We start from the raw sequence: 136,709 nt of genomic DNA on the forward strand, positions 1-136,709 counted from the left end.
CCATATTGGGGCATTGGTTCAGTGTTAACTCAGAGAGCAACATCCTTTCTTGGAGCACTTGTGGGTGTTTTTGGATGACAGCCCTCCAACAAACAAATCTGGCCAACCTTGCTTAGTTTGAGAGCTCAAGGTTATATGGCTGCAGGCTATAAATACCAGTCAGTGTGTGTTTACATTAGAAACACTACAGAGGCAGCACTGAAGCTGTGTCACTGTCACATAGACATTTACTACAGCGAGGGATGGGGTTCTTCTGTCGCTGTAGTAAGTCCACCTCCCCAAGAAGCAGCAGCTAGGTTAATAGAAGAATTATTCCACTGACATAGCCCTGTCTATTTTGAGGCTTAGGTCAGCTTCACTATGTTTCTCATGGGAGTGAGTTTGTCCACACCCTAAGCAACATAACTAGGCCAACCTAACTTTCTAGACTAGGCCAGCCTAATTCGTCAGCTAAAAGAAACTCTCTGATCTCTTTTCCTACAGAGTACAATTACTAGCTTCCCCCAACACCTTCATCCTGTGGCTCTTTCTTAGCAAGTATGTGTATGGATAAAGCACTCACTACAAGAGAGACAACTGTGCTGATAAAAGCGAAGTTACATAACCGGTTTTGTATTAATCTGGTAACTCACGTGTACACTCGATCAGCATAGATGACAACCCAGAAGTTATTTATAAAAGCATCAACAGATAGCTATCTGAAAATTCTCTTTGTCAATGCCTGGCTTCACACAGATCCTTCCCATAAATCAACCACGTCCTCATAATGAAAATAGAAATTTAATTATTCACAGGCATGTCCCTTGAGCTTTCTCTGATCTTTTTGTGAATGACTAAGAGCAGCTGGTGCAGACAGAGCACACCATCTCTGCTGGCTGCCCTGTTAAAGGCAGTGACTCATCAACACATGACGTCAAACTCTCTACTCTTCTGAAATGGCAAAAAAAAAAAAGTTTAATTAAGAAAGGGGAAAAGGCACCTGAACAAAACAGCTGGAACTTCCTCCAAAACAATCACTGCTTTGGTCACATATCTGAGTGGCCATGAAAAAAAAATCCAGCAAAAGAAAAGTTAAACTACACACCTCTAGTTTGGTCTTTTGAGTGGGAGACTGCTTTTCTATTAAAAAGTGTCAGTTGATAAAACATCTTTCCTCACAAAAACTGGCTAATTACATAGTAGCTGTTACACAATAGCATTATTCCCCTTGGGAAAACCCCCATACACATTTTGCATGTGTACGCTTCATCTCTCAGTGGTGTTCAGTATCTTCCAAAGGAGAATAACTCAAACAGAAGAAACTGATATAAGGAAGACTGAATACAGTGACCACTTTGTGTTTATAAAGCGTTTTCGTAAGATGTTTGCATGATACCAAGTATCACAAATTTCAAATAAGTAGTTCTTAAAACTGCCAAAATAGCATTTTACAGGGTTACAATACACACAGATGAGCGAGCCCCAACAAGAATATTATGAAAGATCAACAAACGCTTCATAATAAATGCAAAACATCCACCCTGCACTAGTGCAATATTAACTCAAAAAATGTGAGTTACAGTTGAATGCACAACCATTACTTCATCCTCTAGTGCAAACATTAGGTTTTGATCCTGCTTCCATCGAGTCAGTGGCAAAACTGGTAGGCTGCAAAAACCAGCATATGTAAAATGCAGATTCTTATACCAGAAAGACTTGTTTCAGAAAGCAGTGGAAAGAGAAACACATGCAGTAAACTGCGATTCGGCCTTTATGTGGGTTTCTGTGTTGTCTGACTTCACGTTATCTGAAAACAGAGGGAGTGTATTCACCACATTTGAGCCTCAGTCTTGCTAAGATAATTTGAGCACGAGCTCCCTTAGACAGTGCTTCACAACTAGAAAGCTTTCTCCTTGTCTTCAGACACGTAACTGTAATGCAGGGTGGGAGGCGAGAAGAGAGAGCTTCCATTTCAAAAATGAATTTAGATGTATTTCAGGGTTGCCTTGAAGGTAGTATTGCTTATAAACAGCAATTCACCGGTTCCTCAGAACAGTTATTCTAGAAGGACGCATACTGGAATTACTGGTTCAGTCTCTTCAGAGCGAGTCAAATGGGTTTTGAAAGATCAGGGGAGGTCTGAAAAGTCAGCGTGGCCCTGAGACATTAAGTGGTACACCAACGATCACATTCTGTAACACAGCTGAGATGAGAACCCATATACCCTGATAAACATACATTTGCTTCTTCCTGCATTAGTCCATCTCCAGTGTTTCTTGCGCAAGTTAACTGCATTAGTATTCAAATGCAAAAACCAAGGATAATTGACCAACCACATGGCAGTATTAGGATGTGTTTAATAGTGCAGAAAACATGGCATCAGAACCAAGAGTTGTTGCTTAACAAAACTGATGCACCTCTCCCCCAATCTTCTTGTCACTTAGCAGAGATGCTTTTACAATCTGACCTTTTAAGAACTAACTTCATTCTTAGTGCCATCCTCTGACAGATTTTCTACAAAGCTATTTTCCTAGCAGCATTTGCATCTCTAGAGGTAGACTTGCTGTTTTCTCACTCCAAAAGGATATGAGGATTTTCCCTTGAGGTTTCTGTCATAACCATGGACTCTAGAGTCTCCACTAGTGCTTTAGCACTGGCAATTCCCGAAGGAAAATAAAAACCAATTAGGTCTCTCACTCAGTTTCAGATCAGCATGTGCTTAATTTTAACCACGTACTTGGTACTTAGAACATGTAGAGTCAAATCATAAAACCATCGACCTGCTCGCCTGTCTAACATGCAGTGCAAATCTGGTAACGAAAGGGTTAATCATATCATCATATGCCCGTAGACTGGATTCCATGATTACCCATAATACAGTATCAGAGATTGGGAACCATACTAGGAAGCATGAAACTCAGAAGGGCAGGCCCCTTCCCAAAAGAATTTAGAGGCTAAAGAGACAAAATGTTAATCTCTAGGAGGGCAAAGGAAAGGGGGAAGTATACAAACAGAGCAATCAGAGGGAGGAGGAGCACATGCATACGTGGTTCCAGTTCTTTTTTTTTTTCTGGTGGGGGAGCAGGCAGAGGAGGAAATGACAGAGGGAGGGAGTAAGTAGGACTGAGGTGGGGAAATGACTGAAGGGGAAGAGGCAGGATGAAAAGGAACATGGAGGGCAGAGAGGGAGACCTGCCAAGGAATGATTTAGGAGGATGGGGGAAGCAGGAGGAGACTGGAGAAAACAATTTCCTAACAAATAAAAGTCATCCTTAGTTCATGTTGTGAATAAGCCTGTTGAGCTCACTCACCTCCAAGGGCTGTGAAGGTTGGTCTCCCTGGATGGAACCTCTTCCTTCCTGCCCCCCACTGCTGTTCCTCCTATACTTCCCCCATCCCAGGCGGTGGGGAAACTTGTTACCTCCAGAGGTCTGTTGCTAAGGAAGAACTTGCTGCTTTTGAGGATTAGCACCAGCCCCAGGAGATCAGGCTTTGCTTTCTTCATGTCATGTGACCAGGGAAGAGGGGGGTGCTGGTGCACCAAATTATCTCCAACATTTCCCCTAAACAGAAGTGTTATTGTTTTTCCTCTTTGGTGATATCAAAGCTTTGCTTGTCTTGTGGCTGATTGGACATCACTTTGCAAAGCGGAGCAGGAATTAAATTTCTACACATGAACCACCCCTCCAGAGCTGCACCACAAGGCCAGGGTCTCTCTTCAGTCAAATACCTCCTTCTAATGAGTCTACTTCTTCTGTAGTGCTGACAAGACACTTAATTATTAAATCAAGAACAGCTTTCACTCCTTCATTCTGTGGCCTACTCTTCACTGAGCAGTCACACAATCTGGGCCCTGTCTCTCCTCCCTTGACACATCACAGCTCTCGTTGCTGTTCACACACACACTTGGTTGGGGGCATGGCTGAAGTTGGCAAGCTATCGGTGGCAAGGATGTCTTCTTCCTTGAACTGAGGTATCTAGCATAGTAAAATAAAGTGGGCCACACTCCTTGGGAGCTGTCCTGGTGCTGAACCCCACTTCTCCACTAGGACTGTGATTCAGCGACAACGTTGCTCCTGCTTTGACTTCAGTGTGCAATCTCCGTGCTCCATTCCATACAGCAGAAGGGAACAAAGATCTGCTGCAGGGAGCAGGGGTGCAGAAAGAAGGTTACATCTCTCCCTGATCTTCAAGCACAGAAATTGCCACTGCTGCCTGCCTCAGTGCAGGGATTACCGGGGTCCCAATGCAAAGGAAAATGTGACTGAGCTCAGCTGGAGAACATTACTGAATCCCCAGAAGGACTGTACTCTAGAGAATCTTTTAACTTAGCCTCTCCAGTCACGGGAGCCAGGCCATCCCTGTGCAGAAGGGGAAAGTTCAGCAGAAAATACCATAGATTTCTTCTTGTTTTCTAAAGAGAGGTCATCAGAAATGGATGAGATGTTTTAAACTTTGGCTGCACAAAGCCTTAATTTCATTTAAAACACTTGGCTATGGAAAAAGCTTCAGCATTGTCATACTGTGTCCTAACTTTAGGAAGCCTCTGCCTTTATTTGACTAGCTATGGGTTGCTTATTCTTGCCTTGACCATGTCTCACTTTACCTACTGTATCACTCAAAAATACAGCCACCTTTAAAGCTTTCTTCCCTTCCTCCCCACAGTCAACTCCCCTTTCTATTGCTGCTGCAAACAGTTCTCCTGACTTATGTTCAGGAAAAAAATGACTATGGAGCTGTCTAAACAAATCTCTGTCCTGTATTCACTATTTTACCTGCTTAATTTTAAGTAAACTTTTACTCTTATCACCTAAAATCAACACTTATGGGAGAGTGAATTGAATTCTGCTGCCTCACACATCAAATGATGGACCTAAATTCCAAGGCCCCAGTTCAACCAAGCACATAATCACATTTAACTTCAAGACTGCATCTAGCCCCATCAAAGTTAGATGGGCTACTCATATGTTTAAAGGTAAAGGAATACTGAAGAGATTGGCTGAATCAGGGCCTTACTGCCAGATTGTTATTAGCAGTTAGATATAGCTAAAAAAAATAGAGGGGGTAGGGATAAGAATTTTTCTAGAATTGCATTTCTGGTTTTCCAACAATTTATTCTTCATCTCCCTTGTCTAACTAGCGCTATTAGTTAGCCAACAGCGAACATGGCTTGAATATCAGCTCCTAGGGTAAGCCTGCAGGGGTGGGGCTTTTGTGGGGGGCACGGAAATCTCTTTATACTTCAACACTGTGCATATTACATGGAACTCAGACATTAAGCACAGAATACCACAATGCTATCTTTAGAATGTGGTTTCAGAGTACAACCATATTAGGTTTGCTTTGATTATTTTTCTGCCTCATTGGGACAGTACTGTTACCCTAAACTTTGTCATATTTTCCCCAGAGTAACCTTGTTGGAAAGCCATTAAAATGACTTGCTCTTTTGTTACCTTTTTAAACTGCTTTCTCATGTTTCATTCAGTCCTCTTCACACACACACTTTCCTGACAGCAGTAGATTTACAAGGCATTCTTTACCTCGTGTTTTGGATAAGGCCAAAATATCAGTTCCACAAGTTTAAAAGTTTTTCCCATCAATTATAAGAGACATGATGTGAGGGAACAGCATCCACTAAAGCCAGCAGGAAATGGATTGTGAGAGCCCTACTCCAAAGAAGAGAATCCTTGTTATCCCTTAGTCAGGACAATATTTTCTGGAAATATTCCATCTTGATTCCATAATCAGCAATCATTTTACAGCCTCATCTGGCACTCTCGTTTTAGCTCTTCTCATGGAAAGTTCCTTAACTGAGATGATCTTTTGGTTATTTCTTTCAGTTCTACTCCCCAGCACACTTTTCTCCCAGGACCCTTTTCCAATCTCTTCAAAGTAATCAGTGTGACTGTGGCAGACCAGCTGCCAGCTCATGCCAAAGCCAATTTATTTGTGTATAGTATAGATCAAAGTGATTGTTACATACATAAGAGTATATTAGGTGTTTAAACTTCATGAAAACTAGTGGGATGTTATTTGCATTGTTTTCACTTACCTGTATCCTGTTATAATGTAGTATGGTAGTAAAAATTTACATTGTGTTTACTCCTGTAATTAAAGAACCCATCAAAGGAGAAAGAAGTCTTGTGGAATACAAATGAAGAACTTTAAGAGAAAAGTGCTAATTTCAAAATATTTGATCATTGTGTACGATGACTGGAGGTCAAAGATTCAAAAAACATTCCTCCTCACCCTGTCATCAAAGGAAAAGCCCACCCAGGTAGTGACACTATCAGCTTGTTTTCTGTGAGAAGCTGTAAGAATAGATTCAAAGGGCCTTCATCTCTGGACTGATTGGCCTCTTACAAGGAAGTGTACGAGATGCAAAGGGGAGATCCCCAGAGACAATCTGGGAACCCTGAAAACACTTTTGGGAAACTGGCTGTTTATTACATCACTGCCACCATTTGGGATTATAAAATGAGACTCACCTGTTAATATATTTCACCTGCTTTAGCCTCTCAATAACTCTCATTTATCCAGCATTAGAGGAAAGCAACTTTTGCGGGATTGATTGAGGTGTAACTGGGCACTCAGTATGAGCTTATGTATGTTGAAATGTTCAGGGTCAAGTAGCAGAGATGGAGCTTGTTACCAGAAAGATATCAGCTGTACTTAAAGTAGCCACTTATGCTGTTAGCTCTACTAAGGGGCAGATCTCCAGCTGGTGTAAATGATCATTGCTCTGTTAATTTCAATGGAACAATTCATACCAGCTGAGGATCTGTCCTATGTGTCTGAGCATATGTCTTTTATAAACATCAAATACAGAAATGATTTGGGTGGAAATTCTTGTTTTCTAACTTTTTCTTTAATTTTTTATACATTAAAACATCCTGTTATGAGGGCTGTTATCCTTCTTTCTTTTAATAGATAAGCCAATGGAATTTAGAATAAATAGAACTTCATTGTATCATCATATACCTTGGTCTTTTTTAGGATTTGCTGAATAGCTACATCATTTCTTTTAGCCTGGATCCCATTAGTCATAGTCTGAGTCAATAGGTTTCCATGACAGCAAATTTCTGTGCAATGCGGCAATCCATTCTTTATTTCTGCTCTAAACTTCCATTGATATATTTCAACCTTGACCTTATAAAAATTTCCTTTATTAAAAGTCATTTTATACAATAACTGGATTTTATTTATACCATGATCTTGTCAAAGAATAAACATACTACTGAATTTAGTAAAGATGGCCAAATTCTCCAGATTTTTTTTTCCAGAAATATACTTTTTACCTGGTTCTACTTCCCAGAATTCTGACAGCAGTTCCTATTAGCTGCATAGCAGAGAACCAACCCTGTAACCACTGGTAGGTGACAAGATCACAGGAAGAATCCCACAGGCAGAGAATGCTAATAAGAAAATGGAAAAGCTTCTAGTCAACACAGCCGGCAAGAGCAAAGAAAGAAATCTAGGCCAAAACACGCCTGTGTTGAATGGTTATTTTGAGAAAATGAGGCTGTGCGCACTCTAAACTCTTCAGCAAGGAGAGTTCAGATAAAATCCAAGATAAAATGCAGTTATCTTGGTATTTAGGCTGCTTATTACAACCAATATTAGTATTACTTATTTCCTGCTTTATTGATAACTGTTTGACAATTAGACAGTAATGACACCAAACAGTCTCTCTCATAGACTTAGAAAAGTTTAAATTGAACATTTTCTATTGGATGGAATGTACAGAGAGATTGAAATTTAGTCGGGCAACTACCCATACTGTCAAATTGGGCAACACTAAGTTGTAAGTTTGTACGTTGGCTATTTTAAGAATAACCAAGATCAAATGTAATATGAGATATTAAGGCTCCGACCCTGCAATAGACTGAGTGCAGCCCAGTCCCTGAATCTGTAGAGGGTCCCTTTGAAGTGCGGGTCTCTGTAGCGGGAGGGACATCCCTACCCACAAAGCATTGCAGGATAGGGCCTAAAAGTGATTCTACAATGTAGTGGGAGTTTTTTTGCTATTATGTAACAACATGAATTAAGTTATGAGTTACTGACACTGTACAGAAAGTAAAATAAATCTAAGGGTTCATAATCCTGAATAACTTGTTCCCACTCCATCCAGTTGTAACCCTCCTGTACCATTCTAAATAAGGTCTCTTCCTCTTCACTGTATAAAACCTTCATATGCTGATAGTTGTAGACTTGTGCCTCCCATTAACCATTACTTAGCCACACCATGTGGACAAAGCTCAACTCCTAGCATGAGTGGAAAGTCGCTAGTTTTCATCTGCTGATGAGTTCACAGCAGGCCAGAGAGTTAGGCATTGCCAGCCTCTATTGTTCCCGCTCTGTAGCCCTCGTGTAGAGGGCATTATTGGTGGGAAGGGACTGAGGCTGACGCACACTGCACTTCAGCAACCTTCAGCTGGCCCGTTGGGGAGCTGCAACCAGCTAGCATAAACCACAGCACCTCATGAAGTGCTAATCTATGTAGTGTCTATAGCATGTCTAGGGTAGATGCAACCTGACAGAAAGGGAGCCGCAAGCAGCCTCCTTGCAGTCCCCCAAACTGGGCATGGCAGAGAATTTGGGCCACATTATTTAACTCACATATGATGCTGATATGGGCTATACAAGCACTTAGCTCTCTACTTGTGAGAGTAATACTTTTTCATAAGCATCCCTCCAGGTCTCTTATGTATTATTGCTACGCGGAATAAAGCAAGGCAGTAGGTGAAGCCTTATGTTCCTTGTTAGAACGACCACAAAGTGCCAGATTTTGATACTCTTACATGCACTGAGTATCTTAGCCCTTTAGCTGCTCCATTTGATCTCACTGAGACTGCTTGAGGAATAAAGTTCTAATCAATGTGAGTAAGAGTATCAGAAATTGGCATAAAGTAAGTGAGAAGAAAGTAAACTAATAATGATTTCAATGTTAAAGTCACTTAATAATCTGAATAGCCAGTATTTTAAAAGATCCAGTGTATACGGTATGAACTGATTTAAAAATACTGAATTTATTAAATTACTGCAGTTCAAACCACAATGAAATAATATGCAGTTACCCAGTTCACGTAATTGAATGTTCAAACCAATGTTCTGAAGCTATTTAAAGCCTTCAGTGTTTTCACTTTTTCCATGGTATTGGAAGTATCACTTTGACATCAATATGGAGAAAACAGATGGCTAGAGTAATGAACAAGTGAGCAATATGATACCACCAACTGACAACTCACAAGTTTGACTAACAAATTAGATAACACAGACAGAAAAGAAGTGGGCTGGTAATTAACAAAGTTGGTGCTGTATGTCAAAGTATTTAGAAAACCAGTAAGATACAAATAGGCTCTTAAGGGAGTAGCAGTGAAATATTTAGAATAATAATTCAAGCAGTTTAATGAAGAAAAAGGAACAGAAATATGGCTTTTACCATAGTGCCAAAAAGATTGGAAGTGAAGGAGAAAAAACCCCATACATTATTGGGGAAATCACACCTGTACTTTTGTGACAAATACACAGAGATTAAAGAATTCCATAACTTATATAGAAGATAATTTCATGATTTGATAAGGGTCTAGAGAAGAATAATGTGATGAAATAGAGAAAAGAAAACTTCGTAACTAGGAAAAGGTCTTTTAACTTAGAAGCCTATTAGAATGAAATAATCACTCAAGTGATGTGAGTCCAGTTAAACTACAGACAGGTCAAAGCACTCAAGGTCAACCCAAAGAGAAAAAATACATCATTGGAAGGAAACTAAACAAGGTAACATACTATTTTTTCCACTCTTCTGAAACACTTTATCAAAACATTATTATAAAGTTAGTCCAAATATTTGATTCTTCTCATATCTGTCATTCTTGGTCTCTTCCATCTTTGTGTAATCTGCAAAATTACAATGGGGTTTATTATAGTGTCCATTCTTATTAACATTAGGCCACTTGCAACTTTTAAGAAACAGGCTAATCTCTAGGTGTATGCCAACTTTGGATTGGCTAGTTTTCAGGAGACTGTGCTGGAGAGAAGTAGCCATTTCTGGACACTAAAAGATATAGTGAAGTTGGGACTCAAGGGAGGAGTAAATTACACCAGACACCAACAGTCCTTCTTGCCAGGAATAATCTCTCCCTCTCAATACCTGCCCTCCCAGTGGGTTCTATCAGTCAGTCTCTTTCTTCTTTGGTCCCGGATCTAACAAGGGGGAAGGTTACACCGGAAGATCAGGCTAGGGTGGGGAAAAACAAGGAAATAAGCTATCAGAACATAGCAGCAGAATGATCTCTAACAGCCATATAGAACCATGAAGGGTATAGAAGATCACAGAATCTGACAGACTAGGAACATGGTCTTCTAGTACTAAGTGGAGGTGGTGTGCTTAGGGGATGGAAGAGCTCCCATTTTATTGGATAGAAGAGCCAGAGGTAGAAGGAAGATAGTACTCCTATTAGGAAGTGGCAGGAGAGGGTGAGCTGAACAGATGCATATGCATTTTAAGTGTTAACACGTCTTCAAAGCAGACTCCAGGAAAAAAAAAGAAAAAAACCTCAGCTTTTAAGAAAAAAATTATTATTATTAGACCAGAATAATTATTACATTCAAAAAATATACTATTACAAAAGTATACTGATGCAATCAATGATGGACCAAAACTAGTATAAATATCTTTTGCAAATATTTTTCTTAGACTGAAAAAGTTCATAGCTAAAAGCCATTGTATAAAAACTAGTTTTTAGTCTAGGAGGAGGATAGTGGTTAGATTAAGTATAATAACAGTTTTAAGAAACTCCTATATAGAACAATACACATTATTGGAGCTGACCTTCATTTTGACTACTATACAAATCCCTTTAGTTATTGGTTTTTGGTATTTCTCAGAGGCTCTGGCACATAGAAAAGCAATTTCAACAAGTGAATTTTACAGATAGTAAGCAGCATCTCTGTCCCTCCAGGAGGTTTTAAAGTTAAAATGCAGGTTTGTTCATATATTCCTCCATCGTCTGAAAAAAAAAATAGTAAGTGAGGTGTTACAGATTGTAAAATATTATGAAATAGAGTAAGGACCTGAGTTGTTCCCACTGAATAGGGTTGGAATTTTTGATTGATTTCCATCAGATCCAGACCCTATGAACAAACACTAATCAATGAAATATCTACAATAATAATTACTTTAAAACCCTGTTAGACTGAACATCTAACTTGCACGTGCAGTTGCTATATCTAGCTGGCCTTTTGCACGGCCACTACTGCAAGCTGGTGGGCTCCCTCAACAGCCCAGGAAAGAACCTGTGCCTTGCCCATGCCTCCCTCAGTCCCGAGCTCCAGGGCAGAGAGTATTATTGAAACACAAAACAACGCTTTTCCTTTGATCAAAGCAGACAGCAGAGGCCTTTCCCCTTGCCTCTCACCCCACCCCTTTTAAACCCATTCTGAGCTATGCACAAGCTGCTCTTAACCCTCCCTGGCTGTTTCACCCTATCTGTTACCCAATCAGCATGTGCAAATTCCAGCTTGTACTGAAGAAACTGGCTGGAAAAAAGACTGCAAAGGGCCTATTCACATAGTGTTTTCCTAACTAGTTCTACCAGCCTCTCATTTTCTTCCATGCTAATGATCATCCTGAAAATTTAATCATCCATAGCGTTTGCCAGTTCTTCCCATTCTCGGCTCACTAAGGTAATTTACAATGTAGAAAAATGAAGCTCATTCCTGCAGGTTTTTGAATAAAAGTCTCACACCTATTCCTCTTAGGAACCATTACATGGTCTAGTTATGGACAAACTGGAGATTACCAGCACATACTTGTGCTGATTTTGATATTACCATGTAGGTCATTTGTCAATTTATTAGTGAAACAACAAAAACAAAACAAAACAAAAAAAACACTCGAACTTTCAGGCCCTCTACCATGACTTGTTAAACATCATTTAAAAATTATATAAAACAAATTCTTAATGCAGTGTTTAATATCTAGCAATTGACGTGACTAACTAAAAACCATTCTACTTGCAAAGTAGCCAGCAATAGCATATGAATAACTTAATACCATATCACAGGATGCCAGAGGATTGAACAAAGGGTATAAGATATTGCCACCTTTTGTAATTATATGGTTGTACCTCGTAGTACTAAACTTCAGACAGGTTGGGATATCAAACACTACTCCTGTCAGACAAAAAAAAAACAACTGTGGTCAGGTGTGTGCCTCTGTCTTACCTCTTGTAACATATCAGAATCTTCTATGGCTTTCACTGCTGATTTCTTTGATGTTTCTTGTATTTCTCCACCCATTATAAACTCATCAAGAATAAAATAAGCCTTTTCAAAATTAAAGATAATATCCAGCTCACACACCTGATGAAGCAAAATACACATTTAGGCACAATATTATAGCATTATATGTATTAGCATTCCTAGAGCTTATTGACTGCCAAACCTATTCACCGTATGCACTCTTGTGGCAGACAGTAAAGTACAAAATAGAAATACTGAATATTAATTGATAGCACAACTTTGGCATTAGTGAAATCATATTCTTCTCTTTATGAACAAAGACTAAGTAAGTATAAATAGATTTGTTTAAACACTTTTTGTTATAGAATACTTACTTCATGAAACAACTTTTAATAAGTATCAGAGGGTAGCCATGTTAGTCTGGATCCGTAAAAGCAGCAAAGAATCCTGTGGCACCTTACAGACTAACAGTCTACAAGGTGCCACAGGATTCTTTGCAACTTTTAATATATAATATAATATATAATAACATTCTCTGCTCCAAAAACATCTTACAGTATCTGACAGACCAAAAACAAAGACACAGCACAATGATTTATGTTAAAGGGGAGTCAGATAAAATCAACTGCTCAAGAGAACATGATAGAAAACATTCATAAAAATGGATCTCCTGCAGCGCCCAATGCCTCCCATGGACCATCTCCATGTCCCCTGGCCCATATCACCCTCATTATGCCCTCACACCCTGCTGATCTCTTGCCCTCATGCGGTGTTTCCTGTTGCTTGATATGAGCTAAAAAGAAAGTCAGGTCATCTTTGAAAATTTAAAATACCCCCTCCCCCGATTTTAAAATTTTTTTTCTGATTTTTCCCCAAAACTTTCTAGATATCTCCCTTGGGAAGAGATGTGGCATGTGAAATGTCAGGATTGGCTTCTCTTTGAGGTCAGGCATATTATGGGAAGTTAACTCCCTATAATAGCCTGGGCACTATTTTACTGTCATATCCACCTCATGCTGGATGTGTGGACATGGTACAACCAAGACAGAGGGAAAGGTTGAGTAAGAGCAGCTACAGGGATTTTCACACCTGACTCTGTGACAAACAGCTAAAGGGCAAAAATTATCACAACTTACAGAAGAAAAGGAAACTTACATTTCCAAAATACCTGTCCAGTAGTTCTACATAACGATGAACAACCTCTAGTGTCAGCAGCTCATTATCCTGGTCTTCTATTGCACAGCAAAAATATAAACTAGCATACCTACAAAAATAAAAATGGGTGAATGCTTGGTAAAACCTGAAGTAATAACTCAGTCACAGAGATAATTTGGTTCATATTCCTGCCTATGCAAGTCTGTTCTCTACAGTAAGGCTACGTCTACACTGGCACTTACTGTGGTATAATTTACGTTGCTCAGGGGTGTGAAAAAGCCATCCCCCCATAGCATCATAAAGTACAGTGATTAAGCACCAGTGTAAAACAGCACGAGGTCAGCGTGAGAGCTTCTCTTGCCAACATAGCTACCGCTGCTCGTGGGGTAAGCTGACGGGAGAGTTCTCTCCCACTGGCTTAGAGCAGTTACCACAGAGAGCTTATAGCGGTACAGCTGCACCACCGCAACTCCACTGCTGTGAACTCTCTAGTGTAGCTGTAGCTTAACAGTTGAATTGATTTTCCTCTCTCAGCACCTTTATTTTAAAAAGATTATATTAATAACAGAAAATTATTCTTTTTGTAAAAAAGCTGAGAAGATTTGCTGAATACCTCCTCAGTGTTTAAGCTTCAGGACTACATTTAAAAACAATGACTGGTAAGGGACAAAAATTTCCCCAAATGCTGCAGTTGCCCCTACTGTAGGTGTACTGGTTTAGATTGTAGAATAATTTGGTGCTTTAAAAAAAAAATATGCATAGAAAGAACGAACATTTGGGCCACTATTCAGGCTACCAAACGATTAATAAGGTAATCTGTGCATATTTCAAGAAACAGATTACATGTAACTACTCATGCTGATCAATTCTTTCTACTGATTGGTAGCAGAGTTTTATATTTAGTTAATCTAGTTTCATGAGTGGGAAGGAGGAATATCCACTTGAACATTCTTCTCAAGATAGTGGCTGGAGCACCATTTCAGCAAAGCATCTAAACTTGTGTCAGTCTATCCCTTTTCAACAAAGTGCTTAAGAACATGCTTTATTTTAGCGTTTTGCTGAATAAGGGTGGACTTCTGTTTTAAGGCCTTCATTTCTCTCCTGGAACTATAAAGGTAGGTTATCTATAACTATAAAGCCTGTTATCACTCAGGCTCATATACCTGGGGAAGATACAAGTTCCAGAATGGTAAATATTTCAAAGATACGATTTGGCAGAAGGCTCCTCAATACAGTGTGTGTAACCTTGCAATACACTGACAAAGCACAACATGCTTTTCAGCACGATACCTTTAAATTAGCAAGATTAGCTAAGCGTAGCATCTTCTATAGTTTAAACTGTCAATCAATTCTTACTCCCATTTTTATTCAATGGTAAGCAATACCAGTATTTTTCTAATGGCAATTCACTGTGTCAATGTATGGAATGGGAAAAGGCAAGCTGATTTTGTTTAGAATCAACCTGCATTGTTCCTCGTTTCAGGCTCTTACATACAGCATTTTCAAATCCTCATGACACCCATTGTTCCTCATGTGCTTCATCCTAGTAGCATTTACAAGATTAAGGTGTCTCTCTCTCTCTCTCTCTCTCTCTCTATATATATATATATCTTTATTCTTATAAAAACTACTCATACCTTTTGTAAACTAGCTTTAGGTCTTTCCAGTCAACAAAACTGCTCATCTTTTGACTGCGAGCCAGAATAATCTGAACAATTTCCCGTGTGATCTTTTTCCTCTCTTTGTCAGGTAACGTTATGTACCACTTCTGAAGTCTTAATTTCCCTTGTCGGCTGAACAGCAGTATAAAGCGTATCTAGAGTAAACAAAGCAACATGATAATATCAGGTCACATGCAATTGTTTTTCCAGGAAGCAGCAATTCAACTGCCATTCTTTACTTTATTAGAAAGGAATATGGCAACTCGCAAAGAATAATTCACCCACGTGCAGAGGGCCAACATAATGCCTATAGCACCTAAGCTCTCAAGAATTTCATTACCACCATACACATCTAACGTCAGCCCTAGTAAAATACATTCATCACCTAAGCATATGAAAGAAATGAAGATGCAAGCAAATGCATTATTTTTATTTTATTCAGAGATTTTAAGGGCTAATCTAAATATCTCTGAGAGTTTTGTGAATTATATAATGAAAGCAGCAAAGAATCCTGTGGCACTTTATAGACTAACAGACGTTTTGGAGCATGAGCTTTCGTGGGTGAATACCCACTTCCTCAGATGCATGTCACATGCATCTGAGGAAGTGGGTATTCACCCACGAAAGCTCATGCTCCAAAACGTCTGTTAGTCTATAAGGTGCCACAGGATTCTTTGCTGCTTTTACAGATCCGGACTAACACGGCTACCCCTCTGATACTATATAATGAAAGATACCTGGATATATATTAGAATATTTCAGATGTGCTAAGGCACTAATACAGTCCCACCCCTCTCCTAATTAGAGGGAAGGAGTGTTCTGATAATCGAGCCTACAAATTTACCCTAATTCTGAGCTCAACTGTAAAAAGTATGTAAAAATTCATAAGATTTCACAATAACCTTTAATAACAATGGGAAAAGATATGAAAAAGAGTGACAGACTAAAATTAATCTAAACAAAAAGGCTCACCGATATAACTTAAGGACTGTGTTCCGATCATGCTTGGCAGACAAGAAAATGTGGGTCTAGAAATTAATGAACCAAAATTGGGGTGTCAGATATTAGGCCTAATTGATGGACAAAATAATGAGGGACTGTGCTATTCCAACCATTCTTCTCTGTTTGGGTGCTTAAAGAAAGAGACTTCAGAGACAGGAGAAAGATGGAAGAACAGATGGAGGCTATTGGCGTGAGCTTCACCATCATGGCTGCCACCCCCAGCATTTCCTGAAACCCCAGGCCTGTGTCATCCAGGACACATTCCTCAATCTAAGGTCACCCCCAGCCATATTTCAATTCCCTGCCCCAAAGCATGCCGATGGCAGTGTTGCTCAAAGAAAAGGTTGCCAGATTTATTTTATTTTTAACCTAGGCAAAACAACCTATTTTCCCCTAACCTTATTCTCAGAAACAACTGAATTGGTTTTGGCTAAAATTTACCAAAAATTTACCCAAAGCCTGAGGCAGGCATACTACATAGATAATTTCAGCCCAAATGGTTGAAGTTTGACAAAGTTATAAACAACTGAAAATAGGGTCTCCTAATGGGAAGTCTTGGGCAACCTTAACAACAGGTGGCACTACCAGCTTCACCCATAATGCGCACGCACACACACACACAATTCTGCCACCCTTACTCATGTTATGTAGTACCTTACTGTTTTAAACAGTCTCACTGATTTCAATGGGATTTCTTATGAGTTTTACTTATTATAAAGGAGGGCAGCAGAGTCAGATCCAAACAGTATTCTTGCCAGCAAGTTAAAAAGTATGGGCTGGATGAATGGACTATAAGGTGAATGGAAGGCTGGCTAGATCACCGGGCTCAGTGGGTATTGATCAATGGCTTCATGTCTAATTAGCAGCCGGAATCAAGCAGAGTACCCCAAGGGTCAGTCCTGGGGCTGCTTTTGTTCAAAATCTTCATTAATGATCTGGAGGATGGCATGGATTGCACCATCAGTGAGTTTGCAGATAACATTAAACTGGGAGGAGTGGTAGATATGCTGGAAGGTAGGGATAGGATACAGAGGGACCTAGACAAATTAGAGGATTGAGCCAAAAGAAATCTGATGAGGTTCAACATGGACAAGTGCAGAGTCCTGCACTTAGGACGGAAGAATCCCATACACTGCTACAGACTAGGGACCGAGCAGCTAGGCAGCAGTTCTGCAGAAAAGGACCTAGAGGTTACAGTGGACGAGAAGCTGGATACGAGTCAACAGTGTGCCCGTTGCAAGGAAGGCTAACTGCATTTTGGGCTGTATAAGTAGGAGCATTGCCAGCAGATCGAGGGTCGTGATCATTCCCCTCTATTTGGCATTGGAGAGGCCTCATCTGGAGTACTGTGTCCAGTTTTGGGCCCCATACTACAAGAAGGATGTGGAAAAACTGGAAAGAGTCCAGTGAAGGGCAACAAAAATGATTAAGAGCACATGACTTATGAGGAGAGGATGAGTGAACTGAAATTATTTAGTCAGCAGAAGAGAAGAATGTGGGGGGGAGGGATTTGATAGCTGCTTTCAACTACCTGAAAGGGGGTCCCAAAGAGAATGGATCAAGACTGTTCTCAGTGGTACCAGATGACAGAATGAGGAGTAATGGCCTCAAGTTGAAGTGGGGGAGGTTTAGGTTGGATATTAGGAAAAAAATTTTCACTAGGAGGGAGGTGAAGCGCCGGAATGGGTTACCTAGGGAGGTGGCACAATCTCCTTCCATAAGAGGTTTTTAAGGTCAGGCTTGACAAAGCCCTGGCGGGGATGATTTAGTTGGGGATTGGTCCTACTTCGAGCAGGGAGTTGGACTAGATGACCTCCTGAGGTCCCTTCCAACCCTGATATTCTATGATTCTATGAATTGAAATTTATTAAATATTTTGGATGTTTTTCTACATTTTCAAATATATTGATTTCTATTAAAAACACAGAATACAAGGTGTACAGTGCTCACTTTATATTATTTTATTACAAATATTTGCACTGTAAAATGATACATAAAAAATAGTATTTTTCAATTCACTTCATACAAATAGTGTAGTGCAATCTCTTTATCCTGAAAGTGTAACTTACAAATAAAAATTTTCAGTGTTACATAACTGCACTCAAAAACAAAACAATTAAAACTTTAGAGCCTACAAATCCACTCAGTTCTACTTGTTGTTCAGCCAATTGCTAAAACAAACAAGTTTGTTTACATTTACAGGAGTTACTGCCGACTGCTTCTTATTTACAATGTTATCTGAAAGTGAGAACTGGCGTTCACGTGAGACTTTTGTATCCGGCATTGCAAGGTATTTACATGCCAGATATGCTGAACATTCACATGCCCTTTCATGTTTCGGCCACCATTCCAGAGGACATGCTTCCATGCAGCTGACGCTTGTTAAGAAAAAACGTGTTAATTAAATTGGTGACCGACCTTCTCGTGGGAGATCTGTATGTCTCCTGTTCTGTTTTATCCACATTCTGCCATATATTTCATGTTATAGCAGTCTCGGATTATGACCCAGCACATGTTCGTTTTAAGAACACTTTCACAACAGATTTGACAAAGAAAGGTACCAAAGTGAGAAGAAAGGTACCAATGTGAGATTTCTAAGGGTTTGGCTATACTTGCAGCTGTACAGTGCTGGGAGTTAGGCCTTGGCTACACTGGCGCTTTACAGCGCTGCAACTTTCTCGCTTAGGGGTGTGAAAAAAACACCCTCGAGCGCTGCAAGATACAGCGCTGTAAAGCATCAGTGTAAATAGTGCCGCAGTGCTGGAAGCACGGCTCTCAGTGCTGCAAGCTAATCCCCATGAGGAGATGGAGTACATGCAGTGCTGGGAGAGCTCTCTCCCTGCGCTGGTGCTGCGATCACACTCACAGTTCAAAGCACTGCCATGGCAGCACTCCGCAGTAGCGCTTTGAAGTTTCGAGTGTAGCCAAGGCCTTAAAGCTGTCTTCGTACAATTGTGTAGGGAAAGCGCTGCAGTGTGGCCACACTGACAGCTACCAGCGCTGCAGTGTCGCCACATTAGCAGCAGTATTGGGTGTGGTGCATTATGGGCAGCTATCCCAGCGTTCAAGTGGCTGCAGCATGCTTTTCAAAAGAGGGAGCTGGGGTGGAGTGTGACAGGGAGCGTGGGGGAGACAGAGAAAGTGAATTTTTGGAGCTGACACTGTGTCAGCTCCGTGCCTTGCAAGTTCTGACCCCTTTTCCCACCCCTCTCTCATTCACTAAATGCAAATAGCCCTTTTTTTCTTTCCTCACAGACCAGATAAACAGCTGCTCCGAAACAGACCCCCCCCCACCGTGCTGCTTCTCTCCTCAAGCAAACATTCCAAAGGGATCCCTCTGCCTGCCTCTGCTCGAACAAACAGTAGCTGTGTTTGTTTTTTTAGATAAGCAGCTCCGGGAGTCCCGAGTTCACAACAAAACAAAGAGGCATCACAACAAAACAAAGACTGTTATCTTTACTTAAAAAGCATTATGGGAAGGTTTCGGAGGTCAGTTACAGCGTAGTAAGATTAATCACTGTTTACACTGGCACTCCAGCACTGCAGCACCAGTGCTGTTCTCTTTATTCCTCTTGTCGACGTGGAGTACAACCAGCGCTGTAGCCAGGGAGATACAGCGCTGTATGTGCCTTACCAGTGTGGATGGGGAGTAAGTTACTGCACTGTAAAGCCACCACCAGCGCTGTAACTCTCAAGTGTAGCCAAGCCCTAAGGATAGCTACAGCACTCGACCCAAGGTTTAAGAATCTGAAGTGCCTTGCAAAATCTGAGACAGACGAAGTGTGGAGAACGCTTTCAGATGTCTTAAAAGAGCAACACTCCGATGAGGAAACTACAGAACCCAAACAACCAAAAAAGAAAATCAACTTTCCACTGGTGGCATCTGACTCATGATTAAAATGAACATGTGTCGGTCTGCACTGCTTTGGATAGTTATTAAGCAGAACGCTTCATCAGCATGGACGCATGTCCTCTGGAATGGTAGTTGAACCAGGAAGGGACATATGAATCTTTAGAGCATCTGGCACGTAAATATCTTGCGATGCCAGCTACAACAGTGCCATGCGAATAGTGTTCTCACTTTCAAGTGACACTATAAACAAGATGTGGGCAGCATTATCTCCTGCAAATTGTAACCAAACATGTTTGTCTGAGCGATTGGCTGAAGTAGGACTGAGTGGACTTGTAGATTCTAAAGTTTTCAATTGTTTTATTTTTGAATGCAGTTTTTTTTGTATATTATTCTACATTTGTAAATTCAACCTTCATTATAAAGAGATTGCAGTACAGTACTTGTATTAGGTGAACTGAAAAATACTATTTCTTGTTTTTTACAGTGCAAATATTTGTAATAAAAATAAATATCAAGTGAGCACTGTACACTATGTATTCTGTGTTGTAAGTGATATCATATTTGAAAATTTAGAAAACATCCTAAAATATTTAAATAAATGGTATTCTATTATTGTTTAATTGCACAATTAATCTTTTTAATTGCTTGACAGCCCTAATCTAAACTATTAGTTTTAAAAAAAGACCACCAAGCACATATGCAAAACTGGACTATGATACCTTGGCTCAAATTAAGAACCATCATTTTCCCCCCTTTGATAAAGCTTCATTTCCATGTAAAAAAGAAATTGGCCAGAACCAAATTCCTGGATCCAAACACCATTTAACTCTATGGCTGTTCAAAATCCAGCCCTATCGCTGAATTCCATTAACTGACCCCTGTTTAAATGCTCCCTGCTCCCTTCAGGGAAACTAACCCTGATCCCAGGTGAGTGGTCTAACCATTGGGCTGAAAGTTATGAAGTGGGCACCAGGACCACCTCTTCCTCCCCCCCCAAGCCTGATTTTGAATGAGACCCGATCCAATAGATAGCTTCAGAGCATACCTACCAGAAGTGGCATCTCACACTACATTATTGAACAAGCAAATCAACATGGAAAATGTTCACTATAGAACAGGAGTAGGCACCTATGGCATAGGCACTGAAGACGGCAAGTGAGCTGATTTTCAGTGGCACTCACACCGCCTGGGTCCTGGCCACCAGTCTGAGGGGCTCTGCATTTTAATTTAATTTTAAATAAAGCTTCTTCAACATTTTGAAACCTTATTTACTTTACATACAACAATAGTTTAGTTATATATTGTAGACTTCTAGAAAGAGACCTTCTAAAAAGGTTAAAATGTATTACTGGCACACAAAACCTTTAGTTAGAGTGACTAAATGAAGACTCAGCACACCACTTCTGAAAGGTTGCCAACTCCTGCTATAGAACTAACTAGTCTGTAACATCTCAAAATGTGAAGACTTGTTTATATCAGACATGAAATGAAGTGTTAAACAACCCTTTAAATTACCCACGTTCAATAACTGTATTTGAACTGCTTGCTAAAGCCCAGTGGACTGGCAAAACCCACAAGACAGTTCACTCACTCATTTCACTCACACGTTCACTCACCAAACAAAGGGTAGGAAAAATGTTTGAAAGAAACGGAAGTGAACCTCTTTTGTCGTGTGCACTTACCCACTGATGTTTTCACAGGTCTGAGAGCTGTTTTCCTGCTGCACCAGCCAGCAGCTTGAGCTCACATTTTGTTTTTTGTGGTTGTGATGGGTTAGATCACAGAATCCCTCCATAAGAGCTGCCACTGATGTGCCAAAACTATCTCCACCCCTGCTTTCCCTGCCAGCTCGAGACCCCAGCACCTTGTTCTGCTAAGCCAGACACTGCCATCTGCTCCAACACAGACCCAGGGTCTGAATTTCTTGCCCCAAAACTACAGACTTAACTGAAAGCAGCTTACAGAAGTATTCTTGTTTTTAACACTCAGATGCCCAACTCCCAATGGGGTCTAAAACCCAAAGAAATCTGTTTTACCCTGTATAAAGCTTATATCGGGTAAAATCATTAATTGTCCAAGCCTCTGGCAGTAAGTTCAGAAGGAGGGTGTGATGGCGTCACCGGTAAGGCTTTATGGAAATATACTTATGAATGTGTGTGTGTGTATATATATATATATATATATATATATATATATATATATATATATATACACACAGACACACACACACACACACACACAATATGTTTTATGCTACATATGCCAGGTAACATCTCTCTGTAAAGGTCATGATCTACTGAATCTATTAATCCTATTTATAGCATGTATCATTTTTGTATTCAAAGTTATGAATATTGGCTGCATACTTGTTTGATTCTAAGTACGCTGTAGTGAAGCAGTTGGTCAGCTTCTCAGTAAGTTCCCAATCAAGAAACACTTAGGGTATGGCTACACTTGAAACTTCAAAGCGCTGCCGTGGCAGCGCTTTGAAGTGCGAGTGTGATAGCAGCACCAGTGCTGGGAGAGAGCTCTCCTAGCGCTGCACGTACTCCACATCCTCTACGGGTGTAGCTTGCCGCGCTCCCAGCGCTGCGGCACTGTTTACACTGATGCTTTATAGCGCTGTATCTTGCAGCGCTTGGGGGGGGGGACGGTTCTCACACCCCTGAGCGCGAAAGTTACACCGCTGTAAAGCGCCAGTGTAGCCACGGCCTTAAGCCAACAATGAACTTGGAGACACCAATCCACATCTGGGCTTTCCCAGGAATGTGGCTTGGCTGGTAAGGAACTCAGTCAGCATGGACATGTGACTTGCCCAGGTGACTCCAAAACTCCATTTTGTAGCTGGACTTTGCATAGGAGAGAGGAGGGGGTCTCCACCCACAATAGAAAGTCTATTTAAACCCAGGGGAGACCCCTCCATTTTGTCTTCAGCGGCTAAAAAGAGAGCCTCTTAACCCCCCCAAAGGTACTTAAAAGAAACTGGAACAAAGGACAGTGTCTGCAAGGAGTGTGAGTGCTTGCTTGACCCAGACTAAAAGGAGATTAGTCTGTAAAAGGAAGCATTCTGGAACTGGTGAGGATTTTATCTGTATTCAGTTGGATTAGACATAGACTGGCGTGTTTTATTTTATTTTACTTGGTAATTCACTTTGTTCTGTCTGTCACTACTTGGAACCACTTAAATCCTACTTTCTGTATTTAATAAAAATCACTTTTTCCTTATTAATTAACTCAGAGTATGTATTAATACCAGGGGACGCAAAGAGCTGTGCATATCCCGCTATAACACTGATCCAAGAGAGATGTGAACAAATTGAAGACCAGAAGAAAGCAACAAAAGTGATTAAAGGTCTAGAAAACATGACCTTTGAAAAAAGATTGAAAAAATTGGGTTTGTTTAGTCTGGAGAAGTGAAGGCTGAGGGAGCACATGACAACAGTCTTCAAGTTCTTACAAGGTTGTTGTAAAAAGGAGGGTGATAACTTGTTCTCCTAATTGCAGAGGACAGGACAAGAATTCATCAGTTTAAATTGCTGCAAGGTAAATCAAGGTTAGACATTAGGAAAAACTTCATAACTGTAAGGGTACCTATCTCATAGAACTGGAAGGGACCCCAAAAGGTCATTGAGTCCAGTCCGCTGCCTTCACTAGCAGGACCAAGTACTGATTTCTGCCTCAGATCCTTAAGTGGCTCCCTCAAGGACTGAACTCACAATCCTGGGTTTAGCATAATTAAGCACTGGAACAAATTATCTAGGGAGGTTGTGGAATCTCCATCACTGTTAAGAGCAGGTTAGACAAACACCTGTCAGGAATGGCTTTTCAGTGCAGGGGACTGGATTAGATAACCTACTGAGGTCCCTTCCAGCCCTATAGTTCTATTATTGTGTGCGTGCAGCATGTAATTGTATATACTAAACTAACTATTATTACTTTCAAAAGATTTACAGTGAGAGGATAGGTGAGAGTCTCTACATCTGCCCCCTCCATTACAGTTTGCAGTAAAATAGTACACACTAAGCTCAAGCTTATTGCAAAGCTCTGGCCACTCCACTGCTACTCCAAAAGCAGCAATTTCTGAGAAAGCAGCAGACAATTATACTTAGAAGAGGAGAAATCATTTGTCTTTTCTCTTTCTAGTCCCTCTCATCCCTTTTCCTAGTTTCCAAATTTCACTCAATCTGGAGCATCCTCAGGAAAGGAAAGAGCAGTATTACATCCACAAGAGCTCAATCCTACTCCCCAGAACCATAGACCCCAAACTACAACTGGCATTTATTACTTCACTGTTGGCTAGACACTGCGTCCTTCACTTCAGCTTTGCTCTTCTCAAAAGTATTGACACAATATAGCATGCTGCTCATCCTCACAAACGTGTTCGTGAAAGCATACTGTAAAGGAATATTTTATTATACTGATGGACTTGGAAGTACTGAAGTGTCTAGACAAAACACTAATAGCCTATTTATGCACTCTTCTTTGAAAGTGAAAACATATTTGCTTTATCACTTTATTAATAAATTATTGACATTGCCATGTGTCAATCAGATCCATTTCATAACGTGTAGCAATAGATACGTTTATGGAGACCATCTAAATACAGGTTTTGTAAATAAAACTAAAAGGTCACACTTTGTATTACATTTGCAAACAGTGAGATATATATCATCACTATATATATATATATATATAAAATATATATTTTCATTCTAGTCCAAAGAAACCTAGAATTTATGTAATCATACAGTTCAAAATTAAGCTCTCAAAAACACGAAAATACAGAACAAAGATTGAAAGTTAAGGTTTAACTTTGCTCTCACGGTACTTTCATATATGGTCTTTCCATATATCTTTATAATTTATCTGTTGCCATTCAATATAACATATAATTAAGTACAAACCAGAATTTCATATATAACCTGTCTTGCAGGCAGTTGCAGTTCATAGAGTCTCAATGAAATTTACAAACCCAACCCTGGAGGAAGAAAATCATGCCAGTAGATTTAAAACTATTTAATGTTTAAAAGTGGAATGGCCCAGAGTCTGACAATCCAAACATTCTCACAGTAAATTGGAAAAGATCAAAACATTTCTTTTCATTTTCTGAACTTGCTCAGTTTACAGATTATATAAGTAGTGTATGGGTCCTTTACTGCTTCTAAAGATACAAAAACCACATCTCATTTACCTCATTTTGGTTGTGGGGCATTGGCATAATCTAGTGGCTCTGACTCACATGCCCTTGTTACCTTAATTGTTTCCTTCCCCACAACTGTGTCAGAATCAGCACTCTCTCCAACTTCAGTTTGGTTTAGATTGATGGGTCACACCTGAAACTCTGGGTAGGGTTGCCAACTATCTAATCTCACAAACTCAGACACCCTTGCCCTGCCCCACCTCTTCTCCAAGGCCCTGCCCCACTCATTCCATTCCCCCTCCCTCTGTCACTCACTCTCCCCCACCCTCACTCACTTTCACTGGGCTGGGGTAGAGGCATGGGAGGCAGTTAGGGCTCTGGCTGAACATGCAGGCTCTGGGGTGGGCACGAGAGGTTCGGAGTGTGGGAGGGGGCTCCAGGCTCGGGTGCAGGAGGGAGTGTGGGGTGAAAGCTCTGGGAGGAAATTTGGGTGCTGGAGAGGGCACAGAGGTTGGGGTGTGGGAAGAGATGTGGGCTGCGGGAGGGGGGTCAGGGTTGGGGTAGGGGGTTGGAGTGCGAGGGGGCTCAGGGCTCCGTCCAGGCAGTGCTTATCTCAGGCAGCTCCTAGTCAGCAGCGCAGGTCTACTGCAGACTCCCTGCCTGCCCTGGCCCCTTGCCATTCCTAGAAGTGGCTGGCACATCCCTGCAGACCCTGGGAGTGGGGGCTCCGCGCGCTGCCCCCACAGCTCCCACTGGCCGCAGTTCCCAGGAGCTATGGAGTCAGTCCTCGGGGTAAGGGCAGCGTGCGGAGATCCCGTAAAATCTTCCAGTTTGGCTTCAGTAGCCTCCAGGAGATTCTCAGTGAAAATCAGAAGGAAAATCAAACATTTCTAACTCATAGAAAATTAGTCAAGTTGTTTCAAACTTGGAACGTTTTGTAGACCTCACAATGTTTCAAACCTGGCCACATCGGAAAGTACTGTATGTTACTTTAAGCTTGCATTAAAAATTCCAGTCTATATACTTTTATATGGGGAATTAAGGATCTAACAATTGATGAAGATATAAAATGAGAAAAACTATATCTGAAGACATAAGCACAAGGGGGCAGAGTTAAGGCTGAGCTTTACACCTGAACTGATTTTTCCTGACTTCTGAGAGCTCGCTTTTTCACACTTCTGGCCAAATCCTGCATACATCTAAAGCATGTAGTGCTTCCTACTGTGAGCAATTCCTCTGGGCCTGTGGGTTGGGGGTCTAGTGCTGCTGTGAGAGTAAAGTTGCTGATGTCAGAGATGCTTCTCTTCCAACCCCCATGCAACATACACATCCAGCACAGCACTGTTTCCAGAGGTTTTTAGGCCAGCCACATAACATCGAGCAACTCTGCTTCCTTCGCCTAGGGCTTTGCATGTGGGAAGAGAGCTCTATTATTACTGGCTATGAGGCAGAAGGTGGAACAGAGATGAGGCAACCAATGGATTGAAAAAGAAAGCAAACTTCTCTTTCCTTCCTCTCCTTAGGTTCTTGCTGAGTTCTAGCAACCATGGCATTTTGTCAGGATTTTTTCTCAACTAGGTGGGTGTAATTCACTTCCTGATCTTGCTCTGCCATTTAATAGCATCATTCTAAACTCCTTACTTGGGCTTTAGGAAGAAGATTTACACATCTAACTTAAAAGCCTCACATATCGCACAAAGTTTTGAAAATGGTGAAAAGTTTCTGGAACTCATGGATATACATCCTTGTAAATTAGAATGAAATTAAAAGATTGTATGCCTGGTGAAAGGAGAAATTGTGTTAACATAGACCGACTGATAGAACTTAATCATATATATTTTATTTTATTTATGAATGACAATTGTACCTTTGTACAGATGTTACAATAATTGGATGAGGTCACATACAACATGCTAATGAAGACATAATACAAATTCACATACTATAAAAGATTGTGGAAGAAATTAAGCGAGACACCTGTCATTGTTACGATATCACACACACATTGCCAGAGCACTGAGAAAACAGACTGGCTGGCCACAGCTGGCTGAAACAAAATGACTTTGAAATGTAATTGCAAGGTGTTGTAGCTGTGTTGGTCCCAGGGTATGAAAAAGACAAGGTGGTTGAGATATCTTTTATTGGACCCGCTTCTGTTGTTCACATGAGCTGGTCCAATAAAGAAAATATAACCGCACCCAGCTTGCCTCTTTGAAATGTAAGGTTTTCATCTTGCTTAGCCAAATATTTCATTTAAACAAAACTTGGAGTCTGGCTAGCTATCTTTTTGTACTGTTTCAGGTTAGCTGGGCTCATATGCTTAGCTTTTATTGTTTGTTATTTTCTATGCTAAATAAACATTGTCTTTACCAACAAGTAGGGCTGGTCAGAAAATTTTTCAACTCACAATGACAAAAACTTATGATAAAGGTTTCCTCCCCCCCCAATTCTCATTATTATTTTTGTCAGTAGGGATGATTTGCTTTTATTCAAACACAAATACCCAGAAAAATAGCAAGAAACTATACTTTTTTCTCTCATATATGTGATTTTTTTTCCTGTTGCTCCTAGGTTCAAACTCCCTAGTTCTTATACCAAGGAAAAATCTATGCCAAGAAGTTTAGTAACACAGGAAGACTGTATAATGCAGAATTGTCACTTTGATTATATTATTGGCTCTGATGCAGATGTCAACCCAATTTATTAGATGAGGCTTAACGATGTTGACACCATTTAACATTGAACCAGTTCGGAAAATATTCTGATCACAATGGGCTCAGATGCGTTTAAAGAAAACCATTACAAGTTCTATGCCACTTTACAGAGCCCACAACTTGGGCTAAAACTATTCTTCAGGGTTTTAAATCTCACTCCCTATCCTAGGACTGACATGCTATTGTCACAATTGTCTATGTCCTTTTTCAATCACCAAAACTGTACCAGGACAGGTTAGATGGGCCCAGTCCTCTTGACCGAATCCCACACCTCTCTTGATATTCTCTCTTAATTACCTTCTCCTGAACATACAGGTAGGTTCGCAATGTTCCTTTCTACAAGCAGCAAAGCTAGTCTCCTCCATCCAGAGGGATGGTTGGGTTCAAAGCATTTCAGTAGAGAAGAGACAGGATTTGGCTGTAATGAATATAAAGAGGATTTTATTTTCAAATAGCTGGGCAAAGACAGTCCCTGGAAGTTCTCTCAGGCTCAAAAACTGACTAAACACAGCCTGCTCTGCCAAGTATCACGAGAATATTGCCTCATTCTTCTCCTGTCACTTATACCTGTATAATTCCACTGACTTCAGCAGAGTTACTCCCAACCGAGTTACACTAGTGTAGGTGAGAGGAGAATCAGGCCTAAAGTCTCCCTGAACACTGGTCTGGACTAAGCAATCGTAGAATGTGTTCTGACTGAATTACAATGGTTCAAATCCAATTAGCTAAAACAAGAGAGATATTTGTTGTACATCTGAGAACATAACATTTAAGGGTGATAATTTTAACCTCAGCACTTGAGAACCTAGGTGAGTCTGATGATGCTATTGATTATCTTAGGTTACATGAAGCAACAGCATTTAAGACATTCAGAACAATTAACTATCCCATTATACCCTTCTTTTCATTCAACTAGTTTTAATGGCAGTCTGATCCCAAGCTGGAGTCTTTCATGGAGAAGCTCATTGTCAGCACAAAATGGCATCTCTCTCTGCCCTCCTGGTATCTGAGGTCTGCTTTTGTAACTATTCGTACACTTCTGAAAACAGACACTGCTCGGTTACCATAGGTACAAGGAGACAAGCTAAGAGTGAGTGATGAAACAACAATCTGAAAGGGCCACAGATGATGAAGGAATGACTCAGCAAAGAGAGAGAAAAAAACCTCTTGGTCAGTCAGACTTTTTCCTTAAGAAATTATATTTATACCAAGAACTTAAAGTAAGTTGAGCAGAAAATTCCATATCTATAGGTTTGACTCAGTCCTACAACCTTCAGTGCAGAGTCCTAAACTTCAAGGCATTCTATACTCCCTACCCAACTGGCAGCTATTCTTACAGCTGTTTCTCTGAACACACGTGCAAGCGGAGGGGAAACTGATGTGAAATTAAGCCTATGTTCGTGGTGGCGAAGAGTGCCCATGCACTCTGTCACAGTACATTTATATGTCCCCACAACTTTCCCCACAACATCCAAGGTTATCTACATCAGCACAACCACAAAGGAAAGCCCTGCTATCTGGGAATTTAATCCCAGCACCCTCCTCTGATTCTGACCTTGCAGGGAACCAAGCAATGGTCTTTGTTGTTCTGGGGATGTGAGGCACTTAAAAGCTATCAAGTTCCAATGACTTCTCACCCAGCTGATAGCATAACATTTTAGCCTGAGGAAATCTGTGTCTGGTGGAACAAGAATGTTCTGAGCCATCCAGCAGCCTCATGAGTCATGACATCAGACTAACAGGGCAGGGTGTGCCTTTGTTCCCTTCTCCAGTTCACCCTCTGTCCTGAAACAAGTTTCAAAGTTCTTCATGTTAAAGGAGATATTTTCAATTTACATCTTACAGTTACGTCATTAAAAGGCACAGGTACAGATTCAGATTGAATTAAATCAAACAGTCCAACTCACCTTCCATCTGCAGCATACTCTAATCTGACTCCCACTTTATTTTTTAGCTGCATTTTACAGATGGGAAACTGAGGCACAGAGAGACTAGTGACACTGGAAGTGTAGGGTAGATTCGAGAATCAAACCTGGTCCTCCAGGCTAGCACCAAAACCACTAGAATATCCTTCCTCAACTTTGGAGTTTGGGTCCTTATCCACACACAACCTCTTTGATCTGTCACGACCTGGAAGAGTTAATTTTAGGCAAAAAACAAGGTTTATCTCTTGGGCAGTGCTTTTGGGGAGTGGCTGGGTTGAGAAGGAGAGCAGACAAGTAGGATGTTACTCCCATAAGCTAGAGAGTCAGTCATACTCCACAACAGCTCCAATTAATAGTTCTGAGAGTTGACAATGGCTGAAATATAATACAAAAGGAAAGTGCTTTTCTAGGGCTTAGAATGGACAACTGAACACTAGTTAAGTGCTTAAGTTATTTTCCTTGGAATGTTTGTTATGGAGAACTTCTGTATTATTTTTATGGAAAATATGCATGACTTAGTTGTCCCCACTCACATTTGTATTACCACCAAGTTAGACTGAGGGTCTAAAGACAGGGGAATCAGAGAAGGGTGCTGATCATGCAGTCATGTCTGGATTGGTTAAGAATGAAATACAAGAACTGTCAACATGTGAATGGAGCTACGTTGGAGATACAAAGGACAGCAAGGACCAGATCATTCACTTTAAAGACTGCTGAGCCAAAGGGAGTTTTTACAACCCTCCTCCCCGGCCTGGGCCTGGGCGAGCTAGCGATGTAGAATTTTAATCTGTAAGCATTAGTCTTACTGGTTAACCCACCTTAACCGGTAAACCCCGGGCTGGCCAGCTGACCCCAGAAGCCCCATGCCAGCCATAGCAGCCCCTCTCCCTTTAGTCGGTTAACCATTTAAACAATACAATTTCAGTCATTTAAACGGTTAACTTTTTAAACTATATTTACATCCCTAGTGTGAGCTGCTCATATTAATTCAGCATGACTGCAGTCTGAAACGAGGCACTGAGCATTAAGCATGCTGCTGCCCAATGCAGTAAGAAGTTTGAATCGAGGGGTAAGAGAAGCAGATTGTGTTGCCAGTATGCAAGCTTTGCTTTTCCACTCTAACCAAAGGAGCCTTTACACCAGGGGTCAGCAACCTTTCAGAAGTGGTGTGCCGAGTCTTCATTTATGCACTCTAATTTAAGGTTTCACGTGCCAGTAATACATTTTAACATTTTTAGAAGGTCTCTTTCTCTAAGTCTATAATATATAACTAAACTATTGTTGTATGTAAAGTAAATAAAGTTTTTAAAATGTTTAAGAAGCTTCTATTAAAATTAAATTAAAATATAGAGCCCTCCTGACTAGTGGCCAGGACCCAGGCACTGTGAGTGCCACTGAAAATCAGCTCGCATACTGCCTTCGTCATGCGTGCCATAGGTTGCCTACCCCTGCTATACACTGTATTCCAGTTGACTAAAACATGCTGTCTCATTTTGAAGAGGCTGTCCTGTGTCACTGAAAACATCTACAAGTGCTCTCAAGAGGTTAAGCCTCTGACATAGGTCTAAACTCATTAGGACCTGCTGGAGACCCCATGGTGAGAAACAGAGGTGCTAAAGCCAAGGACTCAGTCTTGGGTTAGCAGGGACTGCTGAGTTCCACTTTGCAAAAAGTAGAGGCCCTGGGCTTAGCACTAAAAAGTGTCCACTGCCAGAGGGCAGTGACTAAAGGCCAGAGGCAGAGGATACCCTTTGGAACCATGACAGTACAGCAGCTAACTAAAGGCAGGAACAGTTAAATTCTTGACATGGGCAGAAGCTGCACAGGTGTGGTAAAAGAAGAGTTATTGTGTTCACATGTTCAATAAGAGTTCAATTCTACTCTCAAACATCAGTGGAAAGGCTCCCATTGACTTCTGTGACAGCTGGATTGGGGCCTATCCGATTCTTTATATCCTCTCCTGTGAGCCTTTTAAACACATCATACAAAAGGGCTACCAAAGAGCAGGGTGCCAGAGCCTTCCCAAAAGCAGGTGGGTTCCCCATCCCGGGTAGGTGGAGGGACCCAGGCTTCCCACAGCTGCCTGTACAGCTCTCCCTAACTGGGCTCCAGTCAGGGCCTCAGAGCCGCAGCCCAGCCATGATAGAGCTGCACAGACAGCTGTGGGGAGCCGTGGCAGACCCTCCACCTGCCCTGGGAGGGTGAGGGGGGCACTGAAAGCAGCCCCCAGCCTGTGTCCTCACCCATGGATCCCTCAATGCAAGTGCAGGGTCCACAGCTCTCCACAGCTGCCTGCAATGCTGTCCTTATCATGGCTGGACCGCAGCTCTGAAGCCCACCCCACAGCCAGAGCTGGGTCAGGGAAAGCGTGCGAGCAGCTGTGGGGAGCTGGTGCGGAGTCACGTACTCTCCACCTCGACCTGCCTTAGGTAGGGCAGGGAGACGGATATGGGGCTGCTGTCAGCCCTCTTGTACCACGGGCAGGTGGAGGGTCCACATGTGTGGCTCCCACAACTGCCCAGGCTCCTGTCCCCTTCCAGGCTCCATGCTGGCTTGGCTAGGTGGACGGGCCCCATCTCCCATCCCAGCAAAAAGTAGACGAACCAGGCTCATTCACCTTCAAAAAGTAGGAGGGCCATGGTCCCCCGTTCTCCTGGCACCACTGCATCCTGCACGACACACTCACATTTAGCAGTGCTCACATGCCTGCACATAGCCCAGCTATTTTTCATGCATCCAACTACCTCAATTTCCTTGCACATCCCCACGGTCCCATCGTCTCCCAGCAACCCTCCCGCCGGCTTTCCCCATCCACCCATCACATCCTCTCTGGGCTGCACCACTGCCCCAGAAATCCTTCAAGCTCTCCCCACCCTAACAATCTCTCTTTCAGACTCTCCTCCTCTATAACATATCCTTCTACCTTCTGGTGGCTCTCGACTTCTTGTAATACCCTAGTCCTCAGGCTCCCCTGATCTTTCCTTTTAAAGCAGGGTTTGGCAACCTCTGACATGCGGCTCACCAGGGTAAGCACCCTGCTGTGTCGGCAGGTTTGGCCGATCACGGCTCCCACTGGCCGTGGCTAGTACATCCCTCTGCCCGCACTGCTTCCCGTAGCCCCCATTGGCCTGGGACGGCAAACCGCAGCCAGTGGGAGCCGCTATCGGACGAACCTGCCGACGCAGCAGGTAAACAAACTGGCCCAGCCCGAGCCGTGTGCCAAAGGGCACGGACTCCTGTTCTAAAATGTGCAGAAAATAGGCTCCTACCTCCCCCATACCTATTCCCAATGCTCAAGCTGATCTTGAAGGAGAAATCTATTAATTTTTTCACTTTCCAAAAATGTCAGTCATGGAGCTGCATAAAACATGGCAGCTGGATTTTCACTCAGACCTATGTAGGCCTTATTTCAAAATATGACCCAAACTACTGGTGCAGCTACAGTTCCACACCTGATAAGTCAATTGTTCCTTTTCTCCAGGCCTAAGAAGTAGATTATGGTATCCTGGATCCAGATTTCCCCTATTATCTTATCAGACTTTTTGTTCGACAGGAATGATTTCCCAATCCTGAAAAGGTGAACTGGTTATTTTTTTGTGTGTCTGCATAGTCTCAACTGGGACACTTTAGGGAGTTAAATGTACTCTTTTTAAAAAGCCTTTCCCTTGATGAGAAGTAACAGTTGGGCAGAAAAGAGTGACCTTCCACTAGAGTAATAATTTTCTTGCTAAGATGTGATCTACAAATTGAGAACATACTATAGTTAAGTGCATAAGAACAGCTTTTGTGACTAAAATAATTTCTATTGCTTACATACTTTTCCTCCATAAACGTCAAAGCATGTAACAAAGGTGGATAACCAATATTATCCTCATTTTAAACAGGGAAAGGCTGAGGAATAGAGAGTTCAAATGACTTGCCCAAAATTATACAGTGAGATGATTAGAGCTTTAAAGAGAACTCTAGTTACTTGACTTCAAATCCAGTGCCAGATTCACTATATCATGCTGCCTGAGGAAGGGGGTATAAACAAACACACACATTTGCCTTACAAGTTTAATCCTGTGAAAAACTGATATGATGGACAGTCTCCAAAATGTCAATAATCGGCACTACTGTAGGTAATATTTCCTCATCCCATGCCCAATGGGCCACAATAAATGTGTTGGACAGAAAGCATTTGTGAAGTCCTTAGATCAGGGAGACTCTGGAATCAACTTTCCATGTTGGTCAGGCAAAGCCCAAGTTTGCTGACCTTCAACGTAAAGTACAAGCTCTATTTATTTACTCAAGTTTTACTTACACTTAGGGGAATGATTGAGTCAGATGAACTCAGGCGGTGATCAGAACGTAATACATTGTGGGGATAGGTGAGAAGAGAGGGAAAGGAATTATCTTCACTGACATATACATTTTATTATTTACACTCTACACACACACCCAGCAGTGTGATGATGAGCACATCTTTATAAAGGCACTCAATGAAACAGACATTTGTAAATTTGGTTCTGATTGGATCAGTGTATGTACTGTACTTTACCTTTCAGATCACAGCCAAAATTTAAACACCAGCCTCCAATGAAAGATGGTTTTGATGTTTCTGTTCAGTTCCAGTGGTCAATTAACATTACAAATCCACACAACAGGCAAGCTGTGCAAGACAGAAGTTCAGGGAACACCCAGAAAAGCCCAGCATGATGACTTAACCAGTCAACAAGAGTACTAACCAAGTTATAGGCACCATAGACAAGTTCTGGCCTGAGAACCTACACCTCCAATGGGAAAAAAAATCTGGCCATGAGTGAAAGGATATCACTCACTACCTTTCATGAAGAAAAAAACAAAATTCCTTAGAAAGCACACATTAACCTTGACAGGCCTCCATGTGATGCTCCTACAGTTAGCACAGAGACCAGCTGCAGTGAGAGTACTTACTTCTCATATTATCTCTTCATGACCCTTCAGAATGGATGGCTGCTGCCCCAACCCAGTGCCCTTTCAAGCTAAAAGATGGATAGCAGCCACCTAGCTTCACTTGAAGATCCTGAGAAGGGAGCATCCTGAAATCTAGCCTATGTTTTGCAAGGAAAAAGCAAATCTTGTGGACTCATCAAGTGAATGTCTCCCAGAACACACGTGAACCAGAGCCAGAACCTACCTGGCTCATTCTGTTCTAGTGATACTTGTTCTGACTTAAGGGGACATTTGGTGTTTCTGATTCTTGTCACTTTATTGTGAGTCTCACACTTGGTGTTTTTCTTACAGCCCCAGCTTCCACAGTTATATGAAAATCTGAGAAGAGTACTGTCATAAACAGATAGCTAAGGGTTAATGTCTCTTTCACCTGAAGCACCTGACCAGAGGACCAATCAGGAAACCGGATTTTTTCAACTTTGGGTGGAGGGAATTGAGTGTCTAAGGTCTTTGTTTTCTGGCTGCCTGCTTTCTCTGAGCTTTGGAGAAGTAGTTCTACTTTCTAGTCTTCTGTTTCTAAGTGTAAGGACAAAGAGATCAGATAGTAAGTTCTATGGTTTCTTTTCTTTGGTATTTGCATGAATATAAGTGCTGGAGTGCTTTGATTTGTATTCTTTTTGAATAAGGCTGTTTATTCAATATTCTTTTAAGCAATTGACCCTGTGTTGTATCATCTAATACAGAGAGAACATTTGTACTTATTTTTCTTTCTTTTTATATAAAGCTTTCTTTTAAGACCTGTTGGAGTTTTTCTTTACTTCAGGGAAATTGAGTCTGTACTCACCAGGGAATTGGTGGGAGGAAGAAATCAAGGGGAGATTTGTGTGTTGGATTGCTAGCCTGACTTTGCATTCCCTCTGGGGGAATAGGAAAGTACTTTTTGTTTCCAGGATTGGGAACAGAGAGGGAGATTCACTCTGTTTGGATTCACAGAGCTTGTGTCTGTGTATCTCTCCAGGAGCACCTGGAGGGGGGAAGGGAAAAAGGATTATTTCCCTTTGTTGTGAGACTCAAGGGATTTGGGTCTTGGGGTCCCCAGGGAAGGTTTTTTCAGAGGGACCAGAGTGCCCCAAAACACTCTAATTTTTTGGGTGGTGGCAGCAGGTACCAGGTCCAAGCTGGTAACTAAGCTTGGAGGTTTTCATGCTAACCCCCATATTTTGGACGCTAAGGTCCAAATCTGGGACTAAGGTTATTACAAGTACCCTCCTGGTTGTCCACATTTCCAAGCTTTGTCATACAATCTAATGGTTCAAAAGCCAGAGGCAAATAAAAAGAACCCAAAATTTATCTTTTAAAAATCTCATGATTTGGGAGGAGAGGGACTGGGGTGTGTGTGTGATTTATTCTTTTAAAACACTTAGCGGTAGCAATACTGAACACTGTTGATGTACAAAATTTGATTTCTTTAAATGCACATTTTTCCTGTATCTAAAAACAGCTCAGATTATTAAAACTGGAATTTTGAACATTTGAATTACCCTTTTTTCCCATTTTTCTCAGTGTGGAGACTGAAAATAAATGTACAACTACACTTATTTACTACTGTGGCACAGCTGCACCACGACACTACAGTGTAGACATTAGCTACACCAATGGGAAGCGTTCTTCCCTTGGCATACGTAATCTACCTCCCCAGGAAGCAGTAGTTAGGCCAAGGGAAGAATTTTTCCATCCATCTAGAGTCTCTATACTGGGGGTTAGTTTAGCTTAATTACATCACTCAGCATGGTGGATTTTTCACACCCCTGAGTGATGTAGCTAAGCCAATTTGATATTCTAGTATAGACAAGGCCTAGTCAATTTCACTTTTGTTTGGTATCTGGTTCACTTTAAGGGCCTTATACACTAATTAGTACCTATGCTGAATGTCTGCACTATGGACTGTTAGCAAATGATTGTTTAAAAACCTGCTTCCACTGGATTGTTTTTAGTTGAAGTGCCATGCAAACATTTCTGTTTGTCTTAGGTTTTCACAATATTTATCTCTGTGGTCAAATTTGAATTGAGAGTGTCTTAGGCCCTGACTACACAACAACATTTTACTTCAGTGGGCACAGAACAGCTTAGAAAATTGAGGCCTTAGGTCTGGCCTATGCACAAACTTGCTCTGGTTTAGTTAAACCTGTTCAGACCCTCGCGTGGACACACGCATTCAATTTAGTTTAAATTGGTTCCTAATCAACTTAAGCTAAACTATAATAACCCTAATTTAAACCAAAGTAAGTGTGTCCATATAGCCTTTTGCATCAATTGAACCAAGTCAGTTTAAAATGAGCCCTAAAATGAAACCAATGGAACTCTGCCTGTAGAGCAGCCCTTAGAAGGGATGTTGTAAGCCTATAACATGTAAAAGCATATGTAGCCACAAACTGAGAGGCAAAGACAGTACCACTGTCTGTCTGCTCAAAAGCACGTGCTCCATGGAGTACCAAGAAACAGAAGCAGGGCTCACAGAAATATGATGTTCTCTACCATGTTAGATGCCACGCACTGCGGGAACTGTGCTGCAGGAGTGGGTGATGTGATCACTGGGGCAGAGTACAAGAGGGGAAGCAGACATGTCACCCACCTATGGGTCTAGGGCACAAAAGGGGACATTTGCCCAGGGCTCATTTGTGAGGGTCCCCAGAGTGGCGCTGCGAGCCGGTGCACAAGGTGGCCGTGCTGCTCAGGACCATGTTTCAGGGAGTGGTGCTGTGACCCAGGGCACTGCCGGGCCGTGGGCCTGCTGGAAGTGCCCGGAGTGGGGCCCAGCACTGCCCACTGGGGAGCGCCCCAGGCAGGATCTCACCAGCCCCCCCTCTGGGGTCATGGAGGAGGAGGGCAGCCTCTGTTCCAGATTTGTCTCAGCCCGGGCTGAACAGTGGCAGGAGGTTCCCAGGGCCCTGCGGCCCACACCCAGCCGGGGGAAGGGGGGAGCGGGGGCTCATTGCCGCGCCCCGCCGAGCCCCAGCCGGCTCCCCTCAGCGGCGGGCCCTGCCAGGCTGAGCGCGGGACGGTGCCTGGGCCAGCGCCCGTCCCGGGCTGACACGACAGGGAGCCAGTCAGGCAGGCACCGGGAGTGGCCCCGGCCCCACTTCCCGCCGCGGCCGGGGCTCGCTACCTGGCGACCCCCCTCAAACCGCGCCCCCCACTCACCATGGTCACTGCTCGCCCCGGCTGCCCCCTCAGTGCCAGGTGCGCGCCCCGCCGCCCATCCTGCCTTCCCACAATGCCCGAAACTGAAAGCGACTCCGCCCCGCCTTCACCTGCGCCAGGGAGGGGCCGGCACCTGGCGCCGGAACAGCCCGTCGGCGGGCCCCGCCCAGCGGCGAGCACCTGCCCTGGGCGCTGCCGAGCGAGCCCCGCGGCCGCTCCGTGCGCTGGCGAAGAAGGAACTTCCCGAGCAGCCGGGGAGGGGCGCTCCCGGGGCACGGGCGTTGCTCGCCGCTCTCCCTGGAGTCACTGCGGCCCGACTGCTGCCCCCAGCCCAGAGCTGGTACTGGGGGGAAGAGCTACATCCAGTGAGCTCGGGCAGGCTTGGGATAGCTCTGGGGAGGCGGAGGGCGAAGAGACCAAGTGGCATCGAGCTGTGAAAGGGCAATTTTTACCGTTTGGTGCCCGAGGATTGATCACCAGCCTGCAGTCTCAAGGGATTTCCTAGTTGCACCAGGAGGCTAGCCGGCTGACCCAACAGGCAGCATAGAAATAGACAAGACAAGCCTGGTCCTGTACACTGTATATAAGCGTCCAAGTGAAATTCACATTCCCCAGTTTAACCAGTTATATTTACATAATACCCAAGCACATAAACAATGGCAGATAGGCAGTCTAGGCTGAAACTATTATTATTAGCATATTTTATGCACCTGGATTTTCCACTTCCCCAGCAATCACTAGGCACACCAGGACAGATTAATAAAGAGAAGGGCGGGGGAGTCAAGATTCCAGTCTTCAAGATTCCAGTCTCTCGGTCCCACCTGTGCCCCTCTTGGAGAAGACGGCAGTTCAGCAAAGCCACTTGAGTAGTTCTGTTGGTTTCAGTGGGGCTACTCATGCTTAAAGTTAAGCACATGCTGAAGTGCTTTCCTGAATCAAGGCCTAGAACCTGTTTTAGCAAGAGAGAGAAGGTTGGTAAAGCCACCAAGATTACCCCCCATTTTTGTTTTAGTTATGAATCTTTCATTTCCATGTAGATAGTTACCAGAGGTGGGCAGAAGTGATCTCAATTTAGTATTGAATGAGAAGGATAGTGAAGGCTGCCTTACTCTAGTACTGTAACCTCAACATGAGGATTGAGTAAGAGTACTGATTTAGAGCTTGAACCCATGGCCATCTAGGCCAGAGATGAGAGCGCTAGCAGCAGGGCAACGCTGATTTAGCATTAAACTCACGCTGCAATCTCTATGTTGAGGAATTATCAAGATACACTGAGGCTTGGTGAATTTGCAGCATATTGAGTAACCTCAGGCAGTATCTCTTGCAGTTCCATTGAGAACATAATGGCTCAAATGGTGCTTTTACAGTCTCAGTGGACTAACTGAAGTGATACCAAGTTCAAAAGACCTGATAAAATACAGTGACAGTAGGTCTTGCATTGTCTTAGTGAGAGATATTTTAAAAAGAAAACAAATGTTGGCCTTAAATTGGTAATGCCAAATTAAAAACCCAAACAAACAAGTTTCTTTACATCTGTACTAAGAGCAGGTTAATTATTAAAAGTTAAAGATTTTAATTCAATTTACCTTTTGCTTGCCTGCTTGCTGTTGGAACTCTGTGGTAGCTAGTTTTGGTTTCTGGTTCTCAGGCATTTGCACAAAGGTGCAATGTTTGGGAAATATGTAAATCCAAACAAAAATTTCCAGGTAAATTTTGAGTATCTTTTATAGAAAAAAAAATGACAATATTTCTATACCTACAAGTCTTTATGTTCTTTCAAAACACAAGCAACCTAAATTTGAAGCCTGGATGGTGACTCTTTAAAATTGCTAAAGGTCTTAACCAAAGCCCCTGAATCTAGGCTTAAGGCTTGTCATTCAGTTGCCATTGGTCTCATTGTGACACTCTGTATCTTGGGGGAGCGTACTGAAACCCCCATATTTCTCATTCACGTATAATTGTGATCTTACATATAAAGCATGCCTTGTAAGGTATCAGGGGAAAGGTTATGATCTGCTGAAAGTCATTTCTCTATCCATATATCTTTAATACATATGAAGTTATGAGAATTGTGTAGTATGGTTGTCCCTAAAACATGCTGTAAGTTGGGGGAAATCAGCCAGATATTAGCCCCCCAGAGGCAACAGCAAGGAAAGTAACCAATGCCTGGGCAGGGTGTCAAACAACCCATCAACAATCATTGCCCAGCAGGGAAGCTACAATGCAATGACTTACCTGCATAAGGCCACACCAGGGGAACTGCTCCATCTTGCTTGGAGAGACTCAGGGCCTGTCTACACTGGCACTTTACAGGGCTGCAACTTTCTGGCTTGGGGTGTGAAACCCCCTGCCCCAGTGCAGCAAGTTTCAGCGCTGTAAATCACCAGTGTAGACAGCGCACCTGTGCTGGGAGCTGCGCCTCTCATGGAAATATGAAATTTTTTAGAGTACTGGGAGAGCTCTCTCCCAGCACTGCGGCGTGAACACACAAGGCACGTTAAAGCACTGCCACAGCAGCGCTTTAGCACTGCCAGTGTAGATCAGCCCTCAGCAATGTCCCACAGACATTCTTGGACTTGTGTTCTACAAGTACATGGACTGAACGTATAAAACAGACAGAGAGGACACATACTGGGCCCTTCTGCTGCCCCCACTTTCGCTGCAAGCAACCAAGACACTGAGAAGAAGACAAGACTCCAACACAGGAGATTGACCGAGGTTTAAGGAACAAACCTGTATATTAAGGACTGCAATATCCAGTGGGGTGAGAAAAACTGATTAATCTAGTTGCTGCCCACTCTAATAGGGTTGAGAGTTTAGACTGCGTGCTTGTATTTTCTTTTGGTAACTAATTCTGACTTGTTATGCTTTGACTTATAATCACTTAAAATTTATCTTTTTAGTTAATAAATTTGTTTGTTTATTCTACCTGAAGCAGTTTGTTTAGTTTGAAGCATGTCAGAGACTCCCCTTGGGATAACAAGACTGGTTCATATCAATTTCTTTGTTAAATTGACAAACTCATAAAAGCTTGCAACATCCAGCAGGCATAACTAGACACTGAGAGACGGAGGTTCCTAGGGTTGTCTCTGGGACCAGAGATATTGGCTAGTGGCATTCGCTTGCAAGTAGCTGGGAGCAGCTTACATGCCAGAGGCTGTGCATGAATAGCCCAGAAGTGGGGGTTCTCACAGCAGAGCCGGGTAAGGCCAGCTCCCAGAGTCAAGGATTGGAGTGACCCAGCAGATCACCGGTCCAGATAACACCAGAGGGGAATGTCACACTCATATAAGGAGATCTTGTGTCTTGCATTTGCTGAAATACCTAATCATAGTAGCATGAGACTGGGAATAGAAAGCTTAACTTCTGTATTTATTGATTTTGGGGGGAGATTTAGGGTAGTCCTTACACACCTGTCATTTATTCCATGAGTCATCACATGCTTTGGGGACTCATATTCAGTGTCTGGCTCAGGCCCTTTATACAGAGAGGTTTTAAGGCTACAGTGTCCAAATCCCAGGTCGTGTTCAGCCCTCAACTCTAATTGTATGTGAATTAATACTGAGAATAATAGATAAATATGGAGGAGTGTAGAAAGTTACCTATTGATGTCACATGTCAGCCCCAGCTCTTACTTAATAAATTTCCTTCTTCGGTATTTGAAAAGGCAAAAGCAGTAGTTATTATTAGTAATGGGCAAATTCACTCCAGTAAAAACATGCAATTCCCACTAAACTCCTTGGGGAGTTGCATAGGTTTAGTTGAGACAGTTTGGCCCAGGGTATGTGGTGCCTGCCTTTGATATCCATTTCTAGCTGAAGAAGTTCCTGTTTATAAGAGCTGCTCCTCAGGAAAGAAAATTCTTATGAAAGTAGTTTCAGAAATTTTTCTCCCAATTTTTTAAATTTGACATTTCATCAACTTAAATATGAAAAATCAGTTATCATTTGTTAAAAAACTATTTGATAAAAAACCCCTTTTTGAAAATTTCAGGAATGAAATTTGCTTTGAGAAAAAAAAAAAAGATTAGCTCTGCAGTTGGTCAAACAGGAAAATCATTTTGCTAAAATTTAATAGAAAATATTCCAAGTTCTGAAATTTAAAAATATTCAGAAATAAAAAAATTACCATCTCCACACTTTTTATTTTAATGTAGGTTTGAATGAGTCAAAGAAAACACTACTCCAAATAAAGAGCTTTGCAGCTCTCCAGCAAAGGGAAATCTAACCATCAGAAATCAGTCTTCCTGTTTCTTTAATGGATTAGATATTAAAAATTGAACATTCTAAGCTGTGGTCACAGAAAACACACTCTTTCATGTACTCACATCCAATCTACCTTAGTATTTTATTCTGCTGTCCATCATCATAGTATCTATTTTTGTGTGACAATCATGTATCAATAATTTTATTTTTAAAAACAAAGATCTAAATTAGCTTAGACATAGTAACCCAGGTACATTGATTTACAGCATTTGAGTTTATGCAAATATTGTATAAGAAAAAGAAAGGGAGCAGGGAGAAAAGGCAAACACAACCAAAAGATACTTATCACACATTCAGTGCCTGGAACCAGCTTTACTAGTTATTTATTCGTGAGGGATAATCTAGCAGGTTTATGGAGCTAATAATTGTGCAACAGAGGTTCAGAGGTAGTTGCAGGCACAGTAACCATGCCACATATATGTATCCATTTAAGTCAATGATATTAAAAATCAAACAAGTGTTAACCTAGCTAACAGCTAACTAGAAGCTGGAGATAAATGTTTACTTGTGGGCGTGCATAATCTTGCAATAAATCATCTATCTGAATGTCACCGATAGCTTCCTAAACAAACTGCTGATGGTTATCAGCATTACGGTCGGGTTGGGGGAGAGGAGACCCATAATTTGACCTTTGCACATGTCAAGAGTCACATTCACAATGGAAGTCACTGTCTTGCTTGGCACTGCAACAATTTCTGTGGGAGTTGTGCATACACAACTGATGGTATAAGAGAGCCTCTGGTGTCCAGGGCTGGGACTCCAATGAGTTTGATAATACTACCAGGATTGCATGGTTTATTACTGACAGCCTATGTGCTGTCATAAATCACTGATTTTGTCATGGTGGAAGGTCAGAAGTCCTGGACACATGGGGTCTCATTCCTTAAAAGCGTCATACAGGGGCCTATTCACTTTAGGAGGTTTCACATTAATTCAGAGCTCATGGCATATTCAGGGCCATTGTAAGCAAAGATGCATATATTTGATAATTAGCTAGGAAACTATATTTTTGTACATTTCAAACATAAGGGATGAATCCATGCCAGGTCATAGCTGAAAGTGAATGAAGAGCAGATCTGATGTAAAAAGATAGCAGAAAATTAGTGAACAAAATAGAACATTCTTATTTCCTTTTGAGAAGCAGCAAGCCTGGCGAGCAAAGACCCTGGATAAATCTACTCTGATCACAACAAATGCAACAGAACATTCACCTATTATATTAATTCTAGCCAAGGTAGCTATAGGCTGACTTCATACCATCTAGGTTCAGATTCTCTCAAAGGTACACAACCATGGAATAGTTTGGATGAATAACCCACAGTAGATTAAGTTCAGGCTGATACTCATACAACACAGTTTTGTATGAGGCCTGTGCAGCTTTATTTAGTTATTTAATTTATTTATTGGAGGGGCGAGGGGAAGTCTACTTTATACTAAAACTCATTTAAAAAAAAAATCAATCAAAATTCAATAGAAGGAGCTACTTACTAATTACGTTTTGTTCCCATACTGATCACTTTTTCTCTTGGTTACAAGAGTGACCAGATGTCCCGATTTTATAGGGACAGTCCTGATATTTGGGGCTTTGTCTTTTATAGGCACCTATTACCCTCCATCCCCTGTCCTGATTTTTAACATTTGCTATTTGGTTACCCTAGTTACAAGACAGGTATCTGTAGTTCTGCATACCAATTTCTCCCTGTATTTTGCTTGCTCCCGTTTACATCATTTGTAGGCAAGGTTTTTCTTCACAGATCAAAGCTAGAACAGATTGTGTTCTATAAATCACATATAGCATCATACGCTGGCCATAGTGATGTAGGTTTTGGTACAAGTACTGCCACTGATGGAGTGCACATGAAATAGCCCTACATCATAGAGAAAATGTTATCAGATTTGCAGCAATTATCTATACTGAGCTTAATGATATTTTTAGGTATTTCCAAGGATGTCAAGCTAGAGAATGGTATAAAATGCTAGAAGCAGAAGAGTGCTCATGGGACATTCAGAAAAGTTTCAGACTGTGCTCCATTTTCCTCAGTCAAAATGTGTTATTGGAGCCCTCTTGTGTTCACTTTGACCAATAACCACAATATCCATCCATTGCCTTTCCACTTCAAGATCTAGAGCCGGGGTGGCCAACCTGCACCTGAGAAGAAGCCAGAATTTACCAATGTACATTGCCAAAGAGGCACAGTAATACATCAGCAGCCTCCCATCAGCTCCCCGCTGCTTGCCAGCAGCCCTGCTGATCAGCACCTCTCACTCCTTCGGCATGCAGGAGGCTCTGGGGGGAGGGTGAGGAGCAAGGGTGGGGCAGGCTCAGGGAAGGGGGCAGGAAGGACAAGGATCTTGGGGAAAGGGATGAAGTAGGGGCAGGGCCTGTGGCAGAGTCAGGGAGCAGTGAGCACCCTCCTGCCCCTGGCACTTTGGAAAGTTGGCACCTGTAGCTCCAGCCCTGGAGTTGGTGCCTATGCAAGAAGCCACATATTAACTTCTGAAGAGCCGCATGCAGCTCTGGAGCCAAAGGTTGGCCACCCCAACCTAAAGGAATCTGCTCCTTAGCTCCATTATAGCAGGCTTTTTGTTTGCTCAAACTGAACCCTTGCTCTCCTTTACATGGTCCTTTCTCCCTGGTGTAGTCTCTATCTCCCCTTCATACACACATCTCCTCACTGATCCCTTTCACTCCTCTGTTGTGTCCTGTGCTTGCTAACTGCTGGTAATGGGAGAATAATGGATTTGAATTATGCTCTTTGCAACCCGTGAAGCATTCAGCACAAGTTAAGCAAAAGTCAGTTGTGCTTGTTTAGAGGATTACAATATTTTAGCATGTATAGGCTACATCTGCACTCTTTGATTTGCAGTCTGGGTAAACATACCCTCACTAGCTTTTATTTAGCTAGCATGGCAAAAAACAGTGAAGACACAATGGTGTGGGCTAGCAACATGAATAGATACTCAAAAGGGCCCAGGCAGGCTTCTACTGACCATACAGAACTTCTGTTATGCTGCCACCTTTTCACAGCCAATTTTAGCAGGCTAGCCAGATCAAAGCTAGCAGCTGCCATTACACTTTTAACTGCAGTGTAAGCATAGGCACATCTTTACCCTCCAGTACCCTTCACACAATAAGTTTGGAGTGAATGTGCTACAGCCACCTTGCCTCACTTTACTAGATCAGGTCTAGAAGAACATATTTTAAATTTAGTTTTCCCTAAGCAACAAGTAGACCCTTAACAGATAGTCTCCACCAGTGGCATGGAAAACCACTAATATATAACAACTTGGGCAGGAGGTAATTTAGACAGACAATGGTGATTACCCACATTAGACCTTGCTACCATACATAAGACATAAATGCACCTTCACAGATGAGTAGTTTCAGCGGTAAGTGGGGGGTTGAGGCTGCCTTCCCAGTTGGGTGGGCAGTACAGTGGCTATGGGTCTTCCCTGCCAATAGCAGGTAGCGAGTTTGCAAGGACTGGGGGCCATAGCTCAACTAACTAATGGTTTAAGGTCAGTGAAGTTGCAGACAGATGCCTTTTCAGTATTGTTTTCCAGCACGGGACAACAGAGGAGAATCGAATAGCAAAGTGAAGAAAGCTCAGGGGTGCTAGACCTGCCCCTACTAATGACATAATGCTGTTGCAGCTGTGGGCAAAAACAGAAGGTGACTTCTTGAAAGGCATGTACCCTTCCATCCCAGCTGCCCCACCCATCCTTAGTTCAGCCAGCCACAGGAACAGCTCCAAGAGCTTCTGTGCCCTGGGACAGCAGCTTAGTTAAGCTGCAGGAGCATGTGTTTGTGGAACCAACAATGGATGCCCCAGACCATGGCATCATAGAGGAGCCCCAAAAATGCAATAGAAAGGACACAACAGGAAGAGAACGGGCAGAAAGGAGTAGTTAGAAAAGCAAGCTTGATTACTCAGCAGAACTGCAGTTGTGTGAGGTGACTTGATGGGTACCAGACTCCTATCCCTCACACTGAAAGCTGGACCCAAAAAAGGCTGGGTGACAGGATTAAGGAAACTCCTATAGCCTCATTTGCATTGAAGATTGGACAGGGAGGCATCCCCATTAGCACACAGAATGGAGAACAGAGATTCCAAGGCAAGAACCACACTGAACTCTGGGACCTGAAAAGTGGGGAAGCACTGCAGGATGGGGGATCTCTGCTCCAGATATTAATGAACCTACGCCTGCACACACCCAGCTCAGTAGTTATCAGACCAATTCTAGTAATAAATCCATTATTGGTATATCCAAAATACTAAAGCTGCCTAACTGCATTGTGAGCTCCCTTGAAGGAACACGACCCATAGCCAGGAAAAAATGGTTACCTACCTTTTCATAACTGTTGTTCTTCGAGATGCATTGTTCACGTCCATTACACATTAGGAGTGCACGCGCCCTGTGCACAGAGGTCGGAAGCTTTCTCCCTTAGCAGCTCCCGTTGGGCCTTCAGGGGAGCCCCCGCCAGAGCGGCACCTCATGTTGGTGCATATATACCCCTGCTGACCTGACTCTCCCTCAGTTCCTTCTTCCCCTCTGTCGGAGACACCAGCAAGGAGGGTGGGAAGTGTAATGGACATGAACACCACATCTCGAAGAACAACAGTTACGAAAAGGTAGGCAACCGTTTTTTCTTCTTTGAGTGATTGTTCATGTCCATTACACATTAGATGACTCACAAGCTTACCGTAGGAGGCGGGTAGGAGTCATGGAACAATTAATTGAAGCACAGCCCTGCCGACTGCCGCGTCCTCTCTGGCCTGTTAATGGACTGTGTGGTGGGCTGTGAATGTGTGCACCGACGACCAGGTGGCTGCTCTACAGATCTCCTGGAGTGGAACCTGTGCCAGAAAAGCTGCCAAGGACACTTGACCCATAGTCAAGTGGGCCATGATTGCCAGGGCTGGCACCTTCGTGAACTCATAGCATGTATGGATGCAATCCACAATGAAATCCGTTGTGCTGAGACTGGAAGCCCTTTGATTCTCTCCCCAATGGCAACGAACAATTGCATTGACTTGCAGAAAGGTCTCCAGATAGAACACCAGGGCCCTACGGACATCTAGAGTATGCAGGCTACGGTGACTTGGGTCCGTGTGTGGTTTGGGAAAGAACACTGGCAAACAAATGTCCTGTCCCATATGAAATTGCAAAATTAGTTTAGGGAGGAATTTAGGATGTGGCTTAAGTTGCACCTCGTCCTTATAAAAAAAAAAAACTGTATAAGGGGGCTTTGAAGAGAGGGCCCTCAGTTCTGACACTCTCCTTGCGGACGTAACGGCCACCAAAAATGCCACCTTCCAGGAGAGGTGAGTGAAAGAGCAAGAAGCTAGGGGCTCTAAAGGGGGTCCCATGAGTTTGGTCAGGACCAGGTTAAGGTTCCAGGAAGAGACCAGTGGGTGAGAGTAAGGAAACACCCTCCCCAGTCCCTTGAGGAACCCGGCTACCATGGGGTTGGAAAACCCCAAATGCCCAGACTCCCCCGGATGGAACACTGAAATTGCAGCCAGATGCACTCTAACTGAGAAGGTGGCGAGACCTTGATTTTTGAGGTGCAGTAGGTATTCCAGTATGACTGCAACAGAGGCCTGTAGAGGCTGCATGTACTTTGGTTCACACCAGCAGGAGACCCTCTTCCACTTAGAGAGGTATGTCGCCCTAGTGGAAGGCTTCCTACTACAGAGGAGAATTTGTCGCACCTGAAGGGAACACTGACTCTCCATAGTGTTCAGCCACAGAGTTTCCACACCATTAGACGTAGCAATAGCAGGTTCAGGTGGAGCAGGTGCCCGCGGTCCTGTGTGATGAGATCTTGGTGCAGCGGCAGGGCAATCGGAGTGGCCACTGACAGTTCCAGCAAAGTCGTAAACCAGCGTTGGTGGGGCCAAGCCGATGAGATAAGAATCATCACCGCTTTGTCCCTGCAAACCTTGAGGAGGACTCTGTGGATGAGCAGGAGTGGTGGAAAGGTATACCTCAGACTCTTGCTCCAAGGGATTGCAAAGGCATCTGCGACCGAGCCTGGAGTGTGGTTTTGGAAAAAACAAAACTTCGGGCATTGACTGTTGTCCTTGGTGGCAAAGAGGTCTGTTTGGGGAAAAACCCACTTCTGGAAGATTGAATGCAGGATATCCAATCTCATCATCCATTTATGCATTTGGCACGACCTGCTGAGGTGGTCCGCCAGCTCATTTTGCTCCCCCGGAAGTATGATGCTACAAGGTGCACTGAGCAGGCTATACAAAAGTCCTATAGGAGAAGGGCCTCTTGGCATAGGAAAGAGGAACGGGCTCCGCCCTGCTTGTTTATATAGAACATGGCGGTGGTGTTGTCTTTCAAAAGGGTCACGCTGTGCCCTTCTAAAATAGCGTGAAAGGTCTGGCAGGCTAGGTGAACTGCCCTGAGCAACTTTACATTGATGTGAAGCGACATTTTGTCTCTGGACCACAAGCCCTGCATCCATAGGTTCCCCAAGTGCGCTCCCCAGCCAAGGTCTGATGCATCTGTTAGCCGTGTCACAGTGCGCTGTGGTGCGGTGAAGGGGATCACTTTGCAAACTACCTGCTGATTGAGCCACCAGCGCAGGGGGTCCAATACCTGGGCAGGGACTATTACTACAAGGTCCAAGGAGTCTCTGCTGGGGTGATACGACTGGGCTAGCCACAATTGCAAAGTCCTGAGATGCAGTCAAGCATGTTTGACCACATGAGTGCACGCCGCCATGTGTCCTAGGAGCTGCAGGCAGCATCTGGCCATGGTTGTGGGGAACCTCAGCATTGAGTCTATGGCATGCTGGATGGCCAGAAATCTGGATTCTGGGAGGCTCGCTCACGCCTGTACCGTCCAGGACTGCCCCAATGAACTCCAGCTTCTGTGTGGGTATCAGGGAGGATTTGTGCACATAGGCTAGGTCTCCTAGTCAGAGGAATACGTCTAGTGCCATCGGCATGTGGGAGCGGACCTCCTCCTTGGACCGACTCACTAGGAGCCAGTCGTCTAAGTACAGGTATACTCACATTCTTCTTCTGCAAAGAAAGGCTGCCACTACTGACATGCATTTCGTGAACATACGTGGGGCTGTCGCCAGGCCGAAGGGTAGGACCGTAAACTGGTAATGGTGCTGGTTTATGGTGAACCACAGGAACCGCTGGTGAGCGGAATGAATGGCGACGTGAAAGTATGCATCTTTCATATCGAGGGCAGCGTACCAATCCCTCAGATCCAGGGATGGGATAATAGAGCCAAGGGAGACAATGCAGAAGTGGACCTTGACTAAGAATTTGTTGAATCTGCACAGGTCTAAAATGGGTCAAAGACCCCCCTTTGCTTTGGGGATAAGGCAATAACGTGAGTAAAACCCCCTTTCCCCTTAGGTTCTGATGGACCTCTTCCACAGCCCCCGCGTTGAGGAGCATCTGTACCTCCTGCATCAGGAGTTGCTCATGAGAGGGATCTCTGAAAAGGGACGGGGAAGGGGGATGGGAGGAAGAGGAGGAGGAGAACCGAAGCATGTATCCCACTTTCACCATGAGTAGGACCCAATAGTCCAATGTTATATGGGACCGTGCACGGTATAAGCGGGACAAGCGGTTCAGGAAACATAGGGAAGGATCCGATAACTGGTTCAGTGCGCTGTCCTCAAGTGCACCTTCAAAACCCATTTGATGCCCGGTTGCGGCTTGCCCTGGCCCTGGCCTTGGCTAAGCCTGTTGGTCCACCCACGCCTATTGTCCCTGCCTCTCCTACGGTATGGCTCTTGGCTAGGGCGAGGTTGGTATTGCCCTTGTTGTGGTGGGTGAGGCTTGAAGGATTTCCTCTGCGTCGCCAGGGTGTGCATCCCCAACGACTTAAGGATTACCGGGAGTCTTTAAGGCTATGCAGCCTGGCATCGTTTGGTCTGAGAAGAGGCCGAATCCTTCCAATGGGAGATCTTGAAGGGTATTTTGGACCTCTGGCAGAAGGCCTGAAGCCACGCCGAGTGTCTCATCACCACTCCTGAGGTGATTGTTCTGGCTGTAGTGTCTGCTGAGTTGAGGGGGCCTGCAGAGAGGTTTTGGCTACCGCCTTCCCTTCAGCCACAAGGGCCGTGAACTCAGGTTGAGAGCCCTGGGATAATGAGTCCTTAAATTTGGAAACTGCTGCCCAGGAATTAAAATTATGTCTATTCAGGATCACCTGCTGATTCATGATCCTCAGTTGGAGGCTCCCAGAAGAATAGGCCTTTCTGCCAAATAGGTCTAAACGTTTTGTCTCCTTAGCCTTGGGAGCTGGGGCTTGTTGCCAGTGTTGTTCCCGTTCGTTGACCATGGAGATGACCAGTGAACAGGGGGCCAGGTAACAGAAGAGGAAGTCATAACCCTTGAAAGGGACAAAGTACTTCCTCTCTACACCCTTTACTGTTGGCACACTGGAGGCTGGAGTTTGCCAGACTGTCTTATAGTTTGACTGGATTGTCTTTATGAGCGGGAGGGTGATTCTGGAGGGGCCTTCAGGGCTTAAGATGTCCACCATAGGATCCTCCTTCTCTGCCTCCTCCACCTGCCAACCCAAGTTCTGGGCTACTCTGTGGAGCAGCTCCTGGTGTGCCCTGTGGTCGATCAGGAGAGGTCCCGATACCGCCATGCCTGCCATAGCTTTGTCCAGGGAGGACAAAGAGGTTAGGGCCTTCTGCGTCTCATCCTCTAGCCCTTCTTGCACCTCCTCGCATGGCAGGGGCTCATTTGGGGCCTGCCTGACTGCATCCGGGACGGCACCAGGCTTGGTACCGTTTCTGCCCTCTTGTGTTCTGGATAAGTGTCTGGTGGCCTGGAAACTGCGGCCTCCTTAGGTGCAAAAGGGCATTTGTGTGGGGACTGGGACCGATGCACTGAGTAGCCAGATCTTGAGGCTCTGGAGGGGGGCCCTTGCTGCTGGTGATAGGTCCATAGTGTCCAAAAGGGCCACTGCCCTGGTGGGCCCCAGTGTAGGTGTCACAGGGTTTGGGGCTCCCTGCTAGCTGGTGCCCTGAGGGCATAACTGGAGCGGCCCAAGTCCATCTCGGATTCTGAGGATGCTGACCTTGAAGGCTAGGGTGGTGCCGTGGATTGGTGCTGCTGTGGGGCTGGGGAACGGTGACTCGTCGACCGGTATTCTCAGAACCGAGATTGATGGCTTGTGGTTGGGCCCAAGGACTTCAGCCTTGTAATGCCTTGGTGCTGGCCTGATGGTGCTGGGGAGCGGTGAACTGGGGGACATGGTGCTGTGTGTTGGCTGGGGTCCAGTAACCCCGAGGCTCATCGAGTCAGGGGCAACTGGGAGTCCACCGAGGCAGAGCTCGACTGGGACCAACGCCAGGAGCAGTGCCAGGATGGTGACCTCGATGGGCACACCATTGCTGGTTTGCCTCTAGATGGCAGTCTTGGTGACGGAGGCTTCTCCTTGGCAGGGAGGGGGCTCATCGTGGACAATTCAATGAGGTCCTTTGCTGCTTCAAAAGTGTCCGATGTGGAGGGCTGTTCTATGAGCTCCTCCAGCCCTTCCTCCGCACTCAGCCCAGGGCTCAACAGGCTCATAGGCGCCGGAGCCACCGGTGCTGAGATATGTCCTGGGGCAGCAGTGCCCTCTTGCATGCTTGGTTCTCTTGGCGGTATCGCCGTCTTATGCGAGGAGCGTCCTCGGGTCTTAGGCTGGCCTTCAACCGGGCTAGCGAGGTCGAATGTTGCCGGGACCCATCTTGTTGCCTCAGTGCAGTATGCTAGCAGTACCCCATCGGTGCCAGATCGCAAACTGATGCCAGGGCACTCCACACCGAGGATGCCAGTGCTGAGGTCGGATGGTTCAAGGCTGAAGGTTGCAGCGTGGCCTCCATGAGCAGCTGCTGGAGACAAAAGTCTCTTTCTTTCTTAGCCCTCAGTTTACAGGCCTTACAGATCTTGCAGCGCTCCATCTGATGCGATTCCCCCAGGCAATGGAGACACGAGTCACGGGGATCACTAATAGGCATAGGCTTGTGGCACATGGCACAAGCTTTAAAACCTTGGACCTGCGGCACACCCCGCAGCCCAAGGCTGGTGTTGGAAGAGCTTCCAAACACCTAGTTAAGCTTCCTTTGTTCTATCACTACTGAGAAGTGCTAACTACTGCTAACTATTAACTACTGATAACTGCTAAATGCTGATAACAATGCTAAGGGACACTCTCAGGGTCGAGAGGGGTATATATGCACCAGCTCTGGTGGGGGCTCTCCTGCCGGCCAAACAGGAGCCACTAAGGGAAAAAGTTTCAGACATCCGGTGACTGTAAAAATAAAAAAATAAAAAAAAATAAAAAAGGTGAACGGGCTCCATGGTTGCCGTGCTATGGCGTCTGCCAGGGCAATCCAGGGAAAAAGAGCGTGAAATGATTGTCTGCCATTGCTTTCCTGGAGGAAGGAATGACTGACGACATTTACCCAGAACCACCCGCAACAATGATTTTTGCACCATCAGCCACTGGGCGCTCAACCCAGAATTCTAAGGGGCGGGGGAGACTGCGGGAACTATGGGATAGCTACAGAATAGCTACCCACAGTGCAACGCTCCGGAAATCAACGCTAGCCTCGGACCATGGACGCACACCGCCGAATTAATGTGCGCAGTGTGGCCGCGTGCACTCGACTTCATACCATCTTAGTTTTATAAAACCCGTTTATGTAAAATCAGAATAATCCCGTAGTGTAGACGTAGCCTTAGGGTATTTCTCTCTCAAAGGCACTATATTAAGCAGAAGCTGTGCTCTCCATCTGAATTTCCTTTAGTTTTTCGTGCACGTAGTCAGCATGGGCTTTCTATATTCCTACACCCCCACCTTTTTTACCAGCTTTGATCACATCTGAATTCACACAGAAAAGTAGAGCCAGACTGTGACTTACACTCCATGTGCAAGGCCGGCGCTTCCATATAAGTGACCTAGGCGGTCGCCTAGGGTGCCAGGATTTGGGAGGGTGGCATTTTGCGGCCCTCGGCAGCAATTCGGTGGTGGCAGGGGGTCCTTCCGCGCTCCGGGACCCGCCGCTGAAGTGCCCCGAAGACCGGGAGCGCGGAAGGACCCCTCCCCGCTGCCGAATTGCCGCCGACTGGGAGCGCGGAAGGACCTCCGCCTAGGGCGCCAAAAACCCTGGCGCCCCTCCTGTCCATGGGATTGTATTGATTTTAGTGGCTTTGTAAATGGACAATTTAATCCATTGCATCATTCACTGAGGAGATAGCATGTGTTCACTGTAACTAGCTATTAAAACTTTCTTGTTCAGTTCTGTCAGTCAATTTTTGTTTTCCAAGTGGCCAGTACTCAAGGACTGTCAATCAAGCTTTCTGGAAAAGAGCAGTTTCACTGCATCTGTATGTATCCAATGCAAACAATAAAAATCACATTGATTGCAAAATTTCCTTAGTCTCTGATATACATTCATTCCATCTTTCCTCTGAAATGCCTTATAATAGAGCTCTTGAATAAATTTGTCATAGCATTAGCAACTCTTACTACATCCCATAGTGTAGTAAGATGATGATGTCCCCTCTCAAAATGAGGGAAAGGACATGGAAGTGGATAAAATGTGTTTTAACTTTACCACTACATTTTCATTGACATACAGAAGATCCCATGGCACCTGCTTTAATAATACATAGCACTTATAGCAACATGGTCCTTGCTATAGAAGAGGACGTTAACCTAGTGTCTTAAAGCCTAGGACAATCTGGCTTTTAGATTAAAATGTGCTACTGCCATGTACCATGTGCATGCAGCATTAAAAGAAACTCTTGAAAGTGGATATGTTGGTGTAACAGGCAAATCTGGTAACTTTAGGGCATGCTGATTTTAGCTATCTGTTTATGACATGTCATAAACAGATAGCTAAGGGTTAATGTCTCTTTCACCTGAAGCACCTGACCAGAGGACCAATCAGGAAACCGGATTTTTTCAACTTTGGGTGGAGGGAATTGAGTGTCTTTGTCTTTGTTTTCTGCCTGCCTGCTTTCTCTGAGCTTTGGAGAAGTACTTTCTACCTTCTAGTCTTCTGTTTCTAAGTGTAAGGACAAAGAGATCAGATAGTAAGTTCTATGGTTTTCTTTTCTTTGGTATTTGCATGAATATAAGTGCTGGAGTGCTTTGATTTGTATTCTTTTGGAATAAGGCTGTTTATTCAATATTCTTTTAAGCAATTGACCCTGTGTTGTATCATCTTAATACAGAGAGAACATTTGTACTTATTTTTCTTTCTTTTTTTATAAAGCTTTCTTTTAAGACCTGTTGGAGTTTTTCTTTACTTCAGGGAAATTGAGTCTGTACTCACCAGGGAATTGGTGGGAGGAAGAAATCAAGGGGAGATTTGTGTGTTGGATCGCTAGCCTGATTTTGCATTCCCTCTGGGGGAATAGGAAAGTACTTTTTGTTTTCAGGATTGGGAACAGAGAGGGGGGAGTCTCTCTGTGTAGTTTCACAGAGCTTGTGTCTGTGTATCTCTCCAGGAGCACCTGGAGGGGGGAAGGGAAAAAGGATTATTTCCCTTGGTTGTGAGACTCAAGGGATTTGGGTCTTGGGGTCCCCAGGGAAGGTTTTTCAGAGGGACCAGAGTGCCCCAAAACACTCTAATTTTTTGGGTGGTGGCAGCAGGTACCAGGTCCAAGCTGGTAACTAAGCTTGGAGGTTTTCATGCTAACCCCCATATTTTGGACGCTAAGGTCCAAATCTGGGACTAAGGTTATTATACTAGGACAATCTGGCTTTTAGATTAAAATGTGCTACTGCCATGTACCATGTGCATGCAGCATTAAAAGAAACTCTTGAAAGTGGATATGTTGGTGTAACAGGCAAATCTGGTAACTTTAGGGCATGCTGATTTATTAGGGTTACTCTTCTGTGTGGAGTGGGAGAGCAGGGGGGTGTCTAATTTTATCAATGTACTGCTTGTGTCACTTGTATTCTCATACAGAGCTCTACTTCTGCAAGTTCCCTCCCAGTAGACCTAGCTTGCAGGATTTAGGATCCCCAGGGCTGGGATCTTTCAGCCCCAGAATTTCTCTCACGTGCCTGAGAGAACTAGGTTAATCAGTACTCCCAAGCTGACCCCTTATATCCCTGGACTCAGTAGGCAGGATCAAGCAGCACTTCCAAGCTGCCACCCTCTCATGCTCCTGGATTCAGCACATCCCTCTCCCCACTTTTGCATTACACTTGCTCTGGTAGTAACCCACTTGATGAGCAGACTCCACAGGATTTTTGGGCACTGCAGAAACCTTTAGCTTAGGTATGAGGAGCATTGCTGCAGAGCGAATGTGGAAGCCAAAAAACATTCATGTGAGGGGGAGGGGAGAGAGAAGCAACCAGCTTAACTATTCAAGTTATTTATTGCCAGATAATATACAAGAGGAGCCAAACAAATAAAAGTTATAATCAAATTTAAGTTAGATTTAATATTATAAAAGTCAAGTTTAGAAAACTATAACTGATTACAGAAGTCAGGGTCAGAAGACTATACCTAGAGAGGGTTGGGTTCTCACCACTGTGGAGCTTGAATTCATCGGGATTCCCAGGTGATGGTGGTGGTAACTGAGGGTCCGGGGTGCTGGAGATAGGTAGTGCCCCCAGCACGATCAGCTAGGAGAAGATGAAGTCCCAATGGAACTGATGCAGATTTTGGATCCAGGCATCAGAATGCGTACTTGAGCATAGGTAGGGTTTTTTGTAAGGAAAGAACAAGTAGGGAGAATACTAGATTAGTTTATGGGTAAACTGGTGGCTCAAGGGATTATACCAAAGTTTTTGTGCAGGCTAGACAAGAGGAAATGCTTATTCTTTTTTGAGTGATTGTTCATGTCCATTATACATTAGATGTGCGCAAGTCATGTGCACAGATGCGCACACAAGCCCTGCATGTCTGAGTCAGCTGCGACGGGTGTTTTATTGCAGTGTAGCCATATCCTTGAGCACTTCATTTAATGAGGTGGGTGGTGCAGGGGATAGGGCACGGGCCAGGGATTTAAGAGATCTAGGTTCCATTCTTGGCTCTATCTTTTCCTTAAACATAAAAGGTTCAATACACAGAATCATGAAAAAGACAAAGGAGGTTATATTCTATAGTCTAGGACATTTCAGAGGAGAAAGTGGCTTGTTTAATCTCTTAGCTGCTGCGAACTAAGATCCTGATCACGTGATGTGCTGAGAGGAGCACGAATCAATGGAGGTATTCAAAACAAGAATATTCAGGGCAATATAGGATGTTCCCTAAAAATAAGGGTCACCTTATTGTTCAATGTTCTCCATAAAAAAATGAGATTTAGGGCCAGATTCTCAGAGGGGCTTCAACTCCACCTCTTTCTCTGGGATTTTGTGTAGATACCTATGTACACACTTTTCAAGCAGATACGTGCAGCTGAACATGAATGAAAACATGAGTTTGCACACACAGGCCTTGGTAGGGGTCAGCCTATGCCAAACCACTTGTGGGCCTCCGCCTGCCAATCAGCTGAACTGCTAGTATACGTGCAGTTATAAAGCCACCTTCAATACAGGCCCTATGAAGGGCTCACTGTGATTGATTGTTGCAGGTGATATTCCCCTAACACCTGTAGGAGAAAGCCTCAGAGGTCAGACTTAATAAAAGAGTAGGCATCTCATCATTGTTTTCAGGGCAGTGCTACTATAGTCATTAGAATAAGTTGGAAGCGATTTTCTGGTTTCTGTAGAGTTCAGATACATGAAAATTACTTCTCAGGATTAACTAAGCCAGTCTGAATCTACTATTTTTTTTTAAGCCCACTTGCCAGATCAAGGTACTATAAAAAGCATGATCACATTTACAAACAAGACTAGACTTACCTTATAACATGGCCAGCAGAGGTTACCGCAGATCTCATTAAATAAGATCATGTTAGCTAAAACTTAATTTACAGTAGGGTCAAGAAGAAAACAAAGAAAGAAGAAGTGGGACCACTAAACATTGAGGATGGAATGGAGGTTAAGGATAACCTAGGCATGGCCCAATATCTAAATAAGCACTTTGCCTCAGTCTTTAATAAGGCTAATGAGGAGCTTAGGGGTAATGGAAGGATGACAAACGGTAATGAGGATATGGAGGTGGATATTACCACATCTGAGATAGAAGCCAAACTTGAACAGCTTAATGGGACAAAATCGGAGGGCCCAGATAATCTTCATCCAAGAATATTAAAGGAACTGGTGCATGAAATTGCAAGCCTGTTAGCGAGAATTTTTAATGAATCGGTAAACTCAGGGGTTGTACCGTACGACTGGAGAATTGCTAACATAGTTCCTATCTTTAAGAAAGGGGGAAAAAAAAAGTGATCCGAGTAACTATAGGCCTGTTAGTTTGACATCTGTAGTATGCAAGGTCTTGGAAAAAATTTTGAAGGAGAAAGTAGTTAAGGACATTGAGGTCAATGGTAATTGGGACAAGTTACAACATGGTTTTACAAAAGGTAGATCGTGCCAAACCAACCTGATCTTCTTTGAGAAGGTGACAGATTTAGACAAAGGAAATGCAGTAGATCTAATTTACCTCAAATTTCAGTAAGGCATTTGACATGGTTCCACATGGGGAATTAGTTAAATTGGAAAAGATGGGGATCAATATGAAAATTGACAGGTGGATAAGGAACTGGTTAAAGGGGAGACTCCAATGGGTTGTACTGAAGGGTGAACTGTCAGGCTGGAAGGAGGTTACTAGTGGAGTTCTTCAAGGATCTGTCTTGGGACCAATCTTATTTAACCTTTTTATTACTGACCTTGGCACAAAAAGCGGGAATGTGCTAATAAAGTTTGCGGATGACACAAAGCTGAGGGGTATTGCTAACATAGAGAAGGACCAGGATATCATACAGGAAGATCTGGATGACCTTGTAAACTGGAGTAATAGTAATAGGATGAAATTTAATAGTGAAAAGTGCAAGGTCATGCACTTAGGGATTAATAATAAGAATTTTAGATATACATTAGGGACACATCAGTTGGAAGCAACAGAGGAGGAGAAGCACCTTGGAGTATTGGTTGATCACAGGATGACTATGAGCCGCCAATGTGATATGGCCGTTAAAAAAGCTAATGCGGTTTTAGGATGCATCAGGCGAGGTATTTCCAGCAAAGACAAGGAGGTGTTAGTACCGTTATATAAGGCACTGGTGAGACCTCATCTGGAATACTGTGTGCACTTCTGGTCTCCCATGTTTAAGAAGGATGAATTCAAACTGGAACGGGTTCAGAGACGGGCTACTAGGATGATCCGAGGAATGGAAAACCTGTCGTATGAAAGGAGGCTCAAAGAGCTTGGCTTGTTTATCCTAGCCAAAAGAAAGCTAAAGGGGGATATGCTTGCTCTTTATAAATATATCAGAGGGATTAATATCAGGAAGGGAGAGGAATTATTTAAGCTTAGTACCAATGTAGACACAAGAACAAATGGGTATAAACTGGACACTAGGAAGTTTAGACTTGAAATAAGATGAAGGTTTCTAACCATTAGAAGAGTGAAGTTCTGGTACAGCCTTCCAAGGGGAGTAGTGGGGGCAAAAGACATATCTGGCTTTAAGACTAAGCTTGATAAGTTTATGGAAGGGATGGTATGATGGGATAGCTTAATTTTGGCAACTGATCTTTGATTATCAGCAATTATCAGCAGATAAGTATGCCCAGTGGTCTGTGATGGGATGGGATCCGAGTTACTGCAGAGAATTCTCTCCTGAGTGCTGGCTGGTGAGTCTTGCCCACATGCTCAGGGTTTAGCTGATCGCCATATTTGGGGTCAGGAAGGAATTTTCCTCCGGGGCAGATTGGCAGAGGCCCTGGAGGCTTTTCGCCTTCCTCTGCAGCATGGGGCATGGATCACTTGCTGGTGGATTCTCTGCAGCTTGAGGTCTTCAAACCACAATTTGAAGACTTCAAAAACTCGGACATAGGTTAGGTGTTTGTTATAGAAGTGGATGGGTAGGGTTCTGTGGCCTGCTTTGTGCAGGAGGTCAGACTAGATGATCATATTGGTCCCTTCTGACCCTAAAGTCTATGAGGTGGGAGCTGACCTTATGTTCTCAGCCAATTTTTTCCCCTATTGAACTGAAAAAGAGCAAAGAAATTTTTACATACAGCTCAGAGCTGCTGCAGGACCTATCAATATTGTTCTCGGAGGGGGTGGGGAGAGTAATAGAAATCATAAGCTAAACTGGTCATTTTATTTAATAGTCTTATTGATGAAAGATTAGAGGTACTATATTGCATGGTTAACAAGATTCTTCTCAGAACCAACAGGAAGAACAATACAGTATAAAATAAAAATGTAGAGGGCTTAGGCTTAGTCTGATTGCATCTTATGCACTGAATACTAGAGTAGAGAGCTCAGCTACATTTTAACTAGAAAAGTAGCCTCAAGCCTTAACACTACCCATTCTGAAAAATGCTTCGGTACACAAAGCTGTTCGGAGAGAATTCTCAATCTGGGGTCATGAAAAAAAATTTGTCAGGGGATTGTGACCCATATTGCTAAAAGGAAGGGGAATCCTGCTATGGAAGAGGCTGACCACTGTTCTATGCATTTCAAATGAAGGGAGTCTAAAATCGGACAGTTTTTACATGGCTTACAAATAGATTTCCAATTATTTTACATGATAAAGTGCAGTGCTCTCCCCTCCCCCATATTCTTGACCCAAGAGGGATGTACAGGATTTGAGCCTTCCCTCCAACCTTCGGAAAGGCTCTTTTCTTGAGACTAAGCCAATCAATAGGCAAGATCTCCCAGCATGGCATGATGGGGGAGAAGCAACTCCATTAGGGACAAGGAGATGTCCTCTTCTGGCATAATTGAACAATAGAAGTGAGCGGGTAGGGAGAGAGAAGTCTGCGTTCTCCTCAAAACTCTTCACTCTGCAGTGTGGCTGCCCCTGGCCAGCAAGGTTAGAGCTAATCAGCAGCTGCTCAGTGGTGCTACGGGCTCCATCCTGCCAATGTGCGCTAGTCTCTGGGTATAGGGCACCTTTACAAACCATCTGATTCCAACTGTGGGTCTAAAGGACACCTTCCAGCCAAAAGCCTGGATCCTGCTTTAATCCACCCATTCACAAGCACGGGAACATTGTGTGTAGTTTATTTACCAATATTTCCTGCAACAATGAAGACCAATTGAAGATAGGTCATCAGAATAAATTAAGTGATCATCAAGAAGTTTTATTATATGTGTATTCAAAGTTAAAAAAAATCAGAAGCAGGAGCAAGATTTATCTAGCATCTCTAAACTATGTGGGGTACAGTACTTTGTAGAAACACAGCTGGAAGGGACTTAAAATACATTAATGGTACCCTTTGCTCCTCCAATGAAAAAAGGCCATACAAAAGAAACTGGTAATGCTTCAAAAGTCTCCTAAACAATTGCACATTTGAACTCATTGGAATAGTTATTGTATTTTAAATTGCACAAAACAGTATGTTTCTTCAAAAATGTATTGCTTGTGTAAAAAAAACAAACATCCTTCAGTGCATGACTGGTTTGTTAAATCTCAAGATTTATTTTTGTGATGAACTGATGTTTTGCCAGCCATAATCACTTATATCTAAGTGATGCTATAACTACATTAATTTCATATATTTGTTATAGAAAATATATTTGTTAAATTTAAAAGCTATGTAGCAGATTATAGATTATCCAGTGGTAAAACCTTAATTAGATTGCCATGGATGGGTGAATTATTCACAGCAAAGGGAAAAGTTAAATGCTAAATATGGGAGAGGTGCTAGATAGCCAAAATGCCAATTTGTTTTGCAAGAGAACATTAAAAGAAGCTGATGCTAGTGGGTGCTAGCTCTTTATTTGCTGGAAAGAGGTTATCCCAGTAGCACAGACTGACATAGGGGACAGAATGAAATCAAATCAACTAGCATTCAGATCATACAATTCATTATCAAATCTAAATAGTTTAATTTCCCAAGGCAGGTGCACAGCTCCTGTTCCTGTTAATAGGTGGTGTGCATCCCTACCCCAAAATCTTTGAGGCACATAACTTACAACGTGGCTCCAAACCTCCCCAAGTTTTACTTTTGCTGCAATGTAATCTAAGTAAGGAATTATTAAAAGGATTGTAAATATATAGCCCATCTTGATTTTTTTGGGTAGAGGGACCCATGGAGAAGAATGTTTTCACAGATCTCTTATTGTTAATGTTTAGTATTAAACTATGTGATTGGAACAAAAAAAAGTTATGTATGGGGGAAAAAAGAAAACTCCTCATTTTCTCTTCCAGTGTTTTCATTCCTCTCTCCTAAATGCCCATTTCCTCCCTGATTTACATTAGCTCATTACCTAACTTCAGGTCCTTTCTGGCACAAATGATATTTCACATGATAGTTTTGGAAAGACTTCTGTTTTCATGCTAAAACCTTCCATCATGTAGCAAGGAATGGAACTAATCAATGTAACTCTTCAAATGTTAAACATTCAACATATTCTTTTCAATACCGTTTCAGATCATTGAACAAATGTATTCCTTTTCCTAATACAGACTTGCCAAAAGCTCTAAATTAGCATTTACTCATTCAGATTTCAAATTTGAGAGGATAAACCAAAACACTAGCGTGACGCCAGTTTCTGAGGGAAGCTATGAGAAGTGTGAAGAATTAGGAAGTATCAAGCTAAAAAAAATATCCTTTAGCAAAATATTTCTGGAGAGTGGTTAGTCATAAAGCCAGTTCCAAAATATGTGAATCAAGAATATACCAGAGATGGTATTTAGTGGCATGGAATCTACCATCTTACTCAGTTTGCATTTCAGAAACAATAAGACCATGACATTACTATCCCATGATATTAGCATACACTAGCTAGAGCAGGCTATAAATGCATATCAAAAATATATGACAATGATTTTAAATCAGCAGTGTCAACAGCACCATTTGGGTGTTGCTGTAAGGCTATCATGGCAGTTCTTTCCAATACCTCAATTTTTCTGCAAGAATGAACGTATCACCTCCAATGGCGACAAAAAGAGCTGACCTGCACATACTTTTTCCCTCACTACATAATACACTATAACATCAGTTTTTATGAAAATCCAATGAACTCCCATCTCCTTTGCAACTCCACGGTACATCATGATAAAGTTAAAGGAATTTCATTTTCAAAAATTGTTTAATAAGCTCTTGTATGACAACCTTATGGCATTACATATATCCTAATATTTATGGAACGTAGATAATTCATGCACTTGACAGACCAATGTACATGGCAATATTTCCCTAAAAGTTCACTGTAAATGCCAGCTGGAATCGTGCAATCCACGAAAACGTCAGACCTCCTCACTCAGTTTATAATGGCAAGGACCACCAGTGCACATAGCATTTAAGATTAACAGCCCTCATCTGAACTCAGGCAAACTATTCAAGAAATATTCTGTATCTTCATAGTTATTGCTTAAGAGAATTTTAGAAATGTTTAACATTAATTTTTCTTCAAAAGACAGACAAGGTGGTAATTAAGCTAATGCTATAGCTATATATAGTTTCTTCATGGTAAATGGAGAACTAAGCTTTTCCACATAAAAATTTAGTTCATTAAAGTTATGTAGGAGGAGCTTTTTATTTTAGCGATTATAGCCAAGACAACAGGCTTGCATAGCCCCCCATTTTAACAGCACTGTAAAGATACTGTATGAGCATGTGAGATTTGTGACATATTGTGGGCTGCCTTCACTACTGAGAATGTGCAGCTTATCTACTAAATAACAGCTACAAAAGTTCAGTTGTGTTAGCCAAGAAGAGGGGAAAAAAAATATAGCTTCAGCATGTCTAAAAGCCTGAGATTATTTACAGACACTTCAGAAGCTATTTGAAGAGAACAGATTATTTTAAAGTAGTTTTACCAATAACTGAACTTGCAGATGACACTCCAAGAAAGCCAGTAGATCAGGACCTCTTATGTCAAGCATTTACTCTTACTGCCACCCCAAGACAGAGGGAACGCCTGCTCCTTTATTCAAACATTGCTTCAAAACAATAAGTCTTTCCTTCATCCAAAGTTATAACCAATACTCCTTTTAGAGGCAGCCTAAACAGATGCACCCAGGCAAAGAGTTCAATGGGGGACTGCTTACTGGAAGGGACAGTATTTACTATTTGCACAAACCTGAAAAAACTAAACTCATTTTGCTCTGATAATCCTTTAGCTACTGTACAAGATATTTCTGCAGAGAAAGCACATTGTTAACACTACATGTAAACCAAGTTATGACAGATCCTTTTATCGCAGTGTCATGTTGCAGGTAAGCCATTTTATGTTATATCAACAGGCTGCGAAATTGCATTTTTGCATCAAGGTGATTCTCATTGAAGCCTATGTAGAGCAAAACTCTTCTAAAGGCAACCGTCCATCCTGGAAGAGCAAGAGAAAAAGGATCCAGCAATCAGTGCTTTTGTGACGATATTCTTAGGAGGAATTTCATTCATTCGGTGCATGTTGCTGTACATAAGGTGCATGAACCTGTCAGGTCCTAGGTCAGCGTGAGGAGAAGCCAGTTGCAAGGCTGCAACCAACTACTGGCGTCATGTCCCATATCTATAAGAAAAAACAAGATGTGGGAAGCTACTCAGCACATCACATAGTATTAAAATCAAGAGTATAAGACCTACTCTAATATTCTTTTGGCTACATGTGTAACAATATGCCCTAAAAGAATCAGCATTCAACAGGACACTGAAATAGCGCTGTTTGTCAGCTTGGTCACCTTCTAAAAATTATACTAGCCTTGCGAACCAACATAGTCAAACTATGTTTGAAGAAAGGATACTAGCTTGCACAGCACGTTGTTACAGAGCTATAGAACATTAACAAAGAGGGTTTCCAAAGCCAAAATTGTTTTTTTTCCCCATAAGCCTGTCTGTGGAAGAGCATAAAAAGTTACTGGGCTGCTCCATTACTAGTATCTGCAGGAAGTATAACCACAGTATAGCATATGATCAAAAGGTTTTATGACTTAAGGAAATTGAGTACCACTGCAGTAGAGCTAGAGATAGGGCACGTTGACCAAGGGTTATACGAGTAGTGCTCTAAACTGCTGCTTGGGGCACTCCACTTGCTTTGTCTAATGTGTGTTACAGGAGCGTTCCGTGCTTTCCGACACTCCAGGATACACTTGCAGGCACTAGGCAAACAAACATACTGGTAGTGTCAAGATCCTCATCTGCCAAGCCAGCCACAGTAGTGATGAGACAAAGTATAGTGAGACATGGGAACAGGAGGAAATGAAGATAGGTATCAAACAGTAGTAAGTTGGGTAGTGTCAGATTGAAGATGGAATATCAACCTGGCAACTGAACATATACAGATTCCTCAGTGCTGAAAAACTATTTGAGAAGTAAAGACTTTATCTGATATTTGTGAGCCTGAAGCTGTCTCTGTTCCACAATTAAATCCCCAAACTGCATCCAGACATAATTAATTTCCTCTACAGTCATTTCAAATGGAGTGACAACAGGTATTTAAGCAAAACATTTTAAAATGCAAGTCCTTGGGCATGTGCTGACAAACCCTTTTGCTGAATGTATGCTATCAGCAAGAGAAGCTGAGATTAAGTTCCTCATTTGGAAGATGCGGAATCTAAATAGCAGTTCATTTCATGTCTTAATCTGATTAGTATGAGACTGAAAACACAGTTTTATTAAGACTGGATGATCTCTATGAAATCACTGTGATTAGAGAACACTGACGCTCTGGGGTCTGTGAAGAGCCCAGTTATCTATAGAAACTTCATACTTTGACGATGTGCAAAACAAATAAACTATCATAATTTAGAGAAAATCCTCCAAACCTCTATGACACGAATAGTTCTCCATTGAGCTTCAATGAGACTGAAGCTCAATGAGCCCTTCGATTTCAGATTCCTTGGAAGCAAGGACCATATCTCCTTATTGTATGGTGCTTTACAGACACTGCTACTCAAAACTATACAAACAGTGCTTTTAATTCATGAGGAATTTCCTGCATATTCACCATATTGGCTGAATGACAGTAGTGGGATCGATTATTAGAAAGTCTTTGTCCTTCACTACAATAATTAAATACTACTAAGTTTTTGACTCAGGCTTAACCTTGCTGTCCACAAAGCATGAAGTTGCCAGCTTGATTAAGTGTTTGCAACCACTGGGAAAGACAAAATAACTGACGGAGTGCATAAACTATTAATATCATCAAACCCAAAGTAAAAGAGTGAGTTACGTAACCTGTAGACTAATCCTACCTTCACAATTCGATCACTTCCACAGGTCACCATTAGTCCCCTAGAAACGTCCATAGACATGTGGGAAATGTTGTGTTTTCCTTCATGAAAGGTTGCCAGGGAAGTACGACTAGCAAAAGAGAAAACAGTTTAATTAAAAACTATTAGACATTAAAACCAGATGCCACTGCAGCAATACAAAATAAAGCATTTACAGGGAAATTTCTGAAAAGCTAGTACGTCAAACCTGACATTGCCCACCTACATGACAATGAAATAATCAGTAAGCTCTGCCCAGAGTACACTAGTTACAGGAGTGACACGTGCTTACCTGGGCTCCCACTTGATTTGTGGAAGTCCCTCAACACAGCACAAAGGAAAATAGGAACATGGTACAGAAGAATACAGTTCTTTGCTGCTGACATTTAACAGCTGTAAAGTCTACTTTTCATCCAGCTGTACTGGTTACTAGATTAAGCAAGTGCCTGCTGTTCCTCTTCTGCCTGCCCCTCCCTTCAAAATGTGTGCAAAGCAGCCCCAAAAGAACTACCAATGTAATACAACCAAGTTAACCTGACTGTGAGGCATCAATGTTCTTCGCTGCCTTGTGAAAGATAGAGGTTAATAATTTTTCCATGCTAGTACCTTATGCATATTCTTTCCTGTGAGAAGGCTGCATATTAGAACCTGAAGGTATTGGATACATAAGTGAGATTTGCTTATTTACACATCGATTATAAAGATGGTATGTAGTTTCTGGCATTTAATAGAAGGCTGATTACAAACAGATGAGCCACATCTGCCAGAGTTGTAATCAAACATATACAGACAACTTAAAGCCAACAGTTAGGTTCCTCCAGAAGTTTCAGCCTTTAGTGTATAAAGTCAGTAATGGAACAACATCAGATCTTTAAGCATACTCACTCTTCATCTTTGATTGACTCAAAGCAAGAGTCACAGACACGGACCTGGAACTCAAAGCCCATGATTGGGTAGCTGGACCGCTTAGTGCTGCACTTGCCACATACTGCTTGACCACATTTCCTGCAGTGATGCTTCACAGGAGAATTAAAATAAAATGAACATTTCAAGACATGAAGTGTTACTTGAGAACTCCCAAATCAACAGGAGGGATGACAAAAAAAAATTGTGTAGCTTCCTATGACAGTTACCTTTCAGAACCAGTCGTAACCAAGGACCAAGAAACCCTGGGTTATATGCCAGCCCCAGGGAATTTTGCCATTGACTTCCAATAAGGCCAGGATTTTACCCATATACTCTACATCACTTTTCTCCAACAGATCTGAGGGCAAGTGCCTTACAAATGAAAGATGTTCATTATACTCTTGCCTTCACTATCATCAAGAGGGGTGTGTGTGTGTGTGTGTGGGTAGGGGGGGTGAGTGGATTTCCTCTGGAACATTTAGGAGGTTCCTTTCAACATTTCCAAGAGATTCACACTCTGGCATAACTGAAGGAGGGCAAGGCCATTAGTGCTTCAGCACCACAAGGTGCTCAATTTAAGGTTAACATTTTGGTAGTGAGCTCTTAGGCCATTTTGTGCATTCGGTGTTTACTAACTAACTCTCTCTTACATGCACACTTGTGCTTAAAACAGGTTTTACTTTCTTTCAATCCCACTATTCCCCACACAGGACAACTCAGTTTAATGCTTTTCTTTACTGTACTTGGTAACTTTTCAGCACCAAGCTGAGACTTCCTTATTCACAATACTTTGCCAGCAATGAAGACACCAATGACCTCTACAGCTTTATATTATGTCTTTCTACTCATTTTTTTCTTTTCAAAGACGGATTGGAGTTGAAGTTTAGAAGTATGGAAGAAGTGTATAAAAATAGACCACCACCACAAACAGCACCATCATGAGCGATTTACAACCATATCCTCACCTGTCTCAACCCTAGTGTCTTTGTGTCCCACATCTGCTTTATATTCCAGAAGAAAGGCTGTTCACATTTTTGACAAGAATCACTTTCTAGCCACTGAGGAGCCTAGCAGGGGAGGGAGAAATAAATACTCTTAGCACATATGCAAATCAACAAGGTTATGAACAGCTCAGGTTTTCATTTTTTGTTTTTAAATGAAGATAGATGTACAGTGAAATTTAAATAACTATTGAGACGAGCCCTGTCAGCTATGGACATTACAAAACAATACAAAAGAAACCCTGACTTGCTTTACATTCAGTCACACTCAAAAAGCAATTTGAGAATTCAGTGCTGAGCTGTGTGCAGGAGTCATAATAATAGTTACCAAGATCTGTGCTCTCGCACAGTGTTTACCCCACAGCGTTTCTTCTTACTGCCCTAATGAGAAAACCTGCTAAGATGCATCTCATTTATTAGATTGCTGCAAGAGTTGTAGATCCCTCAGTCTTGCTGCCAGGATGATTCTGAATGGCTATAAAGTAATCTGAGATACAGAAACTCTACAGTGAATTAATTACTCCCTCAGAAGCTCTCACTCTCATCATGTCCTTTTCCTGGGGCTGCAGCCTTTGAAGCAATTAAGAGAAAAAAACTTTTATCAGCTGCATCCCACCTACCCTCACTCCAAGTATGGGCCTCTGCTTCCCTATCTGGAAATGATGCTTGACTATACTGGGCTCTCTGGATAATGTGAGCAATAGACATGCTAAGTAGTACTAACATTCTCAGATATTACTGCACTATAGCAAAGTACTCAAAGCATAACTCTGAAGTTAATATTTGCACTTTTTAGTAAAGTATATTTGTGGGACAACACATAATAATAGTTTTAGGGCATCTCCTTATGTTTTGGGTAAATAGTCCCATGCATCTGATAAGGATCATATACCCTGGAAGCTATTTCAAGGTTAGTTTAACTCCCTTAAATTCCACACCACTGCAGTGTTGCAACTTATGCCCAAGAGAACAGAAAAAGAGAAATTGTTCTATGGTGACTCACTTTCCATCTCAAATTTCAGAATAACCCTGACCACCTACACTGACTGCTGAGTCATGGTCTCTCCACATTCTATGACGCTCCATCTCCCCAACAGACTAAACAGTAAGTGATATCCACTAACATTCCCTTTTCTATCACATTGGTGGACCTTCCTACAACAGATGCATCAATAAAAGAGAGTAGCAAATTCTTAATTAACCAGGATTGTTGACAAATGGAGAGCGAGAGCACGAGTGCGTGAGAGGGTGTGTGGTGATTCAGTCAGAAAGAAAGACTGTCTCCATTTCAATAATAAGGTGATAACAGTTTCAGGGACCATTGTTTTCATCTCCTGCCCATTTGGGTTTCCACTATTGGTTCAGCTGCTTCTGTTTCTCATTTCTCAATCTCCATTTAATGGCAGAAAATAGATAAACCAAGGGATAAAACATTAAAAACTACCAAAGTTTAATCTAAACTCCCATTAAAAAAATCTATGCCACTAGTTTTGGGAATTTCCTCAACATGTCATCAACAAGGGTCTAAAAAGCTCTAGTGCATAAAGACTGTCTAGTCTATACTTTGATCTTTAACTTGGTAAACAAAAAAACCTTAAGCTCCATAAAATCGTCTCCTCACTGTTCTAGAGCAGTGGTTCCCAAACTTGTTCTGACACTTGTGCAGGGAAAGCCCCTGGCGGGCTGGGCCGGTTTGTGTATCTGACACATCTGCAGGTTACGCCAATCGCGGCTCCCAGTGGCTGCGGTTCGCTGCTCCAGGCCAACGGGATCTGCTAGAAGCGGCGTGGGCTGAGGGATGTAATGGCCGCCGCTTCCAGCGGCTCCCGTTGGCCTGGAGCAGCGAACCGCAGCCACTGGGAGCCGCGACTGGCAGAACCTGCAGATGCGTCAGATACACAAACCGGCCCAGCCCGCCAGGGGCTTTCCCTGCACAAGCGTCAGAACAAGTTTGGGAACCACTGCTCTAGAGGAATCGTCAGAGTCAGTGTATTTAGCTTTATCACAGCACCATGTAGTGACTAAGGCCATGTCTACACTAGAGAGCTTACAGCGGCACAGCTGTACCAATGCAGCTGTGCCGCTGTAAGATCACTCGTATAGCCGCTCTATGCTGATGCAAGAGAGCTCTTCCATGGACATAAAAACCCACCTCCACGAGCAGCAGTAGTTAGGTTGGCGGGAGAAGCTCTTCCACCAGCATAGCACTGTTGACACCAGTGCTTCTGCCAGTGTAAATTATATTGCTTGAGGTGTGTTTTTTTTCCACACCCATGAGCCAAAGAAGTTATACTGACAAAAAATGGTAGTGTAGATATGGCCCTATATTGATCCTGAACTGGTTAACAGATTCTGGAGGAAAAGGAATCTATGGGCTTGTCCATGCTGTGCATTAGTGCACACCAGCTAGAGGTGTAGATTCTACTGTGCACCAGCATGCTATGCACTAACTGACCTGCATGGACCTTAGAAGTTCTCATGCACGCTGATATCAACAGGACTACACCAATGCACTACATATCATGTAGGCAAGCCCTTTGTTTAGCACTCAGGAGCAGTCACTTCTTTGTTCCCTTTGTACAGCACCTAGCATTGGGGCTTCTGGTCCAACATGGGCTCCTAGGTGCTACCACAATATATGTCAAATGAAAACAGTGCTTGTGGCTTTGAAGATCCTTGCAAAGAAAACAGGGTGTGCAGAGAAAAAGCAGTAAGAGCAGCCTATTACCAAGCCATTTTTTGGTTGGTCTGACAGCATTAATGTACTGGTGGCAAGAAACTACAGCTTCACAGGCTACACAGATTTTTTTCTATAGCACTTTATTTCATAATACACTAAGGAACATTTAACACAGAACAGGGTCTCAAGCCTTGCTTAAACAATATTTCAATGTATGTCATTTATATTTAGTAATCAAGGGCTCCTTAAAATCTGGCTACTTGGTGAGTCACTTTTATACTTTTAATATTAGTTTTGAGGAGAGGGGAAGGGTAAACTACAGTACCATTTTACTGAGACAAAAAAAGGAAATGTTTTGTCAAGTCTGCATAACTCTACAGGGAATTCAATACACAGTCTGCAATAGGGTGCTGCGTCTTGTAGGACCCTACAGGATTCTTTCCAACTATATTAACTAGAACAGATGTGGAGAGGGTATGCCTTTAGGTCAAGCATGGCACAGATCTATGATGTGGTCCATCCTTGTCTTTAAAATGGAAGTGTGGTCTGTGGGGACTTGGTTTCAACATGCAAAGCTTCACCTTCGTCCACATGGCCAGGCTTGCACTGAACAATGCTCTGCAGTCTTCGTGGATTTTGTCACTGCCCTTATCTTTATGGTAATCTGATACTTTTCATGGAAGCTGAGGCACTGAGCTCTGATTCCTGGCCAGTTACCAATGCTTGATTAACTTGGGGTGCCCTGATCTAGGACAGAATAACCTGGAAAGCATAGCCATTGCAGAGTTCACAAAGTGGCAGCACCAGATCCTTTGACCTAGCATTTGCGCTTACCTCTTCTCTGCTGATATCCATATTCCAAACGGCAATTCCTCCATCAGCTGAACATGAGACCAATTGCCGTGTCAGCTGAATGTAACAAATGGCCTGCACCTTGTCACTGTAAACAAAGTGGACACTATTTATTCTTTCGAACATTTAAGCAAAAGCAACATCCCTAAAAATTCAAACCCAGACTTGTTAAGAGTCACCTGGAAAGCTGAAAACAATGTCAATAGCCAGGCATTGTCAGCTATCGAATGATTTTAAAGCAAGACCACTAAGGGGCAACCTAAAGTGCTTGAAACAGAGAATCAAAGTTTAGAAGCAGGACTTGGTATCCTCATTGTCTAGTGTTATCTCAGCACTGAAGTAGCTGCGATAGAACAAAGTGTTAGCATAGGAAGCAGCAGCTTTGACCTGTAAGCTGAAGATACAGCATCATGTCAGTGTTCTACTAGTGAAGCCTAACAACAAATGGAATGCATCTCAGGTGACAGGTGTCTGAACTGAGCAGAACTGCAAATACGCTCTTCAACAGAATACCAACTTATCAGGAGACAATTGTGAGAAGATAGCCACGAAGGAATTATGTCCTTAAAGATTCAACTGGAAACTCTTTTGCTGATATGAGTTGTTAGGGTTTGCAGAATTCAATTTAAAAGATAAATATTTATTTTCACCTAATTATGTTGTTTCAGTTGCAGGAAATTATGGAGGAGTCAAACCACAGCGTGGTCAGAATAATTATTTAACAGTAGATGTCGATATAAAATGTTATAAAGCTTTAACTGTTCAAACAAAAACCACCACATGTCAAATAAATGAGGTAAATATCTTTAAGTCAAACTAGCAAGTTCAGACAAAGTACAAAAAATGCTGCTTCCTTGTAAACTTTCTTTATTACTGAGGGAATTATTTTTTCTGTGTGTGTGGGGGGGGGAGGGGGCAGAAATTGGTGTTTACTGACATTTACCAATAAAAATCGAATCCTGCCAAGCCTAGCTATTGTGATTCAACGTTCGTTTCCTTTAAGCATGGTATTCACTCACAGACGTTCAAGGAGGAAGAGTGACTTATAGAAAAAAACAAAAACATCTATTTTTGATATAGCTATTCAGAATGGAAATCTGCTGTGGATCTCCATGCTTTTAGTCACATTGAATTTTCACTGTTTTGCAGTTTTCAGTTCAGAAAGAAAAAACACTGCTTTTGAAATAGAATGATTTTTCCCACACTTTGTAAAAACTCCACCACCATCGTCCAGTGTGAGATTAGACAGGAAAAACTAATAGTTGATACACACAATCTTCCCAACAGGATACATGATGGAGGAGTGAAAGAAGCAGTGGAAAATCCTCCAGTAACATAGGTGTCAAATTACACTATTGTAGCCAATATGTAAAAGTGAACAGTTGCATGTCAATGCACAGAGGAGTGGGACTTCATGTGCACTTGTGAGAAGTGCAGGAAGTCAGCATAGATACTTTTAAAATACTAACTACGCCAATAAAATAATTCTGTGATTTCATGACTAGTGTCTAAGATGAAGAGGAAGCATTAGAACAAAGGATTGTACATATTCAAGCTGCTATGCAGATGTCATTGTACATTTCCACTCCCTTCCTGCACAAGCATCCTTATGAAGGGTACATTACAGCAGTGGGACTTGACCTCCATGCAGCAAAAACTCCCAATATTAGATGGAACACAGCTACAACACTGTAAACAAAGGTAGTCATAGTACTTTCACCCACCTCTTTATTCTGGGAACTATTTTTATTCTGATCTCACTTCCCACATTTAAGTCATAGCCATGACAGGAAGGCTGCTCTGAGATTTGTTCCCTCCAATCCCCATTCATCACCATCTTCAGAGAGAGCTCTGAAATATGCTACCTTGACTAGTTCCTATTCACAATACTTGGGAGCGTGTCACATTTAGTTTTTCTGAAACCCCACAAACTAGTTCGGTATTTGGAAAAAAATTAAATGGCAAGTCACTGCTACATACTGATGGCCCTGAAGCAGCAGTGTTCGGCCTTTCCTTCCACCAATATCCCACAGAATAATGCTGTGATCAGATGCTCCAGAGAAGAGTAGTCGTTGAACAGGATCCCACCACAGGGAAGCAACACTTCCTTTTAAAAAAAAATAAAATAAAATAAATGGATGAGGTAATCTCTTTTATTGGACTAGGAGAGAGAAACTTTGGAGCTCATTCACAGCTCTTCATTCATGCTTCAGTAAGATCAAAGGTGATAGTTCCCACTGTGACTCTAAGAGCATAGTTAGTAAAGAAAGGCAGCCTAACAGTTTAAAGTCATTGAACTATCATCAGTTGGACAATCAAACTTTAAGAGACAAAGGATAGCAAGCAATGGGATAATTTGGTTTGGCAGGACTAATGCATATTTCTAAAGTGCTCGTTGTTAGTTAAACAGTCACAGGAAAATTCAGGTTTTCATGTAACACTAAAGCCATTTTTGTTTGAAAGACAAATGTAAATACTAACATTTAATAAAGAACAGGACAAGAAGCTAAGCAATGACTTTGGTTTTCTAACAAGATGAGCTATGAATTAGGTTAACAGCTTCCCCAAGTACACCTCTACCCCGATATAAAGTGGCCCGATATAACATGAATTTGGACATAACGCGCTAAAGCACAGCTCCAGCGGCCGGGGCGGGAGGGGGGGGGGGGGGGGGGGGGGGGGGGGGGGGGGAGGGAAGAAGGAGAAGGACTGCACACTCCGGCAGATAAAAGCAAATTCAATGTAATGCAGGTTCACCTATAACGTGATAAGATTTTTTGGCTCCCAAGGACACAGTGTTATATCAGGGTAGAGGTGTCTATGTATATCAGTAGCCTATAATTGCATTTAATACCATTCCTTACTGGGCTCTTTGTAAGGTGAAAATAGTCATTGTGACAACTGAATCGATCAGGCAGCAATTTGTTCATAATACCAATATGTTAACAATACAATAATGCATACAATTGGCAGTTGAGAGGAATACAAGTGATATCAGTCATTATACGGTGACCTCTTATGTAATTAGCTCTGAATACAGTTGTGCTCTGACAGTTTATTCCAAATATTTTAATGGCAGTCAGTCACATGACAAACACATTGCAGGGCAAAATTTATGCGCTCTGTTGGTTTTTACAAAGATATTCTTTTATGTGTTTCATACTTAGAGCCCTTCAGCCTAACACACTGGCTTTGTAATTACTGAACACAGAATGCATGGTACTATATTAGGCCATCACTGTCTCATTAAAGAAAAAAAGAAGAATTACACTATTCAAGTGGTGATTTATTTTAAACTAGGGTGCGAAAACTACGGCCTGCATCCAGCCTGTCAAACCTTTTGATCCGTCCCTCGAGCTCCAGCCAGCAAGCAGGGCTGGGGGCTTGACCCGCTCCACGCAGCTCCTGGAAGCAGCAGGATCATGTCCCCACTCCATCTCCTACGTATAGAGCAGCCAGGGGACTTTGCATGCTGGCCCGCCCCAAGCACCGGCTCTGCAGCTCCCATTGGCCAGGAACCATAGCCAATGGAAGCTGCAGGGGTAGGACCTGCAGACAGTGCACCGTGCAGAGCTGCCTGGCCATCACCACGCCTCCGTGTAAGAGCCAGAGGGGGACATGCTGCTACTTCCAGTAAGCACCACCTGGAGCCTGCACCCTCTGACTTCCTCCCACCTCCCAGCCCTGACCCCTCTCCAAACCCCTCAGTCCCAGCCCAGAACACCCCCCCCCAGAACAGCCCTCACTCCCACCCACCCCATAACCCTCTGCACCAGACCAGAACCCCCTCCCGCACCCTGAACTCCTAATTTCTGGCCCCACCCTAGATCCCACACCCCCAGCCAGAGCCCTTACCCCCTCTTACACCCCAACCCCCAATTTTGTTAGCATTCAAGGCCCACCATACAATTTCCATACTCAGATGTGGCCCTCAGGCCAAAAAGTTTGCCCATCCTTGTTTTAAACCTTCAACAAAATTGGACTTTTGAAAGACCAATAAGGGCTGCTTTAATATACCAAGAGAATATAAAGTTATATCAAATTACTGGATGCAATATTCTATTCCTTTCTTTAGAGATGTGTAGTTTTATACAGCATCCTTCCACTGTTCAAGTGATATCTTTTCTGCCACTACCTCAACTGATATTCATCTTGTTTTCAGATTAAATTACAGTCTCAAATCAATCCTCTCCTTTCTGGCTCTTATAATTAGTAGCAGTAAGATTTGCATGGGCTGCACAGAAGTTTTTGTTTTTAAAACCAAACACACACACACACAGAGACCCCTTTGAAAATATTTACATGGATATTAAGAAAAACTAATAAGTACTTATGCCCAGCCACAGACCACCTTGGAAGCCAACATGCTGTTTTGGTGCATGTTTGCTATTCAATTGTAGTGAATTGCTAAAGAGTTGTAAGGAGGAAGTGAAGGGAAAGAAAGAAAGTTTAGTTAAAGCAGCCACCTTTGAAATCTCCTGCACCTGGGATCCTGTCTTACAGAGCAACAAGATTCTTTCACAGAATGCTGATATTAAATAAAGTTCTCAAACTGGTACAACAAGGCCTAAAGGTGCTGTTTTAAATCAATACAAAAGGCTGCATGGACATTTATTTTGGTTTAAACCAGTCTTCTTTCTATCACAACTAAACTGAAATAAGCTACTCTTGAACCAAAGAGTCCCACCTGGGCTTTGACGAATTTAATTTAAGGGATGATTTTAAACCAATGTAATTAAACTGTTGAAACCCATGCTGACAAGGCCTCAGCAATAGCAGACCCACTGAGCCAACATGAGTGGTAAGAACAATTCAGTATGGCATCAAGTCATCTGTTTATATGACATGCAAGCTACATAGAAAAGATACTTGAAAAATCTGCTTTGATTTAGTATTTTATAGCTCACTGAATTTTAAGTATCAACAGAATACAATAGACTAATTCACAGTACACATTAAGTTGCAGAATTAATTCAAATGACACTCATTTAGCTTGGCAAAGAATTCTGTAAAATAATCTTATTTTCACACACTGTTCCACCTTCCCTGGTGCAGAGATTTTTGTGGTCAGGAGGAACCTGATCCATGAGAAGGATTTGTTACCAGGAAAAATGGCAGAATTAGAATTGTTGGGAGGTTATAAGGTCCTTGCACCTTTAGCTAAGGTACACATAGAAACTAGTAATTTGCAGGCTGAACTGACTGTTTTGCACTGTTTCTATGGGGGAATGATTTGATGTGGCAGAATCTGTCCCAGGGTTTGTTAGCAGCAAGAAGGAATCTTGTGCTGAAAGCCCCGGGGGGGAGGGTAAAGTCACATGTGCTGCTGGGGAAATAGGAGAGAGAGTGAGTGTCTCTTTAATTCCTCAGTAGCTGTGGAAAAATGGGCCATTGGGAGCAGGGATGGTAGTGACCAGTTCCTGTAGCCCCAGGGCTCAAGGCAGGTCCCTGTGGAAAGGGCTGGATAGAGCCAGCTCCTGTCCTGTGATCATCTCCCTTGGGGAAGGGAATGGTCCACCTTGTAAGAGGGAGGCCTTCCCAGCTGCTGACTGCCAGGAAGTTGTAGTTCAGTAGGGGACAGGCCTAGTCCTAGGGTGCACAGAGACATGTATCCCAGAGACAGAAGTTAGGGTCCTAATGACCACTGTGGTGGGAACAGACCCCAAGGGCTCTGTTGCTGGAAGCGAGTCCAACCTGAGAGGGAGCAGGAGGTGGCGGAGGAGTTTGCTGGACAGGGAAGTGTCTGTCATAGCTGTGAGCCCACAGCTGGATCAAGGTCACCTTCCTTTTTGGGGAACACAGGGGTGTCTGCCTCGGGGGGAACCCAGAGAGGGAAGTCCAGACAGAAGGTGAGGGGGGAGAGGATGGTCTGCCACTTTTTGCAGGAAGGCATTTCCCCAGGAGGAGGGCAAAGGCTCAGCATCTGAAATGCCAGACCTCACCTGTGGATTATATTTTAAGTGAATACTAGGGGTTAAGTCTCTTGGAGGGGAAGAGTCCATACAGCTGACCTTTCGGGAACAGAGTGGGGTGATCAAGGGGATCTTACCAATCCAAAGCATTCTAAGAATGTTATGCATCTCTCTTTATCATAGAATCATAGACTTTAAGGTCAGAAGGGACCATTATGATAGTCCAGTCCAGGGGTCAGCAGTCCAGGGGTCAGCAACCTACGGCATGTGCGCCACCTTTGGCACGCGAGCCGATTTTGCCTGGCACATGGCTGCTAGCCTGGGTCTCAGCCGCTGGCCCCACTCAGCGCACGGCCAGCTGAGTGAACAGAACCCCAGGCCACAGAGACTGAGCGACGGGTGTGACCATCGATTCCCCTCTCCCCACGCTCAGGTTCTGCAGCTCCTGGGAGTGTGAGCTGCTGGGGCACGGGGCCCTGAGCCTGCTGCAGGACAGGCGGCAGCAGCAGCAGCAGCTCACACTCCCAGGAGCTGCAGAGCCCGAGCCCGGCAAGGGGGGACCGCCACCCACATGCATCCGCACTTGGGTTCTGCAGCTCCCAGAAGTGTGAGCTGTTGCCGCCACTGCCCCTCCCGCAGCTCCCCCCTCCTGCTGCCTCAGCACTCCACTTGGAGTATTTTTGATTGTTGAAATATGGTAATCCTAGGGCAAGGGCGGAGCCAGTAGGGTGCCTGGGGGCTGGCACCTGCACACATCCACTGCAGCCTGCAGGAGCCCCTGGGGTGGGTGGGGCATAGCTGCTCCCCACTAGTGGCGCTGCCGCCTTTGCAGGGCTGCTGCCCCCCTGCACTGCACCAGCTCCTCCATGGCTGGGGCTCACTGCTGCTGCAAGTGGAATACTCTGGCTCTCCAGTGCCTATGGAAGGTGGCTCCTCCCTGCCGAGCTGCTGCAGTGGCCCAAGCCCAGCAAAGCCAGTGAGTGGACTCGGGGAGGGAAGGCTCGTGGGGGGGCTGCGCACCCTCCAGGGGGTTCAGGGGGCAGAGAAGGGGGAACTTGGTCTAGGGAGCAGCCTCTGGGCATGGCTGGCCCCTGGGGTCTATAAAGGCTTGGTGGGATTTGCCCCTCAAAATGAGCCGATGTGCGGGGCATGGGTGCAAGGTGGAAGTTTTGCCTAGAGCGCATAATATCCTTGCACCAGCCCTGTCCCAGCGAGTGCGTGCACCCCAGGTTAAGAACCACTGCACTAAACTGATAAGATCTGCACTTTAATTTCATTTTAAATGAAGCTTCTTAAACATACATACAATAGTTTATAGACTTAGAGAGACCTTCTAAAAACGTAAAAATCTATTACTGGCACATGAAACCTTAAGTTATGGTGAATAAATGAAGACACTGCACACCACTTCTCAAAGGTTGCTGACCCCTGGTCTAGTCTGACCTCCTGCACAATGCAGGCCACAGAATCTCACCCACCAACTCCTGTATCAAACCCCTAACCTATGTCTGAGTTACTGAAGTCCTCAAACTGTGGTTTAAAGGACTTCAAGGTACGGAGAATTCTCCAGCAAGTGACCTGTGCCCTACGCTGAAGAGGAAGGCGGAAAACCCCAGGGCCTCTACTAGTCTGCCCTGGAGGAAAATTTCTTCCCAACCCCAAATATGGCAATCAGCTAAACCCTGAGCATATGGGCAAGACTCACCACCCAGACACCCAGGAAAGAATTCTTTGTAGGAACTCAGATCCCACTCCAACATTCCATCGGGCATATTTACAGCTAATGGTAAAAGATCAATTGCCAAACTTAGGCTATCCCATCATACCATCCCCTCCATAAACTTATCAAGCTTAGTCTTAAAGCCAGATATGTCTTTTGCTCCCACTGCTCCCCTTGGAAGACTGTTCCAGAACTTCACTTCTGATTGTTAGAAACCTTCATCTAATTTCAAGTCTAAAACTTCCTGATGGACAGTTTAGCCATTTGTTCTTGGGTCCACATTGGTACTGAAGCTTAAATAATTTCTCTCTCTCCCTGGTATTTATTCCTCAGATATATTTAGAGAGAGCAATCATATCTCCCCTCAGCCTTCTTTTGGTTAGGCTAAACAAGACAAGCTCTTTCAGTCTCCTTTCATACGACAGGTTTTCCATTCCTCGGATCATCCTAGTAGCTCTTCTCTGTACCTGTTCCAGTTTGATTTCATCCTTCTCAAACATGGGAGACCTTATCTGGAATACTGTGTGCAGTCTGGTCTCCCCAGTGCCTTGTATAATGGTACTCTCTCTACTGGAAATAGCTCGCCTAATGCATCCCAAGACCACATTATCTTTTTTCATGGCCATATCACATTGGCGGCTCAGTCATCCTATGATAAATCAATACTCCGAGGTCCTTCTCCTCTTCTGTTACTGCCAACTGATGCACCCCCAGCTTAACAAAAATTCTTGTTATTAATCCCTAAATGCATGACCTTGCACTTTTCACTATTAAATTTCATCCTATTACTATTAATCCATTTTACAAGGTCATCCAGATCTTCCTGTATGATATCCTGGTCCTTCTCTGTATTGGCAATACCTCCCAGCTTTGTGTCATCCGCAAACTTTATTAGCACATTGCTACTTTTTGTGCCAAGGTCAGTAATAAGAAGGTTAAATAAGACGGGTCCCAAAACAGATCCCTGAGGAACTCCATTAGTAACCTCCCTCCAGCCTGACAGTTCACCATTCAGTACGACCCATTGTACTCTCCCCTTAACCAGTTCCTTATCCACCTTTCAATTTTAATATTGATCCCCATCTTTTCCAATTTAGCTAATTCCCCATATGGTATTGTATCAAATGCCTTACTGAAATTGAGGTAAATTAGATCCACTGTGCTTCCTTTCATCTAAAAAAAGAAAAAATCTGATACCTTCTTTAAGAAGGTGATCAGGTTGGTTTGGCACGACCTACCTTTTGTAAAACCATGTTGTATTTTGTTCTAATTACAATTGACCTCAGTGTCCTTAACTACTTTCTCCTTGAAATTTTTTTTCAAGACCTTGCATACTATAGATCTCAAACTAACAGGTCTGCAGTTACCCAGATCACCTCCCCCCCCCCCCTTAAAAATAGGAACTATGTTAGCATTTCTCCAGTCATATGGTATAACCCCCTGAGTTTACAGATTCATTAAAAATTCTTGCTAACAGGCTTGCAATTTCATGTGCCAGTTCCTTAAAGTTCTTGGATGAAGATAATCTGGGCCCCCCAATTTAGTCCCATTAAGTTGTTCGAGTTAGGTTACTGTTATAGAGGGAGGACAATTTATGAGTTTACCCTGTATAAGCTTTATACAGGGTAAAATGGATTTATTTGAGGTTTGGATTCCATCGGGAGCTGGGTGTCTGGGTGCTTAAAGCAGGAAACCTGCTGAGCAGTTTTTGGGCACGTCTGCAACTTTGGAGGCATGGTCCAAAATTGGGTCTGTGCTGCAGCAGGTTAGCGTGTCTGGTTTAACAAGGCAGGGTTCTGGAAGTCCCAAGCTGGCAGGGAAAGAGGGCTCAGAGGTAACTTCAGCATGTCAGTTGACACTGCCAGGGGAGTCTCTGGGACTGAACCCGTGACACACAATACTAGATAAACACTTAAGAATCTATATCAACCATCACCATAATATCTATACATCTTAAATAGAACTGAGTCAGGCAAAACTGAGCCAAAACCTAACATTGCACATATTGTACCATACATCAGGTTACAAGGATTAGTTTCAACTCCATTACACAGGCCTTATGCAATTCTACTAACACCTTAAGATATGAAGGTAAGTCCAATGCATAAACTCTAGAATTTATCCCATAATTTACAAACTCCTCTAGATAACTTTTTGCAAAGTTTTCTTACATTTGATTAAAACATACGGTGATAGCAATGGTGAACACTGCACAAACATGTACAAGACACTTGCCTTAAAGTGGTAACATTCTAGACACTAAGATGGAGCCATTCCTTCATATTAACGAATATAGGCTGACATTTTGTAAGGTGAGCCATCTTGTAAAGTGGGCTATGCATATACACATGCATCATTCAAGGCAGTTACTTTGAAGCTCATGCTCTATAACTGGTGCCTAGGATGACGGCAATGTCACCCATAGCAGCCTACAGTTCCCTATGAAACAAGCAGAGTTCTTAGCTACTTAAATATCCTGTTATTTTAAGATATGAGTTTTGTTAGTAACTTCTCTTTATAGAGGAAGAACTTTGTTCAGCAAGTGGTGACAGGCAACGAACTCGATAGCTTAGGTCAGAACCTGCTCTTGATTACATTCCCCATCTGCTAATAGAAAGTTGTATAATCACAGACTGAATTAGCCAGGGAAATGACGGGGAAGTTAGTTTACCTTCATGCCCTTTGAGCGTTGTGATAACCGTGCATGTGTTCTGTTCAAGCTTCAGCAGCGTGATCTGTCCAGAGTAGTCCCCAACAAAGGCATGCTGGGTTTCAATGTCATATCTGAACACAAGTCAAGGAATACCACCAACTGTTCTCAGTCTCACTTGCTTCTCTTTACAGCAAAAATACTCTGCCAGCATGACTAAAAAACAAACAGGTTAAAGCAACAATTAACAGAAACCATACTGGAAAGATCTTTAGTGGCCCATAAACAAATACTAGAGTGCTGATGTAGTACAAACCTGTAAAGAAGGAAACAAAGGTTTACACAAAGGGTATGTTTTTTTAAAAAGGTGTTCAGCTCTGCTTTCACCAGAAGTTTAAAAAGTGCAAGAACCTTCAATTAAGGATGTTCCTGAAACTCAGGAGGAGCCAAAATATTTTATGAACTAGACTGGAGACTTAGGGTATGGCTACATTTGAAATTTCAAAGCGCTGCCATGGCAGCGCTTTGAAGCGTGAGTGTGGTCGGAGCGCCAGCACTGGGAGAGAGCTCTCCCAGCGCTGCACGTAAACCACATCCCTTACGGGTGTAGCTTGCAGTGCTGGGAGCCATGCTCCCAGTGCTGCGGCACTGATTACACTGAGGCTTTACAGCGCTGTATCTTGCAGTGCTCAGGGGGGTGTTTTTTCACACCCCCTGAGCGCGAAAGTTGCAGCGCTGTAAAGTGCCAGTGTAGCCAAACTTAGAGACAGATCAATAATCCACTCTTAACTTACCTGAAAGTGCAAGAGAACTCATGGAATAGAGTCTTGCCTACATAAGGTACCTTATATTCAGACATATGATAAACAGGATCAAAAATTACTTGTTTCCTATTTCCCCCCCTTTCCTTAACTGAAGTAGAGTGGTGTTGCTACGGAAGGGCCTGAGGGAAGCCAGAACTGTCTCTCAGGAGTATCTGGAAATTCTAATTAGCCCTACCTTCCATGGCACGTATCAACTGACCTTCTATTTGTGTTATTTGTATTCCAGTAATACTGCAATCCTGATTAGGGTGATATAAAGGCCCCTTGTGCGGCACTGTAAAAAAAATAAGAGCCTGTCCCTGCACTAGAGACCTTACAACGTAAGTGGATAAATCCTTTACCTCCCTGTTTTGTAATGTAAGCTGAATGATCAAGATAATATATGGCAAACATAAAAGTTACTTTTCAAAAGTTTTACTATTCATAAGAAGTGGTGCCTGAAGACTGGTATTGCTCCATCCAGAAAACAGCTGGCACTACCTATTCCTGGAAGGGACTTCCCCAGTCCCTGAGATTGGCTTATTGTTTGCTCTGCTGACCCCACCACCAAAAGACAAGAAGTAACTAAGAAGGATTTACTGTGTAGAAAGAAGTGCAGTATAACTAAAAAATTGTCACCACAATGGGGAGAAAACTGTGCTTCCAACGTCTTAACAAGCATGAGTGGTTTAAGAATCTGAGCGTCTGAAGATAAACAATCCTGCACCTGAGAAGCCTATACAGACAGGCTGCCAACTGCAAGATCTCAGACTTATCAGCATTATTTCATCCTGAAGTCTAGGTGTCCAATTATATAAATTATAATATATTGTTTAATCAGACACTACATCAAGGAACATCTATTCTGTAATATTTTATATTTGTATAAGCATTTGAAAAAGATTAACTCATGCATCAAAGAAGCTTTTAATGACTGTGCTGAATATTCAAGTGCATATACTGACAAGCTGGTCATTTGCTCCCCACTGTTAATGATTCAAGCACACAATATGTTGACAGGAAGCAATTTCATTTGAAGAAAATAAAGGCCATGCCATGGAAAGCTACATTAAACATTTTCTGTTAAAAACAAAGTATTCTACATTTCCCCCTTTCCTTGGAGCAATCTGTTCCAGATATTCACTGAAATGACTGAGGATTAGTTAGTGACCAGAGTTTTCACCAGATGCTTATAGATCAGAACTCAGGGGTTGGGGGAAGAGAAAACTGGATTGTTTTGTGAACAGATCTTGTAATGAGCATTTATTATGCACAGTTCTGTACTGTTATGTCAACATACCTTACTTGGAGACTGGTGTAAAACAGAGCATTGGCAGGAAGACAGAGCTACTTTCAGTTTTTAGTATTGTGTTTTGCAAGTTAAGTGTGGTAGGCCAAATCAGTGCATAGACCTCAAAACAAAAACATGTTTCAAAGCAGTGTCAGCAATTCAGCATGAAGCATTCTTTTCTATTTGGTATAGAAGCAATCCCTTAGCACATGGTTTGGGGAACTATACTCCTAGAGGACTATCATTTTTAAGAAGAGTGAGGTGACTAGTGGGAGGGACACAAAGGGAGCACCAGCTAAGGGGGACACATGACCTCCCAATGTGACCTGTCTCCACACGACCCCACCCCATGTGACTTGCCCCTGCCCTGCCCTCAGCCCAGGGGCCCCATGCTCTCCCCATCATCTTCTGGCAGGGAGAGGTGGAGCTCTGCTCCAGTCTCTCTGGCATGTGTGGAGCCACTAATGCACTCTCCCAGGCAGCCTCCGACCATGCTGCCTGCCTGGGCTGTCCCAGGCAATCAGCGTGGCTGGAGGCTGCCTGGGAGAGTGCAACCACTGCATGCTGCACCAGGCAGCGTGGCCAGAAGAGGCGGCTATGGAAGAGGAGAGGCTCTGGCTCTCTCTCTCTTCCCTTCTGACTAGGGCCCTGCCTCTTCATCTCCTCAGCTTCTGGCCTTCAACCCTCCACCTGCTGTTTCGGGGAGGGTCATGTAACCCTTCCACAGTCACCACATAGCCTCTGTATAAGATCACTGCTGTAAGCTCCTACATTCCCTTGCAGATTCAACTGAATGCCTACCATTCATGGTCTAAGCTGTTCAGGGTTGACACATTCATGATGGGTGGTGACTGCAGTGATGACTATATTATCTGTATATCAGACAAGTTTGCAAGCACTTTGGAAGCCACCAGGATGAAAGACTAAAATTAACCTGACATTGTATATGAAGTGTTTACCATCACAGCACAATAGAGAAAACATTAGCATCCAGAGTTCCTTTTTGGGAAAGAAATTTGTGGCAGGAAAGCAAATTCCAGGGAGTCCATGAATGTGGGGGTCCCGATAAATAGTGATCTTGAAGAAAGTTAATAGCACATTAGTGACCTCTTGAGATTTAAACTGTGACTAATTAATGTCAGTGAAGGCAGAACAATGAGACAAAAGAACCTTCAAAGATTATAGACAGGCAGAAAGGAATAAAGATCCAGCTTGGAAACACGTTAATTAATACAGATATGGGAAAATAAAACTGACATACTTATTCAATAAAAGGAAAAAACCAGGAATGTTAAAATATCCAAGGACAAGAAATTCGATATGAGCTTGCAGTATTAAGCAGTAAAAAAGATACACTTTAGCTTTAAACTGAGGATACACAGGCATTACATCAAAAGATATTAGACCCCGTTTATAAACAGCCCTGGCTATGCAGCCTATGAATTATGTTCCCACCTAAGCATTTTATTCCCAGAATCTGGTAACAGATAAAATGGAGTGAGTCTAGAAGAGATCAACAAAAACAATCAGGAAGCTGGAGGAATTAACAGACTTTGTAGGATAAAAAGATATGTAGTTTGGCAAAGGAAATTGGCACATCAGTCTGCAATTATGGAGAGAAGAGTCACCAAGTACAGCACAATGGCCTATCATTAGGAGTAATGATGGGAAACCTTGAGGCTTAACATCAGGAAAAGCTTTCCAACAAGATCTACTAAGCAGAGGAACAGGCTTCCAAGCCTGTCACTTTGGAATTTTAAAGCTGTCCCGGACAGAAGACTAGAAAATACACAGTAGGGAACACTCCTACTGTGGGATGGGGCGAAGAGACAGGAAGGAAGAACCATAAGATCAACCAGTTCATTCTTTTCTCTATGTTCTGATTCGCTAAATCTGAACTGATTGTAGAAAATATGGCACATACTAGTGGGACATGAAATAACCCTAATGAAAGGAGCTGGGTAGGGGCTGATGGGTAGAGAACTACACTCCATACAATATATATCTTGTGAGAATTATTCTGGGATATAGATTGAGGGCTGGTTTACACTACAGTTAGGTCGACATAAAACAGCTTATGTCAACTTAATTATATCAGTGTCTTCACTACAGCCTTCCTGCTGCTGAAGTACGTACACTACTATACTGACATAACTACTCCACCTCCACAAGAGGTGAAAGGCTTATGTCGGCATAGCGTCTATGTAGACACTACGTCTCTTACATTGGCTGTTGGCTGTCTTGTCCATTTCACATCAGCCCCCACAACACCCCAGCGGGAGCCTGGCAGCCTTGTCAATTTTGCAGCCAAAAGCTTCCCCCACTCCTGGTGCAAGGAGGTGGAGGGGCAGCACACCGGGACCACAGGGAGCCGGTGGGGCAGCTGGGGTCCTGGCAGGGAGGTGCCAAAGGGGATGAGATTCCAGTCTCTCAGCTCCCCACATTGGCCTCTTAGGTCAGTGGAAGTGCTCCTGGTGAGGACATGCACCACCGACAAGGAGGGTAGTCTGGACATGCACCACTGCAGTAATTACTATGGTGGCTGTAAGTCAATCTAATACAAGTCGACTTACGTTTCTAGTGTAGACATACCCCATGCCTTAACTTGGAGACATATAGCAGATGGCTTTTTACTTTATACACACACAGATGAATAACACAATTACACTGACAATGCTCATACTTTGTGTTGCGTATTGAATTTCTGGATAAGATACTTAAGTTATGCACTGAAAGCACACAAGATGACATGTATTTCCATATTTTTTAATATAATCTGCATACCATATAAAATACTTGTTTGTTCAATTACTAAGAATTCAGTTTAATCCCAATTTTTAAGAGTATATAGGAGGCCAATCATATGAGCATTTGTAGATTGTCTTTTTAATTAAAAACGTTTCTTTGAAGAAAGAATGACCTGGATAAACAGAATAGCAAGAAACCAGAACTGTGGAGAGAAACTGAAGAACAGAAGTTTCAGTATCTTTAAGATGTATTCTTGTAATTTTGTAAGCTAGAAACTATGCATTTTAAAAAGCCTGAACAATAGAACCATACTAATTTATACTATTACCTGGGGGGAGCCATTGTAGATTGTGAACTCTTAAGAATTTAAGTGAGTGAAAAAATACACTGAAAAAAAAATAAAAATATAGCATCACAAGATGCAACTGGATTTTGCCAAGTGTAGTTTAGCATTAGTTATTTAATACTTTCTATGCTAACTATACTGCAGTGGATTTTGTAATAAAATTTTGTCTTGTGATCATTTTGGATGGATACTGTAAACATGAAGCCCAAGAAGTGAAGTAATGTCTTCCCAGCATATTCCCACTCCTGGTGCACATCCAGCTGACACACTTGTCATGGCCAGTACTGATAACCCACTCTACTCCCAAGCAGAAAATGACAGCAGACACCCGATTCTGATGAGCTGTGAAAATAAAGCAAAGGATCTGAGCACTTCAGATAAAAATACGTCAGTCAAATCTTCAGTTATACAGTTAGAAACAGGTTGAAAGTGTTACCAGGAATAAATGTAATAACTGCAGGAAGAAATAATTTTACCTTCACTGTCACACTTACTGCAGCCTCAAAGTTTGATAAGGTTAGCAGAGTTTCAATTTATTTTGCATTTTCCATCTCAATGATTGGCCTTTAATGAACCAGGCACGTCAGAAAAAGAAGTCAGCTCATTTGACTTGCTTTAATTTAGTGATTTCCCTCGCATAGAAATGTAAAGGTTCCTCTCCTTTGAATGCATGTTGGCAACTGAACTCCAGTGAGAGCACTCTGTACAGTGCTGAGATCATTTAATTAAGTAAGAAGATGTAGATGAGACAGAAGTGAAAGAAAGAATATAGGGGGAGAGTGTATTAGAGATACGTCTTTTGGACTGAAATGTAAAGTCATCTGCTTTTAGGATAAAGGGGCTTTTGTAGCTTTTAAAAACAAACAAGGTCTCTCTTTTAAACAAGAAAACCCTTTTCCATTAGAGTACGACAGGAAGTCATAAGACAAGCTGTATTTTGTTTTCCTATATTTTGGCCTTCAGTATAAAGCCTTCTGTACATCAAGTTATTAATTAATAACTATGGAATAGTAGTGACTGTATTTGGCTATACATTCTTTAGAAGGAATATTAAATAATGCCTGGAAAGAACCTTGCATCTTTCATCAGCATTAGTTTTAACAGAGTAGTCCCCTCCACTGCCAGAGATACCTGATGAATGGGGATCTTGTATGATTTCATTCTTGCTGCATTACTCAATTCTTACTACTTGAACTAAGACCCAAGAGCCCCAGTGTTTAGTAACAGGCATTTTGGCCTAATTATTGCACCTACATAAGTACTATCTTCTATTAGGAGAATACCAGCAAACCGTATTTAGAGAGCAAATTTCCCCCTCCCCCTTATGTTAGATACCAGTAGTGTAGCAGTTTCCTCCTCTTTAGAAACCAAAGTCACCTGCAGATTAAAGCATCCACAAATGTATTACCGCTGTTCAGTGCTGAACAATATAACCAGAGTTAGAGACATTCAGCACATTAGCTTACAGTTATGTGAGGTTTTAATACAGCTCCTACACTCTCAATCCTTTGGGGATTGCTAGCTCCCAACTGTGATGACCTTCACACTGCAAGTGTTGCAGAAGCCACCTCCCACCCACAAACTTCTAAAAGATTTGGGTCAGACTGCGTTAGAGGGTTTCGTTTCCTTCGGCTCTGAAATTAAAGCTTTTCAGAAGGAATGTTCTCCAGAGCCACCAACACCACAATGAAGCCAGCAGCTTTGCAGTAAGACTATGGCCAAAAGTTAATTTTAGATTTTAAACATTCTAAAATCCTATACTTGCGCTACACAAGTTGATCTAATTTTGATTAGAAGACAATTACCAGTAATTTACCAATATCTTTCATACTATTAAAGTCAGAGTCAATGTCTGTATTTGGCCAAGGCTCAATTATGAAGATGCCACCCAACATACTGTATGTTTTAAAAATCTCATCTGTGAAGTAAATACATTAGCGAAGATCCCATGCTGTATTACCTGGGTACGTCTTGACAAAGTTCATCTTATTAAAGTCTTCTGAGATATGGAATTCCTAATACCAAGGAAACACAGTTAGACAAAGTAAAACAGCACATCTTCTCAGGCTGAAATGGGAATCAGACTGACTGAGGAAAATCTTTGGCATCAAGAACACAGCAATAACCTCATGTAAGCAACAGACTTAAGCTGGCAGCCAAAAACCATCTGTCATGCTACAAAAAGACAGGTTTGTTCTCAGGGCTTGTCTAAACTTGAAACACTGCAGCTGCACCGTTGAAGCACTTCAATATAGACACTCACTACAGCGAAGGAAGGGGTTCACCCATTGCTGTAGTTAATTCACTTCCCCAAGAGGCAGTAGCTATGTTGGTGGAAGAGTTCTTCCATCAACCTAGTGCTGAACACACAGGGACTTAGGCTGGCTAAACCAGGTCACTCACGGGTCTGGATTTCTCACACCCCTGAACAACAACATAGCTGGGTCAATCTAATTTTCTAATGGAGACCAGCCCTTAGAAGCCACAGGCTGGCAGATACTACACTCAATACCACGCTGATCACAGATTAAAGTGCAGATTTATTAGTATCAGCTGCATGGGGATAGATCACTCATCTTTTCAGCAGAGGATTTGCACTCAGAATTAAGTTGACCAAAGACAACGTGTTGGAAGGAAAAAAGGGAAAATTTCATCTGGTATTAACAGTTACAAGGTGATGCAGGGTGGTAGGGTATTTTTAATGGTTTCTTATGGAAGTGAAGATTTTGTTAGTCACAAGTTTTCATCCCTTCTCTGAGGTTAGTTGTGTGTTCCCTCCACCCTTTTCTATTAGAAACAGATGATTGCTCTTTGCAACATTTTTGTGGGAGAAAGTATATGTTGCAACACAGGGGGAAAAACAAGAGAGTGTAAAAACCATGACAAGAAAACAGGACACACACACACAAAGACGAAGCAGGAAGGATGTAGCCTCTGCACCAAGGAATGAGGTGAGGGATGCATGGTTGGGTGATCCCACACAAGGGACAGAGAAAGGGCTGGATGCTAATGCCACAGAGCAGGGTGTGCAAGAACTATGGACTAGAATCATACACACAAGGACACGAAGCCCTACAGCAAGGAAACTGATGTTACTTCCCCTAAAACACACAAACAGTTTTCAGTTAATCTATAGTTTGATTTAAGTATAAAATAAAGGGCTGGATACAGGCTGGCTAAAAATACTGCTCATGGACAATTCACTCAAGTCTGCAATTATCCAGCCACTACCAAAGAAGCTCCACAATTAAATTTGCATTCTTAAAACAAACTGCAGCAGTAATAACTTACCATAATGGCACCATTATCCTGGCCTACAAATATTCTTCTGCTGTCATGATGATAAGCCATAGCTGAACAAGGAGCTGCCAAGAAGACCATCACAAGACAATTGTTAAAGTACATATCATATCACAATTAACACTGAATGTTTTTGGCCTCTAGGAAGAAAGATGCCTGGTTCTGATAAGCAGATTGACAGTCAATCTCCAACTGAAGACATGGAGTTATTTTATCGTGTGTATCTTTGCTTTGTTTGAATTATTTAATTCCTTGTTGCTAGGCTACAGCAAGGCACAGTAGTGCTATAAAGGAAATACACCCCATTAATTCCAGAAGCTGGAATGAACAAATGGAATTTGACCAGGGCTGAAAATCTGGCTTGAAGAGTTCACACACAGAAGCTGACAACAAAATGAGGCTTGCTATGTTATCTCAAGTTCAAACGCTTTGTACTGCACGACAGAGCAACTCTTCATGACCATCAACATCTCTGAGTTGTCATAAGATACCACTGGAGGAGGCAGACTTCAGGGCAGAAATAATATTTGATCACATGTTAACCTGATGTCCAATCATGCATTTCAAACCTTGCACATCATATTTTGCAATTCTGTTGGCAGCCATGCAAAAAAAGAAAAGATTGTTTCTCATGTGATTATAGGCAGGCTATTCTAAGAGTCCATTACAAAACCAGAAGAAACCTCAAAAAAGGGAAGAATGTCTTTAGACATATTTAGCGAGAGAGAATGTGGTGAACAAAGCTACAAGATTGACAATGAAAAAGGAATTAAAAAATTGAATGGAAAAATAAATAAGGGTGACAAATCTACTTCATCACAATTTCTACATCATAATAATGATAATCACATGCAGCACTAGACATCTTTGTGGAGGAGAGGCTCTGATTTACTGTTTTTTCTAATACCTTGGCAGATATTTCTTTGCACGTCTAATGTAACTTAAACATAACGATTCTTTTCCTGCTTCCTTTGATACATAATGCTAGACAAGACCATTCCAATAATCTAATCTGATCTCCTGCATAACACAGGACAAAGAACCTCACCCAGTAATTTCTGTATCAAGCCTATAAAAGACGGTTACTCACCTTTGTAACTGTTGTTCTTCGAGATGTGTTGCTCATATCCATTCCAGTTAGGTGTGCACGCGCCACGTGCACGTTCGGAGAAACTTTTACCGTAGCAACCCAGGCGGGTCGGCTGGGCGCCCCCTGGAGTGGCGCCACTATGGCGCCCAATATATACCCCAGCCGACCCGGCCACCCTTCAGTTCCTTCTAGCCGGCTACTCCGACAGTGGGGAAGGAGGGTGGGTTTGGAATGGATATGAGCAACACATCTCGAAGAACAACAGTTACAAAGGTGAGTAACCGTCTTTTCTTCGAGTGATTGCTCATATCCATTCCAGTTAGGTGATTCCCAAGCCTTACCTAGGCAGTGGGGTCAGAGTGAGATGTGGCGGTATTTAAAACTGCAACGCCGAAGGCCGCATCATCTCTTGATTGTCTGACTATCGCATAGTGTGCGGTGAATGTGTGGACCGATGACCAGGTCGCTGCACGGCATATCTCCTGGATAGGCACGTGCGCCAGGAAGGCTGCCGAAGCCACCTGAGCTCTCGTGGAATGTGCCGTGAGGTGGCTAGAGGGGACACGAGCTAGGTCGTAGCATGCTCGAATGCATGCAGTTACCCAGGAGGATATCCTCTGAGAGGAGATTGGTTGACCCCTCATCCGTTCTGCGATAGCCACAAACAGCTGAAGGGACTTCCGGAATGGCTTTGTTCGCTCAATGTAGAAAGCGAGCGCTCTGCGTACATTTAAGGAGTGTAGCTGCTGCTCCCTCTGAGAAGAGTGTGGCTTCGGGAAGAAGACCGGGAGGAAGATGTCCTGGTTGGTATGGAAGGCAGAAACAACTTTAGGGAGGAACGCCGGGTGGGGTCGCAGGTGCACTTTGTCCTTATGGAAGACGGTGTAGGGTGGATCCACTGTGAGAGCTCTCAGCTCTGAGACCCGTCTGGCCGATGTAATGGCCACCAAGAAGGCCATCTTCCATGACAGGTACGTGAGCGAGCAAGTCGCCAGTGGCTCGAATGGCAGGAGCGTGAGCCTGTTCAGAACCAAGTTAAGGTCCCAGGTAGGAGCACGGCGGCGTACGGGGGGGGGGGGGGGGGTAGAGACACTCCAGGCCTTTAACAAATCTGGCGACGAAGGGGTCGGAGAATACGGAGCAGCCACCCTCTCTTGGCCGAAAGGCGGATATGGCCGCTAAGTGTACCTTCAAGGAGGATGTCGCCAGGCCCTGCTGCTTAAGGTACCAGAGGTAGTCTAGGACCGTGGGAATCGGGGCCTGCGTAGGGTTCACCCCCCGAGTAGCGCACCAACAAGAGAAGCGCTTCCACTTGGCCCTGTACGTTGAGAGAGTGGAAGGCTTCCTGCTGTTAAGGAGGATATGTTGGACCGGTGCGGAGCAGCTGAGCTCCGCCGTATTCAGCCATGCAGGAGCCACGCCGTGAGGTGCTGGGCCCGTAGGTCCGGGTGACAGAGCCTGCCGTGATCCTGCGTAATCAGGTCTGAGTGGAGAGGAAGGGGAATCGGAGGGTTCACAGATAGGTCCAGTAAGGCGGTGAACCAGTGCTGTCTGGGCCACGCAGGTGCGATCAGGATTAGATGCGCTTTGTCCCTGCGTAGTTTCAACAGGACTTTGTGCACCAGAGGGAAGGCATACAGTAGGTGGTGGGTCCATGGCAGGAGAAATGCGTCCGTGATCGACCCGGGAGAGAGACCCTGAAAGGAGCAGAACTCCTGGCACTTCCTGTTGGACTTGGTCGCGAAGAGGTCTATGTGGGGAAATCCCCACCTCTGGAAGATGGAATGGATGACATCTGGTGTGATCGACCATTCGTGGCATAGGAAGGATCGGCTGAGCCTGTCCGCCAGCGTGTTCTTGACCCCTGGGAGGAAGGATGCCACCAGATCTATCGACTGGGCTATGCAGAAGTCCCAGAGTCGAATGGCTTCCTGACATAGGGGAGACGAATGGGTTCCCCCCTGTTTGTTGATATAATACATGACCGTTGTGTTGTCCATGAGTACGGAAACACAACGGCTGTGTAGGCGTCGTTGAAACGCCTGGCAGACGAGGCGGACTGCCCTCAACTCCAGGACATTTATGTGGAGTAACAGCTCTTGGGACGAGCAGAGGCCCTGGGTGCGCAGGTGTCCCAGGTGGGCCCCCCAGCCCAGGGATGATGCATCGGTTGTTAGAGTCATCGACCAGTCGAGGGAGCGGAGAGGGTCGGGGGGGACCGTCACCAATACATCCAGGTGGTCCCTGCCCGGGCGGAATACGGAATGAAGCCACGTTTGGAAGGGCCTCATTCAGAGCCTGGCATACTTTGTCACGTAAGTGCATGCGGCCATATGCCCTAGTAGTGTGAGGCAGGTGTAGGCAGAGGTGATTGGGGAGGCCTGCAAGCTCCAAATGATCACAACGATCTCCTGGAAGCGAGGTTGAGGTAAGTAAGCCCTGGCTTGAGTAGAGTCCAGGGTCGCTCCTATGAAGTCTAACCTCTGTGTGGGGACCAGGCTGGATTTCTCGGCATTGAGAAGCAGGTCTAGCTGGGAGAAGAGGTTCGTAACGGACTCGACATGCCGCCGCACCTGCGACTGGGAGGATCCTTTCAGGAGCCAGTCGTCGAGGTACGGAAAGACGTGGATTTTCCGCCGACGGAGGTGGGAGGCCACAACGGCCATGCACTTGGTAAACACCCTTGGGGCCGTGGAGAGGCGGAAGGGTAGGACTGCGAACTGGAAGTGCTGATGTCGGATCGTGAAGCGAAGGTACTTCCTGTGCGGTGGAAAGATGGTGATATGGAAGTACGCGTCCTTCATGTCGAGGGCGGCATACCAGTCTCCAGGATCCAGGGATGGGATAATGGTTCCCAGGGAGATCATGCGGAACTTCAACTTGAGCATCCATTTGTTGAGGCCCCGCAGGTCTAGGATGGGTCTGAGACCTCCCTTGGACTTGGGGATCAGGAAATACTGGGAGTAGAACCCTTTGCCTCTCTCGCCTAGAGGTACTTCCTCTATAGCTCCCGCTGCGAGGAGGGAACGAACCTCCTGCAGGAGGGTTTGCTCGTGAGAGGAGTCCCTGAAGAGGGACCAGGAAGGGGGGCGGGAAGGGGGTGTGGAAGCAAATTGCAGATGGTATCCGTGCTTCACTGTGCGTAGCACCCAACGGTCTGAAGTTAACCGGGACCACGCCGGGAAGAAGTGGGAGAGGCGGTTGGAGAAGGATCCTGTCGTGCGTCTGGTATGCCGTCCCCGGGCGCACCTTCAAAAGCCGGACTTGGAGCCCGGTGGTGCCTTGGAAGGCCGTTGGCTTTGGCCTCCCTGGGAGCCGGATTGGCATCTGCGGCCCCCCCCCGGCCACGCCGTCTACTGAGGTCCTGCCTCTGACGGGGTGGGAAGTATGGGCATCGTGCTTGGGGCCTCAAGGGTCTACGCTGGGTGGAAGGTGTATGCATCCCCAGCGAGCGTATTATGACTCGATTGTCCTTCAGGTTTTGTAATTTGAAGTCCATCTTGCCTGAGAACAACCCTTTCCCGTCAAAGGGTAGGTCCTGGACTGTATACTGGAGTTCCGGAGGTAGTGTGGAGGCTTGAAGCCATGAAATGCACCTCATGGTTATACCGGAAGCCAGGGTTCTGGCTGCTGAGTCAGCCGCGTCGAGGGAGGCCTGGAGGGAGGTCCTGGCCACCTTCTTACCCTCCTCCAGGAACGCATTAAACTCCAGGCGGGAGTCCTGGGGTAGCAGTTCGGAGAACTTACCCACCTCCGCCCATATATTATAGTTATAACATCCCAGTAGGGCTGGCTGGTTGGCCACACGGAGTTGCAAGGCCCCAGCCGAATACACCTTGCGCCCCATGAGGTCCATTCGCCTAGCTTCCTTGGCCTTAGGGGCCGGAGCCTGTTGGCCGTGCCGTTCCCTGTCGTTAACAGACTGGACAACTAGGGAGGAAGGAGGAGGGTGGACATATAGGTACTCGTACCCCCGAGAGGGTACCATGTACTTCCTTTCCACTCCCTTAGCTGTCGGCAGGATGGAGGCTGGTGACTGCCACAGGTTATCGGCGGTAGACTGGATAGTCTTTATGAATGGGAGGGCTACCCGGGTAGGTGCATCGGCCGAGAGGATGCTCACTACCGGGTCCTCAACCTCTGGGACCTCCTCCACCGGTAGGTTGATATTGAGGGCCACTCTATGGAGGAGGTCCTGGTGGGCCCTGAGGTCTATCGGTGGGGGTCCTGACGCTGAAGACCCAGCCACTGCCTCATCTGGCGAGGAGGAGGAGACTCCAGGGATGAGGGCATCCTGTGCGGTCTCCTGTTCCTGGCCTGGTTCCTGCTCGAGTTGACCTGGGGAGTCTGGAGGCAGCTGTTTGTCCAACTCAACCACAGGGGGGCGGGAAACAGTGGCCTCTGGTACCCAATGTTCTGAGGCGATGGAACGTGTCTGGGGCACCCTGGGTCTGATGATATGCCCAGGGTGTCCAAAAACCCCACTGTTGGGCACCCGCGTCCTGCAGGTGGGGTCCTGGAACACTCCCAGCGGTACTTCGGGGTCCTGGTCCCGTTCGTAATAGCTACCCGCCTGGGAGGATGCTGACGTGCCTCTAGATGGCCAAGGTGGAGCGGCGAAAGTCGGTGCCGAGGTACCGACAGATCTTACACCTCTGGGCAGTGGTGATCGGTGCCAGCATTGGTGACGGTGTTGAGAGCGAGATCGGGACCTGCGACCGGCTCGGTGCTGGGAGGTCGACCGGAATCCCGAGTGCCTCTGTCTCGATCTGCTCCTGGAGGTAGGGCGCCCGCCGCGGTGCCGTGAGCTGGAGCGGTGCCGGGAGTACCGGGTTGACGCTCGGGATGTCGACCGGTGCCGGGAGCCCGACCGGTGCCAAGGCGATGGGTGCTGGGAGTCTGACCGGTGCCAGGACTGAGATCGACGTCGAGAGCATGAGCGGCGCCTTGATGTAGAGCATCCGCAGGACCGCGATCTGGAGCGGTGCCGGTCCAACACTCTGGTCTGGTCAGGGTTGGTTTGCCCAAGGAGTGTAGTACCCACACCGGTGGTAAGGGCAACGGTGCCTCGGTGATCGCAATTAGGTCCCTTGCTGCTGCGAACGTCTCCGGAGTAGAGGGCGAGGTAGGCTCTACCATGGTGTGCACCGGGGAGCTGTCGGGTGCCGGACTCAACGGCCCTCACGGGGTCGGAGTCAACGGTACCAGCTTAGACGGTGCCGTGGCAGGTATCGGTGCCAGGCGATGCGCCTTTTGCGCAGTCTCTGACTGGGAGGCAGTTGGTGGCGGGATGATCTGCGCCTTCGGCCTCGGGGAGAGGGAGCGGCTCGGAGTCGGTTTCAGTGCCGGCTTCTTGGTGGTAGCACTCGGTGCCATGGTGGAGCCCTTGCTTACCAGCTGACTTGCGCTCGGTGCCGAGGGCGGAGGTGTCAGGGCCGCTTCCATAAGGAGCTGTCTCAATCTAATGTCACGCTCCTTCTTGGTTCTCGGCTTGAAGGACTTACAGATTGAGCACTTGGCCGATAAGTGCGACTCCCCGAGGCACTTCAAGCAGGAGTCATGGGGGTCTCCAACTGGCATGGGCTTGTGACAAGCAGAGCACTGCTTGAAGCCCGATGAGCCGGGCATGAGCTCCGGCTCCCGGTGCGGGGAAGGGGTGGGTGTCCCTGATCCTCTCAAACTACAACTAATAACTACACTCATAACTCTAGATAATTGACTGACTAATAACTATACACACACACACACCAATGAACTATAACTACTATACACAATGATAGCAAAATGAGCTGCTAGGGAGTGTGGAGGGCAACGAAGCTGCGCTCCACAGTTCCAACGACCGACACGGGCGGAAAGAAGGAACTGAAGGGTGGCCGGGTCGGCTGGGGTATATATTGGGTGCCATAGCGGCGCCACTCCAGGGGGCGCCTAGCCGACCCGCCTGGGTTGCTAGGGTAAAAGTTTCTCCGACGAATGTGCACGTGGCGCGCGCACATCTAACTGGAATGGATATGAGCAATCACTCGAAGAACTTCTGTTTGATCTATAGTAGGTCGTTTAGTCTTGATTTCAAGAGATGGGGAATCCACATCATTGCTAGGCAAATTGTTCCATTGGTTAGTCACCATCACTGTGAAAATGAGGACCTTATTTCTAGCCTGAATTTGTTTAGCTTCAGCTTCCAACCCACTGAATCACCTGGCTTTCTGCTAGATTTAAAAAAAAAAAAAAAAATACATCAAATCTCTTTCCCACATAGGCACTTGTAGACTGATCACATCACCTCCTTAAACTTCTCTTGGATAAACTAAATAGAGACAGCTTTTCTAGCATCTTATTAGAAGGTTTGTTTTCCACACCCTGAATCCAGGGCGGATTAAAAAAATCCATTTTTATTATTTAAAATCAGATTTTTTGATAAAATGCTTTGAGGAAAATACCTATATAAAAGATAGTTTTAATTAAGATACATTATAGCTCAAAGATATTTCATCACGGAATATGGATTATAAATTCTAATTCTATAGTATGAGACAATACATTCATGTAATGTTTAAGAAAAAAGTTTAAATGAGTTTCAATAGTTGATGGATTAGGGACCTGATTTTACAGAGTTCCAGGGGCTTCTGTATAGATTTAGGTGAATCCATCTATCTCAATGGGTATCTTCTAGACTGAGCACTGAGTCCATCAGACATCCTTAGTTTTGCAGTTCTCAAACTGTGGATTTGAGTCTCCAGCGATAACATGCTTGTTAACAGAAAACATGTTCTTATACACACATGAGAAGTAACAGACCTCAGCCCTATTGTCCCTCTGCAAATTTGCGTTCAGTCAATCCCTTACACCTCTCTAAAAGTGAAAAGTTTCAAAAAAGTTCAAGGAATAGAAGATTGTTGGGGTGGAATAGATCTGGACAAGAAGAAGTCAAGAAAAACGTAAGAAGGGAGGAACAGCCACTAGAAACAAAAGTGAAACTGCGCAGCATATTCCAGAAGTCTTGAGGTCTTTCTGAGGGTAGCCTCCACTGATTTGAGATCTACCATACCATGCTCTCACTAGAAGGGAAAACCTATCATGGCAGCAGGCCGTAAAAAAGACCTAGTTTGGGAATAAGAACCCTTCAAGAAATGTTTGCTGATGTTTTAAAGAAAGTCACACCAGTGAACTGGAGGAAGTCAATTAAGCACTTGGATTCAGAGACTGTTAAAAGTGAGATCACTTAACAGAAGTAGCTTCTTCTGGCAGTGTGGAAAGAGTATTTTCTTCCTCTGGACTAATTCATTCCAAACTGAGAAATCGTTTGGGACTTGAAAAAGCAGGAAAGTTTTTTTCTTTTCCAGATTATGAACAAAACAGGAAAAATGAAGGTGAAGACTACTGAATTAACTGCAGAAGCCAATATTTTAAGTTTCTCATGTTGATATGACAGTCGTTTTTAAAAGTATTTAATTCAACTATTTTAGTTAACAATTTTAACAAAAATAAACCTGATTTTAAAAAACTTGAATGTTTAACTAAGTTTTTTTTTTTAATATTATACATTTACTGTTTAAGAAAAAAATTCAGAATACATAATGTTGTTTCAGTTAAATAAAACAATTTAAATGTCTGTCTGGTGATGTCGTCGTCCTCCTAATACAGCATGGCAAGAAAATCCTCCAAATATTAATGATTAAAACTATTGAATTGGAGATTTATGAAGTCATTGGGAGGTGAACTACTTGCTTCAATTTCATTTTCCAAAGGTAATAACCAAACATTAGTTTTACAGCTATATCAGAAAATCAAACTGAAAAGTTTTACAAATAAATCACTTTAAATATGTATAGCGTGTACCTTCTAAAAATTAAACCTACATCTGAGTTGTGAAGAATACGTATTAAGGTTATACCAACCAATAAGAATGCACTTTTATGTAGAAATCCATGATTAAATTGAGCCTTCCTGATTAGTGATTTAAATTAAATCTACTCTGCTTGAATCATTCTTATAGCGCTTTGCTGAACCTACCTGATTTTTCAACTTTTTTTTTTAAGTGTGGACACCAGAACTGGACACAGAATTCCAGCAATGGTCTCACTAATGCCATATGCAGAGATAATGCCACCTCCCGAATCCTTCTTGATATTGTCCCTCTTATACATCCTACTATCAAATTCGCCCTTTTAGCTACATCATCATATTGGAAGCTCATATTCAACTAGTTGTTTTCTATGACCCCTAAACCTTTTAGAGGGTCACTGCTTTTAAGATACAGTGCCCAATCTTATAAGTATGGCCTACATTCTTTGTTCCTAGATGTATGACCTTGCCTTTGGCAATATTAAAATGCATGCTCAAATAAACCCACCAAATGATTCAGGTCCTATAACTAACTTGTTCCAATCATTTACCACTCCACTAATTTGTGTCATCTTATATTTTCCTCTAGATCATTGACAGCAATATTGAATAGCACTGGGCCAAGAACAAATCCCAGACAGACCCCACTAGAAACACTCACGCTGGACCACTATTCCCTTTTACAATTACTTTTTGTGAACTATCAGTTATTGATCCATTTAGTATGGACTGCATTGATCTTCAAGATGTTCGTCCACAAAACAGACTGTTATGTGGGAATACATCAAATGCCTTACAAAAGTCTAAGTATACTATGTTTCCACCTTTATCAACCAAACTCATCTAAAAAAATGGTAAATTTTACAAGATGTATTTTCTGTAAAACCATACTGATTAGCTTAATCATGCTACAATCCTGTAATTCTGACTGCATCCCAGATCAGCTTTTCCAAGGCTGGGATTTAGCCTGGGATTGATGTCAGGCTAAATAGCCTACTGTTTCCTAGGTCCCAATTTACAACCTAATTTTTTGTCAAATTTTAGCTTTTTCTAGTCCTCTCGACCTTTGTTTTAAAGGTTTAATGGTTGAGAAAAAAAGTGATGCTGATGCACAAGTTCAGCTCAGCCTATAATTAAGATTTGTTAGTTGGCATGCAGCTGTACCAGAGATAACAGAGCAGAACATTAAGGGCCAAACCCTGCAGTCCTCAGTCAAAACTGTCTTCAATGGTAGCTTTGATTATACTGCAGGGTGTGTGTCATGGTATAATTCCCCACTCTGAACCTTAGTGTCCAAAAGATGGGGTACTAGCATGAATTCCTCTAAGCTCAATTACCAGCTTAGTACTTGTAGCACTGCCACCAACCAGGAATTCCAGTGCCTGGTACACTCTGGTCCCCCCAAGACCCAGACCCTCTGGATCTTAACACAAGGAAAGTAAACCCTTTCCCTCACCGTTGCCTCTCCCAGACTTCCCCTCCCTGGGTAACCCTGGAAGATTACTGTGATTCAAACTCCTTGAATCTTAAAACAGAGGAAAATTCACCTTCCCCTCTTCCTTCTCTCTCTTCCTCCCAGACTCTCCCTGAGAGAGAAAGTAATCCTAACAGAGAAATTAACCTCTCTCTCCCCTCCTTTCTCCCCACCAATTCCCTAGTGAATCCAGACCCAGTCCCCTGGGGTCTCACCAGAATAAAAAAAAACAGTCAGGTTCTTAAACAAGAAAAGCTTTTAATTAAAGAAATAATTTTTACTGTTTTTTCTCTTTGTAAATTTAAGATGGAATATGTTAAAGGGTCTTTCAGCTATAGACACTGGGAATACCCTCCCAGCCTAAGTATACAAGTACAAATTAAAATCCTTCCAGCCAAATACACATTTGCAAATAAAGAAAACATAAGCCTAACTCGCCTTATCACCTAGTACTTACTATTTTGAATCTATAAGAACCTGTATCAGGGAGGTTGGAGCGAAACCTGGTTGCATGTCTGGTCACTCTCAGAACCCAGAGAGAACAACCACCGAACACTAACAACACACTCACAAAACTTCCCTCCCTCAAGATTTGAAAGTATCCTGTCCCCTGATCGGTCCTCTGGTCAGGTGACAGCCAGGCTCACTGAACTTGTTAACCCTTTACAGTCAAAAGAGACAAGTACTCCTGTTCTATTAACCCTTAACTATCTGTTTATGACAGTTTGGCCCTGTGTTTCTGTGTATCTTATACATTTATAATACCATTTATGTAAAACATCTAGGTAGCAGCTCTATATTTAAGTTGTGATTCTTTAGGCAGAAAGATTAAAGCAGAACAGATTTTATGGACAATATGTTCGGGTTTAACAGTAAGCATTTCCCCCTGTGATCAACTCCTAAATATTTAAATACACTAGCAGGACCATGTGCAATAGCAACTTCTGAGTCCAATAATATTACATAGATAAACAAGATGCTCTTTCAGTTTTTAATTTCTCACTAAGAGTTTTAAGGCTAAACATTCAGAATCCAGCACACACACCCCTAGAAACATTAAGTCAAATTCAGACAAAGAATTTGAGAGTGTTCCTTTAAAAACCGCATGTAAGTGTAATGTTACCAAACTGAGACATTACTAAAGATTCTCCCCAAAGTCCTTTAAAACATCACGTAAAGCTGAAGAATTATTTTGACAAAAAATTAGTATATTTATGCTGAAAAGTTAAAAACCCTGTTTAACAGCAAATTCTGTTTCTGAGCTTATCTACAATTAGTGTTAAATTATTGTAATTCAAAAGAGGTTTTGCATAGCGTAATCATAAACAAATTACTATCGCTTTTCTTTAAGATTAAGAATTTAACAGATCCACAGAATGGATTCTATGTTTGGCTGAACCTAGTAAACACCACTAATACATCATAACATTACATTTATGTATAGTGTTACTTACATGACATTGTGTGGTAAATGCTGGGCCAGTACTGGCCACTGTCCCTTTTCAGCCATACTCGAATTGTTCTGCAGGATGTAAGGGAAAGGAGGAAGAAAAAAGAAACGTTGTAAGCTTGTGCATCACTTGTTACACCTATACTGGTGGTGTTTTTTTATTTTTTTTATAAAGACTCAAGTAACCCCTCTGCTTTTCTACTACCCAATTTTAATATTGCACAGGATAATGCCTTCAGAGAGAACTCCCAACAGCATCCTCCATAGCAGTTGTAATGTTATCTGAGTAGGTATAGGAGGCTTTGAGGAAGACTATTTCAACCCTTCTGTCAGAGAATAGTTCATTACATCTATTAAATATTCTTTGTCAGTCAGAATCAAAAGAAGAGATTTAAGCCTGATTCAGGAAGCATCAGGGCATCCTACTGTCAAACCAGACCACATTTTATATATAAGCAAACATATGTTTATACTACATAATTACATTCAAACTAACAGATAGTAGGTCACAAAGATCAGTTGAGTCACCCATTCTGATTCTCTGCATTTTTCAGGGTGACTACCCTGTTATCAAACAGTAGCAGTGATGGTGGATCAACCGCTTCCTTTTGTAGTCCATTCCACCGCATAAAATGCTCAAGTTATATTTACTACTGCTACAAGTGACCTAAAACGTGGCAAGGATTACAAAAAAAAAAAAATAATTCCCCAATCTCCCCTTCCTCCTCCACACATAAGCTTAGATTACTTTCTGTATGACCAGTTTCCCTGTTTTGTTGTTAGTTGCACATGGTCTCAATGCACAAGCATGAGATCATGTACTGCTGAGAGGAGCTCCCTTGTATATAAAATGCAAATAAAGTGTTGATATGGTTTTGTTGCTAATTTAAACAGAACAGAAATGGAGACAATATGCAGGTTTGTGCACATAAGGCCTGCTCCTATTGAATCCAATGGTACAGGTCCTATAAGAAGCGAAAGGGATGGAAAAGTGATCTTCAGAAAATTTAGTACTGTTGCTCCTGTGCCTTCCTGAAGGCTTTTTGGGGGTGGGTAGGAAGAAGAGGAAGAACAGCTAGCGGCAGAAAACCTGTATTCTTGCATGATAAATATCCGAGACATGACATTTAAAAGAGGCTTCAGCAGAAGATTAAAAAAATAAAAATTAAAAGATTCAAGTAGACAGTGTCACTAAGATTTTTTTTCTAGTCTAGTTTTAACTTCCGCTTTTCTAAGGCTTTGCTAGCCAGTCTCCCCTTTTGTGGCTGAGAGTAATTTGAGCCTCCATTTATACTATTATCTTGAAGATAGTTACAGATTACACTGAGGGAATGAGGGAAAAAAAAAATCAAATCACATTTACAAGATACTACCACTGAAATGTGATATATTAAAACACTGGCACTGCTTTCACAAATGGTTGGATAGAGTTGGTTGACTGTTTTGGGTGTCAGGGGGATGGGCAATTTCACTGCTTTTTAAGAAGAGTTATGTCCTGTCACAAGTTACAGCAAGCTTACATTTTCTGCTTACCCACACAAGGCTGTTAGACAACTAAATTAAATTTTAGCTACAATAAAAGAAAAAGGGGGCAAATAGATATGGCATTTGGATTGGTGTATTTTCAAGGCTGGACTACAGTGTATTATATTAGAATTCCAACCAAAAATTTTACATAAAAAAGCTATTCAGTTTGCAGTTCATGCTGGTACGAATGCCATGTCAAAACTTCGGCAAAGTTAGGGTTGCCAATGCATCCACTAACTCAGGCTATTTTGCATATGCATTATTAAAAATGCATGTCATGTCATATGTGACCACATACCCAATTTCCCCCAGGAAGGCTGGACATCAAGCTGCTGTTCAATTTTTATTCAACATGTCATCCCATGCCCCACACACTGCACTCCACCCAAGCCCCTCAGTTATATAGGTTATCTGTCACAAATGTGTCTTATTTGGAGAAAGTGACATGGTTCCCCTACAATCATCCACAACCTGTGGCAAGATCCAGAAATTATGCTTTACAGAAGCAGGGGTTGTTTTCCCTCATTTAATAGAACAGATGTGAACCATTCATAACACTGTTCCCAAAAAGTCCACATGCTCCTTCCATTTGGGCACTGCTGTTTTAAAAAAACAAAACAAAACAAAAAAAAACAACAACCCACCACCGCTGTTTTTTCCACAGCTTTTAGAAAGTTCAGATCATTTTACCTGCTGCTTTTTATGCAGCTTCATCACACTCACCAAAACAGTTTGAAGAATTTCCAAGTGCAGCTTTCAGATGCACTAATTCAAGCCTCTCACTTTTAACCAAAGCCCTTCAATTATCTTTGTTCTCAGCTGACAGAAGAGTGAACTGCAGTAATCATGGCAATTGAAAACATTCAGTACAGATTTTGCAAGCATATAGCCTTTGTTCCCTCTCAGGTCTCTTGTTCATGTCACTGTTCTTGAAAACAGTACCATGATGGCATAACATTATCTGACTAGCAACAAGCTGGCAATTTCTTGAGAATGTGGTAGTATCTGTTACAGAGATACAGTTCCTCTCATTGTCTCCAGCTACATGGCCTTCAAACTGCAAAGGTCAGCCAAACAAGATCTTAGAAAGTTTTTCATTTTGATTTAAAAGAAAATCCAGTTGAGAATTAAACCACCAATATCAGGTTTGCATTTTTGCAATCATTCAAGACTGATGAGACTATTATTGCTCCAGTCCCTCTGTTAGTACTGTAAATGGATGTTATGAAGCATAGCAAATTTTGAAGAGACCCTTGTCTGCAATGACTAATTATACAGCCTACACAGATTTCTCCCCTTCTCCTTTCTTTGCCTCTTAGATGTCTGCAGCTGCAGTGCTCTTCTTCCTGAAGAGAGTGAACTTCTGGGTAGTTGATGTCAAAACAAGAAGAGACTAGAATGAAGTGCTCCTATAGCAAATAATGATCTTTCCACACATCCCTCTTATGTACACTATTCATGTCAAGAGTTATACAACATTAGAGTCAAAAATCACTCATGAACCCCAGCTCTTTCATTCTCAATCCCATTTTATTTAACAAATAGTCCAGTGCTCAATACACAGAACTAGAACTCCAGGGAATTTGGTTCCTGCTTACCCTTCCATAGACTTCTGTAACTACAGATATAGCATCACTCAACTTCTCTGTAACCTCAGATTCCCTTATGAAACACAGAGGTAATACAGACCTATTATACATGGATGTTGTGAGGCTAACTTTACAGATCCATTAATGTGGATACTACAGAAGTCTAAAATATTAAGTTACACTGTTTATTTCAAACAATCAATCATTAAAAGGATACTCTTCTGCGATATAACAAAGTGAAAAGTGGCTAAGCTAAAGTAGTAGTCCCTCCAGGCTAGAGATATTACAAATCATAGCTACATCCAAATGTGAATTTCAGTTTGTACTCATTGTGTGGTATATGAGAATGCATGAAAAGGTTAATTTAAAAACAAAGTATTTTTCAAAAGCTGTTACAGACCATATTTATTGTGTCCTCAAGATTTGATCAATGGGAGTTTCTCACTTGGTGTTTCATTGGTTGAACATTTTGTCACTTGAGATAACCTTCTGAAGGCATTAAGACCAAGGAAAAGTTCTGAAATTCTGTAAACTCCATCAACGTATGCAGTTCAGCTAAAACTCCAACTTATTTTTTAAACCCCTCTTTGAATAATTAGGTCTACTATTTAGGAAAAAAAACACACAACTTGAATGCAAGTTTGCATTTGTGCCATTAGCAAGTCTTAGCATGCAAATATTGGCAATATCACAAATACCATCCTCTAATTTAAAAGAAGTGGCACTTCATGACTCGTTTTAAATACTAAAGAATTCTGATGGCTAACAAAGATTTCAAGGCAGGCACAATTTTCTGTCAGACCGAACAACTTAAATCTCCAGCAAACTGAACGGAACACTACCATGAACATGTTTCCAAAACAGTATTAAAAAGATATGTTTCAGAGTAGCAGCTGTGTTAGTCTGTATCCCCAAAAAGAACAGGAGTACATGTGGCACCTTAGAGACTAACAAATTTATTTGAGCATAAGCTTTCATAGGCTACAGCCCACTTCTTCGGAGGCACAGATCTAATTCAACCAGTGGCACACAAGTTGATTTTTCACTGGCACTCACACTGACCGGGTCCTGGCCACCTTTGGCATGCGTGCCATAGGTTGCCTACTCCTGGTCTGAACTATTGCCCCAGGGCCAAATCCTGGTCCCAACCAAGCCACTGAATTCTAATGGTCCCAGAGCTGGTCCCTTGTATTTACATACAAAACTATAAGAGAACTGCAAGACTACTTTGCAAATATATTTAGTGTAAATACAAAAGCTCAGACAAATGCTTACAGACACAAGAACTAGCAAGAGATTGTTGAGTACTTTTCAATTCCCTTGGAAACTTGCATATTACAAATAGTTTTCTTTGCTCAGGATTTATCAGTCTTGTGGTAAAGCCACAGGTGCTTGGATAAAGATGATCCAACTGCACTGCTAGTTTCAGGGTTGGATTCTGTTCTCATTTGCATCAACACAAGTTAGGTTACACTATGACCTACAGTGTAACCCAAAGTAGCACTCAACCTCCTCCATCTGCTGAAAAACTGATTTGAAACGGATCATCATAACAAATATTCCCTTATCCCCACAGGAACAGAATACTAGGGAACTCTTCTCTTTCTGCACCCAAGTTCCTGAGCCTAGCAGTAACTCAAAGATTGCACTATAGCACATGAGGATGGGATTCACCCATATTAGTGAGATCTGCATTGAGGGTCTTTTGCTTACCTCCACAACCATTCACAATTCATCGACTCTAGGACTGGAAGGGACCTCGAGAGGTCATTGAGTCCAGTCCCCTGCCCTCATGGCAGGACCAAATACTGTCTAGACCATGCCTGATAGACATTTATCTAACCTACTCTTAAATAACTCCAGAGATGGAGATTCCACAACCTCCCTAGGCAATTTATTCCAGTGTTTAACCACCCTGACAGTTAGGAACTTTTTCCTAATGTCCAACCTAAATCTCCCTTGCTGCAGTTTAAGCCCATTGCTTCTTGCTCTGTCCTTAGAGCCTGAGGTGAACAAGTTTTCTCCCTCCTCCTGATGACACCCTTTTAGATACCTGAAAACTGCTATCATGTCCTCTCTCAGTCTTCTCTTTTCCAAACTAAATAAACCCAATTCCTTCAGCTTTCCTTCATAGGTCATGTTCTCAAGACCTTTAATCATTCTTGTTGCTCTTCTCTGGACCCTCTCCAATTTCTCCACATCTTTCTTGAAATGCGGTGCCCAGAACTGGACACAATACTCCAGTTGAGGCCTAACCAGAGCAGAATAGAGCGGAAGAATGACTTCGTGTCTTGCTCACAACACACCTGTTAATGCATCCCAGAATCACATTTGCTTTTTTTGCAACAGTATCACACTGTTGACTCATATTTAGCTTGTGGCCCACTATGACTTCTAGATCTCTTTCTGCCATACTCCTTCCTAGACAGTCTCTTTCCATTCTGTATGTGTAAAACTGATTGTTCCTTCCTAAGTGGAGCACTTTGCATTTGTCTTCATTGACCTCCATCCTGTTTACCTCAGACCATTTCTCCAATTTGTCCAGATCATTTTGAATTTTGACCCTGTCCTCCAAAGCAGTTGCAATCCCTCCCAGTTTGGTATCGTCTGCAAACTTAATAAACGTACTTTCTATGCCAACATCTAAGTTGTTGATGAAGATATTGAACAGAGCCAGTCCCAAAACAGACCCATGCGGAACCCCACTTGTTACATCTTTCCAGTTGGATTGGGAGCCATTAATAATTACTCTCTAGTATGGTTATCCAGCCAGTTATGCACCCACCTTATAGTAGCCCCATCTAAATTGTATTCGCCTAGTTTATCGATAAAGATATCACGCGAGATCGTATCAAATGCCTTACTAAAGTCTAGGTATACCACATCCACCGCTTCTCCCTTATCCACAAGACTCGTTATCCTATCAAGGAAAGCTATCAGATTGGTTTGACACGATTTGTTCTTTACAAATCCATGCTGGCTATTCCCTATCATCTTACCACCTTCCAAGTGTTTGCAGATGATTTCTTTAAATTACTTGCTCCATTATCTTCCCTGGCACAGAAGTTAAACTAACTGGTCTGTAGTTTCCTGGGTTGTTTTTATTTCCCTTTTTATAGATGGGCACTATATTTGCCCTTTTCCAGTCTTCTGGAATCTCTCCTGTCTCCCATGACTTTCCAAAGATAATAGTTAGGGGCTCAGATACCTCCTCTATTAACTCCTTGAGTATTCTAAGATGCATTTCATCAGGCCCTGGTGACTTGCAGGCATCTAACTTTTCTAAGTGATTTTTAACTTGCTCTTTTTAAATTTTGTCTTCTAAACCTACCCCCTTCCCATAAGCATTCACTATGTTAGACATTCCTTCAGACTTCTCAGTGAAGACCGAAACAAAGAAGTCATTAAGCATCTCTGCCATTTCCAAGTTTCCTGTTACTGTTTCTCCCTCCTCACTGAGCAGTGGGCCTACCCTGTCCTTGGTCTTCCTCTTGCTTCTAATGTATTGATAAAAAGTCTTCTTGTTTCCCTTTATTCCCCTAGCTAGTTTGAGCTCATTTTTGTGCCTTTGCCTTTCTAATCTTGCCCCTGCATTCCTGTGTTGTTTGCCTATATTCGTCCTTTGTAATCTGACCTAGTTTCTCAATATTGAGAAGTGATGTCCTGTAAGTTCCCAACCAAGGTTTAAAAAATAAAAGCCACACCCAAAATTTAATTTTATATTTTATTCCTTATTTAGAAAGTGAAAGCTGAACCCACCAGTTTAAGGAGGTGGATCTGTGATGTAAAATAAGATACACAGTGAGTCAATATACTGATATGTTTGACTCACCCATCACAGCTGCTACTGAAAAGCCTGTGGCAAATTTTCTGAAGAGAATGACCGAAGAAATACTGTTGCTGAAGCAAAAGTTTAGCACTGAGAATCACAGTATGTTCAAGAAATCATCACTATTGGGAAGTTGCAACTTCCATAAAAATCAAAGTGTATTTAATAATTTTAGCCATAAGCAACCCCAAAGTTTAAACCTAAGCAGCTTTATTCAGGCTGTTGCATTTAGAGCATTACTTGAAAAGCTAGTTCTGACAAGGCCATTGCCTCCATGAATATCCTCCATAACACAAGGAATACACACAACCACGGCACAACAAGATAATACTGAAACATATTATATACCCATATGAATATCTAAGCTATATTAGTTCACTTTTAAAACCTCTAGGATTTTAATATTTCAGCTACTCTAGAGTTACTAGTTTATGCCTTATGCCATTGTGAAAGGCTGGAGAGTCAGCATGATAAGCATTCAGAGCATGGGAGAGTGAGGACTCCTGAGTTCTGGTTCTGTCACTGACTCACTGTGACTTTGAGCAAGTTCCATAACAAATGTTTTTGGTCTCAGGGAGGGATGTTTCCTGTTAGTGATGTTGTATATCATAAGTGCCACTACTCTTATGTGGGGGTTTTCATTTCAAGACAAGACAAAAACCCCAAACAATTAGTGAAGCCCTAATAGGAGCAATGATGGAACAATAATCAAATGCTCACTCTTCTAGGATCCCTACCATCCTCTCAGCAGAGGATTTTCAATAGCAAGATTCCACCATCCACACAAGGTCTGCAGAATTGGAATTAATTAGCAAACTAGACACCATTAAGTTAGACTTGAATAAAGACTGGGAGTGGATGGGTCATTACACAAAGTAAAACTGTTTTCCCATGCTAATTTTCCCCCCTATTGTTACTCACACCTTCTTGTCAATGCCTGGAAATAGGCCACCCTGATTACTACAGAAGTTTTTTTTCTTTCTGCTGATAATAGCTCACCTAAAAGTTCACCTTAATTACCCTTGTTACACTTGGTATGGCAACACCCATTTTTTCGTGTGTGTATATATATATACACACACACACACACACACACACACATATATACACACACACACACACACATATATATATATATATATATATTTTCCTACTGTATCTTCTACTGCATGCATCCGATGAAGTGGGTTTTAGCCCACGAAAGCTTATGCTCAAATTTGTTAGTCTAAGGTGCCAAAAGTAATCCTCATTCTTTTTGAGGATACAGACTAACACAGCTAACACTCTGAAAGACTTTTGAAAGGTTGCCAATCCCTGTACTAGTTGATAGTAAAACTTGATACAGGTAACATTAACATCAAGTTGGCTATGCATTACACCACAATCTACTCAAGAGGCATGCTGCTTAAACTGGGAGGGACAGAATGTGACAATTATTATCCCTGTTCTTTGGTGCCAGCAGACGTGAGAAGTTAATGTATGGAACAGCCACCTATGCTGTACAACTCTTATGTCCTACAGTTCAAGCACTGTTCTGAAGTAAAAGCAGAAGAGCATGAAGTTTGAAGTCAAATAAACAGTTTGACACCACATTAAGCTGTGGCTCAAAGATACATGACAATCTTATATTCCCCCTATTCTCAAGAGAGCAAGCACTCTCTTACAAATAATCTAATGCAAGAAATGCTGAAATCTGGGATTCACAGAACCAAAACAATAACTCACTGGACTAATGAAACAGATTATAGGATTGTTCATAGACTCTCAGTTTTAAGCTACATACAGTTCCTTACCATCTTTGGTGTATCACTTTTTAAAAGACATTCTGAACTTTAAAAAAGATGCAATGTTTAGGTATTAACTGGGGACACAGTATCTGAGCAAGCTTTAGTATAGGAGATTTATAGATGCAGCATATTATTGTAGGGAGAGCAGGCAGCAACCCCAGTATTTATCCTAACATCACCACAAAAAGTAGTTGAAAACTGTGTGTGTGTGAAGTTCCACCACCACCACGTTTAAAATAGGCCTTTGATAGCTCTGGGGCTAGAGAGAGAGGGCCATAAAATGCTGTTCAGGTTTGGCAGAGATAACATGTTGAAAAAAATCACTGTTTCCCTTATGTCCTTTGCATGGAAGCATATCAAAATAAATCAACACCATACTAATTCTGGCTCCACACTGCCACCAAAGCAGCAGCAGAAGAGACTATAGCACCAGAGCAGCTGTAGTGAGGGGGGGTGGGGGGAAGGAAGTTGAGCTGGCCAGGCACCACCACAGATCCAGAATATGGCCCCAGTAGCCAAATCTCCCTCCAAGGTACTACATGAGACACAAGATTTCCCCATCTCCATGGAACAGAGCTAAGGAAACTGCTCCAGGTTTGCTCTGATCACATCCCAACCCCAGTACATAGTGCCAGAGATCAGCTATGTGTCCATGATAAAAATTCTGACTCCGCGCAGGCACTCACCTTGGGCAGCTCCCCATCCCTGCTGTTGCTGGTGCAGGCACAGCCAGGCACCTCTGCAGGCACGCTGCCTCCATCCCCACTCCCTGAGAACTAACTCCCCAGCTCCAGGCCTCAGTCAATGGAAGCTGGAGGGGTGGCACCTGCAGATGGAGGCAGCATGCCTGCAGAGCTGCCTGGCCATGAGGTCCTCCTAGTCACCTTTGCTGGTGGAGGAGTGGCCAGGCAGCTCTGCACACTGCCTCTGTCCCCACCCCCAACCACTGACTCCACAGCTCCCAACTCATTGGCCGGGAACCTCGGTGAATGAGAGTTGCGGGGCCAGCACCTGCTGAAAGGGCAGCACACAGAGCAGCCTGGCCATGCCTTCATGTAGGAGCCAGAGACATGCTGCTGTTTCTGGTAAGCTCTGCATGGAGCCTACACCCCCACCCCTCAGACCCCAGCCCTGATCACCCTTCTGCCCTCCAAACCCCTTGGTCCCGGCCCAGAGCACCCTTGTACACCCCAAACCCCTCATCCCTAGCCCCACCCAAGAACTCCTAAAGCCACGTTTAGCTGTCTATGGGTGGTATTTTCAAAGCTTTGGATAATTTGCATTTGCTTTCTGATCTGAGTCTTCAAGGTGCACATTTTTTAACTTTTCACCATGATCACAAGAGCTGAGCTAAAGATTAAACATGCCTAAGACTAAAACATTACTCTAAAAGGTTCAGAAAAGGGCAACTAAAATGATTAGGGATTTGGAGAGGGTCTCATATGAGGAAAGATTAAACAGGCTAGGACTCTTCAGCTTGGAAAAGAGGAGACTAAGGGGGGATATAATAGAGGTCTATAAAATCATGAGTGATGTGAAATAAGTGGATAAGGAAAAGATATTTACTTATTCCCATAATACAAGAACTAGGGGTCACCAAGGCTACGTCCAGACTACCCGCCGTATCGACGGGTTAAAATCGATTGCTCGGGGATCGATATATCGCGTCTCATCTAGACGCGATATATCAATCCCCGAGCGCGCTTATATCGATTCTGGAACTCCATCAACCCCAACGGAGTTCCGGAATTGACAGGGAGAGCCGCGAACATCGATCCCACACGGTGAGGACGGGTGAGTAATCTGATCTTAGATATTTGACTTCAGCTACGTTATTCACGTAGCTGAAGTTGCGTATCTAAGATCGATTTCCCCCCCGTAGTGTGGACCAACCCCAAGTGAAATTAATAAGCAGCAGGTTTTAAAACAAATAAAAGGAAGTTCTTCTTCACGCAGCGCAGTCAACTTATGGAACTCCTTACCTGAGGAGGTTGTGAAGGCTAGGATTATAACAGCGTTTAAAAGAGAACTGGATAAATTCATGGTGGTTAAGTCCATAAATGGCTATTAGTCAGGATGGGTAAGGAATGGTGTCCCTAGCCTCTGTTTGTCAGAGGATGGAGATGGATGGCAGGAGAGAGATCACTTGATCGTTGCCTGTTAGGTTCACTTCCTCTGGGGCACCTGGCATTGGCCACTGTCGGTAGCTAGATACTGGGCTAGATGGACCTCTCATCTGACCCAGTACAGCCATTCTTATGTTCTTAATCTAAAGGTTCTAATCTACTTTGTCAAATGGAAGTGGGTTTCCCAACCACCTCCCAAAAGGCAATTCTGTCTCTAGTCTGCACATGTTAATCAAAACAATAAGCAGACTACTTGTTTACAAGACTCTTATGCAGTCTTCAACTCCTTCCTCACAACAAAATACAAGTTGGAATCTGATTTCTTTCCAGAATTTAAAGAAGTTCTTGATAGGTTAATCAGAAAAAAAAAGTTCATACTATCCCTCCGCAGAACAGAAAGAGTGAATATGGATTTTCTGTCTTCTCCCCTGAGAAATGCTGGGCACTCCTTTACTAGTGTTAAGTTACTAAGATGTCAGGAATCAGTTGTTACAATATACTTAGTTTATAGGGATTTCCTGGGCTTTGCTCACTGGTTCTACCAACAAGTACGCTTCCAAATACATATCATGCAGGGTTGTTTGTTGTTTTAAACTGAGTTAATGTTTATAACAAATAATGGTCCTTATCTGTAACTCTCCCCCACATCCTAGTTAAGAGCTGCTGCTTTGGTGTGAGGATATTTTTCAGTCTCATAATTACCCCTGCCCTTATCCAGTCCAGACTATAACTTCTCTAGAGCAGAAGACACTGAAATGTTTTGAACTGGAAAAAAAAGCAGCTCCTATTTCTTCTGCTTCATTCCCACCTGCTGGAAAATTCCTTCCACTACCACCACTTCATAACAGCATCTTGCAGACAATCTTGATGGCTGAACCTCCCTTCCAGCCCAACAATCCTCAGTATGTCTGTTCTTCTCTTCCACTAGATAAGTGTTTTTCACTACAGATGATACTGATTTTTCCAAGTTTTGCTGCTGTCCCTCCCAATAACCATAGAAGCAATGTGATCTAGTGATTAAAAGAAAGTCTGATCTAATCCTAGCTCTGCCATAGGCTCTATATTAATTCAGGGAAGCCATCTAACCTTTCCATGTGCTTCCATTTACCCATCTGTAAAAGACATAATTATATCTGCCTACCTCAGAAGAGAATTGGGAGGCTTAATTTATCTTCAAAGTGCATCAAGAGCCTCAAAACAAGTTGTATGAAGTATTTGTTAGTACTAATATTTAGAAGTCCATCTCACTTGTAACCAACCCCAAATGGCAGTATCTAGCCAACTTGCTCAGTTTCACAATTCACCACTCCCAGTGTAACAAGTGGTTCATATTCCCTTGTCAGTGTTGCAATCCACTGTTTCTTTATGGCTAGTGGCAATAATCACTATTTTGTGCCTTCTGGCCAAATTCATGCCTTAAAGAGAGTTTGCCTTTTTACACTATGCCCCTCAATCCTGCATCTCTCACATCCAGCGGGACTCACCTAACACTGCTACCTTTTGCCAATCCCAGGACCAAGTTCAAAATAATAGAGCCCAGTTCGACTCCTGTTTACAGACGTTACTCTCAGTGCTAGAGAAGTCTGAGCCAAGTGACTCAGACTTCACACTAGTGTACCGGCGACCAGAACTGGACTCTTTGCTGGTGTTTAAATAAGGTGCCTGCACCTCTTCCTCAGAGCAGCATTCAGCCTTTGACAACAGCACTCCTCGGGTCTGAGGTGTCTAACGGATTTTTCCAGTAATCAGCACTTGCATCTGATTCAGCAGCACAGACTACGGAAGCCCAGGGCTTACTGACGGGCACTGGCGCCTTACTCTGCCCTCAGTGTACTTCTTCCCCCCCCACCCCCCGACCCACGAGCTTTCTTCTTCAGCGCAGCCCAAGCCCCAGCACTGCACTCCCGGAGCGAACACGCTTTTCCCACAGACCCCTCCCCGCCCCGACCTGTCTGGGGAAGGCAGGCGGCACCTCAGGGCGGGCTCTGACCCACAGCGCTGCCACCTGGAACGGCAGCGGCCCCCGCACCCCGGCAGGCGCTGCTGGAGCCGCGGAGGGGTCGGAGCCCGAGCCCGGCAAGCAGGGAGCCCCCCCCGACCAAAGATATCTGCGGAGCTGGACCTACCTCACAGAACTGGAAGGGACCCCGAGAGGTCAGCGACCCCAGCCCCCGCCTTCACCAGCGGGACCAAGCGCTGATTTTGGGAGCCCCCCTCAATGGCTCACACCCCTGGGTTTAGCCGGCCAATGCGCAAACCACTGAGCGAGCCCCCCGCCCCTCCAGGGGGCACCGCGAGGGGCGGGGGAGAGGCAGGGAGGGAAGCCCCCCTCCCCCCGCGAGGGCTGAGAACCAGCGACCTGCAGCCTCCGCCGCCTGCCAGGCGGGGGCAGGGAGCCGAGGGGGCTTCCCCGGAGAGAGCCGGAGCCTTGAGCCGGGGGGCCCGCCCGGGGATGGGGGAGGCTCTGCCCGTGCCCGGGGAGCGGGCGGCCCGGCGCCCACCTGTCCTCGCTGGCTGTGATGAGCCCGTCCTCCTTGGGGATGAGAAGGGCGGCGCTCACCGCGTCCTGGTGCCCCTCGACCTTGCTGAGCAGGACGGGCCGGCTGCTCTGCGGCCTGGCGTGGATCTCGGCCGCCATCTCGGTGCGGAGCCTCCGCCGGGGGCGGCCCCTCCGCTGAGTGACGGGCAGAGGTGAGAGCCCTGTTCGGCGGAGTGGGGGATAAGAGGCGATGGGCGCCCGTAATATCAGGTGTAGCGGCTCCACAGGAAGGACAGGGCTCCGGAGGATCCCGTAATATCACGAGTAGTGACGCCTCAGGAAGGAGCGGTGCGCCCCGGGTATTAGACTAGTGGCGCAGACCGGAAGGCCCCAGTGCCAGGCAGAGGCTCCCGTATACTCTGAAGTAGAGGAGCCTCTAAAAAGTCCTGACGCCGAGGATGGGCTGCGTAGTCTCCAGAGAAGCAGGGCCTCTAAAAGACCCAGGGCAGCACGCACTGCAACCTGATGGAGTTTTTCTTACAAATAGCTCTGCACCTCTTCTGGGAAGACTAGGGGTCGTATTTCATAGAAAAGCAGGGAAATTACTTTGGGGGGGTTATGTGTGTATAAGGGTGAAGTCACTGCCGGGGTGATCCAGGCAACTTGAGATGCCAGTGGTGCTGGCACAGGGCCCTGAGCATCAGCCTGCCACAGGAGCCCAATGAGCAGGGTTGCCAACCCTCCAGGATTGTCCTGGAGTCGCCAAGAACTAAGGATTAATCTTTAAATCAAGATAATGTCATGTGACAAAACCTCCAGGAATTCATCTAGCCAAAGCTGGCAACCCCAACTGTGAGCAGCCAACCCAGCCCAACCTAGTGTTTTCCCCATAGGGCTGGGAGCTGTCCAGGGAGGGTGTCCCAGCAGGGTTTGTTGCTCTCCAGGGAGGGTCTCCCAGCAGGTGTCATAACTATAAAGGGAAAGGTAACAACCCTCCTGTGTACAATTCTATAAAATCCCTCCTGGCCGGAGGTATCAAAATCCTTTTACCTGTAAAGGGTTAAGAAGCTCAGGTAACCTGGCTGACACCTGACCAAAAGGACAAATAAGGGAACAAGATACTTTCAAATTTGGGTGGGTGGGGGAGGATTTTGTTTGTGCTCTTTGTTTTGGTGTTGTTTGCTCTTGGGACTCAGAGGGACCAGACATCAGTCCATGTTCTCCAAATCTTTCTGCACAAGTCTCTGATATTTCAAACTTGTAAGTAACAGCCAGGCAAGGCGTGTTAGTTTTATCTTTGTTTTCTCAACTTGTAAATGTTCCTTTGCTAGAGGGAGGTTTATCCCTGTTTTGCTGTAACTTTGAACCTAGAGAGGGTTCCTCTGGGCTCTTTGAATCTGATTACCCTGTACAGTTATTTTCCATCCTGATTTTACAGCGATGATTTTTACCTTTTTCTTTAATTAAAATTCTCCTTTTAAGAACCTGATTGATTTTTCATTGTTTTAAGATCCAAGGGTTTTGGATCTGTGTTCACCAGAACTAATTAGTGAGGGTATCCTCTCAAGCCTACCCAGAAAAAAGGGTGTAAGGACTTGTGGGGGGGAGGGAGGAATTAGTCTCAGGAAAAGGAGGGTCAGGGACTTAGGAAATATTTGGGGAAAGGCAGAGTTCCAAGTGGCTCTCACCTAAGATTTGAAACATGCTTGGTGGTGGCAGCTTACTGTTAATCTAAGCTGGGAAATAAGCTTAGGGAGTCTTTCATGCAGGTCCCCACATCTGTACCCTAAAGTTCAGAGTGGGGAGGGAACCTTGACAACAGGGCAGTACTTCTCGAGAGCCACACACACCCATAAGACACTGCCAGAATGAGAGCAAGAGTGGTAGATGCCCCGGGAGCCCATCCATGCACTGGCAGCTAGGCCCTTGTCCTCTGTTCTAAACACAGGCCTATCTCCTAAGATAAAGGAGAGCTCCCTTTACTGGCAGCAGTAGCAGATCTCTTATCTTCCCCACTGATACCAGTTAGCTCTGTGTTCTTGGGGAACCAGGGCTTAGAATCCAGTCTGTCTGACTCATGAAAGACACCCCCCCCCCCCGCCTCTGCTTGAACCAAAACTGATCAAAGACTTGCAGAGAGCAATGAAGGGCGGATTGGAGACACTCCTAGACCCCTCCTGACAAGGGTGACAAGAACAAAGGCAACTCCCCATGCCTCATCTGCATCAAAGATGGGATAGGGAGGCATCTCCATTAGCATACAGAATGGAGAACTGAGATTCCAACGCAAGAACTGCACTGAACTCTGGGACCAGAAAAGCCGGGAAGCACCGCATGATGGGGGTCTCTGCTCTAGATGTTAATGAACCTACACCTGCACACGCCCAGCTCAGCAGTTATCAGACCAATTCTAGTAATGAATCCTTGATTGATATCCATAATACTGAAGCTGCCTAATTGCATTGTGAGCTCTCTGAAAGAAATATCACCCATAGTTAGGAGTGATCAGCTCCTATGGTCTAGCCTAAAGAAAACCCTTGAGTCATCAGTTTACCCATAAACAAATCTAGTATTCTCCCTTGAACCATTGTATTTTCCCTACAAAAAACCCTACTCACACTCCAGTAAGCATTCTGATACACAGACTCAAACTCTGAGGGATCGCTCAGTGGTTTGAGCATTGGCCTGTTTAAACCCAGGGTTGTGAGTTCAATCCTTGAGGGGGCAACTTAGAGACCGGGGGCAAAAATTGGTCCTGCTAGTGAAGGCAGGGGGCTGGACTCGATGACTTCAAGGTCCTTTCCAATTCTAGGAGATTGGTATATCTCCTATTATTACCTTTTTATTACTGGGATTTCATCTTCTCTGGACTGATCGTGCTGGGGGATCTGCCTGTCTCCAGCACTCAGGACCCTGAACTACCCCCAAGACTCGGAAACCCCAACCAATTCAAGCTTTGTAGAGCAGCAAGATGCTTCTCTCTCTCTGTGTTTTCCTTTCTACCTCAGGTATTAACCTTTAATAAGGTAACTGTTAGGTTGGTTTAGCTCTCCTTGAGTAGTTATTATTATTCAATAAATAACTTTTATGGTTCAGCTGGTTGCCCCTCTCTCTCTCAGCTTTACTCTGTTGCCTCAAGGGGAATAAGGCAACGCTACAGAGAGGAAAACTTTAGAAATGGTAGAGGGGAGATAGAAGGAAAGCCCCTTTTCCCAGAAGAACAGACTCAACTCCCTTCTGTATCTGTCACTGGTGGATTTAGCTTACAATAAGGGTGTCCCTCCCTCCCTGTGTGATATAATAAAAATGAAGAAAAGACTAGGTACTGTGGTGCAAACAAAGGTAAGTGTATTAAGGGTAAAGGTACAGAAAACTGGGAAAAATCGAGGAGAGGGACATAAACATACAGTGATTCAGTAACTGGCTTTAGGAGCTTGAAGCTCAGACCTACAAAACCCCCCTTGGTATTCAGAAGACAATAAAGAAACCCCAATACAGAAACCTTTCCTATGATTTAGGCACAGTGGACACAGCATACAGATGTGAAGCCCAGGACCTGCTACTCTCCAGCTGATTTAGAGCCTTCGAGGAGGACTACTGAGGAGTCCCGACAACTGTTGGACTTTGTCTCAGGCAGGGAGACTCTGGGATGATGGACACCCGGAAGGCAGGACCGTCCACAGGTAAGATGGATTCAATTCGCTGTGATAGGGATAGTGATGACAGACCTCTCCTTCCTCAACCTCGCTGTGGGATTGGCACTCTACTCTAGCTCTGAAACATCAGGAAGACCCAACCGTGGACGTGCTGCAGCTGGAATATACAGCCATGTGCAGGCTCTGAGCAAGACTTTATATAATCTCTAAGGCGGGAAAAGCTGGTTCAGTCTGGTTTGAGCCAGAGGACTCCAGTGTCCAAGTTGTAAACAAGTTTGCTTACAAAGATGGAGTCCAACGGGTCATAGTTAATGTACTCCATATTAAATTCTATTGAAGACAGTGATTTACTTAACATTACTTCAAAAACATATTATTAAAATACCTAATTGAACATATTAAACAACACCAACATTTTTTTTATACCTAACAATTCTTTGGTGATTTTAGCTTCCCCATTTACTCTGCAACAACGCTTCTTTTACCTAAGCTAAAGATCCCTGTAGTGCCCAAAAGTATGGTGGGGTTTGCTCATCAAGTGGGTCACTGCCAGTACAATTGTGACATAAAAGTGGGGTTAGGGATGTGCTGAACCTGTGACATACGAGGGTGGCAGCCTGGAAGTGCTGTTCAACCCAGCCTGCTCAGGCTTACTCTGTTCCGGTGCGGTACCTTTGGCATGTAAGGGTGGAAGCCTGGAAGTGCTGTTCAACCCAGCCTGCTCAGGCTTACTCTGTTCCGGTGCGGTACCTTTGGCATGTAAGGGTGGAAGCTTGAAAGTGCTGCTTGGCCCAGCCCACTGAGTCCAGGGACATATAAGGGGTCAGCTTGAAAGTGCTGATTGACCCAGTCCACTCAGACTTGCTGTAGTAATGTGTCTGTGTGTTCATCCGGTCTGGGGCTGAAGGCCCTAGGGAACCTAGGTCCTGCAGGATAGCTCCACTGGGAGGGACTTGCAGAAAGGAGTAGAGCTCCATATTTACACACAAGTGACACAAGCAATACATTGATAGAATTACTGAAGTCCCCCCGTCCCATCTCCCCCCTGAAGAGTAACTCTAATAAATGAGCATACCCCAAAGTAACGGGCAAATCTGGTAACACTGTGTGAGCCTGACGCCACTTACACATATGATCTGACACAGACACAAAGCCAACCTCCACCCCTTTAACCTACCCATTCCATGCTGTCTCTCAATATTCAATAGCATGCCAGCTATTTTAGCCTCCTTTAAACATTTGTCTGTGTTCTGCATTATCAATGCTTCACCACCATGCAGAGTTTGGCTGGAGCTCTGAGGCCTTTCCATGCTTCCTCTCCACCCCTGCGCCCCAGCCCTCCTTAGGAGTTTCCCAAATAAATGCTGGCACTTGACAATTGTCCTACATCTTACACCTAACACTGGCATTTGAAAGTCTCATAGTGGTAGGGTAGGTAATTTATATCAGCCATGCTGGCTCAGTAAGTTGATATTAGAAACACCTCTGTTCACACTACAGTAATTTATCCTGTGGTATTTAAAGCTTCATGTGTTATTCATTATTATCATTCATTATTTTGAATCATTGCTCCATGTTGCGTCTCTCTATTTTGGCTTTGAGAGGTTGATACAGCCGGAGCAGAACTCACAGTGATGGGTTTCCGCTATGTCTGTGAAAGTCTCAAATTTAACATGGAACTGTGGGGCTGCTGCTTTCTAAAACCTAGTCTATACTTAGAAGTATTGCTAGGATATCGATATCACCTATACCAGCAAACCCCTCCTAGTGTAGAGACAGCCTATGCCAGCAAAAAAGTGGTGGGCAGGGGGTTCTGGTAAAGGTGATGCTAAGTCAGTGAGTGAAATAAGCGATATCAGCTAGTGCACTTTCCGATCAGTATAACTGCATCTATGCTAGGGCTTTTGCAGATGTAGAAATGTTTTTTTTTATTTAAATCATACCACTAAATGATATCCTATACCAGAAAAAAAATTGGAGCAGACCTGGTCTAAGTGCACTGATCACCTAAATGCTAGTTTCGTCCACTTTTAGGAACAGTAAAGATCAGTGTGTTCTTCATTGTCGTGCTCTGTAAACCAGCCTCTTTCCAAACACCACAAAAGGAGCTGAAAGGACGTTTTGAATCCAGCCCAACTTTCCAGTTGTGTGAGAGGAGGGAGGAAAGAAGGTCAGTCATTGTCCCTCTCTGGACTTTTAAGTAGGAGACAGGGCATATCTACACAGGGATAAAAGACCCACAGAAGAACAGCTGCAGCTGACCTGGGTCAGCTGACTTGGGCTCACAGGGCTTGGACTGTGGGGCCTGATTTTTAACCCCTCAGCTAGGTTACAGGTCTAAAAATCCACCTTTGCCTGGTCCCAGAGATCAGGCCCCAGCCAAAACATCTATACAGTGATTTTTCAGCCCCAGAGCCTGAGCCCCGCAAGCCAGAGTCAGTCATGTGTAGCTGTACCCAAGGAGGCCAGCCTCACCTCAGACTTTTGAGGGATTTCACAGGCCCTTGGACAGCCTGCAGAACGTCAGGACTTCCTACAGCACCAGAGTTATAGCTGCCACAATTTCAAAAGTAACTTTGAACTGAATAGAGGAGGAACCGAGAGATGGGTGTTGTTTAGTCAGGCTGCAGGAAAGACATTCCTTGAATTAGTGAGCCTCAACTGACAATATGCAATTCAGGTAGATCTGTTATAACAATTCCGTGTTCGCTAGCGCTTCATGGTTGTCACCACACTACGTGCCGTGGCTATTTGGAACACCACAATGGCAGTGGGAATAGAACTCAGACCTTTGTGTTCCAAAAGAAAAGGCCTCTGAAGGATAATTATACTTGTTGGCAGAACAGAGCCTGTAACCAGAGTCACAGCTGAGCAGTTTTCATTCCATTCAGGAGAGCACAGCCGTGTGCATGCATTCACCCACAATCCAGTTGGGATGTCATATGCCAGTTTCCTGAGTTTAAACAAACAAAAACAGTATTTGAAACCAATTTCTGCATATAGCTTCCAGAAACTACAGGGCAGTATGGCTGTTCAGTCTTCCACCACAGGTAACTAGGGGAAAAGATAAGCAGAAGATGAGGAGAAAGAAGTCAACAGAGAAGACGGAGGATTATTCTTGGATGGGACAACAAAACTGTAGAGCCAACTTAGTTTCAGATTGTCAGTGGCAGAGTGGTCAATAATTGCCAGCATTGAGTACGGTTTTCAGAATTTTGTCAGTCAAGTTTTACTTTGGATCCAGGTTCCATTTGATCAAACCACAACCTGTCTTCCCTGGGGGCTGCAAAGCTTGATGCAGAGGGAGTACAATATGCAATCCCCTGAAATAGCAGAGTGAAACTAATAGATTTCCAAAGGTAGTGTAAAAATACTGTACTATTTATTTATAGGTCTTTTCATCCATAGCGCCTACAGCATTTTACAAAGATGAATAAGCATTGTTGATTCCCTTTATTTTCAGTGAGGAAGCTGAGGCTCTGGGGCCAGATTTTCAAGTTGTTTTCAGCATCTGTAATTAGGGCCACAGTTTCAAAAGTGCTTATCTCCCAGCAGCTCCCACTTTGACACTTATGGCCAGCACCCAACACAGTGAGCTAAAAGGATTTGAAAATCTAACCCTAAATTTTTGGCCAAACTCAACAAAGAGTGAATAGCAGTATTAGATGTCGAATTCATATTTCCTGACTCAGTCTTCCTGAGACCTAATACCCTTAACTCTTTCATGGCTTCTTTTATGACCATGCATGGTGAAAGTTTTTTTGCTCAGATGGGTTTTGGTTTAAGCGGAGGCTGGGGCGGGGCAGGGTGTCGTTCATGAGTCAGACTGGATACTGCACCCTGGTTCCCCAAGAACACAGAGGTGCTGGTACCAACCCGCCCTCCCTCCGTCCCCCACCCCCCTCCAGGGGCTGCAACCACACCATTCCCTCCTCCCTTTTGGCACTCTGGTACTGGGGGGTGAGGGCGCTGTGGTCTCACCGCCCACCCTCCCTTCTGGAGCTGGGGTCGGCTATCTATCACAGTGAGCGGGCTCTGGGCTCCAGCGGGGGGAAGGAAGGGGTGGGTCCTCAGGCGGAAGGGGCACTGGAGACTTAACATTGTCAATTTCGTGCAAGAGCAGAGGTAAGCACAAAGTAAAAAATCTCTGAACTTCAGTTACATTACAAAAGACAAATCTGGAAGCAGCTGTCTGCTTCACAGCTGCCAAATTTTCATTCACCAGAGATTATTTACAGGCAAAGACAGCAAAAAGCAGCAGCTCAGGTCTGCCAACAGTTACGCAGATACTGCATCCTCTGAAAACAATTTAGTCTAAATAACAATTAACTCAATTTTAAAAGTCTAAATTAAAAGAATGTTAAGGCTGCAAAGTTGGACCTTTAGGGAATGCCAGAATTAATGCCAGAACTTTAATTTTGCCCGAGGGAGCATGTGCATTAAGATGCAATCTACATACTATTTTTTCCCCAGGACCCCTGCCTCATTTGGAGCACAGGATGGATGGTGATCATTGAATGAGCAGCTATTCAATATTTCTGTTGTATTCCTCATTCAATGTGTCCTTCCCTGGGGCTACACCTTGATGTGGTTGAGAGGCCTGTGTTGTCCAGTGATCCTGAGCACTATGCTGGTGGGAGCCCTAACTCCTGGTAGAGTCACCCAAGCCAGACAAAGCAAAGGACAAGGACCAGATGAAAGACAATGTACTGGGGTCTTTACATTGGGATTGAGGGATAGGCCAAGAACCTGTTGTTATAAAAAAGTTAAGTTAGAGAACACAACAAAGTTCCTGCCTTTGGTCATTTCTGGCAGCACAGGAAGGATTAAGATTCAAGGTGTGACCCTATGCATTATTTAATACATGCCATCCTGAATTCAGAATTATTCATGTCCCCAGGGACTTTTCTATGGTACTGTCATCATATTACTTGAGTGCTTTACAAACATTGATGAAATTGTCTTTGGGGAGGTGAGTTGAGCTATTCACCTAACTAGAATCTTAATTCAGTCATAAAAGCCCTAAGTGTGCAGAGCCCTTTCTCTGCTGCACTTTACAGGAAACTGTTTTCAATACTTTAGCAACTAATATCTGTTCTGGAAGCTAATTAATTAACCAAATTCCAGAAATAATAGCTTAGCTTAGTGTGCTACAGGAGTGATGACTGCACATAAATGCATTTGTAAAAGAACAACAGCCATAGCCAATTTCTGATATGGTTCTGAACTTTCCCAAGAGCTTCTTAAAAAGTCATAATGGTTTTTGGACAAATTGTTGGCCTTTAATCCCAGTGGAGCATGGACTGAATCCAGTTTGTGTTACTGATTCAACCAAGATCAAAGGATCAAGCTGCATAATGAAATAGCTGATTTTCCCAGTCTCAGTTCTGGTTCTAAGATGAATATGAACTTGTAACCAAGGGGAAAAAACAGCTGTGCATTTTGAAGGACTAAAAATCTACCAAAGCTCTAGGTTGGAGCTGGGGGTGACCTCTGGTAAATTTTCTGGCATAAGTGAATGAACTTATATAAGGGCTGTCATGCAATTAAACAATTAATTGCATGATGAATTGCGCTGTTAAACAATAATAGAATACCATTTATTTAAATATTGTGGATGTTTTCTACATTTTCATATATATTGTATCTTGTGCTGTAATTGAAATCAAAGTGTACAGTGCTCATTTTATATTTTTATTACAAATATTTGTACTGTAAAAAAAACAAGAGAAATATTTTTCAATTCACCTAATACAAGTACTGTAGAGCAATCCCTTTATCTTCATTTAGATTCATTCTTTCTTTAGCAGGAAAGTTGAACTTACAAGTGCAGAATTAGCAAAGAATCCTCTGGCACCTTATAGACTAATGGACATTTTGGAGCATGAGCTTTCGTGGGTGAATACCCACTTCGTCAGATGCAAGTGTAGAATTATGTACAAAGAAACCCTGCATTCTAAAATAAAACAATGTAAACTTTAGAGCCTATAGTCCAAATCAGTCCTACTTCTTGTTCAGCTATTTACTCAAACAAGTTTGTTTACATTTGCAGAAGATAATGATGCCTGCTTCTTGTTTACAGTGTCACCTGGAAGTGAGAACAGGCGTTTGCATGGCACAGTTGTAGCTTGTCCCATCGCAAGATATTTACATGCCAGATGCCTTAAAGATTCCTATGTCCCTTGATGCTTCAACCACCATTCCAGAATACATACATCCATGCTGATGACAGTTTCTGATTAATAATGATCCAAAGCAGTGCATACCAATGCATGTTCATTTTCATCATCTGAGTCAGTCAGATGCCACCAACAGAAGGTTGATTTTCCTTTTTGGTGATTTCGTTTCTGTAGTTTCCGCATCAGAGTGTTGCTCTTTTAAGACTCCTGAAAGCATGCTCCACACCTCATCCTCTCAGGTTTTAGAAGGCACTTCAGATTCTTAAATCTTGGTTTGAGTGCTGTAGCTATCTTCAGAAATTTCACTTTGGTATCTTCTTTGCATTTCGTCAGATTTGCAGTGAAAGTGTTCTTAAAAAGAACAACATGTGTTGGGTCATCATCCGAGACTACTATAACATGCAATATATGGTAGAATGCAGATAAAACAGAGCCGGAGACATACAATTCTCCCTCAAGGAGTTCAGTCACAAATTTAATTAACAGTTTTTTTTAAAATGAGCATCATCAGCATGGAAGCAATGGCCGAAGCATGAAGAGGCATATGAATATTTAGTGCATCTGGCATGTAAATATTTTGGAATGTCGGCTACAACAGTGCCATGTGTACACCTGTTCTCACTTTCAGGTGGCATTGTAGTTAAGCAGTGGGCAGCATTATCTTCCATAAAGTAAAAAAACTTTTCTCTTAGAAATTGGCTGAACAAGAAGTAGGATTGAGTGGATTTGTAGGCTCTAAAGTTTTACATTGTTTTGTTTTTGAATGTAGTTATGTAAAAAAAAAAAAAAAAACCTATCATGAAAGTGCAACTTACAAATGTAAAGAGATTGCACAACAGTACTTGTAAGAGTTTAATTGAAAAATACTATTTGTTTTATCATTTTTACAGTGCAAATATTTGTAATCTAATACAATATAAAGTGAGTACTGTACACTTTGTATTCTGTGTTGTAATCAAAATTGATATTTGAAAATGTAGAAAAGAATCCAAAATATTTAATAAATTTCAGTTGGTATTCTATTAACAGTGCAATTAATCACAATTTGAGTTAATTGCATTAGTTAACTGCAATTATCAACAGCCCCAATATACAAGTTCATTCACATATACACACACACTATTTCTCTATAATGCTTTTATGCTAAGAATAAAAGTGCTTGCTTAGAAGGAGCTGAAAGGTAACTTATAACTGTGAGCAATACACTGGCCAGTCTTCCAGGAGAAACCAAAGCACCGGTGCTGGCATTTTAGGCAGTCTGGCTTGCTGGGCATTTTGCAACGCAAGAACTTTACTATGAGAATAGTGATTGCACCATGATCATCTTTGCTTTGTGGTAATAATTGAACCTTTTATCTGTTATCTCCCTTTGTTCGGTGAATTGTCTCTCTCCTCTTGCCCAGTGACAATCTTTTTTCCTTCTACACTAATCTGATTCTTTCCCTACTCCAGCTGTCTGTTATCACTATTTTGGAAATCTCAAACTTTAACATGCACATTTCCAGGCAGTGCGTATTTAATATAAAAGGACAGACAGCACTTGTCATCTCTCCTCCTCCCCCACCCCCCATCCCCATTGTAGATATTTCACTAAAACCATGACACATACCAGGCAAAGAATGACAGTAACACATCGGTCTATTTTGACATGGTAATTGCACAAAATCCATTCACCCAGGTTGGCACAGGGCAGTGTCAAACTAGCCTAGGAGAGCGACCAATGATGCAGAGGGATATGGATTTCCCCACTTCTCAGAAAAGAAGCTGAGCAATATCCCCCAGCTGGAGAGGTGTGAGGTTGGAGGATAAGAGTTGGCTACTGGAAGGAGGCTGGGCTCTCACCTGGGATCCGAGGAAGGAGGTCAGACAAACAGAGACAGAGCTTGGCTGGGCTCTGGGCAGACTAGAAAGAACTTGGGCTATGCTCCAACCTTCCTTTCTCCATGCCAACCTAAGGATTTTCTGTCCTGCACTCCAACTGACTAATAAGCACTACTGTTTTGACAACACTGTTTGAGTCTTGCCAAATGCTTGGTGAGGTGCATTAATCCCCAAAGAGTGTACAAGTCTCTACCAAGAGTTTCTCTCAGTTGGCCTTGCTGAACAGAGCTCTCAGTGTGAAACAGGAGTGCTGGAGCCCCCAAGGTTCAGTTTAAGGAGGCAGTGAGGCCTCACTGGCTCCCTGAAGAGATTCCTCCTAGAGACTATTCTCCAAAGCTAGGGGCGTAGCACTGATCCTATGGCTCCTTGACAACAACAGATAAGGGCTTTGAAAGTGATATCACCCTTCAGGGTAAAAGTCAGCTAACACCTATTGGGGGTTAGGAGGAAACTTTTCCTGGAGACAGGTTACCCCAGAACTGCCTGCTCCAGAGCTTCTTCCTCTGAGACAACTGGCCTGGTACTGTCCACTCTGTCAGAGACCGGATACTAGACTAGCTGCACCACTAGTCTGATCCATTAATAGCCATTTCAATGCTAACAAAAATGGGATTTTGGCAAAAAATAAAACAAAGATTTGGAAAATTGTCACGATCGTTTTTGACCTTGTGCTATCTCATTCCTTATGGTACTAATCTCAAAGAGAAATCTAGAAATCGCTGCAGTTGAATTTTCTTAGATCTTTTCCCTTCTGCACTCATTGTTAGTGTGAAAGTAAAATGAATTATATAGTAAGAATAGAAAGGATTAAAGAAATGTTGTCTGTACCTTTAAGCAAAGTTGTTAATATGTTGCAACCAGGTGTCAGGAATACAGACATTAACATAGAACAATTGCACCGTTTAAGGGCAATTGGTGAAGCATTAGCCTTAGATCAATAACAGTTAGTAAGGAAATAGAGTATGCATGCTGTGCCCCAGGTGAATTTTACTGTTTTAATTTCTTTGTCCCTTTGTCTAAATTCCCGCTCTTTTATCTGTATAAATAAGACTGTTTGGGCCTTGCACGGCCACTCACATATTCTGAATGTTATTGGCGGAGCACTGCGCTAATAAACAGAGTGGTCTGACAAATTGTGAGTCCTGATTCTAACTTTGACAATTTGGAGGTTCCACCGAGATGGCAACCGTCTTCACTGGGGCTGTGAGATTCCTGACTGTTTTTGTAGGATGACCGTGGCAGCCGGCACCTGGGCATTTGGCCCAAGCGGTCCCCTACTAGAGCGGAAAGGCGCACAGCCACAGTGAGGTCTACGCTATCGAACCTGTTGGTTCCCACTCTGTTCTGGTAGGGATCCCGGGATCTGACATCAGCAATCTGGTCAGGTAATTATTTCTGTGTTTTGTCCGGACTGAGGACTGTCCTGTCTCTGTGTCTATCTGTCCTCTTGTGGAGTGTTTGAGTCTGGGTGCCGTCTCTGTCTGGGGATCGGCCGACCAAGGGGTTCCTGTCCCCGCGGTCTGAGTGAGTGGAATCTGCACAATCGCAGCCGCACTGCACTTTGGGTAAAACCCCTGGTGTGAAAGCAAGGGCGATTGAGGCAGTAGTCTGTGGGCTCCTTTTGTGTGTTGCACTGTGCATCGCTCTGATGAACCCGAATTTCCTTCTTGTGTGATTGGTGTGTGAAGTCCTCCTGTATTAGTAACCAGATGTCTAAGTCGGGACAGTTCCCTAAATGAACGCCGGCTCATTTTATGTATTTAGGATGGGTCCAGACTCCTGTAAAAAGGGTCCAGTCTCCTGTAAATTTCTGGGAAAAAGGGTCTAGGCTAACTCAGGGGGATCCCAAAACTCAGTGGCCACTGTTAAAATCTTGGAACAAAGACTGAGTGGATGTCTTAAAGGTCAAACTCGGCCAACCTAAAACTAAATTGGCTAAAGCAGAGGTTAATTGTTTCATGCAGTGGTGGGAAGAAGCAAATCATAGGTGGACACAATCAAAACTGGCCTCTCTCAAATTATTCAAATAATAAGTTAAAAGCTTTATTAAAAGCCTCCTCTCCCACCACCAGACCGAGCGCTCCCCTTTACCCCGTTCTCCAAACCCCGGATTGATCCAACCCCCTTCATAATCCCATCTCATTGTAAAAAAAGCACAAAAAGCCCCTTGTTCTGCTCCCCTTTGTCTGCCTCAGAAACTGATTTGTTAGTGTTCCACTACCAATTCAGCAAGAGGGGGGACTCCTCAACTAGCCCCCACTCTTCCTGGTCCCTTTCCTTGAACACTTCTTTCAAAATTGTAAAGTGACCACAATAGCACTCACAAACGGTTCATTGGAAAAAAAAAAAGCAGGATCGGGCCCAGAAAAGCAGGCAAGCAACAGATAAAGAAACTGAAAAACAGTTTGGAAGCCCTAAGGGCATAGTGTCAGGAGTAAGAAAAGCAGTAAGTGCAGGCATGAATCCCTGGAACAATACTTAAAATGGTAAAATCTGAGGTGATAAAGGTGTCATTTTGGGACATAAACAAGTGATTTAAGGGAAGAGAGTGAAAAGTTAACTCTACAGAGGCTGGAGAGAATTAAGCAGTTAAACTTTGTGGAAAATGTTAAAAAGGACCATGTTAAAGAGAGAATTCTTGGTTTCTTTGCAGCCATTCTGAAGGGAAAATGGGCCCTTTTCCAGAAGAATGCCTGTAAATCATCCAAATATATATACAGCTATGTAAAAACAAAGTAGTGTAAAGAAATGTTAAGGAAAAAAAAAGTGTATGTATCTATTTGTCTGTGAAAATATGTAAAGTTCTAAGAATCTAAACCAGCACATCTGGTTTGTAAAACTCCTGTTTTCTAGGGGTAAGATAAATTGATTTTGTTTTTGTTTTTAATGCCACTACAAATTCATTTGACTCTAATTCAAAGTTGCAAAACTGACAGACCTTTTTGCAAGACACAGGCAATTAGTGTTGTTTGGCTTTGGGATTTAGCATTTAACCCTTAAGGGGTAACTTCATTCTTTACAAAAATTAAAATGTTTTTAAATAAAGACCAAGTCATGGCTGCAATAGGGCAGTCAAAATCAGGAGAATAGGGGCTTGTCTACATCAGAAAGTTGCAGCGCTGGTGAGGGAGTTACAGCGCTGCAACTTAGGAGGTGTACACATCTGCAGGGCACCACCAGCGCTGCAACTCCCTGTTTGCAGCGCTGGCCGTACTCCTGTTTTGTCTCGGGTGTAGAGGATCCAGCGCTGGTGATCCAGCGCTGGTAATCAAGTATAGACACTTACCAGCGCTTTTCTTGACCTCCGTGGAATAAGCATGTATCCCAGCATACCTGAGGAAGCCTCTGGTAATCAAGCTGGTCTCCTTCCCCGGCTTGCTCTCGCGTTCCCCGAACCCCGAGCAAGCAGGTCTTCTTCCCTGCGGTTTGCAGGGTGGTTCGGGGAACGCGAGAGCAAACCGCGGCGAAGCTGGTCTCCTTCCCCGGCTTGCTCTCGCGTTCCCCGAACCCCGAGCAAGCAGGTCTTCTTCCCTGCGGTTTGCAGGGTGGTTCGGGGAACGCGAGAGCAAACCGCGGCGAAGCTGGTCTCCTTCTCCGGTTTGCTCTCGCGTTCCCCCGAACCCCGAGCAAGCAGGTCTTCTTCCCTGCGGTTTGCTGGGTGGTTCGGGGAACGCGAGAGCAAACCGCGGCGAAGCTTGTCTCCTTCCCCGGTTTGCTCTCGCGTTCCCCGAACCCCGAGCAAGCAGGTCTTCTTCCCTGCGGTTTGCAGGGTGGTTCGGGGAACGCGAGAGCAAACCGCGGCGAAGCTGGTCTCCTTCCCCGGTTTGCTCTCGCGTTCCCCGAAAGCCCTTGAAGCCGCCCAACAGCGCTGCAGTGTGGCCACATCTAACACCACTTGCAGCGCTGGTTGCTGTAAGTGTGGCCACTCTGCAGCGCTGGCCCTATACAGCTGTACTAATACAGCTGTAACAACCAGCGCTGCAAAATTTTAGATGTAGACATGGCCTAGGTAGAGATTCTGGAGTCTGTTTGTTTGGTTTGTTTTTTTGTAACAAAAGCAGATAAGAGCTGTAGTGAATGCATGCTGTGCCCCAGGTGAATTTTAGTGTTTTAATTTCTTTGTCCCTTTGTCTAAATTCCTGCTCTTTTATCTGTATAAATAAGACTGTTTGGGCCTTGCATGGCCACTCACATATTCTGAATGTTATTGGCGGAGCGCTGCGCTAATAAACAAAGTGGTCTGACAAATTGTGAGTCCTGATTCTAACTTTGACATTAGTGCAGAGCAGCTTTAATGTGTGGTTAGGGCTTCATAGGATGCAACCATTTAAGTGTAACTAAAGGCTTTCTTTGCAGTAGTAAATACAAAGGCAAGTTCATACTTTGGCCACAAGAGGGTGCTATAATCATGCCTTGTTTATTATAAGTACCAAATCTTATAAAGGGTATATCTCAATACACTTTACAGATGGCAAATTATATTATCTCCTTGAAGAGGTGTTAATAAAAGAAGATTAATATTAAATACAGAAATGGATGTTTAAATACTACCACATGTGACAAAGCCATCAAAAGCCAGGAAATTCACCAACATTATTGGCTCATTGAACCTGGTTCTTGTAGGATGATTTAAAAATAAAAGTTTCTTTTTAAAAAGAAAAAAATGAAATGTCACTGAAAACAGAAGAAATTCTTCAACTTCCCTAGCTCCTTATGTATGCTAGACATGAGTAGACACTTTGCTATGAAAGATGCTGCTGAGCTAGGAATTACAGTAAGTCTATAAGGAACTAAGCACTATGATCCTGATCCAGCAGAGCCCTTAAGCACGTTTAAAGTTAAGCCAATAATTAAGTTCTGTTTTAACAGAGCTCAGTCCCTAGGACAGTGGTCCCCAACCTTTTTGGCTGGCGGGTGCCAGCCAAAGGACCACTGTGTCGGTGGAGCACCTGCGGTGGCATTTCGGCAGCGACACTTCTCGATAACGTCACTTGCCGTCGACAAGCAATGTTATCGAGAGACGTCCCCGCCGAAATTTGGGAGTGACACCTCTCGATGATGTCACTTGGCGACAAGCGTCGTCATCGAGAGGCGTTCCCGCCAAAATGCCGCTGCGGCATTTCGACGTATGCTCTGCCGGGGGCCAGGACGCGGGCGATGGGGACCAAAGATGACAAAATGTGTAGACTATTAATTGTCAAGTTAATAACTGAAAGGAAAAGGCCAAAAACATCAGCATTGCAGATATATGGGAAGAGTGGAAATCGGGCTGGAGGCAGTTCTGTTACTGTAAAGCCCTCTACAAGTGATTGTCTGACAGGAATTGGATCATGCCTGACAGTTACAGCCAGGCAGGGTTGGAACAGGGACATTGTAATGAAGCCTGGCCTGACATGAGTGATTAACACATTGAGGGAGGCCTCATCTTTTGGAAGATGAGATTAGGGAAGGAAATAAATTATGAGGTTGAAAACCATGTTTGTGTTAAATAAAGATAAGTAAACAGGTCAGCATGCTAAGTCGACAATGTCTTTCCCCTCATTCTGGTGACCTTTGTGTTTCTCAGATGCCACAAAGGGTATGGCTACATTTGGAATTTCAAAGCGCTGCCGCGGCAGCGCTTTGAAGTGTGAGTGTAGTCAGAGCGGCAGCGCTGGGAGAGAGCTCTCCCAGCGCTGCATGTAAGCCACATCCCTTACAGGTGTAGCGTGCAGCGCTGGGAGCCGCGCTCCCAGCGCAGCTGCCCTGATTACACTGACGCTTTACAGCGCTGTATCTTGCAACCCTCAGGTGGTTGTTTTTTCACACCCCAGTTGCAGCGCTGTAAAGTGTGAGTGTAGCCAAGCCCAAACTGACTAACTTCCCAGCTAAGAATTTCCCTGAACAAGGGGAGATCAGGTGGCATAATGCTAGTGGAGCATGTCAGGTACAGAGCAGAGGAGCATTTCAGCAACCCTCAGCTACTGCATGGTACATTAGGGGTCATAGCCAGCTGGCGCAAATTTTATCAGTGCTGAAGCAAATATGGCTTGTAAATCAAGGTACCAAACCCAGCTCCTTAGTGGGTACCTCCTTTCTCTAGAACCAAGTGGATCTTGGCACAGGAAATAATGTGGCTCGTTATTATTTGCTTTTGATGTACCCCAAAATGTGGTAAGTGCTTCATAAAAAAATCTGATGTCTCATCCTATTGCATAAACATTCTTTCGGTAGCTAGAACACTTGGATTTGGTGACTCTGCATTTCAGGGTCACTAAGAAATAGGAATGGAAATGAAAGTTCTAGAAGGTCCTGAAGTCCTGGCAGGTGGAAAAAAAGTATGTGGGAGGATTCCCAGTCTCTTTCACTAAGGAGCTTAAATGGCACCAATGAGATTTCCAGAGGGATCTGAATGTAGCAAGGGCACATGGGTTTGGGATGAACAAAACGCTGAAGTACTTTTATTACTCCAGAAGCTAAAAACACCTCACTCGGCCCATAAACCCATATCCACAGTGCACAGAGAAGCATGATCAGCAAACATACCAATTCAGGGATGTAGTCCAGAAGTGGTGGTATCATGCATGTGCAGTCTGGTCTGATCATCTCCGTAACGTCACCGGTAGATAGCGCATTGCCCTGGGACTGACAGCTGGATTCTACCAGTTTGTCTCTGATCTGCTATGTGACCTGATTGATCGCACCTGTCTGTGCCTCGTGTCTCAGCCTAGGTATGTCTATTTAGACTGTAAGCTCTTCAGAGCAGAGACTGTCTTGGACTATGTTTGTACAGCACCTGGAGTAATGGGATTCCTGTCACTATGATAATGCAAATCACCACCAGATAAGCTGCAACCACTGCCTCAAACCATAAATTAGCCATACTTCAAATTAGCAAAGAGTCCTGTGGCACCTTATAGACTAACAGACGTTCTGGAGCATGAGCTTTCGTGGGTGAATACCCACTTCGTCAGATGCATGTAGTGGAAATTTCCAGGGGCAGGTATATATATGCAGGCAAGCTAGAGATAATAAGGTAGTTCAATCAGGGAGGATGAGGCCCTGTTCTAGCAGCTGAGATGTGAAAACCAAGGGAGGAAAAACTGGTTTTGTAAAAGAGAAAGTGCTGAGCTTCAGTTCATCTGCAAATTTGACACCATCAGCTCAGGATTAAACAAAGACTGTGAATGGCTTGCCAATTACAAAACCAGTTTCTCCTCCCTTGGTTTTCACACCTCAACTGCTAGAACAGGGCCTCATCCTCCCTGATTGAACTACCTCATTATCTCTAGCTTGCCTGCATACATATACCTGCCCCTGGAAATTTCCACTACATGCATCTGACGAAGTGGGTATTCACCCAGGAAAGCTCATGCTCCAAAACGTCTGTTAGTCTATAAGGTGCCACAGGACTCTTTGCTGCTTTTACAGATCCAGACTAACACGGCTACCCCTCCGATACTCCAAATTAGAGGCCTAAACTTAGAACCTGCATTATAAGACATGTTTTGATTACAAGCTTACAGCTAAAGCACTTTCCATTTTTAAACATGTGATAAGATGGAAAAAGTTATTCTGTACCCACTTCTTAGTACAGGTTGCAGCTTTAGTCCTAGATGGGGATCTGAATTTCTTATTCTTTTTAACCTTTATCAGCCTTGGACTACTACAATACTATATTGCCAAGTGACAAATAGCATTTTAAGAGAAAGTAACTTTCTGAAATTGGTTGCCATGGTTGAACTCTCTGGCCCAGATCCTCAGCACATGGAAATCGGCAGAGTTTCATTGAAATCAATAGAGCAGGGGTCGGCCACCTTTCAGAAGTGGTGTGCCGAGTCTTCATTTATTCACTCTAATTTAAGGTTTCGCGTGCCAGTAATACATGTTAACATTTTTAGAAGGTCTTTCTCTATAAGTCTATACTATATAACTAAACTATTGTTGTATGTAAAGTAAATAAGGTTTTTAAAATGTTTAAGAAGCTTCATTTAAAATTAAATTAAAATGCAGAGCCTCCCGGACCTGTGGCCAGGACCCAGGCAGTGTGAGAGCTACTGAAAATCAGCTCATGTGCTGAAGGCGGCACGCGTGCCATAGGTTGCCTACCCTGCAATAGAGCTATATCAGGTTTACACGGTTGAGAATTTTCCTTTTTTTCTATTAATGGCCAAGACTTAATAAAAATAGAACTAGGCTTAAGGCGGCCAGGCTGATGGTGTATGCAGCATGCAAGACCTCAAGAACATTTCAAAAATGTAATAAGATTTAAGAAAAGCATGAAAGACAAAATATTTTAAACCTCTGAAATTATGAAAACCTTACACGATCCACCAGATGAATGAAATTTTCTTTTCAGAAAAAAAAAAGTTCATTTCTAGTAAACACATTTACCTATGAGAAATCCTATGTATCCACCCAGCCTCACCACCTTTAATTGCTTTATAAACAGGATACACTTTCATAGCCAGAGTTTCTTGATTGTAGCCCTTCTTGTAGGAAATAGTCACTAACGGTTCTCTCCCTCTGTTTTTCTTCTTCCTGTCCTTCAGAGGCTCACCCCAAAAATGCAGATAAAATTATTTGCCCATATTCATTCCCTTCCCAGTGAACCATCCACATTTTAATACCAAGCTCTTATAAAGCACTTTTTCATCAGTAGATATGAAAGTGCTTTATAAAAGGAACTCTCTATCATCATCATCTGCATGTTAGAGCTAGGGAAATGGAGGTGAAATGTTTTGCACAAGGTCACCCAGCAGCAGCACTGAGAATAGAAGCCACATTTCCTGAGTCCCAGGCCAGTGATCAATCCATTACAACACACTACCTCTCTAGGGAAAATAGTTTCCTTCTGAAAGGATGCCAATAAGAAGTAGATTGTAATTAAAAGCACAAGTTAGCTTCCATATGGTCACTCTGTTGCCAATCTCTGTTTTGAATACTGAGGCAGAATTATTTTTCTACCACCTCAGGGATAGTTATTGTGGGATTGTATACATCTACAGGGCTACAGCCAGTGTAGTTCCCCTCGAAGAAAAGAAAATAGAGCACAAAATCCTTTGGATCTTTTGTGGGGTAGAGAGAGAATTATACGGGTTATGGAACAAATAGAGGCAGTAGGAGAAAAAGTGTAATGCGGGCCAAGCCACCTCAACAACATTCCTTTAAGTAAATTGAAGATGGAAGTAGAGACACATTAATTAAGGCATCAAAATTCCAATTTCCAGAAGGTCTTGGGTGAATATGCAAAAAGCCTTAAAGAACTGGGGAAGCAGCTAGTAGAGACTATGGTGCAATAAGAATTTATGAGAAAAACAAGCACAAAGCACAAGCACAGTCCTGTGCTACAGCATCACTCTATTAGTGGCCATTTGGATATTTTATATGAAATAACCCACCGAACTCAAAAGGCTGTATTTGTGGGAACAATATTGTTGCTGTCAGGGGTTTATCACAAAAACACCCCTGAGTCTGTTAGATGGGTCTTGGAGCAGTGGCCAATCCTGCCATTAACTTTTTAGATACATATTTCTCTCCCTCCCAGACTTTCTGTTTATCCCTCTTTTAGACTAAGGTTTTGGAGAAAATCAGAAAATATCTTGTTCAGACTCATTTTGCTTATTATCACCTTTGTTAGGCATTTCAATCAACTTTTCAGCCTTGTGTTAGTACTGAAACAATTCTACAATAGGGAGCATCAAGAATTGTGGAATTCACAAAACAAGTCCTAGATACTAAATATTTTGACTGCGGATCCTAGAATTTGTAGGCGGCTGGGTAGATTTCTGTCTTTGTTTAGCTCTGTGCTGCAGCTTTTACTTGGAAAAGTGTTCACTGCTCCCAGTCAGAGATTCAATAAATGACATGCCACTAAATTATGAACAAAGAGGTCACAGACTCCACAACTAAAGATGAAAATGTTTTTGTTGAAAATCCAGTTTTGACCCATCTTCTGATATTCAAAGGAAGCCTTCTGGTGGGCCCGATGATTCAAATACTTCATCCCATGCCAAGAGAAGGGTTTTCTGTTGGTTTATTTTATTTATTTATTTATTTTGCAGTATTGGAAGGGAAGGGTAAAGTAGTTATTTAAGGGGAGAAGCAGGCTGTTAGGACACAAAGTAAAGTTGGTGTTTTTCATTTCTGGAGACATGAAGGCTTTTTTGGTCTCACCTTAATTCAAAGCCTACTTACCGTACAGCATTCACACTCATTTTCACCGATAGCTCCTGCCCAAATCCTGTTTGACAAAGCTTATGTTCTAAATTAAAAAGTTGT

At 43.4% G+C, this 136,709-nt stretch overlaps 1 protein-coding gene across 1 annotated transcript; it reads right to left on the reverse strand.

The window, feature by feature from the left end:
* Window positions 1–62,807: 62,807 nt before the first annotated feature.
* On the reverse strand, window positions 62,808–115,129 carry WDFY1 (WD repeat and FYVE domain containing 1). Its single transcript, XM_050964091.1, has 12 exons — window positions 114,756–115,129; window positions 101,401–101,468; window positions 89,529–89,602; window positions 88,198–88,252; window positions 86,429–86,579; window positions 81,071–81,183; window positions 72,748–72,874; window positions 70,750–70,855; window positions 67,200–67,301; window positions 66,214–66,344; window positions 65,311–65,419; window positions 62,808–63,629 (listed from the first exon to the last, which is right to left on the reverse strand). The coding sequence occupies exons 1-12, from the start codon at window positions 114,890–114,892 to the stop codon at window positions 63,570–63,572; spliced, it is 1,233 nt and encodes a 410-aa protein (XP_050820048.1). The 5' UTR covers window positions 114,893–115,129; the 3' UTR covers window positions 62,808–63,569.
* Window positions 115,130–136,709: the final 21,580 nt, after the last annotated feature.

Source organism: Gopherus flavomarginatus, chromosome 8 (assembly GCF_025201925.1).
Source record: "Gopherus flavomarginatus isolate rGopFla2 chromosome 8, rGopFla2.mat.asm, whole genome shotgun sequence".
Taxonomy (NCBI): Eukaryota; Metazoa; Chordata; order Testudines; family Testudinidae; genus Gopherus; species Gopherus flavomarginatus.

Excerpts from the sequence above, each read along its gene's own strand:
- WDFY1 (XM_050964091.1), bottom strand. The coding sequence starts at position 114,892 with ATGGCGGCCGAGATCCACGCCAGGCCGCAGAGCAGCCGGCCCGTCCTG. Across the intron at positions 89,603-101,400 it reads CATTTACCACACAATGTCAT|CTCCTTGTTCAGCTATGGCT; the intron begins GTAAGTAACACT and ends TCTTCTTGGCAG. Across the intron at positions 63,630-65,310 it reads GAAGTGATCGAATTGTGAAG|ATATGGGACATGACGCCAGT; the intron begins GTAGGATTAGTC and ends TTTTTCTTATAG.